We start from the raw sequence: 120,180 nt of genomic DNA on the forward strand, positions 1-120,180 counted from the left end.
GTCAGAGTTGTCATCTTTTGGACAATTGTCTGGACAATTGTAAGTCCAGAAAATTGAAGTTTGAAGAAGCGAAGGTTGACTCTAATGTTTTAAGACTACAATCTGAGTTTTTGTTAATTATTTCTAATTTTTGTCACAAAAAGCAGTGTGTCTCAAGGCTTACTGTCTATGCATGGTATTACACTAGTGGTTGACTTCATGCATCAGTAAAAAATCTGTGTAAATGGAAGTGTATTTTGTTGTTATACTGAACTTCAGCACATGAAAGCAGTTTATCTTTCTTTAAGCCACTAACCTATTTTAAAGCTATACTTACTTTGAGCTTTTTGTCTTCAGCACAATATACTTTCTGTATGCACGAAATACTGGTCTTCTACTGCCATTTGGAGTTTTGCTGAAATCAAGTATGCAACTAAATACACCACTCACTCATAATAGTCATTGCATATGACGGCTTCGTGCATTACTTCATGAGAATTGCAATAAACAACAAAGCTTAAATCCTTCTAAAGTGAACAAGGAGAATATTTGTTCTAGCAAAAGAGAATAAATAAACAGATGAAAGAAATCTATGGACACCTGTCAAAAAGGAATGTATGTGTGAATTAAAAAAGTGTGAATACTACAGAGGATAGTTATAGATCAACAATTTGAGTAGGCCTCCAAACTACTTTATTTACTGGGGCAATGGCACGGCTTAAAAATGCTGACACTTCAGTCTAATCAGCAACAGTAATCATTTGAAACACATTTCTACTCCACTAATAAACTTGTAACTATGATTTACAATAAAGCATTTCAGGTGGTTCACTTTTAAACAACAACCAATTACATTTCAAAAGGTTGCAGTAAAAATAATTGGTACTGTTACTGTTAAGCTAACAGTATCGATTACTTTTACTGCAACCTTTTGAACAGTGATTGATTATTGTTCAAAAGTGACCAATTACTGTTTAAAAGTGATTGGTTACTTTTGAACAGACATTCAATATGTTATATAGATATAATACCATTGTTAAATTTTGAACAATGATATTCAAAGCTTTTCATAGGCTTGTTAGAATATAGTCTGAGTTTTCTTATATGTATATACATGCAAACTTTATATTTGACAGTTTGTAATTTAAATGCTAAGACATTACTACTGATGTTAATATTGCTGCATTTTCTGTGATGACACAAAAAAGCAAAAGTGATGATTGATGATCAGTTCAGAGCTTCATCAGCTTGAACTGAAACTGATTTTGAAGGTTGAATTGGGCATCACACAGCTTAGCGGACTGGTTAGATATTGACAAATTTTCAGATACATGAAATAAAAAACAAGTAGCTCACCAGCCAAAAAACTTGTTCACAACCAGCAAAGGTTGTGACATATGGGGAGATGAAAAAAGTTGAGTGTATGAAGTCGAAAGAAGAAAAATTCAACTAAAGTACCAGCTGCAATCTGTGAACCTTTGGTTTTATGAAATTTATAAAAAAAAGACAAAAAAGCAAAGGGAGCAATGGCGAGAGAACATAAAAAGCCATCTGACAGTGACACCTTTTGAATTACAACTAAAGGTATTGTATTTTAATGTAAATGTAAAACAGCGATATTTGCAATGGTAAGTTTTTAAATTAGTATGAATTATGTTCATCTTACTTCTGCATAAGACTAAAAATTTATCAAAATTTTTATTTTATGCAGTTAAGCTTAAATTTTCACATTCGTAAGTGCAGTTATTTACAATATTTTTAAGAGCTTGTTTTTTTGCATAGGCGGTGCACAATGTTCCAGTTTGTGATCTGTGATATGGAAAACATGTTTTGGCTGAAATGCTGATATTTGGCCTGTCTGTTGGCCTTCTAGAAGCACTGTTACCCTTTTCATGCAACAACAGCTTTTTGCATGCTAGAGTTCCTATTGAATCTCTACGTATAAATTCAAACGGCGCAATTGAGCACCAGCTAAAGATATGTAAGTTTTACCGTTACAAAGCCTATTAAAAACTACTGACATCCATGTTTGCAGAAAACAGAAGTTGAGTTTAAACACAACTGATATTCTTTGATCAAAGTATCAATGCCATAAATGTTAATATAATTTGGATCACCATGAATAAGGCTCTGCAGATGATCTCCCATAAAATATGGCTGACCAATTAAAATAAGCTTTTAAGCTTTTTCTGAAATTTTGCTAAGTGTTTTGCTCAGTTGGACAGTCACCATTTAAGAAGTTAAAAAGAATGCTGGGACATTGGCTGGTTAGAGAACTAGGATTGTAAGTATATGTTAAAATCCACAGTTTTCACAGCATTGAAGCTTTCATATTTTATATAAGAAGAATTAAGATTGGGTTTATACATACAGGTATGCTAAAATAAAATGAAAAAAAAACAAATTTCTATTTGCAGCTTTTACAAGATTGATTAAGTTACTGCCATTCTCGTTAGCATTTTAATAGCAAAAGCCCAGAGAGTAGTTTTGTTTTGAGGTCATGTAATCTATCTGCATTTTTTATAATCAAAATGATTCCCATATTTTATAGCCAGCACCAAACCAGAAGTCATGACATTATCTGTTCACATTAGTTGGTAGTCAATCTAGGAAGGCTATGCAATAAAAAACAAGCAAAATCTTCTTTAGTCTTATAGCAGATAAATTCTAAATAGGTTTCTATGTAAACAGATTCAAGAAGAACAAAAGCTCTTCATCTAATAGTAAAAATTATCTTCCGCTGTAGGGCAGTAAGCCTTGAAAATTCTGCTTTTAAAAGGTAGCAATGTCTCATGCATGACAATCTACCCAGTAGGTAAAGAGCAATTATGGTAGAACCTATTCATTGAAAAGGAATTGTCTTCTTCTTTTGTCCATAGCTTTAGTTAGCTAGAAAAACTGTTTTTGCAAACTAATTTGCATAATGCGCTAGCTGACCGATCAGAGTATATAGTAAAAAAATCTTTGGACTCCTGCCAAGAAATTACTGGCCAAAATATGGTGGAGTTGCTATTAATAGCTTTATTCGGCTTTAGCTTAGGTATCTGATGATTTGGAAGCTGTGAAATAAGGAATAGCTTTTTATGTGAACTATGGTGAAACGTATTTTCACCTTGACCACTGTTAAATACATGCAAATTATCGTCAAACTTTGGCTTTTGATAAATTTCAATTGTATTGTCACAGAAGTGTCGGCATTCTAAATGAAAGACATAGAACATAAATAAGTTTTAAGTACTGAAGCTAGTTATACAAAAGTAAAAAATCAATTTAGGAGGTAACCTAAAGGAGAATCATGGGTAATATCAATGTTCTGTTAAAGTGAGTATAAATATAGTTTGATATCATCACACTTCTGTTTCATTTGGAAAAATGCAAAGCGTGTCAATTATTGTTTTCAACTGGTTACCATGTTGCATAGCCATGATTATGCAGAAGGTTGTGTGGTCTATCCTCCGACCCATCTTCATCAGCCTATCATCAAATCTGCATTTATCAGTCGAGGCTGATATGCATATCACCAGTAGTATATAGATAACTTGATCAGCATTACTAGGCATTCCATTCACTAGCCGGTGACCTCACGAGTACTAGCAACTTTCCTGCTGCGCACTTGCAAATATGTCTGTTGAGAAAACTGTTAAACTCAACAGCGGATATGACATGCCAACACTGGGTCTGGGGACGTTCACAGTATGGCAGGTATGTGCAACTTACCAACTACTACTTTTTACAGCATCGATAGGATGCTATCAAATGATGTTGATTTCACACTTTTTATGTTACTATCTCTCTAAGACATAGTCTATGTTGGAAGTATGCTGTCAAACACTTAAGATGCAACACAGTATATGCCTATTTCATGAAAATCTGTTGACAATACTTTTCACGACACTTTGCAGGCTGCATTTTTTGTGACATTATGCACACAGCACTTTTCACGGCACTGACAATATTAGTTTTCATGGCACTCTGCAGACAGTTATTTTCATGACACTTTGCGCACAGTGCTTTTCGTAGCATTCTGTAGACAGAAACTTTCATGACACTTAGCAGGCTGCGCTTTTTGTGACACTCTGCAGACAACACTTTTCATGACACTTTGCGCACAGTGCTTTTCATGACATACTGCAGACAGTACTTTTTATGACACTTTGCAGGCTGCATTTTTTGTGACACTCCGCAAACAGCAGTTTTCGTGAAACTTTACGCACAGTGCTTTTGATGACATTCTGCAGGCAGTGGTTGTCATGACACTCTGCACACAGACAAAACTTGTTTTGACTGACTAGTTGGTTGATTCAAAACTTGATGCAACCTTATCAACTTTAAAAATGAAAGCGACTGTCATTCTTTATTATTTGCCTGCATCAATCGGATATGATAGTACGAGTCACAAACATTATGGCCATCACAGATATCGTTTGCGGTTTGATATAAATTTGAGATATATCTGCTTGATTTTTCTATTAAAGGATTAAAACGTGTTGGCGATGCTTTGGGCTGTTTATTTAGGGCAATATGAAAACATTTATAGCTGTTCATACAGTTCTTAGGCTTTTGAAAACATACAGCAACACAAATTACACGTAAGGTTTAAAAGCTGAACTTATTTTGTCCCTTGTCCTTCTCACTAAAATTTTAATGTCTTTGATTTATATCTGCCTGTTTACCTTATGTAAACATCGTAGGAGTAGTGGAGCAAATAGCTTTAAAACACAGTAGCTAGGAAATTAAAACCATATTGTGTTATAGTATCATCTACCTAGCTCCATTAAAAAAATATTGGACTTGATTAGTTTTCAAGTTCCCCAGATTCCTAAGCCTTCCCACACATACACTATGTTTTCAAGCCTGTACGATGAGATCTGCAGTGGCATAGCGGGTCACTGAAAGTCGCCTATTGTTTGCAAGAATGGCGTGTAACATTAAATTGCTCTTTGCAACTTTGGCTTGTATCTGGTCGTAAAAGTTGCATTGCTGCCGAGTTCAGTCATGTCCAACAAGGTTTGCAGGGACATTGTTATACACGGCTTCTGTACTAAGCAGAACTCATACCTAATCTTATAAGGATTGCCCGTACAAACAAAATTGATTGCAACAGGTCAAAAGGTTATCTTCAGTGGTTGCTCTGCCCATACAGGTAGCCTCAAGTAGTAAAATTTCAGGTCATTGAATATACATGCATAGATAGACTGCATCATGTATGGCTCACATGCCTTGAGCAGCCACAACAGAGGACCATCATGGCAGTCTGAGGTCATCAGCGCTTCAGTCATGTCTTTGAAACTGTTTTAAATTAATAAACAAAAAAATTAAAAGAAAATTCAATAGCTTAGTTCTGGACAAAAGCAGAAGAGTTCATCTAACCTTATTGACTATAGGAAGCAATTGCTATATCAAATCCCTCAAATTATGTGTAGACATCATATAATGTGAGCGCTTTTCTTAATTCTTAATGTTTTGACTATCATATTTATTATATTATATCTATCATATTAAGTTATGTTATGCCACCTCGCAGTGCATGTTTTTGTATTTTAATATGTGTATTATTCTACAAACTTACAATATCTTATATATATTGTAAGCTTATGCGATAAATCTCTATTGATATATATGTACATACTAGCTGTGTCACCCAGTGTTGACCGGGTATTAAAAATCGGCTTTTAAACAATGAGAAGTGATGAGATTTGCTTACCACTTGCTGGAAGGCAAATCTCCAGCAAGTGCCATGCCATTGCCAAGTGGCCTGGCTCATTGCCAATGGAAAATTCCACTAACCTAGTTAGTAAGCTTCAAATGCCGGTAGGCAATGACATTGGCTCAGCATTGTTGCCCAGCTCTGCTATTCTAATAATAGCTATAGCCGGAGTGCAAACAGACATACGACACACGGACATACTTTGAGGAATATATATAGATCAGACTATTAAGCGATACTTACGTATACATGTATATCAATAGATATTTATCGCATAAACTATGTATAAATATGTAAAAATGTATAAAATGTATAAATATATATAATATATTGCAAATTTGTAGAATAATTTATATATTAAAATACATATTAAATATCTAATAATTACTCGTTAAAGATTACTATTACTAATAATTACTTTTTTAATTATTTAATATTAAATTACATAATAAAGTACATATATTAGAATATTTAAAAAAAAAATATATATAATGATATGTATATATATAATATACATATATGATATATATGTATATGTATATATTATGGATGTATATATTTATATCAGCTGGATTTATATATATCAGGATTGTAAAGCATTAGAAATGCACTGCCCTCATCGCAGTGCAGTACAAAGTAATGTTATTGCGCATTACAACTTTTGAATGTGCAATAGACATTTACTGCTACTATAAACAAATTAAAAATTTATAATTCAATTTGTGATATATTTTTTAGCCAGTTGCTTTATAAAAATGATAAATGGTGCCCATGAATGAACTCCTTAACTGTGTGATATAGCTGCATGTTTATCAGCTCTCCTCACCAGCTAGTTACTACTGTGTTTGCTTAAGAACCCTGAAGGGCAGATGGCTAGAGTGATTAGCGCTGCAGTAAAGGCTGGTTACAGACACATTGACACTGCCAAAATCTATGGAACAGAGCCTCTGATTGGTCCGGTTCTTACACAACTCATCGAGTCTGGAGAAATAAAGAGAGAAGAGGTTTTCATAACATGCAAGGTGAGTGAGAACCTTCTCTGGCTGTGGCACCGGTTAAGTCAAGTCTAACTTGAACATTTAGTTGGATTCAAATCTTTATTCGTAAATTCAATTGAGTTCATTCCACAAATTGTGCCAGAGTTTGCATGTAGCTGAAACTTCACTTGAGATAGCTTGAGTTGAGTTCTGACTGATGTTTAAATTTTTTTCACTACGATTATTAGAAGAATGAATGGCACAAATTTGTAGAAGTCTTTAAAACTGAATTCTCTTCAACTATTGTAGCATTCAGACACTTTAGAGTTGCCTCAGAGTTTTATGTTTGATGAGTTTATGTAGAATATGTACACAAAAAGTGTTTTTGTATCCAAAAATCCTGTGTTTTCCCAGATACTTAAATACGAACTTACAGAAACTTTTTGTATATTTTATTAAAAAGTATCAATATTTTTCTATCATTTGCGATTTTTTTTATGTTTGAGTTGATCCGATTGCCAGGATGTTTTAATATTAAAATCGATAAACGTTGATTGCGATTAAAGTGCTCAGATCAAGGAAAGTGGAATTAAGACGTCTATAATTGCAAAAGAACTGACAGAATAGAGACGCGTAACACTGTAACTTGAATGCAATAGCTGATATTAACTATTACAACGATAGCAACTAGGGATGTCATGTGACGCGTATTTGTCTTCTGAGCATTTCAATCACAATCAGTTTTTATTAATTTTGATCTAGAAACATCCTGGTAATCAGATCACCTCAAACATCAAAATCAATCGCAAATGATTAAACAACACCAATTATACCTTCCGATAAAATCTACAAAAAAATTTGTGTAAATTCATCGTTAAACATGAAATTGGTGAAAGTAAATGCGGTCCGTTAGAATGTTTAGTGATTATAAGCATTTCCAGTAGCATTGATGCTAGTTTCATATCTGGTATTCTCAGGGCCCTAATATCAAATATCACAAGCTGTACATGTACATGTATATGCTCAGCTGACTGGTTCTCATTGGACTGGATTCTTTTGACTATGCAATAAATGCATATAAAGATATTAGAAGCCATGATATCCTACTATTGTAGCAGTACAAATATCAATAAATCTTCTACCTGACAAATTTTGCTTCATTTTTGTAAAAAAATCATTAAAGGTTAATTGACTTGCAACAAAATTCAAATTACAGTTATTTGGTATCAAAAGATTCACCATGCTTTACTCTGCTGTGTTGTAGGTGCAAAATATGTGGAAATATGATTACAAGCTCTTGAAAGCTCAAAAAAACAGTTAATCACAGCCATCACGAAAACGCCGTTGGTTGGAATCTCTCTTAAAATGGCTCAAATGTGACGTAGTTGAACACGATGGCTTCTGTTTACACTTTCATGCAGCCTCTTTCTTTGAAATACATTTACAAATATAGGTTACGCATTCAATAAAACCATGACTATTGTCCTTACACGCCTTTTTAGTCATCATTGTAATGCTGTCACTTTGAGCAGTGATATCTCAAAACCTACCGTGAAAGTTCGTTTATTTTTAACCTTAGCTCGAAGGAGTGTATATCATCCTCTGATAAACATGAGGAGCCTGTTGGTCGCCTATGATAGTTGAAAATAGCTGCAGAAACTTTTTGCGCCATTTGGCAGGAAGTATAGGTCACATGATCAGATTACAACTACATGACTAAACCAAGCCAAAACGAAACTGTACAGTAGCGAGCATCTATATTTGATAAGGAGTTTTTGGTAAACCCAAAGTGTTTGTCATGAACTAGTGCTATGAGACGTTTTATATTGAGCCTTTTAGTGGCCGTTAATTTCACGTGATAACATCACATGTCAAAACAATAACCACGTCGAGTTGAGTACATCATTGAAATAAAGGGATTCCAACCTACAGCGTTTATGTGATAGTTGCGATTGAATGTTCGTTTTTTAGCTTTTAAGAGCTTGTAATCACATTTCCACATATTTTGCACCTACAACACAGCAGAGTAAAGGTAGGGCCACACGAGACAAAATTCTCACGAAATCGGCGAAATTTGGACGAAACGATTCGTACGAATTGACATTTGGACGAATTCGTGCATCGTTGGTTACGCACGATGAACGAATCCTGAATTGGACGAAATGTAAGAAATTCCTACGAATCGTTGTTTGATTGGTCGGTTGAAAAGGTTAGTTGAATGTTGAAGGTCGTTTTCTTTTGCGCATGTTTGGTCAGATCTAAAAAAGATAACGATTTGCGAGTTTCTAGCCCGCAGTTCCTAACTCGGTTTGAAAACTGCGTACTGTGTTGGCGATTATATGTAATCAGTAGTACCATGGCCGTAATGGATTTATTTAATAGAAATATAACTGTTTTGTAGCTAGACTAATATTTGCTGAAAAGTCAGGTTCCAATATGTATTTAATTGAAATATAACTGTTTTGTAGCTAGGCTAATAACTGCTGAAAAGTCAGGTTCAAATTTGTATTGTAATTAGAAGAAAAAGTAAAACGGTTTTGTGGACAAGCCAAAACCTGCTGTAGTCATATAAAATAACCGTTTCGCAATGTAGTACATACGTAATAGTTCGTAATAATATTATCAATGTACAAGCTCTATTCAAAAGTATACTAAAAACCATTTACAACAACACCCTACTACAACTACTCAGTGCAACTAGCATTAGCAGTTTTGTAGTTGCGTAGAAACGACCTTATTAACGAGCAGTTATATTGTAGGCCCCGAAATTAATTTACGTGTGCATTCCGAAACCGATTTTAGGAATTAGGAATTGCGACTAGAAACTCACAAATCGTTATCTTTTTTTAGATCTGACCTGCATGTTTGTACTGAAGCAAATGATTGAAACGGAATCGGCTTCAATTTATCACCGCGTTATGATTGGCTAGTTGAAAGTTAGTTTCGAACGAATCCGTGGTGGGGAAACTCCGTGTGGCAGGTCAGAAATTTCGTACGAATGGAATTTCCCAGATTGGTTGAAATTACACGATACGTGTGGCCCGGCCTTAAGACATAGTGAACCGTTTAATACCAATTAACTGTAATGGAAATTTTGTTGCAAGTCAACCTTCCATTGTTTTACAAAAAAAATTTAAGTTTCCCATTTAAAATTGGCTAGTACTTTTTAGTACTAATTTAGACAGCGGTGAAAGTGCGTAGTCAAAACACTAAGGATATAAAATTTAAAACTCTACATCAGGAGAAGAAGTCAAAATTACATATAGTTTCCATTAGAACTTAAAAAGTTTTGTCACATTCAAACTTGTCCCATTAAATACTAAACATTCACGCTAGAATTTGTCGTAGTATCTTTTTGTCTGTATTTTGCTTTGTGCATCATAAGGGCATCCATTTACTTTAGTTGACTGAGTTAGATTGACTCTATTTGTTTTCTGAACGACACCTGACAAAACCCAAGTACACTACAGTATCTTTCCACAGTACTTCAATTGGTTCTATCAAACATTTTCTAGTATGAGTGTCTCATCTTAATGAGCTAGGCTTTGTTTGACCTACAGTAAGTGCATGTACAGAACGCCCTCCATTTGTTACAACTAATACAAACCGGGCCATGTTCAGACATTGAAAATATAGCACTGTACAGTACTGTACATTAAACAACCTATATTGTCTCGCACACATACTCCTAGGGTACAATATGGTACAATATGCGTATACAGTATACATGAAAGTAAAATATGGTTATACCTGTAATAGGGTACAGTATAATACTAATAACAGTAATAATAACGAATGAAAATTCCATTATGGGTGGAGACCCACTGCCACAGGTAGTCTGTCACGAGAGCCACCTATAGGTCAGTTGTCATTCTGCAGACAGACTCAGATGCATCGGACAATTGTGTAGACCCAAATGTTGTCCAGACAGCTCAAAGTCTGGAGAAGTGAGGTTCGAAGTGAAGTCCTAGAGTAAGGTCGACTGTACTCATAGGTTAAAACAATGAATCTAGATTTAGTTGAGTTTGATCAGGCTAGTAAAGGTAGAGTTTGCTGTGGATCTACATGGATAACATATTTTGGTGTGAAATGAAAGCTTAGATTTTCTGACACGCTGAATGAATCTAAAAACAATCAACTTTTTTACCTAATGTATCTCAGCATTACACCTATATACCCCTGTCAACATAACACTTGAATACTTCTATTAATATAACACTGATTCTATTTGACTTCAAATTCCGCTCTCCAGTACTGTTGAAGGACCCTGAGTAAAGATGTCACATGGAGACAAGTTGAGTCAAAAGCTAACGATAATTTGAGCAAAAACAGACTAATTTTCCAATATTCACAATATCAGCCAGCTTGACATTTGTGACCAGCAATAGATAAAGTGTGGAAAACACAACCACAATAATGCCAAGATAATTACTTATCAAAAACAAGTTTGCGGCAAGTGTGGCATCTTGTTGTTGGCATCTTTCAACATTAAGTAGTGCATGTTAGTAGGGCATGTTAGTAGGGCATGTTAGTAGGGCATGTTAGTAGGGCATGTTAGTCGTTAGTAGGGCATGTTAGTAGGGCATGTTAGTATGGCATGTTAGTAGGGCATGTTAGTATGGCATGTTAGTAGGGCATGTTAGTAGGGCATGTTAGTAGGGCATGTTAGTAGGGCATGTTAGTAGGGCATGTTAGTTCATTAGGAACTAACATGCCCTACTAACATACCGTACTTTATTAGGAACTAACAGTAATCCGGAGTGGCCCAGGATTACTTTTATTTGTAATCAGATAGCTTGCAGGTAGACGTTTAAAAGACAAGTTTTTAGGAAGCGAATATAATTTTAAAACTAAAAAATGATTGTGTTGGCAAAAGGTACGAAGAATATGCATGTGAAGTTTGCACTTCCACATTTTTGACTGATTTCATCCGTAGCTTTTGTGCAGAATAACAGACCAACATACACTCACACATATGCAGTGCATACATATATGTACATACGTATGTACATACAAACATAGATGACGAAGTACTGTATATAGATATTAGCCTATGTTAAAATTGTAAAGACTATTTAACATGCATATTTTCTGTCAAAGGGTGGCACTAATCACAAGCACAAAGGTTGTTGTATGTCTTAGGATGTTGGAGTTAGGAGTAACTGGAGTTTACTGATACAACAAACTGCAAACAGCAATATTTTGACATAATTAATGTCATGGAGTTGTCTTACTTTGACACAATCTAAGGGGAGAAGACATACTGTATTTAAGGTTGAGCCAATCAATTTTTTATCTCACTCATCAATACCTGCGACCTTTCCCAGCATAGCTTCCATTACGATTCGCCTAATTGCTAGTATGCTTTGAAGGTTTGGTGCACTGATCACAAACCTGAAAATGTGAAGAAAAGTTTGGAACAGAGTCTAAAGGATCTCCAGACCACCTACGTTGACATGTTACTTATTCATTGGCCTATGTCTTATCAGGTAGGACTGTTGCATAGGTTGGTATGACAACATATGTATGGCTTGAATGAAAATTGTGATGTTTTTGGCATTTTTGATAACTTTCTATTGTTTTTATTACTCGATACAAACAGTGAATGGGCAGAGGAAATAAATATATAAAATAAAATAAATACAATAAATGTAAATATGATATCTTTAACATTTCCTGTTATGGACCATGCAGTTTTAAAGCAACAGCAGTAAATTACAGCTGAGAAGTTTATTCATAACAAGTAGATAAGATTTTGAAAGGTTATAATAATACTACAGCTTTATAAAACTTAGGTTAGAATTATTGTTAACAGAATAAATTGGTCAGAGCTATGTGATAATAAAAGGATCAGGCTATCAAACACCTAGTACATTTCGATTTTAATTTTTCAGTACCAAATAACTAAACATTATGACATGCTTTTATTATTTGAACCAACAAATAAAATGATTCAAAAAATCTGTTTATATCATAATTATAATTCTTTTAACTCCGAAGGATGGCTTGTTTCTCTCATGCTGTTAAATCCTAGGCTTTCTTTTCAAAGAAAATTTAATCAATATTTCGCCTAAGCTATTCACATCCACAACATAAAGGGCAGCTTGTGTGAGTTTGTCAGTATAATAGGTTGCTAGTGATTTACTCATATACTTGCACTGATATTGTATGTACGCTTGTATAGTTATATTTAACAGTTTGAAGCCTAGCCATATACACACACAGGTTCCCTGATCCTCGACCGTATTTACAACTATCCATCAACTTTGAGAGCACTTAAAATAGCACAATTATTTTGGTACAAAAATGCAATATTTTAAAGATAACTGAAGAAACATAATGATTGCTGTACACTGAGTCTGATAAACTGTGCATGTTTGTTATGAATAAAAAACACCTAGTTTTAGTGTAAAACTCATTTTGTTGAAGAGAAGAAGCTTTTTAGTTTAGTCTATTTTGATCTTTCAAGACCAAAAACTTTAATCAGCGTGTTATTAGAAACTAATGTTGCCAGCATCCATTTTTTATTTATCGGTCAGTTTGAAATATTTCTGTATTTTAGCGATATCTCAAGAACTAATTGTCCAATCAGCTTGAAACTCTGGATTTACTCTGAAACCTTATCAAAAACAAAGAGATTAAAATTTCGTAATTTTAGCTAAACCACAAATAGTGAAAACAAAGTGAAACTGCACAGTTGAGTTTTCTCAAGCACACGTGAGAAGACAACTCTCCAAATTATCTCTGGCCCAGGCTTCAAAGTGTTAAGCTAGCATATACATGTACATGTACATATTATAATAATATTAAGTATATGCAATATGCTTATCATCAAATATAGTATTACACATTGATTGATGAGATCCTAACTTATAGGAGTAGACAGATCTATTGCTTGTTCGTGGCCGTGTAACAGGAAATAAAACTAACCTTAAGAACAACAAAGTTGTCATATGATATATAATAAGCCCTAAAGCATCTCGAAGCAGTTTCAACAGTCATGAAAGCTCTCAGCACTGTAACATAATAGTACACACGGTATAGACAAACAAATAAAAAATGGATCTCTTGCACTAAAGAAAAAAAAACATTATCAACTGTCGTTAAAACATGTTCGCTATATTCTGGCATGGCCAAATCATTCATCGATGATAAGGTAGTTAGTATGTAGATTTATAGTTTCATCGATTCATATATCTAAATGGCAAGTGAGTCACAGCCCCTGAAAAGGTTTTACTAATGGAAAGTTTTAAACTGAATAGCTATGAAGCCTTGTTAAAGAACTGTTACAACTGGTGCAAAAATGTTGGTTAACAATTGGACTTTCTAAATCTAAAAAGCAGGTATATGAGATATTTACAAAAATTGAAACTGCAGAAAGTTTTCGGATGACCAAAAGATTCCCAAACTAAACTTTTTTTATCCGATGGCAAACATTACTAAGAGCTATTTAAAATTTTAGTATTTGGCAGTCATAATATTTAAATCCCTGACTTATGTGTAGTCCAGTGTCAGAAGCATATCATTTCATTGACATACACAGGCAGGTGATGAGTTGTTCCCAAAGGATGCTGATGGAGAGCTCATTCATACAGAAGATGACTATGTAGATACATGGAAGGCCATGGAAGAGTGTGTAGAGAGTGGACAAGTCCGATCTATCGGTCTTTCCAACTTTAACATCGAGCAGATGATGAGAGTATATGATATTGCCAAGATAAAACCTAGCAACCATCAGGTACTAACGCGATCAAAGTATAGTATCTGATAAGGTTATTGCAATAGTGCATTCTTTTTCATTATGCCCAAAGTCCAATTAATGTAAGCACAAATGATCAACAAAGTCTTGTGACAAAATTCGGCTGACCCAAAAAGATGGATTCATTTAGGTTTCATGGCGATCAAGCAATGTGAGATTCTATAATTTTTTCATGGAAGTAAACTCATATGATTGGTTAGTCATCTGATTTGCCACCTCCTTATTGGATAAAGCTACATCAATGCTATTGGTCAATTGTTTGCAGGGAGTATATTCATTCTTTAACTACTTCCTTTTAGACCACTTAACGGCGCTGAGAGCTTGTTGCAGGTAGAGCTGAATGCCCAGATGACCAACAAGGAGGTAGCTGATTGGTGTAAGAAGAAAGGAATGGTCGTCAGTTGTTACGCTCCTCTAGGAAGTCCTGGTCGTCCATGGAAACAGGATGGAGAGCCGGACCTGCTTGAAGAGCCCGTTGTGATAAAACTTGCAGAAAAGTATAAGAAAACACGAGCTCAGGTAGACTATTAAATACTAGACATTTTTTGTTGAAAGTCAAAGTATGTATTAGAATGAGACAGGTTTTTAAGCTGAAACGGCAAACTCATGAACTACCGCTGTCACTGTGTAAAAAGTTTTCTGCTCCTGACTGGCAAAAATAGTTTTAATAGTCGTTCACTCCAAGTTACCAGGTAATCTTGGGTAGTTTATTTGGCAAAATAAAATATATAACCAAAACAAACGTTCTAGATGGAGTTTGAAATTGAAAAAATATTGTATACATATTAAGCAATATCGGCAAAATGGCTGGCAGTAGGCCGATAGCTAAATTTGTACACGGACGCAAGTGAAAGGGTTATGTATTGGAAGTGTGGCAATTCATAGACAATACAACATTGATTAAGAAGTACTTACCTTTTTTATGTAGAAATTTAGTAGGTGAGAACTGCGTTTTTCCAGTGATCGCAAGAAACCAACGTTCGCGTGACCTTCTCGGTACACGTTGGCAGTAAATATTAATCGCATGTAAATTACTACTCATTAATTTATTTTTTTGAGTAGTTTTGTCGATTTTAATCTTGAAACATCCTGGCAGTCAGATAGCCTCAAACATCATAAACAATCGCAAATGATAGAAAATACTAATACTTTCTGATAAAATCTACAAATTTTTTACTTATGTTATCTTGTCTATTTCAATATTGGTGTGTTGAAGCGATGCAAAACCATCTATGCCAAAAGTTTCAGCGTGCTCTTTAGCTGCTCAAAATGATTCATTTCATGTTGTCAACTTAATAGTATAACTTTTAAAATTTTAAGTTTTTTTTGTTCATACAGAGAGAGTCCTATGATATTCTAGTTTAATACAGTAGCCTCTTACTTTGCGCGGCTAATCTGGTCAGGCAAACCCCGCAAAAAGTGAGAATTTGCTAAATAAGAACTATCAAAGTCATACCAAACAGTCATTTTTTCATTAATTGTAAGCAAACTCCCCTTTTTGTTGGGTTCATTAGCCTATTTTGAGGGTCAAGATTTTCTAAGAAGTATAATGAATGATGTTACAATCGCTTTTTTCTTTAACACTTTTGAAAATGCAAAAAAAGGGCAATTCACGGGGACTGCTATCACAATGATGCTCGTGGAGAAATCTCACTGAACCGGAGTATGAGAGCAGCTTATTTCTTCTATGTAGTTTAGTTTTTTTTATTCATTTTTAATTTTTAATTAAAATTTTTACGCTGTCAAGTACTGAAACCCCAAACGCTGAACCACAAAACTATGCATATGTGTGTTAAGGTCTGGCCCCGGTAGCTGAGCCAGCTTTACTTTTCCTAGCAAGGCAGTGCAGTCTGAACACTGGGCCTTCCCCTCGTCGGCCTGTCTGACACACCTAGTGGTCGGATCAGGCCGCGACTGGTTGTCCTCAGTTCAGGCTCACTTGGAAGGCTAGCACGGCCTGCTCTCTGAGACCCTATCTTGGCTAATTCAGGTCCCGGCTAGCTTACTGGAGGGCCTGATCTCCAATGCTATCGCATTTCTGATCAGGTCCGATCTAACACAGCCCACCCCTAGTCTTCCTTAGGTGTCTCCCCGAAGCAGTTCGTGCCTGAAGCCAGATCAGTTCTGGCAGAAGGATCCTTATTAAGCCGACCAGGCAGGCATCAAACGCAGGCAGTTTGTAAGAATAAGTATAGTGTATTTAGCGTATATCAGTACATGTATAACTTCGTCTTGACAGTATCAAATCCGTAAGCAGAATTCCAAAGAGTTGGCCTATGCCTTCTCCTTTTATACTATTTACTCCGCCCACAATTATATATTATCCATTGTGTTATATCAGGCCTGTGAGGCAGGCCCAGACAATAGGTATAATGGTGTGCTAACAGGCCTGCGAAGCAGGCCCAAAAATGTAGTATTACGTAACAGGTTCACCAGAGTATTATGTAACCAGGTAAAGAAATATACATAAAGTAAACTAGGAATAACGTTGTCCCAAGCACAAGCACAAAGAGTAGTGTTAAAAATATGGTTAGTATAGTCTCGTCCTCCACATGTGTACGCGCATATACACCTATGCGTATATGCATACGCATATGTGTATGTGCATACACATATGCGTATGTGTATACATATACACATACGCATATGTGTATATATTGTGAAGTACTGAAGCCACGAAAGCTGAATCAAAAATTACCGAGGAGTTGCTGTAGTGTAAATAAGTAATTATAACGCTTTTATGATTGTGACAATGTTTGACAAATTGAGAGTTCTATAATTAGTCTTAAAAAGCCCTTTTCTCTCCCGCACTTGAAAGAGAAAATGATATGGGGATACCGCTATTATATATATTAGTTTTACTGTATTTTGGAGAAAAAATTGTCTTTTTTTGTAGCATAGTCTTTGATGTCTAAAAAAATGAACATTGATTTAAATTGACATTTAAAGTGTGCTCTTCTTAATTTGATGTAAAACTGCTGTAATCATGAACTCTGAATCCCATAAAAAAGAAAAAAAAAGTTGTGGATACGAACCAATAATACCACAATTACTGTAATCATTAAATTAGAAAATTATGTTTAGCCTTTTTCTATTTGAAGGGAAAAGAAAAGAGTTGTAGTTGATCTTGAAAGAGATTAAGTAATTTGCATGTGTTTATTGTATTTCATGAAATGCAAGCCAAGGTTTCATGATTTGCTTAAAAATAAGCCATTTCTGAATCTAAACTCTAGTTTGAGGCAAAAACTAAAGTTTCTTCTCACAGCATCACTTGTCATAATTTAACCCATTGCATACCGCTAGCTACCGAAGCTATGGAGGCTTTGCACTTGTACATCAAAAGACTTCTGGTGATTATCTATTGGGTAATAGCACTAGTGACAGCAATTATTTTGTTTTAACAATAATAATAATGTCATAAGCTATAGTAATATCGATAACTCACCTGACTCAGAACATGCTCAAGTTGTTACTCAAGACAGTAGGTGAAGAGTAAAAACATTTAAGTTCATTCTGCAACACATTTGTAGCGGTGTTTCTACAGCATCAGATGATGCAAAATGTTATGCTAAGTAATTTGATATCAAAACATTTTTCATAAACCTTGTGGTTAAAAAGTCATGATCACTCATATGCACTATTGTCAAATATTAGGGTTTACCGAGCTTTTAATTCTGTTCAAGTAAAATAATTATATGGGCAGCGAAAAAATTAGCAAGGCACCAAAAATTTGTTTTTTTTAAAGCACTCATCAGGTTACACAAACATTTAGCAAATGGTTCTTCAAGAGGTTTGTAATTGCTCCAATTCTTTAGGTCTTGTTGAGGCACCTGCTACAGAAGGGATACGTGGTACTTCCGAAGTCAGTTACGGAGACTCGGCTTGCTGAGAATATCGACGTAAGTTTGGTCTCCTATCACACTAACAACCTTTTTCATTTAATGTGGGCCATCAGGCTGCAGTTCTAAGGAAGTTTAGCACTTGACTCCTGAATGGCTGACAAGCAAATCTTTTAGAAATTGTAGAGGCAGCTCATTCAGACACAAATATCTGAGCTGTCGTCATGTTATTTATTAGCTGTGAAAACTGAAACTAAAAATTTCTTTTACTCCAAAATGAATAAATGAATGGTAAAGCTTCTAAATTATATTGTAACAAACTGCTGAATTTATATAAGAGCTGGCTTGAACTAATATTCTAATCATCGCTCAAATCGTTCAATATGAGCAGATCAACCTTATGCTGGCTGTTTACTACAACTTCTATATATGAATTTTATTCACAATAAATATATAATATATATTATTACTAGCTGCATTACCCGTGTTCGGGAACAGATTTACGTAAAGCAATAGTTTTATTGAGAGTTGTCTTTCATACTGTAAAACAGCTCCAAATATGCAATCTACTGAAATTTTTGTGCTGATCTGACTGCATACACATATGCAGTTGTACATGTCAATAATGTTGGAGAGACCAATGGAAATATGCAAGGTGTTTTACAGCTAGTCTACACTGCATCAGTCTCGAACCACTCAAATCGGAATTGTCCTAATTTTGTACACAGAACTGATAATGAAATTGACATTGCTAGGCAAACTGACGTTCTTCAAACTGGCAGTATTGAAAAGTTTTACATATTTTAAGAAATTCTAGAAAATATTTTGCTATTGCACTGCTTAGCTATCGTCAGCATTTACTGAATTGAGACTTCTGCATGATTGAAACACTAACCATGACTCACCAGTTCTTCGTCTATAGCCTGTGTTTTGCCATGGTATATACAAACTGTGCAGCAGTAATGCGGTTGTTAATAAAATTTATTATCAATAAAATCTACTATATAAACTACATATATGGCCTCTCGCCTTTCCAATGTAAGGTATTACATCTGGAGCATTTTTGGATATTCGTCCCATAAAAAAATTCAACCCTATACTGTGTTGCAGGACTGTAGTCAAGTGCGATGTTTTCTGTCCATACACGACGCCTGGTAGCAGCTGCTGTAGTTAGTGCATCTTGCTGTTGTCGCCGTTTCATCTGCTCTGAAAATTCAGCTCGCCGAGCAGCTGTTGTAGCTAGTGCATCATGTTCTTGTCGCCGCTGCATCTGCTCGGAGGTTTCTGCACGTCTGGCCGATGTAGCGACTGCTCTGAGCTGTTTGAGTTGCTGCTGGGGTCGGTTCAGTAGTCTCTGCACTTCTAGCGACTGCAGCATCTATTCTGGCCTGCTCTCGATGTACCTGTGTTTGTTCGGCGGTTTCTGCTCTTCTAGCAGCTGCAGTAGCAGTTCCGTTTCGTTGTGCGCATAGCTGTGTTTGCTCTGCAGTTTCTGCTCGTCTAGCTGCTGCTTTGCGAATTCAGTCTCTTTTTCTACGGGAATCAATCTGTTCTTGCGTTTGAGCAATAGGCTTTTTGGAAGGCATTGTACTGCTTCAAGCATTTCTAAAATTGAAAGAGATGGTGTGCTTTTTTGTAATATACGCTGCTCGCTTTCTTCTCACCGTCGCCTATCGCCAGGCTCGGAGTGCCCGTGCAAGTTCTGTAGTAGCTGTAGTTCTGTAGTACTCATAGCTGGAAAAAAAGTAAAAGTAACTCAGCTGCGGAAGGAAATGAACATGTTTATTATCACAAGCAGTGGCAAATCCAACGTTTTCAACCCTTTCACTGAAGTAGACTCACTCATGCGTTTTTTATGGTCGACCGCCATAGACACATTTTTGCGACTTTCCCAGCAATTGCTAGTAACTGAATTTTATTATTCGTTGACAACATAACCAACGATCTTTAAGACTTGTATGGAGTGACAGTGTTGTCCAAAGATTTCTCTATAAAATTGGCCTAAAATTTAATTTTAAATCTTTGTTTGAGAATTTCCAACTTAACCACTTCGGGTGCATGCGCCGCTATAGCGGCTTCGAGTATATTCTTCTCAAGTTCATCAGCCAGTTTTTAGGCTTTGCGTAGATGCATTACTCATCCATCTATATTTAGAGCCTGCTTACAGTTACACTATATCTACAAAGCTAAGCATGACCTTCAGACATGTTTGCAGACATTGGACTGGTCAAACAGCTATGGTCAAATGAAAGAATTTCGAGTAATTTGAGTTCAAAGTTTAACACCTCGATCAGTTAGTAACAACGCCGTAGTAGCTAGTAGCTCTGTAGTTCTGTAGTAGCTGTAGTACTCGTAGCTGGAAAAAAATAAAAGTAACTCAAAAGGAAGTGAACATGTTTACTATCACAAACACAGTGGCAAATCCAACGTTTTCAACCCTTTCACTGAAGTAGACTCATTTATGCGTTTTCTATGGTCGACCGCCGTAGACACATTTTGCGATTTTACCAGCAATTGCTAGTAACTGAATTTTATTATTCGTTGATAACATAACCAACGGTCTTGAGCACTTTTATGGTAGTGACGGTGTTGTTTTAAGATTTCTCTATAAAATTAGCCTAAAGTTTAATATTTTAATCTTTGTTTGGGGATTTCCAACTTAAAAACCAACATTTTTGTGTAGTTGATCAAAGGCGTTCGAGTTAGAAAACAAATAACTACTTATGTTGATGACATATAGCCGATTCAGATTTTTGTGATTACACAGATAAAACAAACGTTCTAGATGGAGTTTCAAATTAAAAAATTATCATGAAGCATTATCGGCAAAATGGCTGGCAGTAGGCCGATAGCTAAATTTGTACATGGACGCAAGTGAAAGGGTTATGTATTGAAAGTGTGGCAATTCATAGACAATACAACATTGAATAAGAAACACTTACCTTTTCAATGTGAAAATTTAGTAGATGAGAATTGCGTTATTCCAGTGGCTGCAAAAAACAAACGTTTACGCGACCTTCTCGGTACACGTCGGCAGTAAATATTAATTGCGGGTAAATTACTACACGCTAACTGGATATGACGTGTTTGTGTAGAACGATGATGATTAGGTTATGTATAATAGAGGCATGTACTAACCGGAGATTTCCGTTAATGCGCCCTAGATACCTAGTAGCGGGTAATAGTCTGAAAAGTACGGTACCCTATAACGCGGACACTCAATCACACACACACACACACACACACACACACACACACACACACACACACACACACACACACACACACACACACACACACACACACACACACACACACACACACACACACACACACACACACACACACACACACACACACACACACACACACACACACACACACACACACACACACACACACACACACACACACACACACACACACACACACACACACACACACACACACACACACACACACACACAACGATTGCCGTTTATATAGTAGATTATATTGATATAAAGTTCATTCACTTATCAGCTGGTTTTGATTCATAGAGCCACCACCCAGCAGCATATCTAACTAGTTGATAGTTAGTAAGCCTGTTTTTCAACTCATAGCCACAAATTAAGCCGTTTTGCCAACATTGGCTAGTTGATTGTGAGGTTTAGTAAAATACAGATGCATAGTAAAATACCAATGCATAAACAAGGTTTGGATACAGTGTTCACATTAATACAACAAAAACTTTTTTTTTAATTTGGTTGCACAATATCAATCAATTTTGCAAATAAAATTAAAAGATTTTAGAATGTCAAGGAAAAAAGCTTATTTTAAAATTATTTACGTAGTTTTATTATGGCTCAAAAGTTGTTAGTTAAATAAATTCGTTTACATAGACACAGTCAAAATCTTTACTATAATAAGAACCATTCTTCCACCTGTACCAAGCAAGTTGAGGGCAGTAAAAAATGATTGCATTGCACAGGAATTGAAATTAGATACATGATTACACAGGTTCCAAGCTAAACATACTACCACTAAACCATGCAGCCACCTTGCCACATTAGGGATTAATTGCGCATATAATCATTCACATCACCATCTCTCACAGTCACGGGAATTTAAGTGTGCTAGTGTAAGTATAAAGGCTGTTTGTTTAAATTTATTAGTTCTTGTTTGTACTGTTTGCAGGTGTATGACTTTACGATTGCTGATGATGATGTGGCAAAATTAGACACACTAAATCGAGACCTCAGGGTGTACAGTGAGCCCATGTAAGTACAAACACCTTCTGTAGGATGTCAGTTATGAACTGCATGAGAGATATGTGTGAATAGCTGGTTGCATAAGATATTGTATGTTTTTGAACTGCAACAGGATACATTAATGTTCTCAACTCATTTCCTAGAGTTATCTACTCAAGGAAAAGCAACTCTACTAAGATAAATTGAATTAATCATATATCTAAACAAAGTAGTAAAATAAGTTTTTAAAGTTGACTTGTGGTTTTCGTATTTTGTAGAAATTGTTTGATTTAGTCCTACTAAGAGAACAGTAATTTTCTGTTGCGGTTACAAGTGACAGTTTCAAATACATCTCGACAAGCTAAAACAATTAAGGTCAAGGTCCTATTTCAACTTTGCATGTGTAGTTCCCAGTGAGTGCATTTAATATGGAGCAACTCGAGTATGTAGCCAGCAACAGGCAGCATCTTCAGTTGCATGTAACTTATGACTAAAAGAGGACATTTACCTTTATTTATCAATTTAATCATATATTAGTTTTTCTCATAAAAATGACTTCAAATGTGCAAGCAAACCGTAATACAGTCATGAGTAGCTCAGAATCCTAAAATATCGCAGGGCTGTTTTGTTCAAGATGTTTCTATATATTGTAGAGCCGTAAAGAACCCCTACTATCCATTTTAGAAGAATAGAGAAGAAGTTGAGAGACCTTCATTTACCATTTTAGGCGATAGCGAACAGGAGCATAGATGATGGCATGTTTGCTGCTGGCTGTAGACTATAGTATTAGTTACTTTACTACCCATACATTATATGTACAACAATATGAATAAATAATACATACGCTGCTAATAATGTTCTGAGTTCAGCTTTTATAAAACACTCAGTATAATCCCAAGATAGCATTCATAGCCTTTGTATTCATGACATCATCTCTTTTGTCGTCAGTCAATGTGACTAAGACTGTCTATGGCTGTGGTTTGCGAATGTTAGCAGATCTCTAATCAGATTGGTTATTAGGTGTTGTCTGCCATGAGTTTGTACCGATCAATCGTTTATCCCATAGAGTTATTTGCAAATGGTGAAGTGATTTCTGACCAAATTCACTCTCTTAACAGAAAAAATATGATATTCAGCGGACAAGAACAGGTCAAGACATACTAGCATCTCTATCTTTTATTTCATCTTCCCTCCTGTTTATTCTCGCCCTCTAGATGCTGCTTCGGTACATCACTGGTATAGAGCAGCACTTTTTCAGATGTTCATTTTGGTTCTGTAAAGGCAATTCACCCTCCATGTTTGTATGAAGGTTGATGGCTGAGGGGCCGTCAGACTAATCCATGCACAGGTGGTCCCAGGTTCATGTAACCATGACATCATAGCAATTATCCTCCCAAGTTGGAAATACAAGTCATCCATCTGCCCCTCAGTTCGGTTTCGCTACACAGCATATGTTCCTTTTTAGGAATTTTGGAGAATCTTTAAGCCTTTTTGGGCGTACTCAGCAAACATACATGTACATACTACCTGAACATTTTTCATGCTACTTACTGATGCTATAGTTAATGGCACCATAACACTGGTGCAGAACCTGAAAGGTTTCCCATTAAGTACAGGCAGAAGTCAAATGCACTTACTTCCTGGGAATTAACTTGCCTTCTAAGACAGCATTGTCAGTGTATGATACTGATTCAGTTTAGCTTATAAGAAGATGAAGGTAGTGTGAAAAACAAAGAAGATAATATAAAAAACATAGAATTAGAAACATTGCCAAGTTTTGAAACATAATAAGAGGAAAACAAGACAAAAATGTTACACAAAAATACACATTAAAGGTTGACTCGCAACAAAATTCAAATTACAGTTATTTGGTATCAAGAGATTCACCATGTCTTACTCTGTTGGGTTGTAGGCGCAAAAATATGTGAAAATGTGATTACAAGCTCTTAAAAGCTTAAAAACAAACAGTTAAAACGAAACTGCCATAGGCATCACGAAGCTGCCATAGATTAGAATCCCTTTCCAAAACAGCTCTAATAGGACGTAGCTGAACAAAATGGCTTCTGTTTACATTTTCTTGCAACCTTATTCGTCAAAATAGTTTCACAAATATACTTCACGCATTCAATAAAACCCTGTCTATTGTCTTTACGTGCCTATTTCATAATCAATGTAATGCTGTCACTTTGAGCACTGATATCTCAAAACCTACCGTAAAAATTCATTTATTTTTTTAACCTTAGCTCAAAGGAGTGCATATCATCCTCTGATAAACATGACGACCCTGCTGGTCACCTGTGATAGTTGAAAAATGCTGCAGGAATTATTCGTCCGTTTGGCAGGAAATATGGGTCACATGATCAGATTACGACTAGACGATTAGACCAAGCTGAAACGAAACTGTAAACTAGCGAGCATCTATATTTGGAAAGGGGTCTTTGGTAAAACCTGAAGTGTTTGTCATAAACTAGTGCTACAAGAAGTTTTATATTGAGCATTTAATTGGCCTTTCAATTCACATGAGAACATCACATGTCAAAACAATAACCAAATCATATGACTACATCAGAGAAATAAAGTGATTCCAATCTACGGCGGTTTCGTGATGGCGGTGATTAACTGTTCGTTTTTAGCTTTTAAGAGCTTGTAATCACATTTCCACATATTTTGCACCTACAAAACTGCAGAGTAAGACATAGTGAATCTTTTGATACCAAATAACTGTAATGTGAATTTTGTTGCAGGTCAACCTTAAAGTGAGAGAAATGTATGAATATCACTAGTGAGAGACAAGGGAGACAAATGCAATTTTTGTTTAAATTTTTCAACTTGGTAAAATATTTGTCTGACGTGCTGACAAAATTTTGCTTTAATGTGTTTACACTAAAAACTCAAAGAAAATGCAGCAAAATTATTGTCGGCAGCTACAGAGGCTTTCAACATAACTTACATGTAGATACTATCCTCTGTATCATACTAACAACAGCCTTCAGTATCGTCTGCTTATGCTCTGTTTACAGTAGCAGTTCCAATGAACGGCTTGGCATTGAGTTCAGTAGATAGCAGAGTACCTAAAGGCCTTATAAGTTGAGATAACTTTAAAAGGAACTTACCACACAGAGGCTAGTAGGTCCTGTACATCAAGTCACAGCTTCGGAGTTAAAATTATAAATATTCATATAGGAAAGAAATAAATTTTTTCTGTTGCAAAGAGACATTCGGTTAGTTACAAACACTCTTAGTAAGGGTAAAGAGCAAGCCTGTAGCTCTGTGGTCACCTGCTGCTCATGCTTTATACTGCGTTGTCACAATAATATTGGTAATGATTCATTGTGCAGAATTGCAAAAGACCATTATAAAGAAAAGACTGCCAAATTTTCCTATCATAACTTCTCAGTATGTTGATTTTATTTCTTCACACTAATAGTAACACACTGGTTTATAATCAGCATGACTAACACAGTTTTACTGTAATCATATCCAAAGGTAGGAGATTTTAGACATAGTGACACTTCAGGGTTGAAAATGGCGAATAATGCTGGTAGAAAGGTGGCTATAGGCAAACAAGCTATTAAAACTATTAATAATTGTTCCGAATTTTGCAATAAAATAACAAGCAGGAGAAAAATTCTTACTATTTGAAAATAAGCCTACAGTGCACCATGTAACAAATGTAATTAGATATATGTGACAACAGTTTTGTAGAGTTATCCTACCATAAATAGAAAATCGTTTCTTGGCCAAAAAGAGTGATATTTTAGCTACATAATGATACAAAATTTGATTGGTTTACAATAAGTCATATGACCTGAAGGCTATTCTTGTTTAGCTCTCTCTAAACTTGAAGTGACTTGTTAAGTGTGCCAGAATTATCCAGCTGGAAACGCCATAGTAGATAGTGTAATAATATAATAGTGCAAACTAGTGTAATAATATAAAAATATCATTTTTGTTTTTATATTATAAAATGTAAGAACAAATTGATGTAATTTGAAGCAAAGCATTTAATAGCTTTTTAACTTTTTAGTCTGAGTACTGCATAGCCTGACTTGACAAACTGTTGTTTTTGCGGAGTTGTCCCCCGTCGAGCGGGCAAGCAAAACAACAGTTGTTTTGCTCGCCCCTCTACAGGGGGGGACAATTTCACAAAAACAACAGTTTGTCAAGACAGACTAAATATTGCAGTACCAAAATGTATCAACGAGAGACAGTCAGAGAATCTTGCTGCAACATATATTTTCTAACGAAAGTGAAACTAAACCAAAGATGTTTGTTGATCAAATAACTGTCTATGATATTGTGATTGATTGGGTGCATTAAAACAAGAATGAAATTTTCTTTCTAGATGCTCCTAGTGAAAAACCTTTATCACCAAACTGATGTTAGCTAAAGTGAGGCAGCAAAAAGAATTGCATAAGCTGTAGTATCATCAAAATTGTTGCTACTCTCTTGCCAGAAAGTACAACTGATCACTCTGCCTTTAAAACTTCTCTAAAGATGCTTGAAAATGAAATTTTTGTGTGTAGTACATGCATAACATCAGAAATTGCAGAACTTATCAAAAAATGGGAAATTGTCTTCTCTTTAAAAAAGCAATTTAGATATGAGTTCTTTTGCATATACAGGTTCAATAAAATGAGTATTTGTAGTGTGTCTAAAGACCTAACCCTTTGTATAATATTTTTATAGACAAAGAGTCATCAGTAAAGAGGCTTCTATTTAGTCTAGAGGTATTTGCATACCTTCCCACAAATATTGATGAATTACAACACACAGGTGGCATCGCTATAAATTAGATTAGAAAGCTCTATCTGTGATGTACCAATAGTAATGTTGACTTCATGCTGTATTCAGTACAGTAAGCCGTTATATTGAGGCTATAACTGAATTGGTTGCGTGAAGTGCTTTAAAACTGCTCAACAATTCATGGTTGAATCTCTGACAATGTCAAAAAGATAAAAAAAACAGGATAGTAGTTGGTTATTTAAAAAATATTCTGATGTTTTGACCTAATTTGCGACACCTGCTGCTGAGAAGCGGACAGTTGCTCGAATTTAAATAATACATTCGACTCCCCCCCCCCTTCTATGGAATGTACGTCTCTGGACTTGCAATTGTTCGGACAGCATCCAGGGTCCGAATAGCTGTCTGATGCAGCTCCGTCAGCCAAAAATTGAAAACTTTGAATGATAGGTGGCTCTCACAACAAATGACGTAAGTGACATAAGCGTGTGAGTTTCCCACCAGAGTGTTGTACTGTAATATTCATTTGTAATTATTACTGTTATTAATATTATATTATACCCTATTGCAGATATAACCATAACCATATTTCACTCTCTCATTTAAACTTTATATGTTTACTAGCGAAATGCCAGACGTTGCACAGGTATTAAAAATTAGTTTGTAAACAGTGAGAGGTAATGTAGTTGCCTGCCACTTGCCATTAGCCTGGCACATTGCCAATGACTAGTTTGAGTAAGCTTACTAATAAGAGCTATGAGAGCAAGCATAAAATTACGTTGCGCCGTAACGGAGAGTGGTAGTGTATTTTCACCCACATAACGACATATATCGCCCAATGAATCCATCAATTCCGTGTAGCTTAATTGTTAAGGTGTTTGCCTGGCGAACAGGAAGTTCCGAGAACAAATATTCTGCGATATGGATTTTCCATTCCAATATTTTAATAGGTATAACTGGACAAACTGAAGTACAGACACGCAAACTTTGAGATTTATATATTTAGTGTAGATTGCACCATATTGTAGCCTAGAAGTATGTGTGCAAGATAATAAATGCTGTTTATGTACAGTACTGTAGTCCATATTTAATTAGTTTAGTTTAATTGTAATTTAATTGTAGTTCCTTTTAATTTTCACACTTTTTCAATATCTGGCTCAGTTTGTATTAATTCTAACGAACAAAGGTTGGCTGTAACTAAAACGACTTAGGACCATACAATAATCAACAGAGAACATCTGACTATTTAGATTAATAAAATTACTAGGAGTTCCTATAAACTTTTCCACTTAAACAGAGCCACCTTATTCTGGTTATCCGCAGCCTGGTGCATGCGTTGCATTACTTTAACAACTTCAAAATGTTCTTTTTGCTTTTTTAATTGATGATACCTCAGCAATGAGTGTTCCTTTGAACTTTTAAACATCTTCGTTATTACAATTCCAATAAGCTTTGTAAATTATTTACATGCAAAGTAAGAAATGATATGGCAATCTGAAACTATGAAGTTGTCTTACCTTGACACAAACTGAAAATTGACAAACATTTAAAGTAATTCAATTTGTATTTAGTCTAATTAGTTGATAAATGCAATCTTTTTATAAAAACAATACAACAGTAAATATATTGAGCACATTACAGTCATTAAATCTTTTGTGGACTTTAGGTGCACAGATCACAAACACAAAGATGCAAAGTTTGGACTAGAGTCTAAAAACGCTTCAAACTAGAATAGAACTTAAAAAGATAAAATATAGTTTTGAATAAAACCCTAGCAGAAGTTATTGATAGTTAGGATTTTCACCAGAATACGTACCTCGTGTCAGTCTCATGGCCGGCTAATAAATACCATACAGAATAATTATTCAAATCATTTTAAGCAACACGAGCAGGTGAACGAGAAGATAGATTTTTGCTAATACTATATGGACAGGTTTCAAAAGGAAACTTGTATAAGTAGACCATTTTTCATGTTCATTTGTTTCTACTTTCATGGTGGCATGATAGTTTGATAAATATTCGTATAATATTTTTTGACATGCAAACTTTGTTATCATTCGCTACCGACCAGTGAGTCAAAATTGTGTTAGAAATTGATTATATGATCATAGCAAACTGAGTCTTGAAAGATCTTTGCTGGTGCAAGTATCAGTTTTTATTATATCATGACCATGATATAAACGTCAAGATTCAAAGTGACAATGTTCAACAACTTGCAAATATGCAATTTATAAACATGAAATACAATTGGAAAGCGACAAAGCTATTGTACATGCGTATACATAAAAATTCAGTAAGTGACACTGTAAAACATTGAAAGACATCACCGCTTTCTCAAGCAAAAGGGTAGAAGAAAAGAATAGAATGAAACATACCTATTGATATCCTCAAACCAGTTCTCTAGACAAAGTAACGAAACATGACCTATTTCGACTGAGGCTCATCAAAAGCCAGGCAACAATCCAACGTCTGCTTACAAAAGACGTTGCGTTGCGTTTAGCGCAATGAAGAGAGTCAGTGTGTGAGTGAGCTACAGCTGTACTTGAGTCAGTAGGTCAAGTGTACTATAATAAGAGCATCTGTAATTATGCGTTACAGTTCTAATTAGACTCAACACAAGAAATTATTGCTTTTGTTGAATATAATTATAATATAATTGTAATAAATCTCCAAGTTTGTGGGTCTTATATTCTGAAATTCTGTACTTCAGTGTGTTCAGCTGTAGATATTAAAGTGTTGAAACAAAGAATCTGTATCGAAAAAGATTGGATCTCGGGACCTCATCTTTGCCAGGCTTACTAATCACACTAAACAAGATATATGGATTCTTTGGGCAATATGTGAGTGAAAATACCCTACCGCTCTCCATTACGGCACAACATAATTTTATGCTTGCTCTCAAGGCTCTTATTACCTAATAAGAGCCGTAGATAACTTGCTTACTTAAATAAGCCATTGGCAATGTGCCAGGCTGATGGCAAGTGGCAGGCCACTACATTACTTGCCATTGTTTTATAAGCTGTTGTTAATACCCATGCAATGCTGGACATTCGCTACTATAATAATTTGTATTCATATATAACTTTTAAAAACAATATTATTGTTTTGTGATAAATACAAGGTGATCAATTTTGCCTTATTTTTAACGTTTTATTAGTTGGCTAACTTGAGAGATGTTTATTGAAGAAAGAGACATACATATTCTGGCACTCCCAAGCCTGTGTTACCATTTCATACAGTTTGAGAGATTTGCTACAAAAACTATAATATCCTTTAATGCTAAATGTAGTTCTTTTTATGTCCCAACTGCCCTTCTCTATACAACACATGGCTCTAATGGATTTATTATGCTGTTTTACATGTACTTGTCAGAACCTAAACACCTTCATCTGTTTGCAAGCGTAATTTAGTACAAAATTAGACAAAAAATGAATACCTATACGTTGATTTATTATTGTTCATTTTACTTAGATGAAAGCCATGAAATACCTTTCCATTCATTGGTTGAACTTGGCCAATAAGATGAACTCTCCATAATCCAGCTAAAAAGTCTATGGGTGGTAACAGGTTCTAATTATCTTAATGCCATTGCAGACATTAATAAATTTCTGCTATCCTGTTCCTTTGGACTCTGTTATTGCTAGCAATATATAAGGTAATAGAGTGAAGAAAGGGCAAGGAGGGATGGTGGACAGTAAGGAAAATAAAGAATAGTTTGAAAAAAATTTAGTGTTATGAAACAATATTGCACCTCATGGAAATTGAACCCATATATAGCAGTGCACAGATTCGGACCCAACTAAGAAATCCATGGGTGGCCACAGGCTCTAATCATTTTAATGCCAGTTACAGATATTAATAATTTTCTGTTATCCTGTTATTTTCTGTTCTTTTAGATTCTGTTATCGCTAGCAATATGGAAGGTAACAGAGTGAAGAAAGGGCAAGGAGAGATGGTGAGCAGTGGATATAGCAAACTTCCTTACAAAACCCCTTATCCAAAAGTAGCAAAGTTAACCACATAACAAATATTCTTAAGTCTATCGTCACCATAGCAACCTTAATGGGATTGATAAAACTGTTGATATAAACAAATGTTAGCTTATACAGTTAAGCATTCCCTGTCTCGGGTGATTATGCTTGTATCTAAGATCTCATGTGGAGTTGTCAACCCACAAACAGCCGGCTGAGTACTATTACCCAATAGATTATCACCAGAAGTCCTTTGATCTATAGTTGGAGAAGCCTCCGCAGCTTTGGTAGCTAGTGGTATGCAATGGGTTAAAATATAATAAAGCATGCTGTGAGAAAAAACTTTAGATTTTGCCTCGCAGCTAGATTTTAGATTCAAATACAGCTTATTTCTAAGCAAATCATAAAATCTTGGCATGCATTTTATGAAATGCAGTAAAGCACATGCAAGTTGCTTTCTCCCTTCAAAGATCGTCCCAAACTTTTCCCTTTTCCCTTCAAACAGAGAAAGAATAAACTTGATTTTTTAATTTAATGGTTCTACAGTAATTGTTACATTATTAGTTTGTATCAACAACTTTTTTGTATCATTTTTGCATAATTCAGAGTTCATGGTTACAGCAATTTTACATCAAACTAAGGAGAGTGCATCTTTAATGTCAATTTAAACCAATTTGTTTCACTCTTTTGATACATAAAGGTCTATGTTACAAAGAGAAAACTAAAAAGTTTCATATGTATAAAATAATGTAAAACTAGTATGTATAATATAGTAGGTATAATAGAGATATCCCTATACATGCCATTTTCTCTCCATTGTGTGGTAAGACAGGGACCGATCTTTTCAAGGCTAACTATTGAACTCCCGTTATTCAAACATTGTCGCAATCATAAAAGTGTTATAATTACTTATTTTTACTACAGCAACTCCTCGGTACTTTGGGTTCAGCTTCCTTGGTTTCAGTACTTCACAAAGTAAAAATATCCATCAAAAATTTTCAAAAAAATTAAGGATACGAAAACAACAAAACTACATAAAATACATAAATTTCTTTCATACTCTGGTCCAGTGAGATTCCTTCACAAGCATCACTGTGATAGCAGTCGCAGCGGATTGCCGTTTTTCTTCTTACATTTTGTAAAGTCGCACAAAAAACGCTTGTGACATCTTTCATCATAGTTGACTGCTGATCATTGTATATTAAAAAATATATAATTATGATTTTTAAGGTTAGTTTGTTTGCTACCAGCTATGCCAAAATTTTAGATTGAGTCATAAAGAGATGTGCTTTGTTCTACCCTTACTTGTTCTAAGCACTCTAATTGAAGCACTGTGAAAACAAGGCCCAAAGCTTTGGATGGAGTGGTACACACGCAGTGGCGCAACAACTACAAGTGGAGTCTGTGATTGTTTGTGGATAATAAATCCAGATTGGCCAACAAATATCCTCAGTTGCTTGCTGCTGCATGTAACACTTGGGTGCATGCTAGAATAGCTCGCAACTGAGGGTGGCAAGGTGAAGGAAATTTAGCCTCAGATACTTACCATTCACTATGTTTCCATGGTGCGCAGTACTGCGAAGCAGCCCCCTCCGAAGTCGAGGGAATTGTACATTTCCATGCTGCGCAGTGGTTTTTAAGCAAATACCGCAAATTAGCCAGAGAAGAGAAATTGTATAAATCGAATCGCCTGATGGAGAAATAGAATCGATCACGGATACAGAACGTCATAAACGGTCTTTTTATGATTCTGTCGTCATTATACTTTTATTTACAATACACATTCACAAGGTTTTACAAACCTTAACACACTTTTTACATAGTAATATATTTTTAATAAGTATTTTCAAGTAATATATTATTTAAACGTTAATTTAGGACTTGCCACCTATTTTTTGAAAAGTGTTGGCATCGATAACAAAGTCCAGGAAAGTAATCACCTCATCATCCTCGTGAATGCAGACCATAATTAAATTTAGGTGAAAGAAGATCGGAAGAATAGTAAAAAAAACAAGATTAGCAGGACAACCTTTGTACTAGTTTATAGCTGTCGAAGAATCCGACTCCACGGCATGAGAGCTATGCGCAGCCACTGCGCAGTTGCTGTTTTCTTGCTGCGAATTTGCACTGGCTTCGCACTGATCAGTGCGCAGTGATTTCAGTGCGAAGACGCCGTTTCCATGATTCGGAGATAGCGCAACTCCGAAGCACTGCGCATCATGGAAACATAGTGATTGTTACATAAGACCCTTAAGGGCATGCAGAAACATTAAACACGTTACTGAGTGTCAAGTGAATTAAACATTAACCCTCTAAAGCTGAAACCATCAGTAATGACCATAAAACTAAGCTAAGATATGCTACATAGTCATATCACCATCAAAACAATAGACACTCTCAATGGCTACTTTAGTGGCAGATAGCATATCAATTGTTCTACAAGATATCGACTGGATTTTGTGAGATTACTGACTTTTCATGCTCAAACCAGATAATTTGTAGACAGTTTCTGCTCAAATCATAGCACATGCGTGCCCAACGCTTTTGGTGAAAACAACAGCTTTTTAGAGGAAATGTGCCAACCAAACAGTAGCAGAATGTGGTCATCCAACAGATGAATGATTGTTATAAGATGATGACATGGCTATATCAACCTTCTACAAGTGATACATTTGATCAGGTACCACCTGTTCATAGGCTGGCCTGGCGGCAACTAAACCTCTACCCATATACAAATGGAGAGGGTTAGCTGAACACCCTTACAGAACCAAAAACAACATCTTTAAAGGCTCTGTCTTATACCAGTGATGTAGCCTACCTGGGCAACATCTAAAGGGCAAATCAGCCAGCCACTTCAACAGGATGGAAATGCTAACCTGTTCTTGCCTGCTGGATACCATATCCTTCAAGTTCAAAGAGTAAATCTGGTTCAGTGAATGACAGAAGTTACTTCAAAATTCACAGGCAGCTTTATGGAATAAAGGAGAAAGGTTGCCAATCAGAGATAACCAAGTAACTTACATTTTTGTATAAACATTTCAACGTTTGTGAAATATAAAAATAAACTTAAAGTATGATGATATTTGTCCAACCATTTATTTGATTTGATTGCCCGTTTGACGCTGTGTTTAGCCGATCATTTCACGGCACAAATTTGAACAAGTCAACGCAAAGATATATTCATGATGATCAGCATTAATCACAAAAAGTTAAATCGGCTTAATTAGATCAATGCAAATTGAAAAGTTGATCTTGTCGGCTTGTCGACAAACAACTGTTTTCCTTTTATGAAAAGCTTGTACGGCGTAATATAGAAATCATTTTTGATTGAATTGAGATTATAGCGTATAAAGTATTTTAAAAAACTAGCAAGCTTAAAATTTTAATTGGATGATTCCAATAATTCTTTTTCTAAGCAAACATACAGGATACTGATACTGTAGGATATTCTGGAAGGGGTAAGCCATGTGTGGTTTGATCAGCCATCCCAGTACAAGTAAGTTTGTCATATATTCTGAAAGCCCAATAATCTGCAGTAACTCATTAAAAATAAATAAATATGCCAGAGAGACCGGTGCACGGTTAGTAAAACAGCTTGGCACATTTTTGTCATTGTTATGTTAGCAGCTTCCTCCTTTTCCAAGTTAAACTAGCAATCACCTCGCACCCGGCTGCAGTTCATGATAGATGCTTGCATTTATAAAGAGCCTATTGTTCTTCTCGAGGTCACCTTAAACTCTGAGTCATATTTGCTGAGCTTAGCCAACCATTTCACGACACAGATTTGATCAAGTCAACACATAAAGATATGTTCATGTTGGTCAGTAGTAATCGTCAAAAGTTAAATCAGCTTAATTAGATTGATGCAAACTGAAAAGTCGATTTTTTGGCTTGTCAAAAAACTATTGTTTATGAAAGCTTGACCGACTTATAGCAAAAAATACTAGAAACATCTCAAAGCAATAAACATGTTCAACGATATAAAGCCACATTAAGCAGGGTTTCTTGTTACAACCAATCTTGACACACCATTTGCGTGACCACTACAGTTATTAAATATGACATTTGTTGATGAACCGAATGAGCCATCATGTTTTGCATTTAAAAAGACCCATACTGGGAAGTGTCATAGCCTGACTGACAAATTTCGTAACTTCATATTTTATAAAAGTAGATTTTTTATAAGATCGATTGAGTTTGGTCACGGACTGCGGTTATATGAAAGAAAACTGTCAGTATATGCTCACACTAAAAATATATCTAGAATATACTGAGATAAATCAGAGAATTGCAGTAAGAGAGAAAATTAAACAAACTTTTCACAAATTTAATCAAATTAAAATCGAATGAGCAACTCAAATCAAATCAAAAGAAAAGCTCATGCGAAAATGGATTAAGGATTTTGAGGATAAGATCTAAAATTAGAAAGTGTGGTGGGGACAACTCTTAATTGAACTACAACATTGATATACATATAGGTGGATTACGTATAAAAACGATTTAATTACATCTATTAAACTATTTAATATCTTTTCAATTATGTTCAGGCATTAGCTGATGTCTGTTTATTCAATTTACCATTTGCTCCTCATACCCACAGAAAATTATACCTACAGTAAATTATGCCCACAGTAAATCATACCCACAGAAAATCATCCCTGCAAGAAATCATACCCCCAGGAAGTCATATCGACAGAAAATCATTTTCACGTCACACTGAAAGAAAATCATCTCCACAGAAAATCATACCCGTAGTAAAAATCATATCAATGGGTATCATCAACTCTGAAGTTAAACCTTAACGCCTTTCAAATAGGATGAGAAAGTAAAAGCTTGGAGATTTCCCACAAATTGCTTAAGGTCTTACAAGGAAGTTTTGACTGCTGACCGTTTCAATAAAATTAACTAGTTCTAAGAAAAGCAGTGCAGATTCTAATTTTTATTGAGCAAATACAATAACAGCGACCCTGTATTTTTTCACCTCAAATAACAATAAATTTAGTGAACGTTTAATAAAAACTCTGTTGTATATTAACACTAGCTGAATGCCCAACGTTGCACAGGTAATTAAATAATCATCTAATAAATTTGAGTAACTTACCTGGTAATCTAGTAGTTTAAATCTTTAGTAAAATAGTAGCCGTGTTTAAAGCCAGGTTAAGAATCGTTCCGTGTAGTTATCAGTGGTGTTAGTTAATAACCGCCAGTGCTTTGAGCATAAATATTTCAACCGATGTAATCACAAACTCTTATCACTTGGGCATCATAGTGTAGTGGATCCGATTGCTGGACTGCAGGCTGGGAGGTTCTGAGATCAAATAATCTGCCATGCAGATTTTTCATTCTTAGATTTTAGTCTCTATAGCTGGACATACACACAATACACAGACTTTGAGATATATATAAACAACTTGTAAACTGATGGTGATAAAAAGATGTGCCCCAAAACAATGTTCAAAGAAGGCTGGTATTTTCCACACGCAGACAAAGATGAACCACATATAAAGGGTGATACCTGTTATGTATGCTGTCAGCCAGCATTTTTCTCAGCCTTTCCAGTCCAGCAGCGAAGGTGATGCAAGGAAGTTAATGGGGGCTAAGATTATTGCTACTTTTGAAATATGAAAAAGATGTTCCATTGGAGTAAAATATAAGCATTATTAACTGTGATTCGCTGACCTACTAATAGCTCAAGCCGCTATACAAAATATCAGTTCTGAGACCATCTTTAACACAGCACAATATGATATATGATATGAACTTGATTATCACCTGTCAAGGCCATTCAAAGCAAATTAGACCACGAGACAAAACCAAAGAATAGTAAATCATCTTTGAATGCTGTATTATGAATAATTATGAATATCTGCTGATATTATATTATGCTGATTATTCTTAACTTGTTCAATTTAAACATTGTTTTAAACACAAACAACATTTTAAAATAATTTATAATTTTCTGAAATATAAAATTTAAGTAACTAATTCTTTTTTTAAAAGCAAACAACATTTCAAATAACTTATAATAACCTGACATACAAATTATACCTAACGGTGCACATGTGATAGACAAAAGCTTGCAAACTTGCACCAAGCCAGTAGTTTCTTTGTCAAAGAATAAAATATGTTCCCACGTTAGAGGAAAGCGATGAATTTTCTGAATCTTATTGACGTTGTTTAGAGAATGTTGCTTACTGTTTACTTTCTATTCATAATGCTATAATTCAAGCTAAATCAAAATATTTATAAGCATTAAAAGCGGGTGTAAAGTTGAATTGAGGTTTTTCAACGGTTGTTTACTTAATTAAGACGAGCTCTATAGACCGCGAGTATAGCTCTCCGAGACTAGAGGTAAACTAATTGTTCCTTTTAGGCTGAGGTGAATACGCGCCGACGGTAATTGTGGCTTGCGCTCTCCACGTGCCATTATTTCACTAGAATGCAGCAATCGGTAGTCTATTGTTCGTACGACGTATCGTTGCTTATCTTCGATTGCAAGATAAGATTTACTGATAAAACATCAACAAGAGAAGAAAAGGTCAGGCCGCTGGTCATTATCTAAGTGCAGCGTGAAGGAATTTAAGATAAATAGGTAAGCAGCATCTTCAAAGCTCAGGGCGCACTAGACAACTTATTCTCAGGCTAATTCAATTTATAATCTAGCCAATGAGATCGCCTTTATCAATGACATCGGCGGTAATGTGTCCCTGCAGTATACTTGAAAAACTTAGGTTGATAACTGACATTACGATATTCAGAAAATGTGTGCAGTATATGTATAACCAAACTTCGTAAACACCTGCTTGACTTGTCACATGTAACGTTTTCAGCGACAGTATAAGTTTTTTAAATAGAGTTTTTAGGCTCAGTAAAGTACCGTGCCCAAATATGGAAAGATGAGATGAAGTTGACCTACTTTTAAATACAACTATTTGCGCCCCATTACATATGGTACTAACGAAATCTGACTGTACGACAGCACTTGCTGTCGGTTCAAGCATTTGTATCTATAAATGGGACAGTACAGGATGTAAAAATATTTCCAGAAAAAACTAATAAAACATTATATTAGTATATGAAGAGCAGCCAAAAACCTTTGTGATTCTAAAACCATCAGTAGGCCTACTCGCTTATTTCTTTACTGGTTCAGACCAAGTGGAGAGTAGCCGTGTTCTCATGGTCTAGAACCCCGTGGTATGCAAACGACAGGTTGGATTGCAATTCCTTAAAAATTCGCTGGTGGTGACAGCAATGGCATCCAACCTTAAATGGATCTGAACAACTTGGCATGTCTCTAGTTATCAAGATTCCCTTGCCACCAGACTCAGACATATTCAACCAAGATTACAGATCCACTACTTGTACAACACTGGCTCTTGAAAACCATTTACAGCCACTTCTTGCAGTAAGCTAAGCAGACGGCATAATCGATCTTTTAGGGATTCCTCACACAAACCAAGTTTTACGAGAAAATATGACCTATAATATGATATGTTTGTATAAGAGGGGTATGTTAAGTCACAAGGTATTGACGATGAACTAATACAAAATTTTAGTAGGTTTTATCAGAGAATATCCATATTTTTCAATCATTTGCGATTTTTGAGTAGACTTTATCGGAAGATATCGGTATTTTTCTATCATTTGTGATGGTTTATCTTTGAGGTGATCTGATTGCCAAGATGTTTCAAGATTAAAATCGATAAAACTTAATCGCTATTAAAACGCTCCGAAAAAAATACAGACAAAGTGACGTGACTAGTTATTATCGTCGGTATAGTTGATATCAGCTATAGCATTCGAGTTGCAGCCAAGTTACAGTTCTGTCATCTCTTTGCAGCTATAGACGTTATAATTTCACTTTCGCTTGATATGAGTACTTTAGCCACGATTGAGTTCTGTAGATTTTATTTTAAATACATCCTAGCAGACAGACAGACAGGCAGATCATCTCATACATCCAAAACAATCACAAATGATAGGAAAATACTGATATGTTTTAATAAAATCTACTAAAATTTTGTGCAAGTCAATATTTATTAAACCATAACTGTCAAGTACAACTTTTATCGTATTTTTTAGGTAAATCAGGCAATGATTCCGATTTTGTACTCAAAATAAAGATTGTTCCACTAACCTTCAGTCATTAAGGCTTTTTAAAGCGTTTCAATATCCGTCTCGAAAACCACACATTCGGCATTACAAGCTCCGCCCATAAATGTGACGAAACCTAGCTTTTTCAGGAACAGAAGTTAGGGATGTTTAGTCCAATTTAGAATAATAGAGATGGGTGTCTTAAAACCCGTTATTATCTAAATCCACCCTGTAAAATAATCTCAGTCTTTTTTGAAAGGTATATAAACTATTTAAAATTGCTCGTAGCTGGTTACATGATGTTTAAATAGGCTGGACGCCGAGAAAAATGAGCTTAAAAAGCGCGGTTTTATCACAAGTTAGCGTTGTTATCGCGCTTTTTTGAGCTCATGTTTAAATATGCAATGTTAAATAGCGTATCTACCTTTCAGAAAAGACTGAGATTATTTTGAAGGCTGAGTTTAGATAATAATGGATTTTAAAACACCCATCTCTATTATTCTAAATCGGTCTAAACATCCCTACGTAACTTCTGTTCCTAAAAAGCTAGGTTACGTCACGTATTTATGGGCGGAGCTTGTTGTGCCGATCGTGTTGTTTTCGAGACCGATATTAAAACGCTGTAAAATAGCCTTCATTACTCTAAAAGTCAGTGGACCAATCTTTATTTTGAGTACAAAATCGGAATCAGCATGTCTGAATTGCCTAGAAAATACGATAAAAGTTGTACGTGGCAGTTATGGTTTAAGATATAAGTGACGAACTCATTGCAGTTTGTAGCAAATCTACCTTTTAAATTGAACATTTTTGCGCTTGAGGTGAAGCTAATAGCATCCTTCTATTTTTCTGTCCTTTTCATCACGATAATCTGCCGCATCATCTGCGAATCTCCCCAAAATGCTATTATCTTTCAAACAGTAAGTTGAAAATACCAAGTAATTAGCGCGTCTAGTGTGACTTTAAGAATTTAGCAGATCAAAATCAGCGCCAGCAGAGCACTAAGCTCTACTTGTCACCTTTGAAATGTTATACTACTGTTGCAAATAGTCGTTAGTTAGCCATCCGGCACACGCTGACAGCTGCAATGTGACCTAAACCAGTCTCTGCTAGTGTATCACTACATGCCTGAGCCTGGCAGAGAAATTGCTAGAAGTCTGGGTACAAATTGTGACACTTTCTCACTGGCATACCAGTAGTAATAACTATGTTTTTTGCGGTCACTCTTGTTGGATGTTAGGATTTAGCCTGGATGATCTTAGATCAACGGAACTGCTCGTCAATGTGAAATATTTTTTACTATAATAGCAAATATTAACAATATAGCTTTTGATAAATAGTGACACATGCAAAAAGTGCCTAAAATGGCAAAAAATTGAAGAAATCGCATCAACCAAGTAAACACAGTCAAGATTTACGCAATGATATTTATATGATATGTATGCAATAATTATCTGACCGGATTTATTATAAACCTATTCATTGAGACCTCATGAACCTTGTTAGACCTGTGTGCTATGAGCAAATTTGGTTTGCTTGGTTTTTGAGAATGCTTTTATGGAATGAAGCAAAATACCTTACAGCTATTGAATAACTTGCTATCCAAACTGAGATCATATGGTATGACAGCACCAAATACTCAGGTAAACCTCCAACAATAAAATTGGTTGTCAGCAAGTTGCGTATCCTCATGTCACAATGCAGGCTGCTACTATGGCGCCACACAAAATACTTAAATGAATAATAAAACATTACTTTGCTGCTTGCTTTGCAAGTGTACAACTTGGTAAATTTGGGTTTAATTCCTGAGCACTGCCATTCTTTTTTTTAAAGTCTGAACAGAGAACAATTGCATATACATCGTATGTAAGCAATAAGAATTGACCAGCTTACTTGAAATTAGCATTTTTTAAATTGCTCTTTGCTATGAGATATAGCAGATATAATGTAATATTCTTGCACTTGCTGCTGCTTGGTTCATATACATCAATTTACAACATGGAATAAGAGATGCAGAAGTTTATGATAGACGATTTATGTAAATGCTGAGATTGTCAGGCATGCAAGCCCTGTCATTGTACACAAGTCTGGACTTTTACGTGACACCGTGCAAGCAAAATTGCTCTTGCAAATAGCTAAAAAAGCGTCACAAAGTATTACAAAGCGTCAGAAAGCGTTACTAAGTGTCACGAAGCATCACAAAGTATCACAAAAGGTCTCAATGTGTCACAATGTGTCTCAATGTGTCACAATGTGTCACAAAGGGTCCCAATGTGTCTCTATGTGTCGCAATGTGTTACAAAGGGTCCCAATGTGTCACAATGTGTCTCAATGTGTCACAATGTGTCACAAAGGGTCCCAATGTGTCACAAAGCATCACAAAAGTATCACAAAGCATCAAAAAGGTGTCACAAACAAATTTTACTACCTTTTGCTTACTAGCACTTTTCTGTGTGTCTTTAAAATGGATTACGAAGAGCGTATGCCTGCTCTACAAACCAACCTCAATCAAATGAGAGCTTTGAAATAAGCTCTTCTGCCTTTTACATGGCTAGTAAAGCGATGCAAACACAACACAACAAATGCAGGGCAGAGCCTACTCCATGCTACGCTGCCAAATATGTTTGAGCTAGAATTTAGCTGATGACTAACAGTGTTTCAGCATTGCGCCAGATGGCTTTCTGGTTGTTTTAAATTGAGTTACAGCTGACAAGTGTAGTATATTCTCAGGCTTGATTTCAGTAACTGATAGCTTAGCCAGTCTGCTATTTCGACTTATATGCCGAAATGACAGTCATTTACAGGTTGGTATTCAGCCTCCCTAATTAAACTGACAAGCTTTTCATTTTGGTAACGTTGTAATTTATTTCCTGCCGGCCAATTAGATGTAACCACAACAGTTCAGTGTGCAACTCTAACCTACTTCCTATAAACAATCAGGTAACATTGTGTGGTAAAAAAAACTTTTATATTCTGTTTAATATGTATATTTATACTAATTTATATATATATATTATATATATAGTATATAACAGACTAACAGACAGACACAATGTATATATTACAATTTATATTATGTATATAATATATAACAGACTAACAGACAGAAACAATGTTTATATTATATATATATTACAATTTATATTATTTATATAATGTAAATTGTAATATATATATAATATATACATTGTGTCTGTCTGTTAGTCTGCGTAAAGGTTCAACATTATGTGAATGATTATATCCAGACTTCGCACACATATGCTCGGTATTTGGTTTCCAAACTTGATTCTATGTATATGTAATGGTTCTCTGATTCGATTTTGAAAAAAGAAAAGCAGCGATCAGGAGATGAACTCAAATCTACAAGGTTGCACACTATTCGGTACGAAATACATGTCATGAGAAATGTCTACAATCAGGCAAGTAGCAAAGTAATTTTTTATTATTCATAGTGACGAGCTTCTTAAAGGTCGACTTGCAACAAAATTCACATTACCGTTATTGATATGAAAAGATTCACCATGTCTTACTCTGTTGTGTTGTAGGTGCAAAATATGTAGAAAGGAGATTACAAGCTCTTAAAAGCTCAAAAACGAACAGAAAATCGCAGCCACACGAGACCGCCGTAGTTTGGATTCCCTTTCCAAAACGGCTTAAATGGGATGTAGTTGTGAGAGATGGTTTCTGTTTACACTTTCATGCAACCTTATTCATCGAAATATTTTCACAAATATACTTCACGCATTCAATAAAACTATGTCTATTGATCTTACGCGTCTATTTTATTGTCATTGTAATGCTGTCACTTTTAGCACTGATATCTTATAACTCACCGTAAAAAATCGTTAAACTTTTTAACCTTACCTCGAATGAGTAGCCTACATATCCTTGTCTGATAATCATGACGATCCTGTTGGTTACCTGTGATAATCGAAAAGTGCTTCAAAAATTATTTGCGAAGTATTGGGTCACGTGATCTGATTACGACTTGACGATTGAATAATGCCGAAACAAAACTGTAAAGTAGCGGGCATCTATATTTGATAAAGGGTCTTCGGTAAAACCCAAAGTGTTTGTCATAGTCTAGTACTGCGATAAGTTTTATATTGAGCTTTGCATTGGCCTTTCAATTCACGTGAGAACATCACGTGACAAGACAATAACCAAATTTCTGTTCTGTTGGTCTCTTCGCAGCTATAGACATCGTAATTACACTTTTACTTGATCTAAGCATTTTAACTGTGATCAAGTTTTGTTAATGTTAATCTTGAAACATCCTGGCAGTAAGATTACTACAAACATTAAAAACAATCGCAATTGATAAAAAAATAACGATATTTATTGATAAAATCTAGTAAAATTTTGAGTAAGTTCATTGTTAATTCAAATACTCTAATGCAAGTTTGTCCGACTTCATTTGAAACTGAAATATTATTAAATAATTTATTATCAATACAGCAACAGTTTGGACTTATAACAGCCAAGCCACAGAACCGTCTGATGACCTATTTAAAATAAAAATTCTATAAATAGATTCGTAATATAGGAAAAGAATGCGTAGATACAATCGTGTACACACTATCAGATACAATGCTATGTACAAGATGCTGGACACATTGTACGCAGCATAATGGAAGACTTTGTGTTTAGTTGCGTTCGCTATACAAGGAACTAATTCAATCACAGTATTTTGGTAGGCACAGGAACTCATTTGGAATAAATTAATGAGCTAATAGGCTCCCAGCTTGGGCTTCGTCTGTCACAGACTTTGATTGACACGAGTACAAAAATAATAAGAAATTTATACAAAAACTCATGCATACAATTGTGCTCATTATTTGAGAGCGGAATTCCATCTAGTAGATGGTCAGGAAGTAGCTCATTATAATACATATTGAAAAAAAGATAAAGTATTAACAAATAAATATATTCACAATGAACCTCTCCGACTACCAGGGCCTCCAGACCGGAGAGGTCGGTGAAGTCGGGTTGCTAGGCGAGGCGGGTACTTCCGGAGGCGGAGAGGATGTCGATGATGCTGATGATTGTGTCTGACTGAAGGCAGAGTTTGGTGACTGCTGAATTGGAACATTTATACTCAACATAAATGGCTGACTTTGTCTATCGAGTGGTTGTGTAGATGACAGAGCGCAAAGAGGCACTACCAGACCACTGTTATTGCTACCCGCTTGGTTTAATAAGTGTTGGGGGAGGACAACTGCTAACTCTCCGTTCGCTGTTCTTGTCATCATCGGGTTTTGCACAATATGAGGTTTTACATTAATTGGTTTGGGGGCGGGTAGAATTGTTCTTTTAGTGTCCGTTCTAGCAGTTGTAGAGTCTGGACTATTCGGCATAGATTTTGTATTACAATCATTCTTTGGTTGGTTCATAAGTTTTCCCATGTCAGGTGGAAGACAATCTGGAGGAAGAGAGGCAGCAAATTTCTCTAGAGGAATGGCAGGCGGATAGCTGTCTCTCAATGTATGTATCTGACCTAAAACAAAAAAGCAAGAAATGTATTTATGTCTGCTGCGAGATGCTTTCTTTGCACGGAGTATGATTGATCTTTCTAAATGAAACTTTGTTTTAAAATGACAAGCACTGAACTACTGGTAATGATTTGAAGCAGGCCTTTAAACCAGAGATAAGAGAATAAAGGGGTGGTGCCAGCCACACTTCATCCAAAAGCCGGTCATATCTTATCTAACTGTGCCAAGCTGCTGATAACAAGACAGGCGCTGTTGGTTAACAGACTTGTTCAAAGGTCAGCAGATATGCTTAAAATCTGTGCAGCGCAACTCGCTGAACACTTTAGCTCTTGCACTATAACACGGACTGCATCAGAGTCAATATTGTCTCTTTCGCAATAATCAGGTTCTAATGTTAACATTGTCAGCGTTCAAACACAATCATGCCGTAAGACTGCGCTTGTGTGCATTTCTATAGAGAAAGCTCGCATTGAGAGGCTGTGATCAGCTGATAGCCTTTTGGAATTGAAGAAGCTGACACGAGACCAGCTGATGGCATCTGACCTTATTCTCCTAGCCGTCGTTTATTAACGCGTGTTCAGCTTCGTTTATCATTTTCAAAAGAAAAAATGTTAAAAAGGTGACAACAAAAATGTGTTTGTGAACGTTTTCAATGATCTATCAGCAGACGAACAATTATTTATCAGAGAGATGTGTCATGGCAAGGAGACACGAACTTTAGTTCAGTTGCGAAATTCTAAAAGCTATCTTTTGTATTTTCTATTATTATTACAGAGTATTAGACAATCAATCACTCTTGTAGATGGTAAACACTCACCAGAGGCGGAGTACGGCTGTTGGCATTGCAGGTTCTTCAAATGTCGGACTGCCATTTCTAAAATGTCTGCCTTTTCCATTTTACTTGAATGCCTGCATCCCTGCAACGAATGTAATAGGAGTCGAGTGTTTATACTTTGCTTATAGCGTGACATGAACGGGACAGTGTTTGCTGTGCATGACATGCTCAAGCAGGTCTCTTTGCTTATATCACAACTTGTCATAGCGAGTTAAACAGAGTGAGGCTATTGGTTGCATATTAAACACTGCAACAATGCATAGAGTGTGTTAGGTGTGCTCCGATCACTGCCGCAATGAGCTTGTGGTCGCAAGTGTAACAGCAAAAGCCAAGAGACAGCCTACACCTGGGCTTTGTCATGACGGCCTGCGATGCTTGGCTGTCTCAAAATTTAATTAGGCCAAGAAGTGACACGTTTTTGTGTAGATAATTTAATAGCGATTACACCGCATGTAAGACTAACTGCATAGCAGGTCAGATTTGCTACTCGGTTGATAAGAAATGAATTAGAAGCAGTTTTAGCAGTGCCTGTGTATTCACTACTACTTATAATATAAATGTTTAGAGGCGTTAGTAACAATCTTTGAGTATAATTATGAATGTACTGTTCTTTCTCATCAAACAAGAGAGTGTTAGAAAAGAACTTGTATGAAAAACTTTTATTTGACCTTTTGTATATTTATTTGACCTTGTGTGATTGTGTAGGCCTATTTAAATACACAAATATTTATTTATAAATACATAAATATTTATGTATTTACGTATTTATTTTTCTGTTCCACTTTTAACCTTTTTCAAAACTATCAGCTCATACCATGTTACACGAGCTGCATTGGTAAGCCAGGCATTTTTCCTCATATACCAGTTCTACCATATAGAAAACTGCTGCATCTATTTTTTATTTTTATCAGCAACAGGCCAATCACGCAGACAACCTTGACATCTTTCTTTTTCAGCACCAAAACTTATGATATATTATGACAGCTGAGAATATTGGTGGTTATCATCAAAAATGCTTTGTGACTGTCAGATGAATTGTGAGAACGTTATGTGAAAAACATTTTCGCAAATGTGAAATGTCTGGGCTATGATTTACCAATGAAAGCTATGCGTGTAAAGTGTCAATTGTGAAAATTATAACAATGTGAATATCGTCTAAACTAATGAAAGGTTGAATACGTGAAAACCTTACAGCAAACGTGAAACATATGAAAAGTACATGTCAGCGCGTAGCTGTTTATCTAAGGATAGGCTTACATCATTTCTTTTAGTTTATCAACCTTCCATTTTATTTTTTTGCAATGAACTTTGTAATTGTCATCAAACTCCAAACAGACGTGCGCTAGTTCCAACAAACGTAACAAACTCTAGAACCCACAGATATTTTTTTAGATAACCTGAGTTTTTATTTATACAAAAGAGGGTTGGGATGATGGCTCCCTTCAAACCGCTATAAGTCTACTTAGGCTATTGAACAGTTGACACTGAGATTGTCTATTCTTTCCAATAAAGACTGGTTGTATAAACATGAGCCGTGCCAGTTTCCTCAAATGATAACTGTTTTGTTTAGAGACAATGTACAAGTGAATTACTGTAACCTACTTGGACTGATAGAATCTGAATTTTGAGGTCACGGCTTGCTCGCTAGAAATCGTAATTAGCCTAACAAAGGGCACTATAAAATCTATTTTCAGAGAAAAGGTTTAAAGTGACAGTTTAAAAATTGTGAAATAAGTGAAATTTTATTTAGAATTTAATAGCACTGTTAGGGGGGGGGGGGGTTATCATGGGCATGATAACACTCCGGCCATTCCTGACATGAGATATGCATTTGTATATGTATTAAAATTTGTAAAACTTTACAAAAATCTACTATTTGTTTAGAGGATGAATATTGTAAGGCAAAAGTCGGATTTGAATGTGATAAACTGGTTCATTTGAATAATTTTATTTATAATTTATTTATAAGGTTGCTTATATGTAATACTTTACATATATAAAAGGTTACTTTCGTCCCATTTTGTAAGCTATTCAATTCATATTATCCGCCATGAGACAGGTTTTTTATTGTTTAAACAAACTAAATTTTTAATAACAGTAATAAGAACATATATAATATGTACAATACCATATATATACTCATGCTACAGACAGTACTGTTTCGGCTATTGAAGCTTCATTAGTGCAGCTCAGAGCCGGCATATATATATATAATATAATATATATATATATATATATATATATATATATATATGTGTCACACTGATTTCACGACTTTATGAAAAAATATATAATTTGTTGTGAGTTCATGCATTGTATTAGTTTTGTTCTTGAGACTCAGTGATGTTAGTGGACAGTTCATTTTGTGTACCAGTATAACATATACCTGTCTTGAATGTGAAAAAAATCATATATTTTATTTTTTGATAAAAAACGGTTTGGTAAAAGTGCACCGGTGAGGTTCGGTACATCCAACAAGGTTGAGAACCACTGATGTAGATATCAGTGCCAGCATGGTTGCTCATGCTAAAACTATGTGATGCTGTCATCTAACATAATAACAATAGAAACTTTCGATGAAGCTCACCTCTTTTTGTAGCACCTCAACTAGCAAAGTTTTTAATTCATTAAGGGACGCGTTTATCCTCGCCCGTCTTTTTTTCTCCATGATTGGCTTGGCTATCTGTAACAATAACAAAACTTGCCAATTGCGTAAGAACAGGCGGAGAAAGATGCCTATTAAGAAATATACAACAATGGTCTTTGTCATCACCTCTCAAACATCAGTGATGGTAGCGCTGACGCAAGCTCGCACCTTCAGAGTGATGCCGAGTGTTTTATAGCGGCTGAAGAGACCAGAATTGTTATATAAGCGTCGAATTACTCCGAGTGACAGATAGAGGATGAGAGCGTGAGAAAATATGAGGGTAGGCTGAGGTAGAGCACTAACACAAACAGACATTGTTTAGATTGTTATGGCATGCATAACTGATAGGCTGGCTATTCAAAGATTTGACTCTGATTGTATACACTAGTTGGCATTAGGTTAGATTACATGGCTAATTTAGTCAGGTGGCCGCAAGCGTCGAGGTGAGATGCGGATACGCCCCCTTTTAGTGTCTCTAAATGTGTACACCACCGCAAAACTCAATGTATTAATATGTTACACTAATTATTGTAAGATTTCCTACTTATATCGAAGAACACAGTCATAATTTAAAAGTGTTACATAATATAAAGCATAATATTAAAATGTTTACATATAATAAATGATTGAAGTGTCATATACATGTAATATCTATATATAAATGCTTGTCAATAACATATACAACTTTCTTTGGCAAGAATTCTGGACTCAGCAAGAAAGGGCAAGCTACACATCGAAAGATACAGAATAGGCACATAAGGTTAAAATACCCTGTAGAATGAGAAATTCAGTACTCGTACTCGACAATGCTGACTTACCCTTCGGTTAGCTTTAGATAAGCTGATTTTGGTTTCACAGTCGCTGTCGTGAGACATACTGTCCTTTGCTGTTTGTCTGAGGAATCACTTGCTGCTGTAGGGTAAAGCTGTGTTGAAATGATCTGGCAATGCTAAATCTTGTATCACGCACGCTTCCCAATTGTTCGGAACGGAACGGGACACCTAAGTTAAGCTCCGCCTACTCAACCATTCGCTGACAAATGACGTGTAACGAAAGTGTGTTTACCATCAGTTGATTGCTAATGGCTCGTGTGCCAAACACACTTGTCATATATTAAGCCTTTTAATCCCATTTAAACCTATGTACCTTCCACCATCTGGTCTAAAACAGTTCCCATGTCAGACATGTTGGAAATACTGTGCCCGCCGTTTGTTGAGATAGTTTTTTGTGGCTTTTTATGGTACAACAATCAAGAAGTAGCTATCTCTCTACATAATGCAATTTTACCAAGTATAGAAACTGGTCTTATAAATTGGCTTAGCTTACAAGAGTTGAATGATTTCGTTTGTTTAGTACACCACAACCTAGTCAATGACACAAAAATATAAAAGGATACAGTCGACACCCAATTTTTCGGACTTCACTTCCTCAAACCTTCAATTGTCCGAACAACATCTGGGGCTTGGACAATATTCCAATATGGCTGTGTCTACCCGAAGAATGACAAATTTGACTGCTAGGCGGCTATCGCCACAGACGACCTGAGCAACGCATGCATCCGAGTGTTGTACTGTAATTTTCATTTATTATTATTACCGCTATTAGTACTATATTGTACCCTATTGCAGGTATCACCGTATTTTACTCGTACGTATACTGTATATGCATATTGTACCAGTTTTTAGCATAGGAGTATGTGTGTGAGGCAATATAATGTTTAATGTACCGTACACTTCAGTACAGTACTCAATTTTGAATGCCTGAACTTTTTTCATGTCTGGTCTGTATTAACCCAAACAAACGAGGGCCGACTGTATTTAGAATCATTAGCGGATAATAAAAATTTTATCAAACTGTTTTCAACTATTTTATACTTAAGTTGGTATAAAAAATAAAATGGAAAATTATTATTACTTGTTAATGGAAAAGTCATCACAAGAACATCGACTGTTTTATTAAATAGCTTCATATGTTGTTGAAACTAATTGTCGAGAGACTCCACTATTCCGTTAGTCACCACTGGCTAGTCTTTAGGGTCACTGACCCACCAGCATTTTATAATTTATCAGCTGTGGTATCTCTCTTATGCGTGCCAGATCATATGCCATGTCAATTATTCATAGTAAATTGCTTCTCCACTGGTGTAACACGCGATCTGAGAATTAACTTGATCCACTGATGTGTAAAGTGAGGTAATATTCGCATAAAGAGTGCAAAAACTTAGTGAGTGGATTAGAGGTGTACACATCAAATTGTTAGACTTGAACCCTTGTGTCAGATGCTAAAGAGAGAGTCCGTCACAGGCTTGTCATTGTTAGTCTTCCTAGCTAACTGCTGAGAGACGCTGCCCTGTTGTACAGGTTTATAAGCTTCCTAAAGGAAACCTTTCAGAAATGAGATTTTTGATTTTAAAGCGTGACGTACATTGAAACCCAACCATAGTTTATGGTAGGCAGGCTATACTTCATTTAGCGCTAAACCATCTAGTGAAGCTTTGAAGCTGAGCACCATCTTGTATAATGTTTCCTCTTTATTGCAGAATCATGAGAAGTTTTAAACTAATCCATAGTAAACCGTGCAAAGTTGTATATAAATTGACAACCATTTAACAATTTAATGTACCATTTATAGATATCTTAAATTTAACAATTTAAGATATCTATAAATATTTGGAATACTGTTCAATCGGATATCGTAATACAGCATGAAAAAACTAAACAGAAGATTGCATGGTGTACTTTGAAATTTTTGGAAGAAAATAACTCGGCAGAAAGTGAGTGCCAATAACAGAGCATATTAACGGCATGTGACTAAAGCCTTTGTCCAACAGCAGCGTTTTGTACCAACACAGCCTGAGTATGGCTATGATGGAAGGAGAATACAATACATTAAAAAAGCAGCACTTTAGTGTAGCTGCCAATTTGCAAAATGTACTAATACTTCCAACCGATTCACCCAAATTATTCACAGCTGCCTCTTAGTTCAAACTTATATTCCAAGCAGATTAAAACTAAAGCTCAGGAAGACTTCGGGCAAGGAATTGCAGGATTTCTGTTGAGCTCTGATGCTCCTCGATGTGGCGTCCCGCAGTTAGTTTATTTTAGGTCGAGCTATTCGGTAGTTACAACACATTGATAGAAGCAATATTAATTTGCTTAAGCGATTATTGACAGGTCAATGCTAAAAACTTCCAGAAATATCTGAGATGCTGAATAACTCCATCCATCAATGAGAATAGGAAGCACGCTCCGATTGTGGAAATTGCATTCCATCACAGAAAAAAGCAGATTGATTAGGTTTTCCGCTGAAGGATGGAGGTAACTGCAAGAGACACCTGCTGTTAGCTAACACTACAATGCAAAATGTTTTAAACAGATACACACAGTTCGGTCAAACTGCAGCAACATATGCAAATTTTATATTTTCGGAGACTAGAGCCATTGGGTGACACAATGGAGATAAATTACAGTATTAGAGCATATTGCTGATGACAGTCTAAAATACCCTTCAGCTAAGAAGTAGCACGCCGTACAGAATTTAATCTTTTCGTATGTTAGACTGCTGCTTTGCTAACGCCAAGCCTGTTTACCTATTACAATGGGCTAGCTCATTATCCATGAATGCTAAGCAAATAAACCATTAAACAAGCCCCTAGCATTCCTACACTAAATAAAACGCGACGCTGATTTCAACTTCAAGCACTACAAATATGACGCATGACAAAAATAAGCCGTTATCATAAGCCTCTAGCCAACCAGAATCAAGCATTAACAAACATCGTCAACGGTTAATTTCTAATTTCATGAGTTGGACAAACTAGCCATAACACCTTTTGAAGAACAGAAACGGAGTCCGATAACTATCGTCGATACCATTTTTTTTAAACGTTTTTACTTTGGAGGAAATATGATAATTACCGCAACTAAAGTAAGTTCTACTATGAAGGGTTTAAGCTATGCTCAGTCTACGATGAAATAGTGACTCAAATTGATGGAGTAGGCAAGAGAGCACATGCCAGCCCTTGCCACAAGCACACTCTTATGCTAATTGTGGTGATGAGATTTGATTGCATTATTTACAATTCACAATATTGAAGGCCATTAGAAAACAATTACTCAAATACTTCAGTATCACCATAAATTTTAAACTATACGTTAGGATGGGCGTTTCAGGTCTTATTAACATATAATTTCCGAAAAGCTTGAAGGCTTTTTGAGGAGTAAACTAATTGATGTAAACAGAGCATATCTAAATGTGGTGTAAGTGTGGCACCATTACTCATTATATACAATTGCCTCCTTGGCAAACAAACTGACACTAGCACAGAGGTGATTGATATGACAACTGAAACAAATGAATGGGAGTTTCCGTCTGGCATGGCAAGTGGAAGTTGCCTTTTGTAGTGTTTTGTTTATAATACACCAAAATCTACCCTAGTACGACAGATTAAACTAGAAGGGTACTTATTGTACATAATGCAGATTAGATAGATAATTCATTGACCAATACTGGAGCTAATAAATATGAGTTTGGCAAGTGTTGGTAAGATCAACCACTCAATCTCAACCTGACAGATTTTAACCTGACCATACATTTGACTTTTGCAGTTATGTTTATTTCAAAACAATTATTATTTTACAAATTTAATTCAGCCAGGTTTGTATGAATACAAGATAGGCAAATTGTATCAACATTCACAGACAAAGCACTACAGTATCCAGAGATAAGACATTTAAAATTTAAGCTCTGCCCTTATTGGTTGATTCTGATATGCTACCAAAGATAAAACACCAGCCAAATTTTACCGGGTCAACTACTGCACTAGCAACTTGACTAAATGGTTGATTGGTAATTATTGGTCATTGGTAAATATAAGCCACCAAAAAGGCGTGCACTTCCTACAATCAACTAGCCACACTACAACAGATTTTAACTGATGCTACATGTATACGGGGTTAAAATTATCCATTGTTATATAAAACGCCAACTTGTAAGAACGAATCATTCAAATGTGCATGTGGGGAAAAATGTTTTGGACACAATTGGGTATGCGCCAAGATGAGGATACCCAGACAACTTGTCAGCCAACCATCTGAGAAACATGGTAGATGGCATCTCTCCTAAAGTTATGGTGATGTTTTGTCAATAACTACATGTTATATTGCATTCCAAATTAAAGCAGAATAATTGAAGAGAGGGTTTCTGAAAATTGGAAGAGATTTTCATGGTTTGCTAAAGATGTAGTGTTTTTTATTAACTTGGTTTACTGATCTTGTGCAAGCATTCTGAATGATTATAGATTGCTTTATGAGAAAATTACTTGCGATTAATGTATCTGTCCCATAACCATGGTTACAAAATGCATAGACTTTGCGGTTGTCATATCTCTCTTAATAGTGGCCGGCACCATGTAAAATTTTGCTAATTAGTAGCATGGCAAGAGATCTCCACCGCACTCAAGTGTTTCTTGGGCGTCAAGTATAATGATGGAATGCTGCCACAAAGCCAACCAAAACGAAAATGTATCAAATTTTATTATGGATGTAAAGAAAACCATCCACATGTGATACAATAGGATAAAATAGAAAATCACTTACATATACTGTTTAAAGTAACAAGGAGTTGCCCTCTCACAAACGATACAACAAAAAGCTCACACATGTTGACATTTGTTCAGCAATTTAGTTCTAAAAATGATCAATCATCTTCATCCCAATCTTTGTTTTCGCGCGGCTTCGGTCCCCCGGCTTGCTTGGCCATGATTATCTGTAGCGAGGCAGGAAAACAGTAAACAACACAAGCATATATGTTAGTTGAAAAACCGACAGGTTAAGACAGGTTAAACTATGTAAGAGCATTTAATGGCCACTACAAAAGGAGCTTCTCGATAAGGACATTAATTTATGGTTACAGGTCTAGAGATTTGCTAGTAGAGACAAAGTGCATCAGCTGAAAACATTATTTTTGCTTTAACACCGGACAATGAGTAAATTATCAACCTGTGTCTGTCATAAACTAGCAATGCCTCCATATCTGGACAAAGCAATCAAAATGTAACTGTCTAATAAACGGATTGGCAACATGAAAAAGCTGAATGACATGTTTTATGAGTCACAATAAGATGTGATATAACCTTGCACATGAATAACGAACAAAGATAAAAACTAACTTTTAATATACACGCTTTCACTTCAGAAGTCCGCATCCTGTCGCCCATGTGAATGTGATTTGAGTAAAAACAGTGAGGTAAGATACAGCAGTAATACAGATCTGCATATTTTCAACAGGCAATAAAAAGAAGTAAAACACACAGGTAAGTTGACATTGCCGAGCCACTTAGATTTTAATTGCTGTTTGACAAGCAGGAGGAGGAGATAAACGAGAAGAGAAGCAAGCCTGTCAAACCCTAGAATGTTGACAAGCTGCACACTCCGAAGGCTGACAAAGCCCACAGGAGCTTGTAATTAATACCTCGCAAAAATGTGTTAAATTTGGACACCACACGATATTTCCTTGGCACGTAAGACTAGCTGCCCAGTGATGAAATGAAAGCATCACTTGCTATCGTATGCTAGTGCCATGCGTGCGGAGTGAAAGGATAAGCAGGAATAGCAATCGCTAGCAGTCAGCAATAGACCCTCCTTTTATTCCTACACTCCTCCGACTGAGACTACCACTTACCTGATCAACTCTGAGCACTGTGCAAGCTGCCTGTGAGGCGAACTTGATGGCCCAGTACTTGGTGAGATAAAGATCAAGGATTCCAGCTTCTACAGCATCGCACACTCCTGGTCCTTCCGCCTACAACACAAGTCAATACAGTTTCACTAATAACAGCTGGAGCTGTAACCCTCATACTCGACCACATTGTCTTTGGCTATAATCATTTCCCATAAAAAGTCATAAAACTGGGTCCATAAGGACTGACAACTCCTGCTCGTGGATGTATGAAAACTATGAAAAGCTAAGTAATAGATACTCATCTGTTTAATATCTTAATTAGAAAGATGAGTTACACAGACATAATATAACTTTATATACAGTAACAGTCAGTCTCACCTCCACATCTACACCAACATTTTGCTTGCCCTCTTGGTGGGCTGCGTAAAGCTGTGAGAGAACCTCCTTTGCATTGACACCCAAGTTGTCTGCCAATATAGTAGGCATTGTCTCAAGGGCCTGTGCAAACTTCTCTATGGCATACTGCTCTAGCCCGGGACATGTCTGCAAGAAGACAGCATGAAATAGCATAATTATGCACGTAATAGAGAGCAGAAATCTTTGTAGGTTCTCCTACGGGTATGGGTGAAAATGCAATCACAGCGGTTCCCAGCTACTTCGCGCCTTATCCATCGCAGCCTTAGCACATTGCAGATTTTAAACAGTCGCAGATCTAGCAAGTGAAACACAGAGGGGAAGAGGTAAACATAAGCGCAATCAAGTTAGAGGTACCCTAGGACACTTATATTTCGCTAGTATTTAATTTCGTGAGTAGCATTCAGAGTAAAATTTTACTGCACCTTAATTTTGCAGCTCTGATGAGTGCGAAAATATAGTGATGTGAAAATAAATGCAGTGGAACAAACATAATTAGATTCTTCAGGTTCAGTTCACCGCAGGCCTGTATTCATTGGTTGCAAGTTGGGGTGGCTGATGTTAGGCGACTATTTATGAACACCTGGGGGTGTTGAGGGGGCAGTGTACGCCCCCAACAGGTTTTTCTTATGTAGGGCCTCAGCCAGACCTCTCTTGTGAAGTTTTAAAAATTTTTATCGAAAAGTATCAACATTTTTCTATTTTTTGAAATTTGTTTGTTTTAGGCGACGTGACTGACAAGACGTTTTTAAATTAAAATAGGCAAAACTTGACCGCAGTTAAAACACTCAGAAAAAAGACATCTTTTTCTTTTGAGCGTTTTAACAAAGATCAATTTTGTCGATTTTATTTTAAGTTCATACGGAAGTTTCCACGCTTTCGATGGGACATCGCCAAGCTGATGTTTGGTAAAACATGATATTTTGCAAACCTTTATAAAGGTCGTTAACAAGAATGTTTTGCCACTGATGATGATAATAATGACACCTAAGAACTACTAAAAGTTGATGTTTGTCTCTATGGCTTCGAATAAAGTGATATTCTACAGCGATAAAAACCGTCTCCATAGCCGTTGGACAAATAACCTTTCGAATAAATGATGTTGAGGTCGAGTTATCTGAAGCAATTTATCATTTCGTAGGAACGAAGCAAACAAATCCGTTTGAGTTAACCTCGTGTTCGAGATGAAATGTTACATTTTATCCGAGGGCGAGTTATCCGAGTTTGACTGTACGTAGCCGCAGAAAGTTCCTAAAAAGTTGGGACGGCTCAGCCGGCCAGCTGCCCCAGGGAACGCGGGCCTGGTTCACCGATAATAAAAAAATTCAATTTGGGACTAGTTTGTAATTGTGAACCGCAAGTAGAATGGTGTGGGCGAGGTCGATAAAGCAATTTGATCGCTTGCTGCCATTTTTTTCTTGGACTATCAATGAACAAAGCTATTTAATTTTGCCTTTTCGCTCGTTCGTGATGATAGTTTAGTTTCGCGCATGAAATTTTCGCGAGAGGATGACTCCACGAAAACGCGAAAGTTAGATGAGGCGAATACATAAGTGTCCTAGGGTAATAAAAACAAGCTACAAGCATGAACATCTTATATTAGCAACTAGATTTGCCAACAAAACATTGATGAACTATGTTGTTATTTCTCAGAGCGTAGATAAGCGAAGGTAATTTGCAAGCATTGTTTTGGGAGCAAGTTCTCCTTGTTGCGTGTTCCTTACGACTGGAATGATGAACAAGTGAGCTAGTTTAGACTGTTGTTTTAAGTAAAGGTGAATTAAATACTGTAATTAGAGACTAAATTCAATTTTATTCAAACTGGCTCACAAAATATAAATTGCAGTTGAACTAATCTATGTACAGACTAAAGAGTTCACACTAGTAAACAGTCTTTTACTTATTGTCATCAGTGCCAGTGATTATTTGAAAAAAAAAACAAACATAAAAATGGTTTTATTAGCCGAAATAGCTGTTGTTAATTTCGGAATCGTCTATCCTATCGTCATAGAATAGACGACTCCCAAATTAACGACCGTTGAAGAATAGTCACAACGGGATAAGCTAGACCAAAGCCGTATAGGTTCACGGAGTCTCGCGACCCACGGAACCGTATAAAGGAGCTTGCTGGTTTCCAAACAAACAGGCCACGCCTACTATTTTTATATAAGTTATAATGGAGAGGCCGCAACATCAATCCACAACAACTACTCCCATTGGCAGTCACTTAAAAATTGAATGTTGTATCATAAGCTATTTGAAAGAGAACAAAATTTCCTACAAAAAGCTACTAATAACGTTTTTGTAAAAACGTAAAGTAACAGCAAAAAAACGGTATTGAGAACGAGGTATGAATATTCCATTACAGATCAGTATGTCGATCAGGTTTGTTTGGAATCAGAAGTTTTTGTTTCTGGTTTTTGTCGCGGGACTCTGTGAAACTATATGGCTCTGGGCTAGACCAGGGGTGTCCAAACTTTTGCAAAGGGGGCCAGATTTGGTGTGTTAAAAAATTAGGGAATGAACCTTGGCAAACATTTTATGCATATAACAACAATTAATTTAAATAAATTTTATCGAGCCAATTTGTGTTTCATATTTGCTTCTTATTTTAATTTCAGCTATCTTAAGCATGTGTTTTGGTTCGTTTGAAACATGCATAAAAAAATTGCATTGAGATTATAATTGAAATTTAATAATCACTCAACTTCAACTTTTTAAGACTAACTTTTTTGTAAAAGTTGAACAGAAGTAATTGTACTCTTGGGAACAAATTACATTTAAAACAAAACAACATCTCACCATGGCAGTTTAATATTTATAGAATTTTTAAACACAATTACAGAAAAATGAACAAGTAGCAAGCATATTAACAAGTGCAGGGATCATTTAAACCATAACTGGTCACAAACAACTTTTCTCGTATTTTCTAGGTAAATCAGCCACGCTGACTCCGATTTTGTACTCAAAATAAGGATTGGTCCACTAACCTTCAAAGTCATTTAGGCTTTTTTAAAGTGTTTCAATATCCGTTTCGAAAACAACACAATCGGCATTACAAGCTCCGCCCACAAATATGTGATGAAACCTAGCTTTTTCAGAAACGGAAGTTGGGAATGTTTAGTCCGATTTAGAATAATAGAGATGGGTGTCTTAAAACTCGTTATTATCTAAATCTTGCCTGTAAAATAATCTCAGTCTTTTATGAAAGGTATATAAACTATGTAAAATTGCTCGTATTTTGTTACATGATGTTTAAATAGACTGAACGCCGAGAAAAGTGAGCTCGAAAAGCGCGGTTTTATCACAAGCTAGCGTTGTTATTGCGCTTTTTTAAATATGCAATGTTAAATAGCTTATCTACCTTTCAGAAAAGACTGAGATTATTTTTAAGGCTGAGTTTAGATAATAATGGATTTTAAAACACCCATCTCTATTATTCTAAATCGGTCTAAACATCCCTACGTAAATTCTGTTCCTAAAAAGCTAGGTTACATCACGTATTCATGGGCGGAGCTTGTTGTGCCGATCATGTTGTTTTCGAGACCGATGTTAAAATGCTGTAAAAAAGCCTTTATTACTCTGAAAGTTAGAGGACTAATCTTTATTTTGAGTACAAAATCGGAATCAGCGTGTCTGATTTACCTAGCAAATACGATTAAAGTTGTACGTGACAATTATGGTTTAAAATATGACAGTAGCTATATGTTGATTTGATTTTTAAATGTTTAACACATAGGTAGCAGTGCTTCTGCCCAATTTGGTAACCCTTTGAACATTGGTTGTTTTTTAGCATGTGCCAGTAACCCTAAGCAATCTGTCCAACAACCCGGAGCGTTTACAATCTTATTAAATATAACTAAACATGCTGTTAATATAATGATATTTGGTAAAACATTAGTAAAAAGGTCGAGCAACCCACAGCAAATGTCATCAAACAAAAAAAAAACGTGCGTCACCATTATTCGGGCCAAAACTAAAAATTTGTAAGATTTTAAAAGACTCGTAAAAACATTTACAGTAGCATCATATCCATTGAGCACAGGTTCATTATCATTTCATGATTTAAAATATATTGGAAAATTATAGTTAGTATCATAAAACTCTTTATCTGCATCAAAATCATTTATGACCTATTAACAAACGAGTGGTATCAATTTTTTCGCGATACCGTTCTAATAGATTTTGTTATTAAATTGAAGGAAGTAAAGATCTTTGAAAACTGTTACAAATGGATGAGACATTTCTGGTCAAACATCCTGCGCAAGAATTAATCTGATTGGTTTACGATGTTACTTAGAAACTGCTTTTGTAAACAAAGTCATGTGAATGTCAGAATTCCGGCTGTTAGGGATTTTGACACCCTACACTATTCTGGCAAATTGGCCGTTAGGGTTCAAAGGGTTAATTCTACAGGCGGGCTAGATGTTATTGATTTTACGACAGAGGCTGCGGGGCGGATGAAAATTGACCCCAGGCAGCATTTGGCTCGCAGGCGGGACTTTGGACACGTTTGGGCTAAACCAAAGTTAAAAGCCTTTGGCTCACTAAAACATCTACAATGGTTCAGTCTAGAATTTTGTTCTAGATAACTGCATGGTCCCGACTGTTGCCATTGGCAACCAGGTGGAAAAAGCCAGAAACCTGTCAACAATCACCAACCTCGCCATAAGACGTAATCTGCTTTGCAAGTTCTATCTCAGAAGCACCACCACCTGGCACAAGCCTGTTGTCCTTGGTGAGCGCCTTGAACGTGTTTACTCCATCATCAACAGCCCTCTCGATGTCATCCATGAGGTTGTCTGTGGAGCCCCTGATCACTATGGTGGCCAACTGGCTGTCTTCCTTCTCTGCAAGAGAGCTCCGAGATGTAGGCTACAGTATTGTAGCTATAGTAAACAGCTACTGGGCACCTGCATCGCATACTTTCGCAGTGGGCAACACCGCCTATTTTCTATTATCACTGCCACTTTATTTGCCACGTTATTTTGTCACAAATATAATACGGTTTTCTAATAAATGACAACCTTACTAAAAACTAACCCTATGTGACTGGATGAGAGCTAGTTTAAACTTACTAGAGACTGCCCCGAAGAACCCTGCCCATTCTATTATTTACCATTTCTCTACAACAAAAATTCATAATATGTTTTATTTAAGATAAACAGTTGGCACACACTATGTATGTTTCAAAGCATTTTTAAAGAAAACTTTTGAACTAATCGGTTGAAAAGGGCTATTGTTCATAAAACAGAATTCAGCAAATTAGTGTATATTTTTTCCCTCAAACTTTTTTTGAAACAAGAACAAATTAGCTCCAAGATGATGCTTAATGCAAATTCAAGCCAGACCATTAGCTTCATACATTGGTATAAACTGATCGCATGACCTCATATTTTCAGGGTTAAAACACATTATTAACCATTTATTTACGAGATTCCTCAACAAAGGTTATTTCTTCTACAAATATTTAACGTCTACTGTAATAAATACCTATTGGCTAGTTTTCTGGCCCTAAAAATCTGCCAAAATGCATTACATGAAATTTATGTTGAGTCCAAACTTTTTCCATATGTATAAATACAACTGTTGATATATTGTGAATACGTGTTGTCATTTTTATTACAGGTCCAAATCAGCTTGATTTTGAAGCTACCTTTTGCAACTATAGCAAAACATGGTTCCATAGATTTTTTGAAAAACTAACCATGGTCTACAATAATAAAAGAAACTTGGGATTTTATTGCCTGGTGCAGCTACTGTCCCTTGGTAACAAAGACACAGAAAAACTTATTGTTTCCGATTCTTGTTGGATTGTTCTTCATGACATCATTGAACATTAACCTATTGTCGGTGTGTATATTTGCTAGTAGGAAATTCCACCAATAATTTGTTCTTCAAAATCCATTTAAACAAAACTCATTGCTCAGTTAGCTAAGAGTGGTTAGAGCATAGCCACCATTTATGTTTTTTTCTGGAGTCTGATGTTCAATCATAGAGAAGTGGTGACTCAACTATCTAAACTAGCTGTAGAGGTTCATTTTACTGATTTTCATAGCTGAGTAATATGTTTTCATTAGAATGTTCCAAAAGTCTTTCGCTAAACAAACAAGATAATTTGGTTATGTACTCTAAAAAACCATTACTATTGTTGTTGATTTACTACTATGTAAGAATGTTGCAAAAGCCAATGAACACTCGACGTGTTAGTAGCTTTAGGATATACATCAACGATCAGGCCCATATTCCCTGGGGCGGCTGGCCGGCCCCAACATTTTAGGAATTTTCAGCGGCTAAGTCAAACAGTCAAACTCGGATAACTCACCCTCGGATAAAATGTACAAATTTTGTCTTGAACACAAGGTTAACTTGAACGGATTTGATTGGTCTGTTCACACGCAATGATAAATTGCTTTAGATGACTCGACCTCAACGTCATTTACTCACACAGTTATTTGCCCAACGGCTATGGAGACGGTTTTTATCGCTGTAGATGTAGAAAATTACTATTCCAAGCCATAGAAATAAACATAACGTTTAGTAATTCTTAGGCGTCATCACTATCATCCTCGGCAAAATATTATTGTTAACGACTTTTATAAAGGTTTGCAAAAGGTAAAGATTTACCAAACATCCGCTTGGCAATGGCCCATCGAAAGCGTGGAAACCTTCGGATGAACTTAAAATAAAATCGGCAAAATTGAGCTTTGTTAAAACACTCAAAAGAAAGAGATGTCTTTTTTCTGAGCGTTTTAGGTGCGGTCAAGTTTTGCCTAATTTAATCTGAAAACGTCCTGGCAGTCATATCACCCAAAACAAGCAAATCTCAAATAATAGAAAAATATTTATACTTTCCGACAATTTTTTTAACTTTACATGAGCGGCCCGGTTGAGGCCTACATGAGAGAAACCTGCTGGTAGGCTTATACCGCCCCTCCTCCAAACCCCCAAGGTGTTCATAACTAGTCGCCTAACATTTGCAGCCCCCAACTTGCAACCAGGGAATACAGGCCTGCCAACGATAATGCAAAACTGCAGCACAATGACCTTGTACATGCATTATCATATCACTCAACTATTCATGGAACGATATTCTGCTGAAATTGCTTCATCGATTTAAGAAGTCTGTAAAACATCCCTTTCACATGGCAGAGGTTATTGATGCCTACATTACATCAACACTATGATGCTTAAGAGTACAAACCTTGACGGATGACAACAACAGCTTGCTCTCCAATTTCATCGGCATAAGCATGGTCAACATATCCAGCTTCTTCAGGTGTGGGCGGAGTCTGTAACACACCAGATCTTTTAGCATACGCCTCCAATACACTATTTCCATGCTTCAAACGGGTTTAGAGTTGCCTGCTACCAATTAATCCGCAATCTATTGTATCAACAATTCGGAGTTGCACTAAATAGATATTTTCAAGATTCGTGATGTACCTCTCAAAACCAAACTTGTTAAAGTAGACTCACATTCGGGTCACAGTTACTCAGTGAACTAGTTCAGCTAACTAATCCAGGATGCCTGATGACAATTAGAGGTGGAACGAGACACGCGACGTCTCGAGTATCGACCTGTCTCGTCTCGTATCGGTCTCGTCTCGAGTTAACTATTGCCAAACTCGAGACAGGAAGTAGAACTAAAGCGCCTGCGCACGGTTGTTAAAACATGGCTTCTTGCGATAGCAACAACTCCATATATTGTAATGGATTGCGGGCAACTGCCTTTAAAGTTATACCCGGTCCGTTACTACCTGTTGCTACTGATTATGTTGGCCACTGAGTCTAATCATGTAGTCCGGATAACGGCCCTGTTATTTTTTAGTTCGGTTCTGTGTCGTTAAAACAGATACCGGGTCGTATCTAATTACTCTTCGGATAATCCAATTTAATAAATAAGACTTTTGCGGGTAAAATGTCTGTATTTTATCGTATCGTGTCTAAACACCAACTGCCCTTCATAAAATTCGGACCTCTTTTGCGTATATACTACCAATCGCGGGTAAAACTTGCCCGGACACGGAGAAACGAACGAAAGGCTGTGTCGACCATAGTCCGTGCTCGGTTAACAATGACGTTTTGTTAGCTCAATGTAAGAATATACATGTATACAGTAATTAATATAATTTCATGAGTACAATTTAAATATAATTCACATACTACAGCTAATACACAAAGCAAACTTTAATGAAACGATAAGAATGAAAGTGTTATCGTGTGTTCTTTTAGTTGCGATATTTCTTTGTAGAGTGACGGCTATCGGTTTCATTACACATTACATTAAAAAGTAAGAAGTATTCAATAGATGGTAAAAATATACATGTACAAAGCAATATGTTTATAATAATTATGATCAATCAAGCTCAAAATTCTTAGAATATATAACTTCGGTATTTTAGAGCTGTTTGTGTCACTTTTGTTTACAAAAACTACATGCATATCACTATTAAAATGTTGTATTTAAATCGTTTACACCAGGTGAAAATTCAATTTAAAAAGAGTTTTATTAATTTTATATATACCAAGTAGCTAGTACTTGTGTAGTAAAATCATCACCAAATGCTCATTATTTTACTGTCTCGTGTCTCGAATTTTTACAAGACAGTGTCTCGAGTCTCGTCTCGAGCTTAAAAAACCTGTCTCGTTCCACCTCTAATGACAATCGACCGCAATGCTTAAATGTTTTTGCTTCCATTAGGGAGAGCTTCGGCGAGTATTATGGATTTGGATCCATCAGCAGTGAGCATTTCTATGATAGTGAATAGCACTATCACAATGAATGCCTTCGCACAAATTTAGCGAAGTGAAATAGCGTCACATCCTCTTGGGTTTTACTGCTTCTATGATTTGTAGTCGAGACAATTTCGAACTCAATCAAAGCAGATAAGATAAAGGTCAAAATATCTTGAAAGCTGGTGAGAAACGAAAGCCTAGAAGAGAAAAATATAGTAAACAAAGAAGGGTCTATAAAACTACCAAAACTACTCAAAAATTAATATCTTAAAAGATAAAACTATACACATGCTCATGTTGGTGGAAATACACAGGTAAATATCAGAGAACTATTTGAAACGAGAACTCCTGTGTATTATCAACTATAAAAGAAAATAACACTAATAAAAGATAGATAGTAACTCTGAGGTGGCAGGAGAGTGCCTGATGAAACAAGGGTGCCTGATGAAACTCAGTAGGAGAGTCACTAATTACTATCCAAAAGGACATTTTAGCAAGGATTAAATATATGAACTCACAATACGAGGCAGAGCTGTAGCTCCTACAGTCTGGCAGAGTCTCCTCAAGTCAAACTTGGACAGTAGCCTAAGAACCATGAGATTGTACTTGTTGCAGTAGTGGAGAGCAAGGTCACCCACTTTCCCTCCTGTCACTATCAGCTTACATCCAGTGTCAGCAATGGCCTTAATTTGCTGTCAACAGTAGCAATGTCTATGAGCTGGCAGCAAAAATGAAAAGCATTGCATGCATTTACGCGTATGTAGAGTTGTTCACTCTTTGTAAATTAGTTGTTACGTCAACTAATTTACAGAGAGTCAAAACTTAAGCCCAAAATTGCCATACATTAATATTGGTTGTGATAGTGACAATATCATTTTCCAAGGTCTTCTTATAATAAATGCAAAGTTCACCAGACATTACTTGTCAGGATTAAAGAAAACACATGACCAGTTGCTTGTAATTACAGTAGTACTTGCAGATCACATGACCAGTTGCTTGTAATTACAGTAGTACTTGCAGATCACATGACCAGTTGCTTGTAATTACAGTAGTACTTGGAGATCACATGACCAGTTGCTTGTAATTACAGTAGTACTTGCAGATCACATGACCAGTTGCTTGTAATTACAGTAGTACTTGCAGATCACATGACCAGTTGCTTGTAATTACAGTAGTACTTGCAGATATCCAGTTCCCCATGGTACACTAAGCGTGGTTAAGATATGGAGACCAAGCCTTTTACACATGAGTTCAAACATTACCAAATAAAAGTTGAAATGAGACACGTAAAAGTAAAACTCATATAATGAGTTCACGCAACAGCAAGCAAAGCACATGCAGTACGAAGATTCCATTTAGCACCAGCAATCAACAACCAATAGTCTAAATTTGTTAGTGAACTAATCATAGAATAAAATTTGAAAATGCATTGGATTTAAAAACTGCATTTATTAGCTAAAAAATTATTCCACAAGTAAATTTCTTTGAACAGAAATGTAGTTTTCTTTCCCAAACGAGTTCTCCAAAAGAAGCATTGTCGTGTGAAACCAGATTGCCACATTGATGTTCATTTTTGCTGAGATTTTTAATAAAACAGTTTATAATAAGAATTAACCACCAGGGGAACAATGGTTAACAATACACCGACAGACTTGAAGAAAAGCTGTAACCAGAGATGCAAACATCCTTACCGATTCGACCATATCCTCCTCTCCTGTACTAAAGTCCTTCAATTCTTGTGCAGTCTTAATCGTGACAGTACCCTGCAGACAACAGACTGGGTAAAGGATTGATGTCTACTAGGTAAGAGGTGATAGCAAATAGTAAAATCATAAATAGGTCAATTCCCTACTTATGAGTGCCTTCACATACGAACTTACACAAAAATTCAGTAGATTTCAGTAGTAGTATTGGCAATTTTTATCATTAGCGATTGTCTTTGATGTTTTAGGTGATTTGACTGCCAGGATGTTTATAGATTAAAATCGACAAACCTGATAAAGGTTAAAACGTTCAGATCAAGCGAGAGTGTGATTATGACATCATTGGTTGCGAAGAGACAGACCGAAGAGTTAAACATTACGCTGCAATTTGAACGCAATAGCCGATATCAACTATAGCAAACTAGTGACGTCATTTCGCTTGTATTTTTCTTCTATGCGTCTAACCATGATCATGTTTTGTCAATTTTCATCTTGAAATATCCTGGCAGTAAGAACACCTCAAACATTAAAAACAATTGCAAATAAAAGAAACATACCGATACTTTCTGATGAAATCTACTAATATTTTGAGTAAGTTCGTCATTCACAGATGACATTCGTAAAATATAGCATAACGATCAAACAAACATTCAACTCTACAACCAAAGCAAGGGCCTCGAGGTGTTGCAACTTTTAACAATGAAGTTACAAAAAATAAAAGTCTAAAGTATAAAATTAACAAAAGGTAAATAAAGATGTTAGCTTACAAAAACTATAACAAGTTCTAGTCCTGCCTCACCTACATTACACTCGTTTGTGTGTATCTAGGGTAACGTGATGATAGACACTTATTTTGTAACCAGCCATCGATTTACTAGTAACGAGAACTTAGCGAGTAAAAAGTCTCACACAAGTTTTGAAGTTTTTTGCGAGTAATAAGAGCCGCAATTATCTGCTCCGAAATACAATAACTACAAATGCTATGATATAGAATAAGTCAACTTAAGCATCTAATCTTCACTGTCAGAATGATGACATCATCAGTTGTCTTGAAGTGACTCTCGTTTGTCCTGTACATTAATTACAGTTATACCAAAGAGCTACACATTTAAATACCACCAACTTTATAGGGTGTAAAAAAATTGCCTTTAATGATTCCTAAAGATGTTCCCTGATTGCCTTTAATGATTCCTAATAAATAACTTTGTCATAAACTAGTGCTACGATAAGTTTTATATTGAACCTTTCATTTCATGTGAAAACATCATGTGACAAGACAATAACCAAATACATGTATAATGACAGTGTCAGAGAAATAAACTGATTCCAATCTATGGCGGCTTCTCGTTTTTGAGCTTTTAAGAGCTTGTAATCACATTTCCACATATTTTGCACATACAACACAGCAGAGTAAGACATGGTGAATCTTTTGATACCAAATAACTGTAATGTGAATTTTGTTGCAAATCAACCTTTAAATACCATTAACTCTATAGGGAGTAAAAAAATTGCCTTCAATGATTCCTAAAGATGTTTCCTGATTGCCTTTAATGATTCCTAAATTGCTTGAACAATTCATTACTTGAGCTTTCTGTAGCTATAGCTTTCTGTAGTTATATAGATTTACTAATACAGAGAAGTATGAAAGTGTAGACAATGACAAGCTCAGTTGCGCTGGCGATAACCACTGTCTGAGTTATCTCAGGAGATAATGGGAAGATATTTTAGGGAGATAACAACTCCCTACAGTTATCAGCAAGTAGCAGTTGCATGTAGAACCAAAATTATACAGGAGCAATTTAGAATTAGGCGCAACACTTCAAACATGTCTTGGGAGCCACTTTATGCATGGTAAACACTCTAATGCCAGTCATGCCATCCAGTTAACGTACCTTTGTTTCAGTTTGTGTAACATCCAGAGGACAGGAGTAAACAGCTATCTTGGCATTCTCCACCTTGTTCACCTCTCCTTCAACTATTCTCTTGAAGACCATTCCCTTTACGATGCTAGACATGGTCACACCAGAACCCTGCCAAATCATAGACATTGTATAAAAAATCCTAATTAAACACAAGTAATTAATATTAAGGATGTGTAAAAAAATGTGTCACTTATCACATTCATCACATACATTCACAACCTTGAAAATGTAAAATTTAGAAGACAACCATTTTATTCTAATCGATCCCCGAACAAGAAACTGCATTCGTTAGAATAGTGTTCGGTATTGCAACTACACAGAGTCAATTGCTAAATACATTTAAAAGATCTTTAGATTAAACAATCTATTTAGTAGCATCTTCCTAGCAGCCATCAAACTGACGGTATATTCAAAGTAACACTTGCAGCTTTTACGGAGATAAATAGAAAGTTTTCATCTGCCCGTTATGACACAACAGTAGCTTTGTTTTTAAATTCTGCAAGCACCTTTTCATGGCTTCCCTAATACTTACCAAATACAATACATGAAACATGCTGGCGCTGACTGCATGTATATAATTTGTTAATTACTATAATATGAATCGCACAAAAAACTAGAATATTCTTTTCATATTTGTATTTTAATAGCTTTGAAAACTTGAGGACAAAATGTACTACTTTATATAAATAAACGATTATTTATTAATATTATATAACATGAATACACATTTTGATCATTTTGAGACGCCAGGCTTGACCATTTCAAAAAACCTAAATCATCCGGCTAACCTTGCATTGGAACTTAACACATTCAGCTAAATGATTTTGATACTGAACTAAAAATGTATATCGGGTAGAGGAAGATGATTGACTCTTCCAGTAGTATGAATCAATATTTGAAGTGATTGAAGTTTAGTGAATGATTCCACACATCGCATCTCAGCAAGTAATTAACTACGCAGATGTGAGACTATTCTCATCTGTGCTGATCAGAGGTGAGACAGGGATGAAGAAAGCAGAGATCAAGCATTTAACCAAAGGTGAATCCACTGTATATGGTATAAATACTAGTCGAGCAATAACCAGCCAATCTGTTGAACATGTAAAGTCTTGCATCAGCTTATCAATCTTCTAAATATTTCTGTCACTGCACCATGTGACACCTGATTTTGTTAGAATCACAATTTTATGCTTTTATGTATGACTTGAGAGTCTATGCTGATAGATCAAACTAAACTGCATGGGAACTTAATTAAAAACTATGTTATTATTAGCTTTTTTGTTCATTAGCTTTACCAAGCACAGAGAATAAAGATTATCTTCAATGATTCAGAGGTTTAGGAAGGTGTTATAAAGTGGTCGACAAGCTCAATTGGTTAGAGCATCAGTCTAATAGGATGAATATCGACAAAACAATCCAAAGTCGCATTAAGTAAAAGCGTCTGTTTTGTTTAAACCGTAAGAGTTGTTGGCACCTTTAAAATCTGTGCCTGTTACAGATTGACAACAACAAAGTCTCCATAGACAATAATAAAACATGAGAATAGAGGTTGTCAGCTCATGTTCACCAGTTTATGAAGAGTAATGAGTCTTATCAACCTAAGTATTACTGGAGAACACTGGCTTTTGCCCCTATTTCTAACAGAAAGTCAGCATATCTATTACTACACAACAACATAAATGTTTTCGAAACGGTTTTATGTAGCACTGAATTTTTCCTTTAGTAACAAACAAATTACTACTGTAAATTATGTAAAATATATGCCGCAGCTTTTCAACATTTATTAGTCGTATGAAATTCAAATCGCAAACGAGGAATCTGGCTAAAAACTAATTTCCCCTAAATAAAAACAGCTTCAGTACAAAAAAGCTTTCTACGGTCAATAACTATACAAAGATGTACATAAACAACTGAAATAATTTATCAAATGATTAAACCCAACTGCCTTATGGTTACCCCGAAAACAATACTGTAATAATGTCTAAATGGCTTGGGTAAATGACAACGTCTCACACCATTTCAATAGTTGATAAAGACACAGGCCTATCTATTTGCAAAAACTCTCCAGTGTTTCACTCTACACATACCCTAACATTCAAATTGATTCTTGACCCCAAGAGTATGACTTTAGTCCAAACCAAATAACTTATATAGGAATTAAGGCCTTGTTTATCGCAGTTATTAAAAACTTTTAAAAATAATATATAGCTTGAAAATTATCATATATGTGAAGGAAAACATGTTTTAAACTACAGGGTTCTAAGGTTGGTTCCTGAATAATTCTTGCTTCTCACATTTAACAACGTAGGCCTATAGCAAAACCGACATGTAAAAAGAGTCACTGGTTTTTTTGACTGAATTGTCATAGAATGATATGTTAACAGGCTGCATATGATCTAAAATAGACTTTGGAGAGGTTTTTAAATATTTATCAGTTTTATATACTGATGGCTAACCTAAAAATTGAATAACTCATTTGATTTAGTTTGCAACATAATTGCTAGAGCTACAACGGCAAAACCAGATTTTTGTCTCAAAGCACTGGCCTGAGCTTTGAGCAACCGGATAGCTATCCTGGCATGTTATGATAGAAATAAATTTGCACATCAGTTTTAAAAAAGCTAAAAATGTCCGATCTAATCTCATCACCACATTAGACATTCATCATTCCTTTGGCTGAGAAACACAATGACAGGTCTGACCAACATAGCTCTAGAATACGATAGAAGTGGTAGAGGTAAGAGTGTTAACTAAAAGGCCTCATTCACTGCTCCAGTAAATAATAGCTTAATAAAATATGTCACAGAGGGTGTGAGATAATATCTGCTCACCATTATCTTACAGACACGAATTCGGTCCACATTGAAAGACTTTTGATGGTCAGGCATGATATTGAGGCACGCATCACAGACAAGCTTGGACAAGAAGTCTTCATGGCCGTATTGCTTGCTCATGATAGCCGTTTTGATAGAGGCAGTCACACTGTCTCTGTCAGAGAGATCTTTTACCCGGCCACATTCGAGAGCTACAAAATGTTCTCGCAGGTTAATACAAGTGCAATACCAGAAACATTTTGAACAACTACAGAATTATGTAAAACGAACTAAAAGCTGAAAAATACTAAATGTTTGTGAATAAAATTCACAAAATGGTAAGTAGTGACATGCTAAACGATGTAACAAAAGTTTTAACTTTCTAAACAAAATGAGAGCTGGCATGCTAAACTATGTACGAAGCCTGGAAAACTCACATGGTAAAATTTCTAAGGCCTTTTTTGTAGCCTGTTCATAACCTGAGATGACTTCTGTGACAGAAACACCCTGCAAAAACAGATTGCAACAGTTGATAATGCTAAACCAGAAAGTGATTTTGTGACTACAACAAACACATAAGAATTTAATACAGCTACTGGAACATTCAGTAGATGCCCCTACAATGCAAATAATCCATTCCGAGAACAGCAATAATGATCTGAAACTTATTTGAGCAATATTCAGAAACACTAAAAAAAAAACAGGCACAAATTCCTCGAAACTCGAAAAATAAAAGATTTGTATTAACAAGGCTTATCATGTTCAAAGAAGAAGAACATTGATGTACTTACCATTCTCAAAAGTTCTTCAGCCTGCTCACAAAGAGATCCAGCAAATGCAATTACAAAGTTGGTGCCATCACCAGCTTCCTGCTCTTGCTGTTGAGATGCCATCACTATCATTTTAGCTGCTGGATGCTGTACCTATTACAATGGCATTCCATATTATTACTTATAAAGCGGTTATTTGGTCCTAAAATAAATCTTGATGATGCACTCTTAATAGCAAAAACTAAGGCAATGGAACAAAGTTTTTAAATGTCAACACTGAAAATAGGACTTACCTCTAACTCTCGCAGTACAGTTGCGGCATCATTAGTTACAAACAACTTATCTAAATGATTGATGACCATTTTGTTCTGACCATGTGGACCATAAGCTGATTTTAAAGTTTTGGCTAGTTCCTTGCATGCTTCAATATTTCTATACACAGCCTCATCAAGACCTGAATAATGCTGCAAGACATATGAATTTGTTAGATTCCAAGATACACTAATCAATGTTAATTGATTAATTGTTAGCAAGATATCTCTATAGTTATTTATTACTATAAAATCAGCAGGGCTAACGAATAAATCACATTATCACACTAAAGCAAAAATACTAAATATGGACTATGCCATACCGAGATAACCTTTTAAAGCAATCTAACTTATGCGAGCTAAAAACTAATTTTAACATAAGTATGTGCACACCCACATCTTATTCAAATGTTTGGGAGTCACTGTGTTAATATTTGTCTATTTATATTTCGAAACAATAAGACACAATGAGTACAAAATATTACCGAAATGGCCGGTCTGAAATCAGCGCTTAGTCAACAAAAAACTGTACACCACAGAATTAAACTGCAGGCATTGAACTAAGCATTTCCAAAATATTATTGCAACCAAATATGATAACTCTGTAGTTCATTTCGGCAAAAACTAGTCTTCTCTTCTTCTTTCGGACACACTAGAGCAGAAACAAGTGATGTGCCTCATAAATTAAAGTAATTAGCCAGCATTTATCAGTAGTGTCTTACTATGCCACGACTATATGTTATAGAGCAGTATGTTAGAAGCATCGGTATGTTACGAGAGCAGCTAGCAAGCAATCTTTGATTTCAGTTCTCTGACAGTTCATGGTAGGAAGCTGTTATGGTACACTGATTTGTTGGCGAATACTGTAGGAGGTTCTCCCTACAAATCTAAGTCTTAACAAATCTAAAAACCGACAGTGATTTTTGGCCATTTTTTAAGCTCAACGGGAAAAAAGACATTTGAAAAACAGCCTTTGAGCTTCATCAAATAATATATATATATTCAATAATAACACTTAGGATTGCACTTATACTTAGATTAATATTTCAAGGCACCAAAGAAAACCTTCGTGATTTGTTCTATCTATCTATCTATCTATCTATCTATCTCTGTAAAATATCTCAAGTGGCCGCTAGGCCTGTAGAAATAAAATGGTGCATTAGGCATAAAAATAAGATCACAAGTAAGCATAGACTTATTTATCTAAGTCTGAAGGATAAAAGTATAAGATCGCTTGGTCTAGTTATAAGAGAATCAGATGTTAAAATTTCATCGCACGGTTAAAAAAAGAGTGTTTCATTGCACTTGTATTGATTGTGTGTCTGATATTGGAGCCTCGAGTAAAATAGGATGAGTTCTTAATTACAAATCTATTAAAATCGACCATTAGGTCTTGGCTTAAAATTTTTTGCAGTGTGCTTTCGTCCTTGATGCGTCTTCTCTCTGCAAGTGTTTGCCATCCCATTTTCACCATTTCTGATGATATACTATCAAATTTTCTTAAATTGTTGGCCCACCTAAAAGCTTTTCGGTTAATGGATTCTAAATCTTGTATACTATAATCAAAATGTGGATTCCAGATTTCCGAAGCGTACTCTAGCAGTGGACGACACACACTATAGTATGCTGTCCTTTTGACATTAGGAGATGTTTTCTTAAGGGTTCAAAGTTTACTGTTTGAATTACTAACAATGCTTGAGCTTACACAAGTCAAACAATTCAAAATGTATATGCTTTGAACCTTTCCAACATTTGATGCTTGTAAATGCAATCTTAGTTACAAAATATATAATATACAAAAACTATACTAATTTATGAAAGGGACCGCATTAAAGATCACTTCGTATGATACTTCTATAACTAAAATGCTACACGATATGTCAACAATAAATAAAATTTAACACACATTATATCTAGAGTAATACCTTGGAACCATCTTTCATCATCTGAGCAAAGCCAGGAGCGCGTGGTATGTGCATCGCCATTTTGCAATTTTGTAAATCAACAAAGCTTCTAGATGAATCGATGGGTTTCAATGAAATCGGATGCGGCAAGCGAAGAAAAAAAGAATTGCACGGCAAATCAGTAACGCAAAAAACCTAAATGGTAAATAAGCTATTAATTTAATGCAAAGTTGGCGTTGAATTTGTTGGTCATTAAACTAAAACAAACCATGCATATAAAATATCCAAGTTGTTAAAATTATTAAAAAAGATTCATGTGTAGCATTTTTTCTGATCGATTGAGGTGATTTTCGAGTGACTCATAAAGCAACAAAGTAAAACAATTACTGAGATTCGTCGTACTATCTATATAGCGTCATGATTTGTCCACATCGTCGTGAAGTTTCAGACATCGCTCTATGACTAAAAATACGGAACGCAGACTCCGCATATACGGATACACTTAATTTTGACAAGATCTTTAGTGGCAGTTTCATCTGATTATTTAACAAATTCGTATACAGACCAAAGCAATTGCTAAACATTTAAACGAGTGTATGATAATGAAGAGACGGAATGTCGAAAATGGAAAACTTCGGCGTCCATTGAAATTCAAAAAGACATCGGAAAGCAATCACAGCAGGTAAAATAACAGTCTCATGGCACTAATAATCCTACCAATACGCAAAAAAGTGAAATGCACATTTTTGTTCGTTTCGTATTATCGAACAAAGAATCTATTCTTAACTAGATAATGATTTGCCAGCGGTTTTTGTGTGTTTTCTCGTAAATAATCTGTCATAACTCGACAGCATTGCTATTACTAGCAATTTAGACTGAAGTCTAATCTGAACACACGTGATAAAATGACCCAGTCAACTATGCTTTCTGTTCATTATCAATGGGATATTAGAATTGTTATATATTATATTCTGTTATATGTATTATACCCTAATCTTAAGGCGTTAGGTTTGCCATATCAGATTTTATGACTCAATGTAACGCATATATATGCTAGATTCACTTTGATAATTCATCAACTTATTGATTATCTGCAACACTCCGAGGTAATCTAAATATTTACTTGTGGGTATAGCCATGTTTGTTGCAAGCTTTCTCATATTCAATTGTAGTACAAAAATGATGTTTTTATCTAACCTGTAATTTTTAGCATATTTGTTCAGAGGTTTGGATTGCTTGTACCTCCATGGTCAATGTTTGTCTTGTTCTGCTGCTATTGGTTTTTTGGACGCCAAAAATTAATTTTTCTTTATCTCACTCATGGTTGCCTGAAAATTGAATTCGTAGATTTCCTTACTTTCAACCGTATATGTATACACATATGAAAACTTCTTGGTGTGACTGTCATATTCCTTTACTAATTTTATTGATTAAATTTGCTGTCAAAAGTTGTATAGGTCCAAGAGAGTCTTTTAGGTACATTACTATTTTATTAAAACTGACCAATAATGAAGATCCAAGCTTTGTAAAAGGCCATCATTATTTTTAAGTGATTAATTAAATCATTTTAGTGCTGCAAATGCTTTCATGCTTAAAGATAATTATCCCACTCACAGTTGCCAGTATACCTCAAGCTTTGGACAATATAAATGTTTGTTGTTCAACTTCTTGAATCTAAAGCAAATGCATCTCATTGATATAGCCTGCTTACTTTAATAAGCGATGTACACTTAGAATTAATGCTAGTTGACAGTTGTGATAAGAAATTATCTGATAGCTATATTATTAACAGGAGAATAATAGTGAAGGCTGAAATTATTTATAGGCTTGTCGAATTTTAATGATTTTTTGAATGAACTACATCACTTGAAGAAATTCTTACTGCTTTGTGATCATGACATCTATCCTTGAAATTCTCTGCGTTTGCTCATTGCTCCACCTCTAACGTGAATTGATTTTTGTTACTGAGCTTATGCTAGGTTAAAGGGAATGTCCTGATTGTCCTTAAGTAATTCTTTGATGTAATTCTGTTAGTTCAAGAAGGTATGGCATGATAATTTTTACAATCTGCTCTACTTACAAGCTACTGGTAGTCATTCTACAACTAATGTTTGATTTGTCTCCCCTGATCTGCCTTTGGGCAGCTAAGCATGTATGTACAAATCGTTGACTTTGCATTTTCACAATTGGCCAGATAATAACTCGTAAGCGTCGATAATCCAATCCAGCCTCTTCTTGTGAATGCCTTAGCATATAAATTGTTAGGATAGGACGTAAAAATTTAGCTTATGTTTTACTTTACATCCAAAGTATTTTCGAACCAGCTTTTTATGTTGTTTGTTTTTTGAAGTGTTACCATTTTGTAAATGAAAAGTTGATTGAATTTCAAAACAAGATGAAAAAATAATATAAAATATGTGAAAGAAGTTAATTTAGATCATATTTACGTTGATTTACAGTAATTCATATCTCATATTTTTATTACCCGTACCTATGTTTAGCACAGGTTTAGCTCAGGAGTTCTTCCTGCCCCGTAACGGGCACATGTTCTGTTTACCGCCTTGAGATATCACACGCTCGGAAGTGAGCAGAGTTTTTTCTGTTCATGAGATTTTTAACAATAGCAACATCTATACATACTTAAGTGAGTGGGCACAATCATTTCAACACTGTCAACCATATAAATATTATATATGCGTAGATCAGGAAATGAAATAAATTGTACCCTTTACACCAAAGTCCGTGGTAGATTTGTAGCATAAAGCATATCGCTCTGGAATATTTTTACTCTTGCAGATAGCAATGATTGTTAAAACCATGTGTGATGATGAACAAAGTAGATGTGTGCTACTATAGCAAGACTCATTTTGACTCATTCTTTGCTGGTTTCCTGCTCCAGACTCATTTTTGTTCTACACAATCATCGTCTAAGTATCTTACGTGAGCATTTTTTATGCCAATAGGTTTTCACTATTGCTGCCACCTGCTGATGTACTTCAATAATTATAGTACTTCATCCTTACATATTTATAGACCATAAATGAACAAAGGCTGCTTTAACAGGCTATTTATTGAAGTAAGTAATCATGTTCACTGCATAACCTTTTGAAAAATGATTATTATTATTAGAAATATTATTATAATAATATAGTTTATCACAATAAATATAATATAATATTTATTATAATAAATATTATATTATAATAAATATATTATAATATAATATTTATATTCTAATAATTATAAATATATATTATATAATTATTAGAAATATATATAATATATTTCTAATAATTATAATATATTAGAAATATTATTTTTAATGAAAATTTAAGATTAAAACCTAGTTCCATTGTTTATTTTTGAAATAACAATTAAACTTGTCGCAGACCACTCATGTAAAGTTTTCAATCGAGCAGCTTTTGTTCTATTATGTGTTTGTCTGAGGAGTAGTTACAAAGGGATAACTGTTAACGTACTCAATTCCTTAAAACTCACTATATTATGCAAAGGTTAATGCAAAGTGTTAATGAGAAGATCTTTGTCTATGTGATACATCATTATAACTTTTTATTACACTTGTATAGGTTGCAACACTCTTCCATATTGATTATGTCTGAGTTTACACTTTACTATTTAATTGCCCGTCTTGCTAGTTATCTGTTACCTTACTAACAGCTTTTATCATTAGCTACTCTATATTTCTTTTATGAATGTTTTTTTTAAAGATGCTATAGTTGTTTGTGATGGCAAGTCAAACACTGCAAGCATCGCAATTCATTCGTACAATCATCAAAGCAAAAGTGAATGTATGCCAGCACTTCAGGCTGATCTTCTAAATTTTTAACTGTTTGCGATAAACCTGGCCGTTCCCAGCTGAAAAAATGTTAATTTATTTTACTGTGAATATTTTACCATATTTAATTCCCTCTTCAATAGTTTCAATTCAGTTGGTGATCATAGGAAAACAAAAATTTCAAATGAAAGCTGATACAAGAATGTTAAAATATTGGGAACGAGTGACTTGCCATATTTTGAATTGTCAAAGTTCATGGGGATTTGTCTCCCCTGCATTGTTTTCTGCATTTTGAGGCCGTCCGAGTATTGTACATATATATATAACTTATAACATATTGTCCCTAATTTTTACCTGTACAGTGGACCCTCACCATACGATTTTAATTCGTTCCAGTGTTGGCATCGTAAGGCAAAAATGTCGTACAGAGGGGTATAGAAACCCATAGTAATTATCTAATGCAACCAACTCTTGGTAAAAATCTTGTTTCATGCAAATGCAGTTGAGGTTTAGAATAGTGTGCGTCATATTTCCAATGTACATTTAAGAAAATTGCATGCATTGTGATATTTCTGTCTACTAGCATTACAAAATTAAGCTCGTTTTATGTATCTGATTGTTTCTCTAATGCTTCATTGTCGAACATTGACGGTTATATTTATTTCTTTCATATTAATAGATGCATTTTTTATTTATGTGGTAGAACAATCAATCATATAAAGCAAAATATATTGATACATATGTTTTTTGTGAAACTCTGCTAAATATGGTGCTGTCAGCTGAGTTCGGGTATGATTATCACTGATTTTATATGAGGTAAGTTAGGTATTCCGTATATAAGAAATACATAGAACTCAAGCTCATCAAATCGGTCGGAAGAAGTTTGTCTCTAATGATATTCTGAAATACTGTTTTTTACAAGATCCACCGCTAAGATTCATTTTTCTTTATCGCTTTTGCATTGATTCAATCCATTTGTTAGCTTTTATTTTAAAAACTAAATTTGTTAAAACCGTTTAATGACAGTGATGTTACAGTGCCAAATAAAGCGAACCCATTTCTCGGAAAACAAAAATTCGCATTTACAACATTGTCACTCAATGTGAATTTAGTCCATAGCTATAAATTATATATTAAATTAATCCTCATTTTGTCCTGATTTCAAGTATGTAAACCAAGCAGCTGTAAAATTAGGAAATTGTGAAAATTTTAAATGAATTTCTAAATGATTATGCAGGCTAATCTGAAGATTTATTTTTTGATGATGGAAGATGGCAATCTCTACAGATATGGTCACACTACATACATTTTTATTTGTCCATTTTAAGTCATATACATTCATATGGCTTGAAATCGCATTTTGTTATCTCTTTCCTAAATCTTAATCAAACTGTAAATCTTTGAAGTGGCTCACCGTAGATGATAAATCAATATGCTCTCTTTTCCGGCTTTTTATGACAAGAGGAGCCTTTAACTCACACCCACTCAGTTGCTCTCAATTTTAGATTGAACACATTGCATGCTTAGCTGTAGATAAATGTGTAGGTGTTTTATCATGTACACAGTTCTTGATTTAATGTTTCAGCTTGTAATATCTAGGTAGGCGCTTTCTCCTTTAAACTGCTTTGAAATATTGGAGACCAGCTGAATTAAGTAGCTGCAGCAGAGAATTGTGTAGCAACTCATAAGTTGGAAGAAGACATGCTTTTGTATTGGGCTTTCAGCCTAACCTGGCAATATATTAGGGAAAACTTTGGTTTTTCAAATGTGGTAACATACGAAGTGTGTTTCAAAGTCAAGCACAATGACATGCGGTGATTGATCAATAGTAATATCTAGTCTGTGGAGGACTTTCTCTTTGTTCTCTTTATTTGCTGAACTCCGTTTTCTGTGGCCTGAATGTTATCATTTTGGCATTTTACTCCAACTATCTAAGAGTTATTAGTATACAGCATGTCTAACTTTTTTGTTGATATAACCAACCCTTTCTTCAAATATCCAGCCAAATATGTTTGCTTTTCTTTAAAAATAAACACAGTTTCAGGGTTGATCTCCTATATTAGTCGCAATAATAGGAGACCAACCAGACTTGTTAGCTTGAGATGGCTTGGCTGATAGTGTCTGATCTCAAATTGAAGGTAACTCTGCCAAGTTGTATGGCTTCCAACTCTAAAGAAATCACTGAAGTGTACAAGTGTTTATTTAGGCGGAATTCCGATGCATTGTGCTGCTTTATAACCAGTTGCGTTTACAGGTAGTACAAGTATAGAACAAACTTCATGTTTGAAGGTGTTTGTATTGTTACTTTTCGAAGAATCTTAATTGTATAATGTAAATGCGTTACATATTACAAATATATCTATAAGTCAATGAAAAGGAAGGATTAATAGTGTGTGAATGGCACATAGTACATTGAATCGCACATATTTGGATGTTTAGTTATTTTAACACCTTGTCGTGTCATGGATGTCACTTCAAGCTAGACAGCTCTAATTCACAGGTCACGTTGACTTATTGAGCAGAGGTCATGAAGCACCTGCTCACCACTTTCACGACAGCTGCTGTTTCACTTTTATTTGGCACATCATAGCGCGATGCCATATTGAATTACTTTATTAAATCCATCAATTGTCTGTTCGGAAGAAAATTGATGGAAGAAACTTAAAGGTTGACTTGCAACAAAATTCACATTACAGTAATTTGATATGAAAAGGTTCACCATGTCTTACTCTGTTGTATTGTAGGTTCCAAATATGTGGAAATGTAATTACAAGCTCTTAAAAGCTCAAAAACGAAAAGCCGCCGTAGATTGGAATCCGCTTATTTCTCTGACGTAGCCATGACAGTTTGGTTATCGTCTTGTCACGTGATGTTCTCACGTGAATTGAAAGGCCAATACAAAGCTCAATATAAAACTTATCGTAGCACTAGTTTATGACAAACACTTCGGGTTTGACCGAAGACCCCGTATTAAATATAGATGCTTGCTACTTTACAGTTTTGTTTCGGCATTATTCAATCGTCAAGTTGTAATCTGATCATGTGACCCAATACTTCGCAAATAATTTCTGCAGCACTTTTCGATTATCACAGGTGACCAACAGGCTCGTTTTGATTATCAGACAATGAAATGTACTCCTTCGAGGTAAGGTTTAAAAATTAAATGAATTTTTACGGTAAGTTATAAGATATCACTGCTAAAAGTGACAGCATTACGATGACGATAAAATAGACGCGTAAGAACAATAGACATGGTTTTATTGAATGCATGAAGTATATTTGTGAAAATATTTCGACGAATAAGGTTGCATGAAAGTGTAAACAGAAACCATCTCTCACAACTAGTCACATTTGAGCCGTTTTGGAAAGAGAATCCAAACTACGGCGGTCTGATGTGGCTGCGATTAACTGTTCGTTTTTGAGCTTTTAAGAGCTTGTAATCACCTTTCCACATATTTTCCACCTACAACACAACAGAGTAAGACATGGTGAATCTTTTCATATCAAATAACTGTAATGTGAATTTTGTTGCAAGTCCACCTTTAAAGAGTGCACACGTAAAGATCATTGTTAATCCTGTTTTTCTGAGGCGTTTTTTCATTATAATGAGCTAACGAATTCACATAAAATGTGATAATTATTTTCTTGCTCTTGTTTCAGCCTTTTCAGCTACGCTAAGTTCCTGATCGTCTGGTGCTTGGTTCTCATCGCTGATTTCCTCCTCGAGTTCCGGTTTGAATATCTCTACCCAGCCTGGTTGCTCCTTTGTTCTGCATACGACTCATACAAATACCAAGGAGTGGTAAGTCGTTCTTGGCAATATTTCAAAGCATTTGCAGCTCACTAGTCATTTTGCTTTTATTAGGCAGATGGTTATGCATTTCGGAGTTATGTCCACCTGTATAGTAATATTGCTGTAGAACATGCGAGTTTTGGATTTATGGCGAGGCCTGGCTTTGCTAGTCAAGTTCTGTATTACATCACAAATTAGTGATTATTCTTTCATTGAGTTTTAGGTTGGTTGTTTTATACCTATCATCTTCATCTCACTCTGGCTTCTTTTAATTGGTTGTTTGTCACCACAAACATTTTTGGACTGGGTGATTTTCTTCCAGTTAGTGAAAACAATAGCATTGTTTGGTTACCAATCCTTCAATGAATTCCTACTAATTAGTTAGTGATTCATTGTGATCCATAACTCATGGAACATTTATGGAGATGTATTAATATATGGGTGTACTATAGGCATCCATTTCCTTATGGATTTACATCCTGAAAACCGACAGAAGGATTTTCAAGCAGTATATACATGTGTCTTAGATAGCAGTTTTCTTATATGTAATCTCATCAGAAATCAAATTTTTGGCTTTTCCTTAAATCCTAGTGTTTGGGCTAGATCTAGTCATTAGACTGACCAGGTTTTCAGTTTTGCAGCCCAAAATGCTGTCACTTCCATGAGCTTTCAAACATCTGCAGCTTTTTATTTCATATTGACCATTTGAAGGGTGATGTAAGCAGCACGTTTTTGAAGCTTTTGTGTGTTCATATGTACCTTGAACTGAGCTATAGGTACAAGGTACTTCTACCAATATAAAATATCAGTACTCTTATAATATACGTACAGACATTCTAGTATTTAAAATCCTCATCTCCAGTTCAAATTAATTCAATTCAAATTTCAAACTTGCAAATGAATAAAATGTGTGCGCAAAGTTTTTCTAATCGTTCTGAAATGGGGGAAAGCTCCGATATTATATTAATATAGCATTTTCAAGTATGATGAGCACCATGGTAACAGCCAAATACGTGATTCATGGAAGTTTTGGAGATCACTTCCCAATGCCTTTATTTTTATGGAAAAATGAAACTTGGATCAGAGAAACTCACATTCAAGCTGAATGTCATAATATTTGGGAAGAGAGCAATGATGAAAATCCTCCAAAGTTTTTTCTTTGTGTAATTTGTTTTTAAGCAAATTAATATGTAGGCTACAGGGGGTAAACAACTAACTAATCAATAATGATTTTTTAGAATAGTTATATTGAAAGATAATTCTTAAATTATGCAATTCATGCTTCAGCCATATATTTGTGTACAGTTTACTTACCATTAAGGTTAGTTGAGATGATTTCAACTAGTTATAACTATACAGCTACAAATCATTTGTTGTAATATACATGCTACTTGTACAATTTTACAAATCGTAAATCATTTTTGGACAAATGTTCCACATCATAGATCCTCTCGCATTTGATATAAGATCCCAAAAGTTGGTTGCATTGTTCAAGATGCTCATTGCTTGTATTTGTTGATTTTAGAATTGGGTCAGTATTGACATGATTAAGAAAGATTTTGCATGTTGTTCGCACTACCTCACTATCTATCTCTAATGTTCTCCTTTGCATCTAGCTGTTCGGTCCAGTCTACTGTATTCGTGATACTCGTGTTTAGTCTGTCTTGTCTGGTTCACCACTTCTGCAAAAACAAATAGTTGTGGACAGTTTAGTGTAAACTGTCTTATTAGATCAGTGTAGAATTTGTCTTCTTTAGGTATAGTGATAGGGCCAAGTTCTTTAATTATTACTCATTTTAGCATGTTTATTACCGGTTTTTGTCATGTTTTACCCAAAGTATTTTCGCAAAGTAAAACACTGTTGAGGCTCGTGCATCGGCCTTCAGTAATTTTTTGTAAAACTATTTCCTACCTATGGCAATGAACATAAGTTGTTATCATTATACCATTTTCACTGCTTCTTTATTATTGTATTCTATATATAAACATAAATGATATTTTTCTCCCGCATTTGGGATAGTTTACTTTTTGAAGATATATAAAAGTGTTCTTGAAAGTCGATGAAAGTCAACTATAATGAAAAACTAAACTGTAGTCATTAGATTGGTTAGTCGATGTTAGAGTAATAATTCTAGCCATCAGTTGTATACCGTGAATAGTAAATTTGTTTTGGTTTGTTGAAGTCTAATATTGGCAGCTCTTACATGTACATAGTATTTCACTTTCAAGTAAGTAAAACTTTAGGACTCCCCTGATTGAGGATATCCATCTGGAAAAGCTATTCTTAACTGTTGGAGTCCAACATGTCCAACATATCTCGATGCGTAAACCTTTAGCTTGTCAACTTTTATGCTGAGCCAAACGAAGCGAACATATCATAAATAACTTAGCATATTGTCCCTAATTTTTACCTGTATCGTTTGCCTATGACCAAGAGTTTTGAATTTGTATCTTACAACAGTTGGACAATAATAATATAAATGAATTTATTTTCTCAAAGCAACATTTCTCTACCATAAAATAATTTACATAAGATTGAGTGATTTAATAAGCAGGAACTCGCTCTACCAATCACAAGGCATACTTTGATGGCTCTGTATTCTAATTGGTTGAACCTACTTTGTTACAACATTGCTAATCTTCTGTATGTGTTATCTTTCAATAGATAGTAGCTAAATCACCATTCAACTTGCATGAGATCACAAAGTTGTTACTTGTCTAGGATATTGTCAACAGTTATGTCAACAAAATGACACTCTTGCATTCCCTATGCGTACTGTAGCGGGTATGCATGGCAAGATATTAAATAAAATATTTTTAATGGGATACATTACCCTCTCTCTCGCTCTCTCTACATGCCGTTATTGCTGATATTTGAGCGGTACAGTGATTACGCTATCGATCGTCGACGCTGATATGCGATAAAACACTTTTAGCACATACAAGGGAAAGTTTTACCGAGGCATCAATACGCATGGGCTTATCTACTGTCAGTAGCCTTACCTGACTAGGTTATCATGTACCATCACATACTCCAGGATGGGAAAAGGCTACCATAATTCTTTTAAAACTGTGAGAGGCATGAGATAGAAATCGGTACTCCTGTTGCGTATCCCAATCGTGTACCGCCTATGCATTGGGAATTCTAAAGTGTCTTCGTGGCCTCCAAGTAGAACTACAAGCAAGTGGTCAGGACAGACAAGCTGTAAAAATTACTTTAACAGCAGCATATAACATTACATATTGAGGTTTTAATAATATTTCTTGGTGATTTCAATCAACTACCAGGTTTTATCAACTCCTCATTGCAGCATAGCTGTAGCAGCGCAGTATAATCCCACGACCACACGAGCAGAGCGGAAGTGTGGGAGTTTTTATGATAAATGCATGTGCACACAACTTACGAAAATTATTCATCAACAATGAGACGAACCCTCGTCAAGAAATTTAATCAAAAAATTTAAGCATCGGAATGTAAAGTCGTTAAAGTATAATAACGATACAAAACACATTTAAACCTATTTAAATATGTTACCAAGTCTTTGTAAACCTTCGATAATATCTTAAAACTTACCCATCTGATCGGATTATACACAAATAGACAGACTAATTTGAACGAAAATTGCCACAAAAAGCTTGAAAAGCTCGGTTTAATAAAAGTTAAAACCGAAAATTGAAACGCCAATAAAGCCGTGCGACCGATTGTAGAACTATTTAGCAGTGCGTATTTCACGAGAAAACCGTGCTCATTTCATCAGTCTATGGCATTTTTTACTTGTAATCGAATTTATTCGAAGGTTTCTGTAATAAACGTAGACCGTTTGAGGCGTATACCGATTTACAGGAACGAAATTGTGGTACACAGTTTATCAGCCTGTTTTTTGTCCAATCACCGAAGGTTTCATTATTTGAAACGTTAGCCGAAATTCTTTACAACTTATGTACAAGCTAGGGCCGAACTACGACGCCCCTTCATGACGAGAACATTTTTTATTTTGCTACAGTTTTATACGCGTGAATGCTCCTACTCGCTTTCTGTTAAAGATCGCTTATCAAAACCATTCTACATTCAACGCAACCAACTTTCAAACTGTGTATAGTACACAGTAGCTTGCCATTTTACTTCTAATTTTGCATTTCAGAGTTATAATAAACATATTTCTTTATTGTTGTTGAATTACATACATTACAGTAAATAAGGCCTACAGCTTTATAACAGCTTTTATTTTGCTGCAGTTTGCAGAAATCTTCGAGACGCATGAACGCTCATAGGTTTTCTATTATTGCTGTATTACTATATTAACAATATTGGTTATTTTAATAATATCAGTGCATTTTACTTATAATATTGGCCAACATTGCATTTCTCCTATTGCAAGGAAGAGATATAAACGTGTAATATTTTCCTTTCATTGTTGTTGTTTGTCATGACCAAACACTTTTTAAATAAATTTTCTAAAAACCTATATAAATACCACAACTTCTCGATATTGCTACCTATGACGTTTTGAAATGTAAACAAAATTGTGTATTTGTTTTCTATTATTACTATATTAATAAAATTGATTATTCTAAGAATATCAGTGCATTTTACTTCTAATATTGGCCAATATTGCATTTCTCCTATTGCAGGGGGAAAATATAAACATCTTTTCCATTCATTATTGCTTATTGTTGTATATAATAACACCCACACCCAGTACATTACAGCTACCATTGCAGTTATCCTATTGCACTGCAGAGCCATTTGATTGCTAATATTGCATTTCTCAACCATCAGTACCCTTTATTTTTTGCCAATATCTTTGGCCATCTCTTTGGTCGTGGGCTGTATGACAGTGGAATTTCTAGTTATGGTAAAATCGCTGCTTTTTTAGCATAATTAACTAATACTTGTCCGTTTCGAATCTCTATTCATACAAGTAGAGCATGCATTCATAGGTTTAAAACAGATGATTGCCAAAAAAAAGCTGATTTTGGACAATTTTTAAAATTTCTTGTGAAGAAAAAAGTTCTTGCTAACTTCCTTCACAAGCTGCACGCACAAGTCGATTGGGGTAATTATCCGACCAGCACTCGCAAGTAAATGCAGAACATGTAACTACAGCACAGACATCAATATTTGTGGAAAATGCTTTGACCTTGAGTAATAATTATCTGATTTTGGCTAACCAGGGCAACGTAGCTGGCAACTACATGGGGAAAAATGTTTAAGAATGGCAGCCATCTGAAGTGCTTTCTTCTTTCGCTCACGCATTGGCTAATAGTCGGTGTTGACATCGTAATTCATAATTCTGGGTATTGCTGAAAAGTTGATTACCCCATATCACAGCGTGAATCGCAAGTGTTTTGTCTCCAAAACTTTTTGTTCTTTTAACATCAAAATCAGTACTGAAAACCGAAATATCACGTTTGTGCTATTACCAATAGATGTAATGTTAGAATGCTGTCTATTAACCTTTCAATTGGACCTCTTTGTTCCGAGACCTCTTAACAATTTATTCTTTGTCATTGATGTAAGCCGTAGTATTATTATGTGATAGTACGGTTTGTTGAGACGTGAGAATATTTTGTGATGGACTAAAGGCATGGGTCCATCTCAATTATTACATGACATGATGGTATGACTTTATTTGTAGCTGCTGACGGCATTATTCGTAATGGCAGCGATTGGTGCTGATATATTTTGCTACATCTTTATACCAGTGCAGTGGCTCTTCTTCGCCGCTAGCAGCTATGTATGGGTGCAGTATGTCTGGCAGACAGGTGAGCTATCTCTTTTACCGAGCATTTGAAGGCTGTTGCGAGATTTTTGACCCCTATGATTATAGGACTTCCCAGTGCTGATTGCTTGTGTGTCAAATCAGTCTTCCAGAACTGTCTATTCTCCCATCATGCATTGTAACACCTCCGATATGTTCGACACGATCATCTTGGCTAATCCTTTGATAATCCTAAAAACAGGGTTCTGCCCTCTGGATTAGACTCATGGTTAAGCTATATAATCCAAATCCAACTGGAATGTGTGCTACCGGACATACATATGTGGTTACCTTCAGTACTTTATACATTCCTCTGTTTATTTATTGCCGGGCAGGCGGATATTTTGTGTATTATAGTAATCGGTTGGGTTATTATTAGTTTTATAGCAGTTTTCAAGTTATTCGTGGCAAGTTTTGTTGTACTGCTGTTACTTGGACCGCTCTTGGCGTGCCCAATGCCAGATCTCGACAAACCACAATGTTAGTAACATCTTACACAGGGCACATCACATGAATGGCAGGAGTTGTCTATACAATTAGGAATAAAATTTCAAATTATAAGTATGCTGTGGGTTGTACATTATGTTGTCACCCTTCAGAATAGATGGACTTTTGCGCTCTAGTAAAAGCTTAGGTACCTAATATATTAACTTAGCTGTGTCGTTTAAATCAATATCTTTTGCAGTTTGTTACACAATGCTGAACTATTAAAGTTATGTGAAGTGTTGTCTTTTCAAAAGGGAATTTTGAATTTGTAGTTACATGAGTGAGCCTGTGGTGAGACCTTTAATATATGATTGCTACAAACAAATTACTGATGAACATAATTTATAATATTTGGGCGAAGTTTGATAGTAAAGCTTTTACCAAATGTTGCCCAAGTATCCTGAGAAGGAAGACTAAACCTGTCAGTTATAGTGGTGTGCGAAATGAACTTGACCCCTTAGTTGGGAAAGTAAGTTTTTCATTTACAACATTGTTTGTCTTTGTGAATCTGGTCAATAGCCATAAATTATGCCGTAAAACCTCTATTTGAGCACAACTTTTGTTTAAACCTCTAATAGGACGCCGCTGTTTGAAAAGTACACCGCCACCCTTTAATTGAATGACACCTGTAATAGACTAACGCTTTGACTTGACATTCAATAAGTTTTATCTTTATGAAACCATAATAGAAAGTGACCAGTAAAAAAAATTTCCACAAAATAGTACTAATGATTGCTAGATTATATCAATAACAATGAATCCTTTCGTTGTTGCTGTCGTTTTTGCTATGGTTTTAGTGACGGTGTACCTGAGAAGACCGATCGTCACTATCGTCAGAACTACATTCTGATTCAAAGTCGCTAGGGTCTAAATCCAACCCATTGTCTTCAGATTCGTCTATAAGGTGGTTTACAACCTGATCTGAAGACTTTAAAGTGTTTTGATGAACGATGAGCATACTTTTCAGGAACACCGTCCGTCGCAATAGCAGCCACTGTGATGGCGTATTCTAACTTTAAATCGTCTTTAAAAATAAAAAAGTTATGTCTGTTTTAACTCCAAAGCTTTACAATTTTTTTTAAAACTTTGAATGCGATACTATCGAAATACTTAGTAACAATACCTTGCTAATAATGAATGTAATAGCAGCCATTGTTAGAAAGTATCAAAGTCCGATTTTTAACCCCAAAGTTTGTCAGTTTTTTGCTCAAAACTTTGAAGGAAACAATCAAAATAAGTAATAATTGTATCCGTCTACTATGTTTTACTCAAAGTAGTTCTTTGTTTAACTCGATCTTTCCAAAATTCTGGGTAGCTGGTCGAAAAAGAAAGCACTACCCTCTATTTAAACATCACTTCTAATAGAACCCGCTATAGGGGAAGGCTTGAAAAATACAGCTCAAATAGAGTTTTTACGGTAGATTGTATAAATTATATATTGAAATCTCATTTTGTTTTGATTTCAAATATGTAAACCAAACAGCTCTAAAATCATGTTTTGGAATGATTACGTAAGCTAAATTCTGAACATTTGTTTTTAATGCTTGAAGATAACAATCTGTACAAATATGATCGCACCATATACATTTTGATTCGCTTATTCCATATACATGTATATGACTTGGAATAACCCTGCTGTTTTGCCGAGCTGTTTGCTTTTTCTTCTTAAATATCCAGCAAAAATATCGAAATCGCCGGTCAAGGTGAGTTTTCAAGAAAGGCAAGCCTGCAGCATTGTCAAGGATGTTGCATAATGTATTTCATTGAATAGCTTATTAAAATGATAAAGAATAACTATTAAGTTCTTTTGATGCCATTTGCTAATGAAAGCTTGACAAAAAACTGATGACTTTGATTGCTTGTTGTGGGCAGTCACTTAACACTTTCGCTACCATTCAATAGGGTTTCACTTTTCTTTTCATTGCGAAGCCTACACATTAGCTAGACTGGTCAAATTTAGTCTCCAACGAAACAACCTTGTTGCCAATCACGTGCAACTAATAGAAAAGATTTTTGCTCAACAGTTCAATTTCTAATTATTTTTCAAAATGGCAAAACCAGATCGTTATGGTCATGGCAATAAGAAACACACTGCGTCAAAGAAAGCGTTAGATTGTGAGAGTAAAATTCACTAAACAATATTACATTCATTTTGTAGGGATTTTTTTTAACAGGATGCGTTTTACAGTTAACCTATATCTTCTTTTATCGAGATATTTCTTAAATACTAGTGGTATGTCGGTTTTTCGAAAGTCCGTTTGAATTAATTTGGGCAGAATAATCATTCGGTCAGAATTTAATGCGGCAGTGAGAGAGTTAAGGCATACTGTACCGAATGTGTTGGGGCAAACTTGTGAAAGTACATCCAACCCAAGCTTCTGATCATGGTTAGGGATATATAATAGCAGAGGGTACATAATAACACTCCCTTCTAGCTATAGTTGAGTCTCATTAAAACGAACCCGTTAGTTCGGATATCGGATAATACAAGCAAACTTTGGCTTATCAGCTGCTGTAAAAGTGCAGTTAGTTATGTCCAAACAATTGATAATAACAATTATCAATTGTTATTATCAATTGTTAATTTATAATAACAATTTATAATAACAATTGATAATTGTTATTATAAACAATTAATAATAAACAACTAGTCGATTTAAAAAATTATCAAATGTAAGACACGTTTGTCCATTGGAGCCCTTTCTATAAATCACTCACAAGAATGAAATACATTTTTCATTCACCATTTTAAAAATAAAAACCAATAACCATTTCATATGTCTAATTTCACAGAAGCGTAATTTTTAATTCATACACTAATTTTTTGCAAAGAGTTACTCTTAAGGATTCTTGTTGAGTCGATTTACTAGCCTCTCATTATCATTGCAAAATAAAACAATTGTTTTGTGGAGTTTCAGCTTTTGTAGACGAAAAATAAGATCATGGCATTTAAAATAGCAATGCAATTGCATTTAATTGGTCTCAAGAATTGTGATAATAGATTTTTAAACCCCTTCTATTCAGTTATTATAGATGAGAACAGTTTTACGTTGAAGCTGTTTAAAATGCACTTACCCATCCTATTACCATCAGTGCAATTTGGTGGTAAATTCTATTTACATTTATACATGTTTAAAAACAATATATATAAATATATATTTATATTGATGATGATGATTATTCGATGGTGTTTAGCTTCCACTAATGTTTCATGGCTGTGGAGTTGTCCATTTAGCAAAATTTTTATAAAAGTACCTCTTCTGGACACTACTTGATAAAATTGGAAAATTTGTTTCCGATTTTCAGTGTCAGAATTTATCGAATTGCCCAGGTTTACCAAAATTAAACTTAGTTTACGTTGGAGTAGCACTGACATGTATATATAAACTGGTCTTAACCAATTCTAGACCGAGTACTAGCATAAAATGAACACACCACACCACTATATTTATATATACAGTCAAACATGGATAACTCGAACTTCAAGGGACCGAGCAAAAGTGTTCGAATTATCAGAGCGTTCAAGTTATCAGAGCACTGTCACAAGTCCATATATTTACTTATTTATTAGTAGATACATGTACGTATACAAACTATAATATAAATCAAAATCACAAATGGCTTGTTTCAAATTAAATGCTTCTAATGTAAAGTTTAAAACGTTTTCATGAAAAAGTATAGAGATTTTTCTATCACTTGAGATTGGTTTGTTGTTTGAGGTGATGTTATTGCCAGGACGTTTTTCAGATTGACATTGGCAAAACTTGACCGTTGTTGAAATGCTCAAAAGAAAAGACATTTTTTTCTTTTGGGGTTTTACCCACAATCAATTTTGCCGTTTTTTCTTGAAATTTATGCAGATTACCTTACTTTACCTGGGATTCGTTAAGAGCAACACTCCGAGGCAGTTTAATTAGAAGTTTTACGAGGTTCTACGGTACATTCTATATCACTCACGCTTTTTTAATAAATACTTATTGAATGTACACACGTATTCTGTGTTTAGGTCAAACGATGAATAGTTTTTTGTAGCTCAGACAACGTATACGTTTAATTACACCAATTTTAAGACGTTTTAAACATTCAACATTCCGACGTTGATTCAACACGGAATCAACGTCGAAAAACTATTCATCACGGGCTAGCCGGGTCACGCACTCAAGGATTTTCGCCACGCACATACAAAACACCATGCGATTTTTGTTTTGTATGTGCGTGGCGAAAATCCTTGCGCGCGTGACCCGGCTAGCCCGTGTTATTCATCGTATCGCAGTATAAATCAATTTTCACCAAACTTTTAGAAAAGTCGTTGACAAAAATATTTTGCCGATGGTGGTAATAACGACACTTATGAATTACGAAAAGATGAAGTTTACCTCTATGGCTTTGAATAAAGTGATTTTCTAAAGCGATAACAACTGTTTCGGTAGCCGTTGGGCAAAAAAACAGTTCGAATTAACAGTGTTGAGTTCGAGTTATCTATAGCAATTTATCATTACGTGGGAACGGACCAAAGGAAATGTTCGAATTAACCATGTGTTCGAGCTATCCGTGGACGAGTTATCCATGTTTGACTGTATATTGTTTTTAATAATGTTGTGATACTGTTGCTTGCAGCAGATAGTCTGCTATTTGCTGTTGCAAGAGAATATTTGGTCAAGTCAAAAATACTAACTTTATTGCAGGGAAACAACAAGCATGTTGAACCTGATGGATTTTTTGTAGGATCTGTTTAGGTTGGCTTGATTATCAATCATATTTAAACACTCTCTTAATAAACTACATCATTATTTAAATGTTACCAGTTTTACAAATTGACTCTCAATGATTTCACTTGTAAATGGTGTCGATACTGATATGACCGTGGACGGTATGGAGATTATGCTGGTGAAGTTTGTACAAAATTGGGTGAAAAATATAGAAACTCAGTGTTCACGCAGACTGGCGGACACATAGTAACACAATGACAGAGTGGGATTTGTAGGTTAGTTGTGAGCTATATAAACCTTTCGAGTATTGAAGGCTGCAAGTTAAGTCGATTTTTTTCCGTGCACCTTACTTGCCGTCGCTGTCAGCTATACTTGGTCACTTCTACCTAGCAATGATCTACTGTGTCTTATTAGAGTAATTGCAAATTATAGTCTGTTGTTCCTATATTTTTAAGATAGCAAAATGGAAATTTGAAAAAGTTTCGTAAACATTTAAATGTGCGAATCTGTAATACATTTTTGAAAAATATGCATATTTAACTCTCTCGCTACTACAAGCTGATGTATCGGCTTTCACGGTATTATAAGTACTGACCGTAAGCCGATGTATCGGCTTATCAATATTCAATAGGGTTCCACTTTTCTTTTCATTGCGAAGTCCACACATTAGCTAAACCAATCAAATTTTGTCTCCAGAGAAACAATCTTGTTGCTAATCAGGTGTAACCAATAAAATAATTTTTGGTTCAGCTGTTCCATTTCTAATTATTTTTCAAAACGGTAAAATGATATCGTTAGGGTCATGGCAATAAAAAACACCGCATTCGTTCAATGCAAATAAAGCGTCAGAAACTTTGTAAAAGCAAAATTCACTAAACATTCTTTTAGTTATCTTGTAGAGAATTTTGTTTTAAACCAGATGCATTTTACAGTAAAACGATCTGTTTCGATTCTTGAGATATTGCTTAAATACTAACATTATATCGGCTTTTCGAAAAATCTGTTTGAATTAATTTGGGCAGAATAATAGTTCAGCCAGAATTTAATGCAGTAGTGAAAGGGTTAATATCCCATGGAGCTGTGGTTGAGGCCAATCAGTTATTGTTCCAATCAATAATACTGCTGCTCTTGTAGACAAGGGACTGTGTCTTTCTTCTGTCACACTTTGGCTGATTTTTATATATGTGGAGGCAGTTCTGAGGATTAAAGATGCCAGAGCGCCTCGTTCATTCAATATGGATCTGACTCGACCGTTTGCCGCTCACTGGTACGTCTCTGCAGTTTGGTTTACTTAGCCTCAGGTGGTTATTTCATGAATACAGTAGATGCTCCTATAACGTTACCTCATATAACGTAAATTCCATATAACGTGAAGTGTCAAGTAGAGGCAACTTCTCAAATTCAATTTGAATGGTAACATATCTCACTGCACTTGTGAGGATAACTTCGTACATGTAGCGTTATATCTATTATATAAACAACTTCCATGACATTTTAGTTCGTCGTGATTGATCGTCAGATGGGTCGATAAAACGGAGAAATGTAGCTCCGCAATTGTTCATAAATATGTGTATGTACTTGAAGGCGATCGATCGGTGTTGGTGTTACAGCATTGGTCTACCAATCTGAATGTCATGAGTTGGGATTATCGCTGAATGTATATCTTTTATCCTAACCTTGACCCCTATGTACAAATGGACGACGAACAAGTAGACACCACTCTTTTCATAGAGCTCTAAATATATTTTTGTTATGCTTTATTGTGGACATATAAAGTATTTGTTATTAGTTTCACCTTTTAGAATGGACTTTCCTGTCCTAAGAAAATCAACAAATGTACATTTTAAAAATTTACGTTGAAGATGTGCATTCCCTTCAACTTATTGTAAAATTATCGCATCATAGTCTATAAAATCAGTGAAATTGATCAGAAAAAGGAGATGAGTGGTCGATGCAAACTAATAATATTACAGTTACAATACGGCCAACAAATTATAAAGTCAAGTTTAGTTTTTCCTGTTTGTATGGCCTAAGGGTGTTTGGAGAGACTTTGGAACGGATTAGACAATTTACATGTATTTTACTGTTCTTATAACGTAAATTCCCTATAATGTAAACGTTCCTGTAACGGATTATTTGCGTTGTAGGAGCGCCTACTGTATTTATGTCTCTGCCTCTATAGCATCCTCTTTATCCTTTGCAGTTCTGTTTCTGTCACCTGCAGCTCAGTGTCTGCATTCTCTGTAGCTCTGTCTCCTTCACCTGCAGCTCAGTGTCTGCATTCTCTGTAGCTATGTCTCTGTCACCTGCAGCTCAGTGTCTGCATTCTCAATGGCTCTATGTCAACGTATTCTTTTAGAGCTCTGTGCTCCATTGTCATAAAAAGTAGTGGCAGTTTGCAGATTTTATCATTTTAAAGTTGTAACAGCTAGTAGCTTACACCTTATATTGGTGACATAGGTCCATTCCTTGCTGATGACTCAAATGTTTTGGGCCCCTAGCACCCAGACTACGCATGGGCTGTTTGGTAGAGGTATTATGGTAAAGTGCTATCAGAGGGTAAGAGTTAGAGAGTTATTCTTATTATATTATAGAATTATTATTACTATTATAGAATTATTATTCTGCTCATAACCTTGGTTTTGTATGGTTGCAGTATTGGCTACCCTGTGGTTACCCTTGGATATGGTATAAAGACTGCTGCCACAGAGTCTTTACGTCGGGTGAGTGTTGCCACTTTATACCCCAGCTGTTCTCTTGCGCCCTATGCATTTGCCGCGACTACATCCAATGAAAATCTATTCATTTTTTTATGGTTCTGTCACTCTACATTCTTCCACATGTACTTTGAGTACAGATGCAATATGGCTGATACAAAAATCAGGGCTCTGTCTAAATGAGTTTGTAAAGTTGCCTGCAAGTGGTCAACATTGACTAAGCATATTCTATACGTTGTGTGACTTTGACCTGCTGCAAACTTCTCCTTATTGGTCGCTACTTACTCCTCCTTATTGGTCGCTACTCACTCCTCCTTATTGGTTGCTACTCACTTCTCCTTATTGGTCGCTATTTACTCCTCCTTATTGGTCGCTACTCACTTCTCCTTATTGGTCGCTATTTACTCCTCCTTATTGGTCGCTATTTACTCCTCCTTACTGGTCGCTATTTACTCCTCCTTATTGGTCGCTCCTTACTCCTCCTTACTGGTCGCTACTCACTCCTCCTTATTGGTTGCTACTCACTCCTCCTTATTGGTCGCTATTTACTCCTCCTTACTGGTCGCTATTTACTCCTCCTTATTGGTCACTACTTACTCCTTTGGCTGGTTGTCATGTTTGATGTTTTTCTTGATGCAGCGGACGAGGCAGAAAGTAAAAAAGAGCAATCATTTTTACCATCACCTGCTGCAGGAGGCTCTGCCTATAGAACTCCAGGAGTCCAGGCTGACAGATGACGCTAATGAAGATGGAACAGCCTCATCTGAGTGTGCAGGAAAATCTGATGGTATGTCAGATTTCCGTAGCTGATAATACAATTCAATAAGCAAAGATAATTTTGTAATGGATGCACCTACCTGTTTTCTTAACTTTCAACCATCTCCTGAGAGTTCAACACATTTCAGTGCACTGTACTCCTTGCAAGTGCTCTATGCTTTTGTTCATTTTTGTTGCAGCCAAAGGAGGTGATATATCTGACACAGGTTCTGACACTTCAGACTCGGGCACTTCTGTGCAAGTGCTCTATGCTTTTGTCCATTTTCATTGCAGCCAAAGGAGGTGATATATCTGACACAGGTTCTGACACTTCAGACTCTGGCACTTCCTTGCCACTTGAGGGTAATGGCACTGAGAGGATAAGTATAAATGGCTCAGTTCCTGAAAAGCACGCTATAACGAGCAACTCTCACCCAGCATCTAATCAAAACAATGATTCTGGTCATAGTAAAACTTCGGTAAGACTTTGTCTTCGCTAAGACATAACTGCGATGCACGCTCACAGTCCCTGCTACTAGCCAAATTTTAGCAAAACATTAATTGTATTAATTTTGCTGCTATAAAAGATCTTGCTATATTTTTTATACAACAATAGAAAATTTTCATGTATAATTACTTGTAATAATTTATTGTGTTTTTTTGGGAATTGAGATACAGCGCTTCCTGTTCTGTACGTTATAAACTAAACGAACTCTGGATCCTGAAAACAAATGTTGGTTTTGAGACTCAGTTTTCTGCAGTTAATCACCAGCTGAACATTTGTAAAACGTAAAATTACTGGAAATAGTTTTAAAAATAATATAAACCTTTAAAGGTTGACTTGCAACAAAATTCACATTACTGTTATTCGGTATCAAAAGGTTCATCATGTCTTACTCTGCTGTGTGGTAGGTGCAAAATATGTGAGAATGTGATTACAAGCTCTTAAAAGCCCAAAAGCGAACAGTTAATCACAACCATCACGAAGTACTGGTAATTTACTTTGAAGTGCATTGTAAGAACTTATTGAATTACGACGTTTGTTACAGAAAGGAATTTCAATAAAAAATTAGATACAGTAAAATTAAATGTATTTAAGTTAATTGTATTTTCATGCATAAAAAACAATAGTATTTATTAATTAATATTTATTAGGTTATTTAGAGAATTGATAAGAAGAATGATAAAAATTGGAGTTGTTTGCTGCTTTCTATAAATATAATCATAGACATGGTGTCTAAGGTGACTACAACAACTCGCTTGTACCAACTTTTACACAGTCATGAAGATTTTAAGGGGTTCTGATTGTGTTGTTATCAATTCAGTATTAAATTTCCGAGATGTTGTTTAGTACTAGAATCGATTAGTTAAACATTATCACATTCACATCAGGTGAGCTGGACATGAGCTCTATGGTCTTTTAGAAGGGCTGTATTTATGAAGGGTGTTGACGATACTAAATGTAACAAAGATTGATTTGAGGAAGTCTTGCAGGACCTAATTTGTTTTCAGCTGTGTTGGACAATAACACATCATATTTCCTCCAATTGATTAATCCCCCCCCCCTTGCTTAACTGTCAAACTTGGAGTAGTCTCTTTAATACCCCTAAATGATCGAATGGCTCCCGACTATTTTTCACCAAGTGAACCGGGATCAGCCTTGTGGCGACCCTTGTCTGAACTTTGAGTGAACTCCTCTTTGACCTTCTAACAAATTCTCACTGACCTTTTAGTTTATAGAAGAGTTTGACGCAGATGCGGAAAAGGAGAGTCGTGAGCTGCATCGTCGGACGGTCAACTATCTGAGTGAGGAGTCCGAGAACATGATTAATTTGAGTAAAAGCAAAAAGGTACCAAACAGAGACCAACCGCAGTCAACCAGAAAACTCAATCCTAAGAAAGGAAAGGGTGGCACTGCCTCGAGCAGCTCCGTGACATCTTCAGCGCAAACTGCTGCAAGTCCTGTTAGCAATAGTCTAAAGCCTGCACCCAGTTCCGATTCTGTGGGGGTCAAGGCTGACTACATAGTGAGGTGAGAAGACTGCACTGTAGCCATTGGGGCAGAGATGGCCATAAGTTTTGTCACAAATTTATTAGTTTCCTTTCTATTTGCTCATAAGAAGTGTTTCCACTCGTTTGCTGTCTGTGAATGCAAGCATCTGTTCTTGGTTAATAAGATAACACAAGGCATGCTGTCTGGTATGTTTATAGCCTGAATAGTGGCTAGGGCTTTTACTTTTTACATTGTTAATACGGAGACACTGGATTTGAAAATATGATATTACGTTAACTAGTAGAGTGTGATTTTTACTAAAAAAAATCTACTAATTGCATGTTGTTTTCATAAACATTAGATAGGCAAGTATTTTTGACTAACATACAAAAATAACAGTAAATCCTGTGATGCTAGTGATTTATTTTATTATCAATCAGATAGTCTGCAGGTGGTTGTTTAAGGGGCTGGTTCTCAGGAAACAGATGGAGTTTTGTACCAAATATTTTAGTTATCTGGCATGTATATGTGTGTGAAGTTTTGATAAAATTACCCAAAACACTGAAAATCCATAGTGGCTGCGCAGACTAACAGATAGACAGTCAATCACAAAATGAGATTTATTAATACAAAGTTTTTTTAAGTTTGCATTTTGTATTGGGGTTTGTTTCTTGCAACATGCAGCACCATTAATCTCTATAAAATGTTTACACTTTGCCCTTTAGCTACGTAGATTTAGCGGCCTATAATTATGTTTGTTTGTGAGGAAGTATGGAAAGTTTGCTCTGACTCCCTCCATTGTTTGCTCTTTAGTAGACTCGAATCGGATGTGGTAAAGCTAAAAGCCGACCTGCAGGCGAGTCGTAACACGGAGAGTGAACTTAGGTCTCAACTGAACAGCAAGTCGACCGACGAGCGACAAAAAAAGCAGTGTCTCACTCAATTACAGCAAGATAACGATAATCTTCAGAATAAGTGAGTTGTTTCCCCTTGCTTTCTCTACCCTTTTTAGTATTTCACGTTGGTAGATCAGCTGGGGTCGTTTGAAAGTGCGTAGAAAATGATGATTTTTGTTTGGCTTGGCTCTCATGTTTGAGGTAGAATGTTTAATTTACAGTACGAATGAGAAAAAATAAATCACTACAGTGATACAGAAAATATACAGTGACTGGTATTTACAGATTTACAGTGACTACTATACAGATATGATATGTGATACATATCTGTATGTATTATGCAGATATGATATAATTGTACTTAATTTCAATTTAGTTATAATATAATAAAATATGGATGGCAAATATGGCATCATTTGCTAGTAGTATTACGGCAAATATGACTTTATTTGCTTCCGCAAATGAAGGCAAATTTACTTTCGCAAATGATGCCATATCTGCAGTCTATATTTTTCCTCGCTGGTTTGTTTATTTTCTCCATGTGATGTCTTGTCATCAGTTTGTCATGAGAAGAACAGCAAAGATTTGTTGTGATCATCAAATTAATGTGTTGCAGATTACACAATCTCGTCGTCACTCGGCAGCAAGAAAAACAGAATATGTCTGCTTTGGAAGAAAAACTTCAAGAAGAAAAAAAGCTACGAGAGAAAAGTGAGACGTTGCTCGCGAGTGAACGAAAGGCTAAAAAGGAAGAAGAACAAGTCGCTGCGCGAGCTGTGGCATTGGCAAATGTTACCAGGTTAGTTGTGCATAACAAGGGCAAGTGTTGACAGGTGATTTGAATGGGTGTGGCTGACAACTCGTAATTACTGCTAGGTTTTGGTACCTTGTAACACGTCAGATGTGCATTCGGATATTGCCAACTATCAACAGGTGCTCTGTGAATAAGTGACACTGAATGTAGTGGTAGTTGATCGGGGAGCACTGTGTTCAGAAACATCAATTATTCTGCCCAACGAATATTCTTGTTTGTAAGCATACGCCGTTCTGTGTGTAGGGAAATAATTGGTGCCTGTCGTTACTGTTTTGATAAAAATTCTTTTTTGTTTATCATCAACATGCTACTTTTCTGTGCAAATGTTTAAGTCATCGAGAAAAATTTATCAAAATATTGACACTACTTTGTTGCAATCGAAAACTGTATGATTGGCTAGCCATCTACACTCGTCGTTTAAATTTTAAGAGTGGTTTATTTTGATTCATGTTATCATAAATCGTGGTTCTGTCAGCAGTAATTAGCCCCTGCTGGAGATGGAGGTTTGCATCTATCACTCAATAGCTGAGCAGTTGTGCCAGTTTAAGCTGGCACAAATTTTGATGAGCTGGCTTATATATGTAGCTGATATTTGCCTGTATTAGCTGATACCTGCTAGTACTAGCTGACACCTGCCTGTATTAGCTGACACCTGCTAGTACTAGTTGACACCTACCTGTATTAGCTGACACCTGCCAGTACTAGCTGACAACTGCCTGTATTAGCTGACACATGCTTGTATTAGCTGACACTTTTCTGTATTAGCTGACACCTGCCAGTACTAGCTGACACCTGCATGTATTAGCTGACACCTGTCTGTATTAGCTGATACCTGCCTGTATTAAGCAGTAACTATCTGCTATTAAGCATTAACTGACGCTCACTATCCAGTCTTATCAATGCCATGCTATCATTTATCATACAGAGTGGAGTCTTGCGACTGCAAAGCTAAAATCAAAGAACTGGAAGATAACAATTCTAAATTGCAATGGGAAGGAACCAGAAGGGATGAACAGATACGCCATCTTGTTACAGAAAATTCTGATCTGCGTCGTAATTGTCAGGTAATTCACCGTAATTGGCAAATTTTGTACAGCTGTTTATTGGTTGGTCAACTTCAATCCCCCCCTGCCAAAACTTATCTGTCGCTGATCGGTGTCACTCACTGTATTTGCCATGGTACTGGTAGTAATGAGATGGTCAATGTTGTCTCAGACTTACACCTGGCAAACAGCTAAAAAAGACTAGCATGTCTTAATAATATGGTTTCTCGTTGGAAACCTTCCTTTGAGAAACGAAATTGAAGAATTTTCAATTGAGGTCATCTACCTTTTAAATTTGGTGACCCTGCGTTTGGTATGTGTAGGAAAATCACAGTCAGATGAACCAGGAACTGGTAAAAACAGCAGTGAATGGATACCAGATACGTATTGCTGAGTTACAGACTAGCCTGAGCACTGAGACTAAGATGAAAATAGAGTTGTATCAGGCTCTTGGTGACATGAAACGACAATGCGAGTTGCAGACACGTAAGCATCTATGTCAGCGGTTCTTAACCTTTTTCAGTGTATTTCCCACTTTGACAAACCACACTTCGAGATTTCCCCCTCTCTAACAGCCAAAAATTATGGTATTTTTTGCCAATCTCAGTTGCAGGAGGAGGCTTTTCAGATAGCATTTTGCCATACGGTCAAAATGAAAAATAATGTTCAAGATAAACACAACAATAGAGTAATTTAAATATCAAATAAGCTGCTTGATACATCATGAGGCTTAGTTTCTGTACCCACAATAAAAGCATGTATCTGCACCATGTATGTAGTGAAATACAGTACAACAGCTATATCCTTGAAATGCGCGTAATCATTACTCTCAATCTGAAGCTTGAGAATTTCCCACCTCAAATCCTCAAATTTCCCACTGGTGGGAAATTTCCCACGGGTTAAGAACCCCTGATCTATGTGATGTCTCAGCGTCTATGAATTCTAGCCTCTATGGCTGAGTATGGTTTCATAACTGGCCTCCTATTGATTGCTTTTCAACAAAAATCACCTGCTTATATAGAGGTGCTATGAGCTATCTTGGGGACGTTTTTAAACCAACTCTTCCGAACTAGTTGCTCCAGATGGATTGAAAACTGAAAGATGTCTCTCCATCTAATCAGACGTAGAAGGTCTGTCTGATATAGTCAAAATACAAGAAGTGATACAGATGCATATCCTTCAATTAATGCTAACATGATCCAGATCTTTTATATTACATTTTTCGTATTTTCATTAAAGAAAATACATGTAAAATATGCATATATTAGTTGGTATTTGGTAGATGAAAGTATTTAAGTTTAGGGTTCTTGGAGATTGAATGATTACACTGCATTGTTAACTTGTTATTTTGTTCATTGTAATTGGAAATTGTGGTGGCACGTTTTATTAACATCTTTCAACGAGAAATTTGTTTGTCCCATTTATCAGTGGTCACACACAGGTGTGCATACAAGTTATTTGCCAATAATACAAGTTCATCAGATATTTACCTTATATCTGACTAATAAAGCCTTGTGGTTTAATTTTATTTGTTGGTCTAGGCCAGCTAAGATTTTGTTACCATGATCAACTGTTGTTTTGTGAACTAGCCTTGAATAATTCGACATCTGTGTCCACGAACAATTGCACAGGTCAATGACAAACATGAATTGTTTTCATAATCGCCATTTAGCTATATATCAACTCGTATAGTTGAGCATGTCTATGTACCGTTATTCATTACATGTATGGAAGCTTATCATTTCATCGACTTTTTTTAATGAAAGATTTCTTAAATTAAATTAGTTGTGGTATTAGCAGAAAGCCTTACTATTTTTTATAATATCCATTCTCAATCAGTTTTTGTTTTCTGCAGAGAAATTTAAATGTAATACAAGCGGTTTTCTTTTTTCTATAAGTAACATTATGTCACTATTACAATAGCTCTAAAATCTTCAAAGTTTCATATGAGTTGAATTTTGTTGTTTATATCAAATTTATCTAAATATTCAAAAGCAATTCATCAGACAATTTTTTTATCAGTACTAAAACTACTAAAACTACTAAACTAAAACAGTCAATTTCTTTTTTATTCACGCTCACATGAAGTATTGTGAAATCAGCAATTGAAATACGAAGTTGTCAGCGTTTCAACAGAACATCGCCCAAAAGGCAGGTCAACGAAAGCAAACTTATAGTTGGTTTCGGTCTAAGTCCAATCATGAAGAAGTTATTACTCAATAAAGTTGGTAAAATTTGATGTCCCCTCTATAAATGTGACTCCTCAATACTTTTCTTCAACTCTGAAGAGGGAGCGTTCCCGTTACTATTAATATCATCTTAAAAGGCAAATAAATATCTGCTGAAAATTGGTGGATATCGGCATTTATGTCACACACGCAGTTTGAGTAACCTGAATCTGAAGGCATAATGTAATCATTGCTATGATTGGCTGTTACTGTCCACCTAGCTGTGTTTGAATACCCAAATAGTTTTTGTAATTCATGTTCTGCTTATCATTGTTTCTGTGATTGGAGCTTGTAGACATATGCAAATAGTTCTAACAAGGCTACTTTGTATATTAGGTTATCACCCTAATGCACATGCAGGAGAGCGGGAGAGGTTACGTAAAGATATTGAGATGAGATGAATTTGCAGAATTTTTCAATATTGTTTGATGTCTCATTGCAGAAATTATAGGTGCCAAAGACATTGAGATAGCTGGCCTACGCTCCCATATAACAGAAGCTTTAGCCCTTGTTCCTTCATCTATGTATACGGATCAGTCACTCGGTACGTTGCCAAATCGCCTCCACATTTAAATTGCTACATTGATCAATTCCTCTTCACACGTCACATTTGTACTTTCCATTTGGCTTTTAAAGATGCATTTGTTTTATATTCATAAATTTTTAGGGAAGTTTTATAGCTGGTGTTCAATGTCAAGGCCTAATTATAGCCTCAGTGCCACCACGTTTACACCGGTAAGCCCCAGCCAGCCATTTCTTTGATGGGTTGCTAGGCTCGTTGTAAACAATCACAGTGGGTGTACTACAGAGAATAGATTGAGCTCTCATTAGAAGGTATTTGCCAGAATGCTCCCTATGCGCATGTACTTGTAGTCTCTGGACAATACACAACCCCTAAACTCGGTACTCCTCGTGCGGGTGGGAGTCCAGCTCAGCATTATATCTCTCAACCACAAACACAGCAGCAGCCTATATTTCAACACGGTGTCCCACCCCAACCTAACTCAGTCGTGCCAGGTTCTCCAAGGTTAGTCTACTCCACAATGTATAAATTCTGCTCGTTCATAGACTTCTCCACTCATCATTCTACATCTCATAATCATAATACTTAATAATTATTTTGGAAATATTAAGTCGAAGAAACCTCTTGTCTAAACGCCTCGAATTATGAGCGTGGTCTGGATAACTTAGTTTTGCTTCAATGTTGAGCTCCTAAATCTATATAAATCTCAGTGGTTGTTTTTTTGGCAAACCCTTTGTTTAGTTATAGCAATTAAAATCCAGCGATGAAAAACCTGCGTGTCACTGGATTTGATCTCAGGTCCTCCAGGTCTAGAAGTGGTGCATTTAACCATTTAGCTACATGGGATACAATGGATTGAAAGGGCAAATAGTCATTATATTAGTTACGTTACTCACATTTGAAGCACTTGCTTGGGGTTAATAACTAGCACTGTTGACGTTAGAATATTGTTTTAGCGAAGATTTTAGTAAAGGTTTTAGTTTTCCAGATGAGTTACTCAAATTCATTATGTAACTATTTTGTTACCTGTGCAGTGCTGGGTCGTCAGTTAGTATAATTATATAAAAACTGCTCGCGATTTTCGAGCTCTATACAAGTATGCAAAAGTATTTTGGACTTTGGAATCTGACATTAAATAGCATGAAACATTTCATGTAATAAAAGCAAAATTAAAATTTTTGTTTGTTATTTTTGTGGTTGCCGTAGTTTTAGTAATGGGGTGCGCCTGAGATTGAGTGTCAAAATCATCAGAACTAAACTCTTGAAGGCATTAAGTTCTAAATCTGATACACAGATTAATCTATAATGCGATTTACAGCCTGGTCTGAAGACTAAAAATACTTAGATGGATGAGTAGAGTGCTCTTCAGTTGCAGCAGGCTTCAGTTGAAGCCATTGTTATGGCATGTTTAAGTCCATTTTTAACCTCCAAAGCATTTCAGTTTTTCTCATAGCTTTCAAAGTAACACGATCGAAATAAATTTATCAGTCTACGTTTTAAAAGTAGTCCCTTGTTTAACTTAGTCCTATATATCGACCTACATAAAAAACTTTTTAAAAAAATTCAGACACTGAAGACATTAATGTCTTCATAAAATATAGGTGACATAAATGTAATTTTATCAACTAAAGGGTTAATGATCACTCAGTTATTGATTAATACTATTAGGTCACGCAGTGACCTACTTTTTAAATATAAATACTTTTTGACCTCTTCACTCATAGGTTTAGTCCAACTTCTCCACGGCTGGTCAGAGAGTCTGGGAGCCCAAATACTGCAGCAAGCGAAGATACTGGTTATTCTGAGCTTAATCCGCAGGCCAAGGACTACCTACCCGGAACACCAACTACGCAGTAGAAAGCATTTGAAGGAACTTGACCTAGCATCACCTAGATCTCACCCTCTCATAAACAGAACGCAGCTTTCCTGTGTTCCATAATGTATTTCGCATTGCAATTCACTTGTTCTATAACTAACTAGTTTTCTACAGAAACTCGTTCTCCGTTGGCAGGCACGACTTTGGATAAGTTGTCTGGCTGATTCTTAGTTTTTTTTTCTGTTCCCTGTCTATGTAGTGAAGAGAAAGGTTCCAGGGTGTCTGGCTTTCCTCTTATATTTTTGGAATTTACTAGTACAATAATTAGTGTTCAACTTGGAAGCTTTGGGGCATCGCAATTGACTAGCTGACTTGCTCCTTTCTGTGTTTTAACTTTCAAGCTATCGATGGGTATTTCTTAATTGATAATTTTTAACAACATGAAGAAACTAGGCAGGAAAAATAAAGTTGCAGATTAAACCATGGTGTGTATGAGTATATCTAATGTGGGAGTTGTTCTACTTCTAATATGGTAGGTCATTGAACTGGGTCACATGGACAGGCATGCTACGAAGAAAGTTTTATTTCCAAATGTATGTACACACACTCCCTACAAATTTAAATGTTGTTCAGCTTGATCAGGTCAATATGAGAATAAGTAGTCAAGTATATACATGTATATAAATATGTCTATGCACACTTGAGCTGGCGAAACTGACTGTAAAGCTCCTGGACTCGATTGTAAACTGGGTTTATGGCATTCAGTATTTCCTTGAGTTGGTTAGTCGCGCTCTGCCCACCCCCGCTGCTGATTATACTGAGGCACTCCTGTAACAAACAGTTGGACTAAAGCACCCTTCGCCTAGACCCAATTATTTATCTGTTTCTCAAAGTTTGCCGTCTGTCTGTCCTACGGTATGTCCAGCTATAGCTATGTAACTTTTGGAATTAAACTTCCGCTTTTCGCTGGACTTGAACTCACGAAGATTGGGACTGTAGGTTTGCAATCCAGTTCATTAACCTCGAGACTACAAAAGCGCTTACAAATAATCGTTCTTACTACATTACGTATACACCCTTTTCCATTTTTACACCCAAAATGACGTATTAATTAAAACTGAACTCTTAGTTCTATGAAACAATGCTTTTCCGTGAACTTCTATTTCCAGTTTTTCATAAGTTTCAATTGCTAAATCGCGGTCAAGGCCAATTCTTTTTACGCGGACAATTGTATTATCTTGTGTAGGAAGAGCCTCTACATTCTCTCACCGTTCGGTCAGACAGAGACAGTACGGTGTCTCATTTTTACATTTGTGCCAGTATTGTCGTATTCAAAGTTTTGTTGGATAACTTCTGCTGGAACAGTAACATTTTTTTATACACACACTTCTATGAGAGAATCGTTATTAATTCAACATATTCAATCTTTATTTTGTTTTCTCAGTTCGTATTAATTGTGCCATTATCGAATCATCTTCTATTGTAATCGTAGCAAAACAGGCTTAATTTGGCTACTACTTGTTAATTATTTCACATTTACATTTGAACTCTTTTATACCGGTAGTTGATTTATTTGACCTGCTCAAAACATTTTTCTCATCATATGAAGTTTGAAAGTTACAGTTGATTGACAAAAAAATTTGCCAACCTTTACAGTTGTTTTGTTTTCTCTTAATTTATTTAACCTGCGCAAAAGACTTTTCTCATGATATGAAGTTGAAAAGTTAGAATGGTAACTGTTGTTATATATGTTAAGAAAAATAAATTTTATTTGCGAAAACTTATCACCCGGACAGCTCCGGGCATTCTCCTAGTCTATAAATCTCAGTGTTTGCCTTTTTGTGAAACTCTGTGTCCAGTTATAGGGATTAAAACCTAGCAATGAAAAATCTGCACAGCAATGGATTTGATCTCGTGACCTCCAAATCTAGAAATGGCGAACTTAGCCATAAAGCTAAACAGAATACAATGGAATCATCCGGCAAACGGTCACCACATTGATATATGTAATGACCGTTTGCTTGCAAATATTCCTTTAATATTTGCATGATACTTGCGCTTGAAGCGCTTGCTTGGGGTTATTAACTAGCACGCTTGATCATTACGCATAACGTAACATTTATTAAGCTAGCTTCTGACCTGACTTTTACTATAGTACAGATTTTACTAGCTTGCCAGATAACTCAAACTCATTGGATAATTAATTTATTACCCGTGCAACTCCGGGCATTCATCTAGTCTATAAATCTCAGTGTTTGCCTTTTTGTGAAACTCTGTGTCCAGTTATAGGGATTAAAACCTAGCAATGAAAAATCTGTATCGTAGGCGATTTCATTTCGTTCCTCCTGTCCACAAGGCAACAAGCTAACCAGTTGAGTTACACGAGATACAATGGATTCATTTGGCAGATAGTGATCATCTGGGTTAAAATATACAGTCACTCTGTATTACGCGCAAAGTCATTAAAGCTTGCTCTCACGGCTCTTGTATGTTTAGCAATATACTAGCTTACTCAAATTAGTCAATGGCAACTGCATTACCTGACACTGTTTATAAGCTCTTTTTTAATACCCGTGCAACGTTGTAAATTCGGCTTGTTGGAGTATATGTACTACTTGCAGAATGCCAGCCATTGCACGGGTAATAAAAAACAGCTTATAAAAAGTAGCAGGTAATATAGTTGCCATTGAATATGTGGATTAATTAGCCAATGGCGAACTTAGGAAAGTGGCTAATTTGAGTATCTTAAGCTAGTAACTTAAGCTTGTCTAAATCTTCAATATAATCTTGCAGCTTGTGATGTTATGTATGACATGAGTTGCGCGTCAAGCGTGTGTATTTTAACTGATTTGATGAGTAAATGTTCAATTAATCCATTGTACTGCAAGTAGGCCAGGTGGGTTAACTTGTCTGCCTGCAGACCTGGAGGTTTGCAGTTCAAATCCACTGCGAAGCGGATTTTTTGTTTCTAAAACATTACGATATCTGGACATATGAATGACAGAGACAAACAAATGCTGAGGCTCATATATATACAGAGACTGTTTGAAAGAATATCATACAACAGTCGTGAGCAACTATGATATTTCGAAGATAATTTGTAAAATAGTAATATACTAGAGATAATGATGATATGTCATATATATATACAATATATAATATACATCTATATATACACAATATACATTATATGTATATTATATATACAATATAATATATACAAGCTGGAGGTTAGCTACCACTCACTCTGTTCATAAGTCTTTGTAGTCGACGAATGAGAAGTTATTTATGCGTATTTGATTCATTGAAATGAGTGGTTCTCAGTGCACAAATTACAATTTTTATCGTAGTTAATATCCTCATGTCATAATATCAACATTATTATATTAATAGCTTCATTTGAGATTCATTCAAGAGAACTCACAAATGTGTCGTTAATAAAAGGGGGCTTTTAAATGAATGTTAAATTAGCAGAAATGATAAGTTTAGTATGGCTGTCAAAGCCTTTTATTGTTGTGTTACAATAGCAACTGTTTGCAATATGCCAACTCTAGTAAATCACAGAATTCTGTGCATGCAATTAGTTAGACAAATGAAATGTGGGCCAATATGGCTTTCGATTCCGAAACAGCTTACTGAACTGAAGCCCTAACCAGCCGAAGAGAGAACAAAGATTGTCTTGGGACAGAAAAAGCAAACAAAACGACACAACTGACAATAACAATATAGATTACTAGCGGAATGTCCAGCATTGCATGGGTATCAAAAATAAGCTTATAAACAGTGGCAGGTAATGTATTTGCTTGCCATTAGCCTGGCACACTGCTAATAACTAATTTGAGTAGGCTACTATCCGTATTGCTAAACTTACTAATAAGAGCTGTGAGAGCAAGCTTAAGTGACATTGCGTGTAACGCAGAGTCACTAAGCTTTAGTCTTATGCGTATTTTAACTGACAACGGCTCATAAGGTCTAATGAATAGCGTAGCTTAATTGGTAAGATAATCGCCTGGGAAACGGGGTTCCGAGATCAAATCTAATACGAAGCAAGCAGATATTTTATTCCTAAATATTAATGGCTATAGCAGGAAAGATCGAACACGGACATTGAGATTGTAATCAATAGCACTCACTTGTATAGGGGGAAGAGAACTGAAGGCCATGCTAGCCATAGATGTAATCAGCCAACTGTAGTACTTGGCTATGCTGCTGTCAAAGGCTGTCTGTGCTATAGTAGATGTCTTTGATTTTGAGTTCGCATTTTTTAGTCCTTTGATAAACTCTAGTAGAAAACACTGACTCCGGTGGAGAATGAGTACTGACTTGGTACCAGAATCTTTTCCGCTTATCTTTAATCAGTACAAATTACAATAAAAATGCAATTTTACTAAACATATTTATGAAACGGCTAGTTTCCGTTGATGCTGTGATGTCACTAGTACTGTGCTAGCCGATACACGAGTGAGCACAATTTTCATAAAACCATGTTTTTAAACGCGCCAATGCAACTTCTTCAAAAAATTTAAACAAGCAGTTCTTTGTTGCACAACAGGCTTATTTATTGTTGCTTGTAAGCCAAATTCAAATTCAGTAATAAATAAAATAAATCTTGTAATAATCATATATTAATATAAATGAATCAAAAGACAAAAAATATGTCATTGCAACTTTTGTGACGCATAGGTCAGCTGGTGAAAAGAATTCTGAGACACGTATTGTGACTAAACAGCACTGTGTTAAAATAGTTGTTAGAACAAGGCAAGCAGTATGTGTAATGAAAAAGGTTATAGATGAATGCCTTGAGGGTTGTCTCAAATGCTCAGATAGTAGATATGAGGACGTCAGAGCAGTTATTCAGCAGACTATGTTGGATAAGCTTTCAGTGCCCGATAAGAGATCTAGAAGCACGCTTTGATTATAAAAAAATCATTAACATCTAGACAGATTAAGGAGCAATAACGTGTATGTCGCCTATACAAATATATGTATATCAAGAAAGACGTTTGTTTTTTAACAAATGACAAAGCACCAACACTGAATTCATAGAAGCTTCTGGATGGTGCGAGTGATAGTCTAAGAAAAGCCAGGCATTACTAGAACTTTGCAAAAACAAGTACAAACCGAGGTTTGTAAATGCCTCAGATCTTGGAAAAATTGGAGTTCAAACAAAAATTTGGGAATCTTTTGCTTCAGGTGCCAAAGGAAAATTGGAACACAAGCACCCTTGAAATAAGATGTGAAAAAACCCAGCCATACTGCCTTATTTTTCTCTTTTGTAATCTGCAGCAGTCAACCATTAAACAACTTTTTATCAAAATAAAATATACTAGATGTTTTTGCACTTTACTGTTTTATGCAAAAATCTGAGGAAATGAATCTGTGATAGGATCTGCTACAATTGGGGTATATGTCCAGCCTAGCCTACTATATTGATGGAGTATTTATGAAAAACTAAGTGTACTTTATATATCCCTTCTTTTCTTAATGTACAATTTATGGTGTGAAATTGTGTAAGAATGTACAAAAAATATTTTTTTAGTCTTGTACTGGATTAAAATTGTTAATAATATTTTGGATGAAAAAAATTTTTTTCAGAATTGTTGGACAAGAAGTAATTCAACAGACATTAACTGACTCATAGATGAGGACAATTTTTACATGAGCCACAAATCATCAATGTGGTTTCTTGACCTTACTTGAACCCAGGTTAATCTGTTATTGTCAAACTATTGTTTTTACATCTAATGTTTATATATCTATTTTCTTGATGAAAATTTTTTTTAAACTTTGAACTAACAGAATTTTGATCAGCCTGTTTGAGCCACTTGAGGTTAAAAACTAGACTTTTAATTTTGTGGTTCAACTGACCTTTCTCTGCACTAGTTTGTAGGTCGTCTCATATTTTATCATCATCTCTATGTGTTCGTAATGGGCATGACGATCACTCTTTAGATGGTAGTCCATGACTTTGAGGAGCGTAGTGAGGTTGTCGACTGCGAAAGACATCGTGCCGCCAAACTTCTTTAACAACTTGCAAAGCTCCCTGTATCCATCCAAATATGGCTTCATCATCACAAACATCTGTAAGTAATATAAAATGGATGCAGAGATGATTACATTAAGAAGTTGAGTGTTATGAATATGAAGATGAAATGCAAGATATGCAATTGTTTGTGGCTTATGCGATTTATACTACCTTATGCAATTATACTTACTTTACACGATTTGTACTTACCATATGCAGTTGCACCTACCTTATGCATTTGTACTCACCTTATGCAATTGTACTCACTAATGAACTTGTTCCTACCTTATGCAATTGTATTTACTTTATGCAGTTGTACTTACCTCATGCAATTGTACTTACCTCATGCAATTGTATTTACTTCATGCAATTATACTTATCATATGCAATTGCGCATACACTTACCTTATGCAATTGTACTTACTTTATGCAGTTGTACTCACCTTATGGACTTGCACTTACCTTATACAATTGTATTTACCTTATGCGCAGGCCTGGTATTCCCTGGGGGGGCTGGCCGGCTGAGCCAGGCCATCAACTTTTTAGTGATTTTTGGTGGCTAAGCACTAAGGATTGCAGTCTAAGCTCATTCACTTGGAATTTCCAACAACTAATTTACTAGCAACTAGCGTTCTATATCGTCTCCGTGGTGATCTCGCCAAATGAGTGATCTTGTGTGATTTTGTTAAGACTTAAAAACTGAACGTGATTGCTTGTGGTGGGGAAGGAGAAGAAAACCTCCAAACTTGCATTTCCCCTATGATAACATAACCGAATCAAAACATCGATGAGGAGCACGATGGGGCCGGCTTGTCTAAATGATCTTCTAATATTACACATATATAAAGATGTTGAAATAGACACAGAATTAGCTGTGAAAGATTTCTGCCATGGTCACATTGACAGAACAAGAGCTATTGCAATAAAAAAGTAATAGCTCTTGTTCTGTCAATGTTCCTCACAGAAATCTGTAATGTTATGTGTTTTTATCGTAATTTTATTATCGTTCGTTGAATAAAGAAAAATTAATGTTTTGCCTACCATGAACCATAAACAATATATTTATGTAGATTTTGATGCTTACAATTGATTGCATCTCTGCAAACTTTGAGGGTTGTTGGTGCTTAAAAGGTACAGAGCTTCGGAGCGCTGCCCCCAATCCCGTTAGGGGGTTTATACCGCCCCCAAACTCCCAGGTGTTTATAACTAATCACCTAACATTTGCCACCCCAAGTTGCAACCAGGGAATACAGGCCTGCTTATGCGGTTGTATTTACCTTATGCAATTGTATCTACTTTAAGCAATTATACAGTTGACTCTACTAATATACTCTGTGTTGTACTTACATGCAATTTCCTAATTTAACAATCATCTACTTGCCATATGTAGGTGTATTTTAGCTTCTGGAAAAGCGGCAATACAACAAGCTTGTCAACTTGAAATTGTCTTCTCACCTTTGGTTGTGAAGGCAGGGAAGCGACCTGTGAGGGTAGTGTGAAGCGTGTCCTATAAATAACACATTCTAGTTTGAACTTGAGTATAAACACCAGAGACGAGCCACGCTGATGCACCTTCCAATACCAAATTATTGGACTTGGCAATTTTTCATTTTTAGCAATTATTCTCAGCAATTGTGCTCCATTTCAACCCATAACAAGTTCAAGTGGCATTGTATTTAGACGACTTAACTGCTAAGTAGTGGTGATACACAAAGAATAATGGCATATATTTATAAAAAAAACTTTTTGAAAAATATCTTTACTATATTAAGAGCTCTGTCTGTCTGTCTATAACGTTAGGAAAAAAATCGCCACACACAAGAATTCAACTCGAGTGTTCTGTTTTGCAGACCAACGCTTTGACTACTACACCACTCTTCCACATTACGGAATAATTATGGCAGACTCATTACTCATGACAATCTCTCATGGTGTACAAGACTGCCAAACATATTAGTATCAATAATGGGAGATTACCCTTTAAGTCAGGGGTTCCCAATCTTTTTCATTCAGTTCCCCCTTATACCTTCTCATAAATTTGATTCCCACGCACATTTAAGCCACATGACTAAAAACGACTGATACAAATTATAATCCCATTTTATTACACACTTCTAAACATATTATTATTTTTGTATTTAACAATACATGACCTTCAGCATGGCGGTGACCTGGTATATGACTAGGTTAACTTACTATCCAATCAAAATCTGGATGGATGTGTTCACATATATCTGGGTTCTGACTAGTAGCTCATTATTAGCAACTAGTGTTATAGATAAAACCAAAATGTTAAATGATGAAACCCAAACTCACACGGCACTGCAGGACATAAATTAAGAATTTAACAAATCAGAGGCCTCTCTGTTCCCCCCTTGTATATTCAAAATTGCCCTGAGGAAGAATTCCTCCCTGTTTTAAGTTGAAGAGTAATTTATATAGATAAATTTTCTGCTACAGAGACAATCACAGAGAAGATAAATTTTTGACAATTTTTCAGGCGCCGCCTATGATGGAGACTTGTTAAAAGGGTGGTTCTAATTCTAGCATTGTCGTGTGCGACTCCTACGACTTTCAATCATCAAAAACATTGTGTTGTCTGCAACAGCTTTGTCATTGGGCTGATAACACCAGTGACTGACCTTGAGGAATCTGCTGTGTGGTGGCTGCTTGGCTGGACACTTTTTTTTCTGAGGCCACATGTTCCGATAGTGCAAGTACCACTTGAGACAGCTTTGGTGCTCGGTTGAAAAACCTTGTTCAGGACCATCTTCATTGCTATTAGCAGAAAAATGAAAATCAGAGATAGTTCAAGACTTGCTGACACAGCACTTTTGTTGGGGTATCCCAATACCGGTGAATCAAAAGTTGAACAAGATTTATTAGAGCTGTACAACATTTAGACTGCTACATCAGTTACTCAGCTGGCATCATCAGAAAATAAAGTGACTAGCATTGATGATGATAGTATTGAAAAGGCAGTTTATTTTAGTTAACTTTTTAAAAGCTTTGTATGACTAGCAAAACAACTTTTACATATACATGTATTACTGCTTTTATTACCAATTCCTTGGTTTTGAGTTCAGCTGTTTGGTAGAAGCACATTTAGGATTGAGATTCAGGCATAACATCACAATTCTAGTAAAACATAGTAATTTGCCAGGTACAGCCATATGGCTTACACATAATTACGTTCGCAGCTTACAAGATCTACGTTTGTGGAAAGACGCTGCTGGAGAATTGGCAAAGCTACTGCCTACAGTGCGAATAATACTACGCCTGTGAATATGAGATTTCTTCTTGGTTGCAGAATGGTCTTCCAGAGCTGCTGCCGCAGCTGTAATGGTTTTCGTGGTTGATGCTACAGAGGCAGCCTGGGCCACCTTCTTTTTGTCCTTTGCGGTAGCATCAACGAGTTGCCCACTAGCTGTTTGCGGAATTGCCTTCTCAGGTTTTTCTGTAGCATTTAAAGAAATGTTTTATAGTTTGTTACATGTATTTGCAGTTTTTGAAAAACATACTATGTGCAGTGAGCCTTAGCATTAATGTACTACGCGCAGTGGGCCTTAGAAATAACCTGGAACAACTTTATTGCCCTTACTTATAACATGTGAGAACATTCATAAAGATAACTAAACACAATATTCTCTGCAACCAATAAATTTTAACGTATCAAACCTTGAACTTTTTTATATTTTTATCATCGTATTATCACTAGAAATTCCACTGACATACAGCCTACGACCAAAGTGATATTGAAAAAAAGAAAGGGTACTGATGGTTGAGAAATGCAATATTAGCAGTAAAATGGCACTGCAGTGCAATAGGAGAACTGCAATGGTAGCTGTAATGTACTGGGTGTTATTATGTACAACAAACAGCAATAATGAAAGGAAAATATTATATGTTTTTATATCTCCCCCAGCAATAGGAGAAATGCAATATTGGCCAATATTAGAAGTAAAATGCACTGATATTATTAGAATAACCAATGTTATTAATATAGTAATAGTATAAAACCAATGCACAATTTTGTTTACATTTCAAAACGTCATAGCTAACAATATCAAGAAGTGATATTTATTTAGATTTAAAAAAAATCTATTTAAAAATGCTAGTACTAAAATCAGGCTTCTAACAAGTGACGATTGCTGACGATGTATGACAGATTGTAAACAGCTGTCATACAGCTTTTGTCTCAAAATAATGATTATTTTCACCCATGACTTAACACTGTAGTAACACTACATTTCAGTATTCATAATCAAATAGGACAGATTATACAAAGGAAGCCAAGGCCATGCAGAATAAGACATAAGTTCAAAAAAGACGGAAGACATAGTATACCAACTCTCTCTCTCTCTCTCTAAGTAGTATTTCCTGTGAGAACGTAAGCTATCATGGTTCTCCCCCCTTTCTATAACCAATACTTCATTGGCAGGTTTCAGCAGGGGTTGGCCATTGTCTTCTGTTGGGTGTTTTTATTGAGACACCATCTCTAGCTAGCTGACCATTGGCTCGCAGAGGAGCTCCTCCACCCTTTGCCAGGTTTTGTTTTTAGTCCTGCAAGGTTGCTAGCCACCCTCCTCATCCACGCTGGAGTACAGATGGGGAGGGTTGCTAGCCACTCTCCTCATGCATGCTGGAGTACAGATGGCGGAGTAAGTTTAGTTACCGACAACCCTACTTGGCACAGGAACAATAGTGGCTGGATGCCCTTCCAAACACCACCAATGACCCTTCTGTGATTCGAACCACTGACCTACTGGTTGTATGCCAGCGTACTAACTACTGAACCACGACTCCTCATGTATACCAACTTCACATGCCAAAAACGCACCAAATCACACACTAATTCAAATATTTATAGTACAGGATACAAACCCAGGTCTACAACAACACTCATTCAATATTTTTTATAATATATTTTTGGTTATGCATCTTTTTGCAACAATTTAACTATAATTCAATTTGCATTTTTTAAACAATCGCTATTTTTGATGAGTTTTGTAAAACTAAAAAGTTGTTCAAACAGCATTTTAACTTCCAAAAGTATTAAAAGCTTTATGATCTTTTTATGTCAAGGTTTGATGAGATGCAACCTTTCGCTGGTAGGCTAAAATACTTACCCTCTTTCATTTGATTTGCAGAGAGACAGGAAGTATAACACCTTATAATCTCTTCAACACTAAATCCATCTTTGGCTTTTTTTGTGGGATTGCTTGCTGGTACAGCGCTAGATTTTTCTTTCACTTGTGTGTTATTGTTTGTCATAATGAAAGCTTACTCTTTTCTGCATTAGAATAAATGGCCAATGATTAACTTTGATATATTATAGGGTCATCATCCATGCGAATAAAATCTAGCCTGTTTCCAAGAAAACACAGTAGAGCTGTCAAACTTTGTTATCATCTTTACCTATTTTAAATGAAACACAAAATTACACACAGACATCAAATCTTCATTACGAGTTTGAAGGAAAGGAAATTTTCACACGATACACTAGTTTTAGTAAAAGCCAAATCACTGCTTTGCCAACTGGTGGGCATCTAAACAAATATGCCTAGATGAGTGTACTCAGCAACAGCAAAGTGCCCCCACCTTTCCAAAGTGGGGGCACACTCACAGATGCAAGGTGGCAAACTCATTGATCAGAAATACCAGTATACGTGAATACTGTAGCATCGCAGATATAAAATTATTTCAAGACAGTCAGCTAACCGTATTTCTATGAAGTGCACATGGTCAAACTTCTACAAAATATCATAAACCATGCAGTTGAACAACATGACATCTTACAACATGAATGATGTAATAAAAATTCATTACAAACAAACATCAATATTGACAGCTTTTTGGAGAAATAAAACTTACTTCTTGTCATCCCAGTCCTGCAACTCTTAGTCACGAGTGACTAATAAACGGTAATATGTTTCATCTTGATGAATTTTGTGAGTTCCTACAATTCTTTAAGCATTATTTAAATAACATAAGAACATTCCACACTTTCCAATGCATTCGCAATTATACCCGCCAATAACATCATAGAAACTTTTTTTTCCTTTTGCCACTTTCAACTGAGAAATGATTTAAAACAGCCCGGCAGATCCCCTACTATCATCAGGTCGATAATAAGAACAACATCGATCTGTAGTTGGAATACAACTAGACTTATTTATGTACAGTGCATCAGTGAAATATCAAGCAACCTGATTGAATAACTTCTGAAATAGGATTTTACTGTAGAGCTCTGCTTGCTTGTAAAAAGAGTTATGCTTCTAGAAAATTTATGAATGGAATTTGCATTCCACATCAATTGCGCAATCATGAGAAATGCGTGATGAGTCATGCAGTGGCCATGTACAGAGCATCTATATATATAAAGCTCAGTATTTGCCTATTATCTGTCGTGCATGTAGCCAGTTATAATGATGAATTTGTAGGAACAAAAGCTTTGCTTCGCACTGGATTTGAACTCAGTACATCCAGTTCTGGAGATCCATGGTCTAACTCACTAAGTAAGCCATCCGGCTTACTTGTGATACAATGGAATAATTGTGCGCACACTTATTATATTAGTTAGAATATGCATAACAGCGCTGTGCGACGCGTACTTATTATAGTAAGTTTAGCAATATAAGCAAGCTGAAGTTAGTAGATGAGGCTACTCAAATTAGCCAACGTGCAAATTTTGCTATTGGCTTCTTAGTCAACTTAGCCAATAGCAACTACATTTCCTGCCACTGTTTAGAAGCTGCTTTTAATACCCGTGCAACGCCAGGTATTTAGCTAGTAATAAAATAAACTATGCAGTAGCCACAGCAAACAATGCTATATGTCCACAAACAACACAAAGTACTAGCCGTAGGAAATAAAATTATCAAAAACAAAAGCGAGTAATAATAAAACTACATATACGTCTACAAGTACTAGACACATACAGGTAAGCCTCAAATTTTTGACACCTGAATGAGTCTGATTTAACTTTTTAAATGATGCATTTGAAAACGATTCATAAATTTTAGATTTTGCAGTTCTAAGCAAATAAACTAATTTTAGGAACTAGTACCTTGGCAGTACAATATGCCGTGAGAGATTGTCAGGTGTAATAACTATGTGCACAATAATTCCATACAATGACAATGTGATTGAATAGCACAGGTGGTATAGTGTTGGTCTATGGACAGTTGTGAGTTAAAATCCTGTCAGAAGCAATACTTTTTCGTAGCTTAAATCGTAGTTTTGAACAGACAGACGCGGCTCTTATTATAGCAAAGACTAGCTGAATGTCCGGCGTTGCACAGGTAGTAAAAAGGTTTTGCACAGAAAATTTATTTTTAATCACCGTAAGCAACATTTACCATTCTAAATTTTGAATGAAGATGTTTGTTTATTTCTGTGTGTGCTTTTAAGATATCAACGCACCTAAAATAAACGATTTATTTAGAATGATTCATCGGTGTTGACCTGAATGTCAGTCCTAGCAATTGTGGCTGCTGGACATTTATTTGACAACCATTATCTTGTTATAGCAACATTGCTGTAACATATCCAGAAACTTCACTCATTTACACAAGCCATGCAAGGTTTATGGATTTATTGATATCGACAATCATTGCTGATGTGCAATGCTAAGAACTCTGTCTAAAATGAACAATTTTGTCGTGTGTCTGCTTTCAAGGTTTATTCTTGATACCAGTGTTATGTTACATCTGTCTGTGAACTGCGGTCGTGTCATTCAAGTCTACAAGATAAAATATATTGTTTAGCTAATGTTGTGTGCCACGTATACCAAGTTGTGTTTATGTTTTGATATCATTCATGCCATCATAGTTTTTATATAAAAACCAGTATATAAAAAAATTATAGTTTTAGTTATATATAGTCAGTCTTTTACATGTTATTGCTATATGCACATTGTACATTACTCGACCGTAATCTCTAGATTGAATTTTAAATTGAAAATCTTATTTGCACAAGACTATGCTGAACCCACCAGTGTGAGGTCAGCATACCCTCACAAGCTATAAGTTTAGTTAAGTTTATGCTACAGCTATATCTATATATATAAATCTCAGAGTTTGTTTTTGCACACCTTATGTCCAGTTAGAGCAATTGAAATGTAATAGTGAAAAATCCATATCGCAGAGGATTTGATCTTGGAACCTCCCGTTCACAAGGCAACAAGCTAACCCAATAAGCTACACGAGATACAATGGATTCATTTGGTAGAGATTGTCATTATTCGAGTTAAAATACGCATAGCGACTATACATGACGTTACGCGCAATGTCACTAAAGCTTGCTCTCACGGCTTTTATTAGTAAGTTTAGCAATACGGATAGTAGCTTACCCAAATTAACAAATAGCAAATACATTACCTGCCACTGTTTATAAGCTGTTTTTAATACTCGTGCAATGCCGAACATTTATCTAGTATACATATATTTATAGCATTTTGGGAAACTCTAGGCATGTATTTCTCTTCTAGTAGTTTAAGTGTGCTAGCTGAATACGGATATATATATATATATATATATATATATATATATATATATATATATATATATATATATATATATATATAGCTCATCACTTTTGTGATGAGCTTAAGATGAGCAAAGCTCATCACTTTTGTGATTTGAGCACTCTGGTGCCAGCACATTGACTTTCTTAAACTCTGTGAGGCAACCTAGTTGTGTCATGGCAGGAAGTAAACTCTCATTGGTAATGGGATTTGTTTCCCTTGCCTAAGCTCTGAGCTGCACTGATGAGGCTTCAATAGCCGAAACAGTACTGTCTGTAGCATGAGTATATATATATATATACACATTGTGTATATATGTACATTGTGTATATATATAAATCCAAGTGGTTGTTTGTAGGTCCAGTTATAGCACTAAAATATACGTAAAACATAAAACCCTTTTGCACTGGGATCGAACTCAGAGTCACCCGTTTCGCAAACGGACACACTAACCCCTATAATACCCCGGGGCCAGCTTGCCATATCATAGAATAACTATGGAGATACTTATTACACCTGACAATCTTTAATGGCGATTGGTTGAAATACAAATGCTTCATGTTTCAGCTAGCACACTTAAACTACTAGAAGAGAAATACATGCCTAGAGTTTCCCAAAATGCTATAAATATATGTATACTAGATAAATGTTCGGCATTGCACGAGTATTAAAAACAGCTTATAAACAGTGGCAGGTAATGTATTTGCTATTTGTTAATTTGGGTAAGCTACTATCCGTATTGCTAAACTTACTAATAAAAGCCGTGAGAG

The 120,180-nt window shown here is 35.7% G+C and overlaps 4 protein-coding genes across 5 annotated transcripts; 2 read left to right on the forward strand and 2 right to left on the reverse strand.

The window, feature by feature from the left end:
* The first annotated feature begins 3,543 nt into the window (after positions 1-3,543).
* On the forward strand, positions 3,544-23,343 carry LOC137404360 (aldo-keto reductase family 1 member B1-like). Its single transcript, XM_068090559.1, has 8 exons — positions 3,544-3,681; positions 6,541-6,708; positions 12,036-12,152; positions 14,207-14,401; positions 14,753-14,941; positions 18,238-18,321; positions 22,438-22,520; positions 23,144-23,343. Exons 1-8 carry the CDS (start codon positions 3,601-3,603, stop codon positions 23,172-23,174), a joined length of 948 nt encoding a protein of 315 aa, XP_067946660.1. The 5' UTR covers positions 3,544-3,600; the 3' UTR covers positions 23,175-23,343.
* Positions 23,344-43,724: 20,381 nt separating this feature from the next.
* On the reverse strand, positions 43,725-49,188 carry LOC137404359 (transcription factor HES-4-A-like). Its single transcript, XM_068090558.1, has 4 exons — positions 49,088-49,188; positions 48,210-48,305; positions 45,605-45,704; positions 43,725-44,792 (listed from the first exon to the last, which is right to left on the reverse strand). Exons 1-4 carry the CDS (start codon positions 49,142-49,144, stop codon positions 44,245-44,247), a joined length of 801 nt encoding a protein of 266 aa, XP_067946659.1. The 5' UTR covers positions 49,145-49,188; the 3' UTR covers positions 43,725-44,244.
* Positions 49,189-53,785: 4,597 nt separating this feature from the next.
* Positions 53,786-73,667, reverse strand: LOC137403588 (T-complex protein 1 subunit theta-like). Its single transcript, XM_068089548.1, has 13 exons — positions 73,548-73,667; positions 71,605-71,775; positions 71,333-71,464; positions 70,979-71,048; positions 70,560-70,753; positions 67,699-67,836; positions 65,795-65,866; positions 64,622-64,795; positions 62,569-62,656; positions 60,027-60,214; positions 55,329-55,493; positions 54,951-55,070; positions 53,786-54,035 (listed from the first exon to the last, which is right to left on the reverse strand). Exons 1-13 carry the CDS (start codon positions 73,605-73,607, stop codon positions 53,967-53,969), a joined length of 1,641 nt encoding a protein of 546 aa, XP_067945649.1. The 5' UTR covers positions 73,608-73,667; the 3' UTR covers positions 53,786-53,966.
* A 377-nt stretch (positions 73,668-74,044) lies between these two features.
* Positions 74,045-105,341, forward strand: LOC137403777 (macoilin-1-like). 2 transcript variants are annotated; one of them, XM_068089815.1, is made up of 15 exons: positions 74,045-74,208; positions 80,983-81,124; positions 86,755-86,881; positions 93,207-93,339; positions 94,729-94,795; positions 95,429-95,576; positions 95,840-96,024; positions 97,279-97,577; positions 98,352-98,513; positions 99,051-99,233; positions 100,174-100,312; positions 100,615-100,777; positions 102,962-103,063; positions 103,393-103,546; positions 104,767-105,341. In XM_068089815.1, the coding sequence occupies exons 1-15, from the start codon at positions 74,123-74,125 to the stop codon at positions 104,897-104,899; spliced, it is 2,223 nt and encodes a 740-aa protein (XP_067945916.1). In that variant the 5' UTR covers positions 74,045-74,122; the 3' UTR covers positions 104,900-105,341. The 2 variants fall into 2 exon arrangements, with proteins under 2 accessions (XP_067945916.1, XP_067945917.1); XM_068089816.1 differs by having other exon boundaries at positions 98,355-98,513.
* Positions 105,342-120,180: the final 14,839 nt, after the last annotated feature.

This window comes from Watersipora subatra, chromosome 9, assembly GCF_963576615.1.
Source record: "Watersipora subatra chromosome 9, tzWatSuba1.1, whole genome shotgun sequence".
NCBI classification, from domain to species: Eukaryota; Metazoa; Bryozoa; class Gymnolaemata; order Cheilostomatida; family Watersiporidae; genus Watersipora; species Watersipora subatra.

Coding starts and splice junctions, on each gene's coding strand:
- LOC137404360 (XM_068090559.1), top strand. CDS start 3,601: ATGTCTGTTGAGAAAACTGTTAAACTCAACAGCGGATATGACATGCCA. Junction 14,942..18,237: donor ATAAGAAAACACGAGCTCAG/GTAGACTATTAA, acceptor CCAATTCTTTAG/GTCTTGTTGAGGCACCTGCT. Junction 22,521..23,143: donor AGGGTGTACAGTGAGCCCAT/GTAAGTACAAAC, acceptor TATATATTGTAG/AGCCGTAAAGAACCCCTACT.
- LOC137404359 (XM_068090558.1), bottom strand. CDS start 49,144: ATGTCTCACGACAGCGACTGTGAAACCAAAATCAGCTTATCTAAAGCT. Junction 48,306..49,087: donor TATCTAAAGCTAACCGAAGG/GTAAGTCAGCAT, acceptor TTATTGTTACAG/ATAGCCAAGCCAATCATGGA. Junction 45,705..48,209: donor TTGAGGTGCTACAAAAAGAG/GTGAGCTTCATC, acceptor CATTCGTTGCAG/GGATGCAGGCATTCAAGTAA.
- LOC137403588 (XM_068089548.1), bottom strand. CDS start 73,607: ATGGCGATGCACATACCACGCGCTCCTGGCTTTGCTCAGATGATGAAA. Junction 67,837..70,559: donor TTCGTGTCTGTAAGATAATG/GTGAGCAGATAT, acceptor ATGATTTGGCAG/GGTTCTGGTGTGACCATGTC. Junction 54,036..54,950: donor CAGTGCTCAGAGTTGATCAG/GTAAGTGGTAGT, acceptor GCCTCGCTACAG/ATAATCATGGCCAAGCAAGC.
- LOC137403777 (XM_068089815.1), top strand. CDS start 74,123: ATGATAATGAAGAGACGGAATGTCGAAAATGGAAAACTTCGGCGTCCA. Junction 93,340..94,728: donor CGACCGTTTGCCGCTCACTG/GTACGTCTCTGC, acceptor GTATGGTTGCAG/TATTGGCTACCCTGTGGTTA. Junction 99,234..100,173: donor GCATTGGCAAATGTTACCAG/GTTAGTTGTGCA, acceptor TTTATCATACAG/AGTGGAGTCTTGCGACTGCA.